Raw genomic sequence first — 137,332 nt, 5'->3', positions numbered from 1 at the left:
ATTTCTCCCCCAAACCATCTCTCTGCAGTTCCTACCTTCTTTGATGTGGCCTCTTCTCTCCCTGTAGTTGTGGTGTTTATTCTGTCAGTCTTTAGGTTGATTTCTGGGGTATTTAGAATAATTTGGTAGTTGCCTAGCTGTGTTCATGAGATGAGGTGAGCCTAGGGTCCTCCTACTCCACTGCCATTTTCTCAAATTCCTAAAGGCCTTTTTAACAGCTGTAGTGCAAGGTAACGATAGGTCTATAGTAGAGAGAGAGTGATCTAGCAAAAGTGATAAGTAGGAAGGGATTCATAAAGAAGGTAGGAATTCAAATTAAAGTTTTATGAAAATGCATAATATTTAAAGGGAACCAAGAAAGTCAGTTTCAGACAGGAAAGAACCCGGAGCAGAAAAAGTGAAGAATTTGTGTGGGAGCTGTTTGCACCTTTCTTTTGTTGTGCTTTGGCCTTGGCATGGGACAGAAAGAAAATGTAAGTTGAATCTGGATGGAGAGTTATAAAAACCAAAGGGTTTGTTTTATTTTATAAGTAGTGGAGAGGCACAGAATGTTTTTAGTGAAGATATGATGAGATAATTCGTTGATGAGAACATTCTGGAATGCATATGAAAGATGAGTAGGAGTGGGGAAAGACAAAGAAGATAAGGCATACCCAATCCATAGGTTCTGGAAGTAGTCAGGTATGAGGCAATTTGAGCCTGAACTTGGAAGGTAAAGAAAAGAGGAGATGTGAGAAGATATGGACTCATGCTTAGAATGTTGCCGTGGAGCATGGAACATGAATATCTCCCTAGTAATTGGGCTGCTTTCTGGCATTTAGTTCTGAGAGACTTCTGTTCAGACTTGAAGCAAAAATAGGTGTTATATTGATATCTGTTTGTTCCCTTCATAAGAGGTTGATGAAATGCTACTTATTACAAATGCAATGCACACTGTCACCCTCAGTTATTATTCAGAGTTCAGTTTACCAGCAGCCTAGCAAGGGATTTGACCCCTGCAGCAAGGACATAGGGAAAGTCAAGCTAATCTCCGTCACTGTTCATTTGGCTGTTCCATAAATAAAACCAAAAGGAGCAGAATAGACATGCCTTAAGGAAAACCTCTGTGCCAAGTGCTATATTAGGTGCAGCATATGTACAGATAAACACAACTTAACTTGGATGGAGTTTATGGGCCCAGAAAGCTAACAACTAGAAAATATAATTTCAGTGTGTGATAGCTACAACAAAGACATTCACAAAGTGCTTTGGGACACAAGTAGTCTTGTGATCATAACATGATGACCTCAGTCAAAACTGGATTTTCAAGTTGTCTGAACTGTTCAATATCTCTAAACTATCTCGCATTATAGTACTCTTACAGTTGAAGGGAAAATCTAATTGCTCTGATTATATATATATTTAAACAGAAGAATGTTTAGATCACCTATTAAAAATTTCATCCTTTGTAGATTCAGTAAATTAGAAATGCCTTATTTACTTATTTGCTTTAGTGTTTATGTGGTTATACTTTTATTTTAAAAACACTAGGACCCAGAAATTATACTACTAGGTATTCACCCGAAGGATACAAAAATACTGATTCAAAGGGGCACATGCACCCCGATGCTTATAGCAGCATTATTAACAATAGCCAAACTATGGAAAGAGCCCAAATGTGTATTGACTGATGAATGGATAAAAATGTGAGATAGATAGATGATAGATAGATAGATAGATAGATAGATAGATATAGATAGATAGAGCGATCTCCACAATGGAATATTACTCGGTATCAAAGAGAATGAAATCTTGCCATTTGCAATGCCATGGATGGAGCTATAGTGTATTATGCTAAGTCAATCAGAGAAAGACAAATACCATATGATTTCATTCATGTGTGGAATTTAAGAAACAAAACAGATGAACATGTGGAAAGGGGGAAAAAAGAGAGGGAAGCAAACCATAAGAGACTCTTAACTATAGAGAACAAACTGGGGGTTGATGTAGGGGGAGAGGGGCTAAATGGGTGATGGGCATTAAGAAGGGCACTTGCTGTGATGAGAACTGGGTTTTATGTGTAAATGATGAGTCACTAAATTCTACACCTGAAATCAACTTTACCACATATGTTAACTAACTAGAATTTAAATAAAAACTTGAAAAAAAGAAAACTAAATGTCAAACAAAACTAAACAAAAACAAAAAACTACTAGGTCTCCTCCATAGATCTCCTCCAAAGCACTTTCCTATCAATTGTCTCACATCTCTCTTGATTTTCACAAGGGGCTCCCTGCATGAATAGGTACTTGAGATACCTTTTGTGTTAAATTGATCTGAATTGACTTGAGTAACAACCCTGCTGAAAACAGCAGCTACCAGTGTTGCTATTCAGTTAAGAGACTGGGCTCTGAATTCAGGCCCCCTGGTTTGATTGCCAGCTTTGCTCACTAACCATGTGACTTTAAGACAAAACACTGAATCCTCTGTCCCTGTTTCCTTATGTGTAAATTAGAGATAATAAAGGCTCCTGCCTTGTAGAACAGTTGGTGAATCAAGTGAAAAAATCCATATAAAGAGTACATTAAGCAATCTCAAATATTAGTAGAGACTATCAACCTTATTTTATAGATGAGCATAGTGAACTGTAAGGAGATTAAGTGTCTTGCTTAAACTTACACAGGTGGCAGGCTGAAGTTTTAAGACACATCTTTTCCAAGAACCTTTAAAAAGTTAGAATCATGACTAGTATTCAGTTAGTACTGAATACCAGATATTTCTGGTCTCTCTTCCAGGTAGGTAAATGGCAGGTTTGCATTTCTCTTTTGCCAGCTTTACAGAAACATGTAAGCACATAAACAGATTTCTAAGGTTTCTCCCAGGATCTTACAAGGGACACAGAGCTTAAGCTTCCTTAGCATCACAGTAAATTCCTATCATCCATCGTCTTTGCTTTATGTGAACGTTTCCATATATATTCTTCTACCCAAAATTTATTTTTTCTTTGGCACTCAAGCTCTTATCCCTGGGAATTACAATCAGCCAAACACCATGTGAATGAATGCTCTCCATGTGAGTGTGGAAGGGTGAGGAGTGCCTGCCATGGTGGAGTGATAAATGCACTGGAACAGCACAGGTCCCTGCATCCCCACTCCAACAATTCCCGATTAGTGACTCACACTATTCTGGCCTTTATACAGAAAATCTGTAAGTATCATCTGTCTCCCCTTTTTCTTTAAACTAGTCTGTGGGCTTAATGGGCCATAAGATTTTTCCACCAGACTTTCAAGTTGTCAGAAATATATCTGATTCATTTCTTTATTCTTGTGTTTTACTTGCATATAGTAGGAGCTATATAGTAGGAGCCTGACGTTTACTGAGCAGATAAGGAATGGAAAAAAAGCCATCACCACCAATGTAATACTCATTGTAGCAGCTGGCAAATATTATGAAGTATTTGCTAGCAATCAAAAGTCAGCTAACTAGATACACAAGAACTTGGATGTAGCTCTAGGGAAGTTTTGTGAGTGGAAAGGCAAACTCAGAAGGTTGTGTACTGTGTGATCCCATTCATACAGCATTCTTGAAATAATGCCATTATAGAAGTGAAAAGAAAGATAGTAGTTGCCAAGGGTTCCATTAGGGGAAGAGAAAGAGGGTCTACAAAGTGTAGTATGCTGGGGGCGGGGGTGGGCTTGTAGTGAAGGAGCAGCTCTCTATGGTGATTGTGGTGGTGGCCATAAGTTGATTTGCAACCCTCTTGGAAGCTTCCAAGGTGTAATCTGAAACCAGCCTTTTGCAGAGGGCAGAGATCTATCAGAGAAAGAGGCAGGTCACTCTAGGTTGGTAGGTTGCAGTTTTAATAAACAAGAGGAACTTCTATATGAGGTTTGTCTTGGGCAGCAGCAAGACGGGTGGATCTCTGCACTGGCCTGTTAAATCTTAAGAGCCTCTGAGTGCCCAGGTCTAGCTGTAGAGTCAATCGGCAGTCAGGTCTTTTTGACCAGGTTCCCCAACACTGCACAAAGCCACAGATGTGATACAATTGCATACAACTGTACACACAGACACATACAAGTGAGTATGAACATAACTGGTGAAATCTGAATAAGCCTTGTGGACTGCACCGATGTCAATCTCTTGGTATTTATATTGTATGCTATGCAAGAAGCTACTGTTGGGAGGGCGGGGTAAGTGTGACTGGGACCTCCTTACACATTTTTTACAACTTCTTGTGAATCTATAACTACTTCAAAATAAAAAAAATAGGTCAACTAGCTGATGAGAGACCCTGCTTGCCAGACCTAGCCTGTTCTTTGCAGACTTAGCCCTCCTCATCCCTTGCTATTGGTGGCAGCCTCTACACCCTACAGTACAGTTCACTGAACTTGCTTAGGTGAGGGCGCAGGCAACAGAGGATTTGACCCAAAGAAAGTGGGAAGACTGGGTGAACAGGGCAGTGGTGGGCCAGGTGGTTTGGACTGGGTTTTAATTTTCAAGCCAGGGGGTCTGTGCCTGCAATTCAGGCTCCTGAGAGCAAGGTTCAGGAACCCCCTGCACTTTCATAGCATTCCTTGGTGGAGATCAAGACCCTTAAAGACCCACAGCTCTGAGAAGATTAGTGTTATCCTTCCCCATTCCCCTGCTAAGCAATATTAAATTATATAGGGTCCTGTATGCCAAGGAGTTGGATTTTATTCTGTGGTAATAGAGAGCACAGATGGATTTTAACAGGGAGAGGAACTTAAAAGATTTACTTTTCAGAAAGCTTATTTGATAGAAGTAGAAAACATGTATTAAAGTTGGACAACAAGTTTGATTGTTGTGACTGGCAGGAGAGCAATGAGGGAGGCCTGCACTGTGGCCACAGAAGCAGAGAAGATGTACAAGCACCCATTAAGGTAAACTGAAAAGACTTGGTCACAAACTGGATGTGGGGTGTTGTTGAAGAAGGAGTAGGGATGATTCCCAGGCTGGAAGAAATGGGAAAATTGAGGAAATGAGAAAACAGTAGAAAAAAAAGAAGGTTTGGGGATAAGAATAATAAACTAAATATTTTGCAGTCTGATATGGTGCTCACTATGAGACCTCCATGTGAGCTGTAGAATAGACTGGTGGGCAAATGGTTGTAGCCTTCATGAGAGAGATTTGGGCTGGAGATGCTGAAGCTTGCTTGCCCACACACTGAGTCAGACTGTCCAGTTCTTTTCAATAGTGCTGCACACTATGACTTCCACTAAAACTTCCAATCAGCTGTCATTTCTCCTGAGTGTATTTGCAGTCTTCTAGGGTTTAAAAAACTGTTGTCTTTACCCTCTTTCTACAGATTTTCCACTATTTCGAGTTCGTTGGTGCTTTGCCCACTTGCTTTACTCATGAAATAAAGAATTTTCTGCATATATAAGCCCTTAGATATTTTCTTGAACAGTGTATTTAATATGATGCTACAACCAGAATTTACAATCAGGAAAGTGCTAAAGACTTGCTATATTCAACACCAGCATTTGTTGCACGATTGGTGGGAGAACAGACTAAAGCAATGCCATGGACTGAACTAGTTTACTAAAAGGTTATTGTATGAATGACTGCCCTAGTCACCTTGATCAGCTCTAACAAATACCATAGGTTGAGTGGTTTAAAAACAAACATTTATTTCTCATAGTTCTGGAGCCTGGGAAATCCAAGATCAACTTGCTGCTGATTCAGTATCTGGTGAGGACCCAATTCCTGTTTTGCAGATGGCTACCTTCTTGCTTTGACTTCAAATGGTGGAGACAGAGATCATCTCTCTCATGTCTCTTTTTATAAGGGTGCTGCTCTCATTCATCATGTCTCCAGCCTCATGACCTAATAACCTCCCAAAGGCTCCACTTACAAAAGACTTGATCACAAACTGTATAGTAGACATACCATTACACTGGGGATCAGGGCTTTAACATATGAGTTTTAGGGTGAAGCAAACATTCAGTCCAGAGCAAATGACAAAACAGACTTTTTACTTTGGATATATTTCTATCGTTCTATACATCACAACGTAATGTAGTGTTTCAACCTGCCAGACTCAGGAGATCCATCTATGTTTTATCCATGTGTCCTTCCCATTGTCCTGAAAAGTTCATGCATATACGAGGCAACCAAAAATATATTAGAACAACAGAAATACATTTAATTACTAGGGGAAAAAAATCCCAAGGATGTTAAGAGACTTACCTAAAGTCATCCAATTAGGTGAGAAATTAGTATTAGAAATTAGGATTTCTCAGTAAAATACTAGCACATCAAATCCAAGAGTACGTTAAAAGAATAATTCACCAGAATCAAGTGGGATTTATTCCCGGGATGCAAGGTGGTTTAATATTGACAAATCAATCAACATGATACACCACACATTAATAAAAGAAAGAATAAGAACCATATGATCCTCTCAATAGATGCAGAAAAAGCATTTGACAAAGTACAACATCCATTCTGATAAAAACCTTCAAAAAAGTAGGGATAGAGGAAACATACCTCAACATAATAATGGCTATATATAAAAGACTCACAGCTAATATCATCCTCAATGATGACAAAAACTGAGAGCTTTTCCCCTACAGGCAAGAACAAGACAGGGATGTCCACTCTCACCACTGTTATTTAACACAGTACTAGAAGTCCTAGCCTCAGCAATTAAACAACAAAAAGAAATAGAAGGCATCCAGATGAATCCAACATGAGAAGTAGGGGGACCCAAAGTTCCCTCATCCCTCAAACACAGCAGTATTGAGGCCAGAAGTCTTGGAATTCTAAAAGTCTGAGCTGCAGAGTGACAGAGATGTCTTCAGGGGACCACGAGGAAAACCTGGTAGGTCATAGGTGCATGATTGTGAAGTGGGAGAGATAAAATGGGTGACATAGGCATGGAGGGGAAGGATCCCCTTCTGCAGAGAGACAAAAGAGAAAGAAGCTGTGAAAGTGTAGGACTGTATTTGGACAAGAGAATAATCACAGGCCGAGATCGGAAAAAAACAGGAAAACCCAATTTCTAACTGCAGGGTTTTCTCCAGACTGGAGACAGCTGCCCTGTTCGTGCACCTGGTGAGGTGGGGAGCCAGCCCTGGGCTCAGTAACTAGTTCAGAGGCTAGTCCTCAGTGGGAGAAAGCAATCCCCTTCCTTCAGTACTGTGGGAAAAAGGTATATAGCCGTTCAAGGGACAAAGGACCCTGCCTGTGCCAACCAGCCAGAGACCCTTTATGGGCAGGGTGGAGCGGCACTTCCCCAGAACTGGGGTGCACAGTAGTGGGATCCTCTAAGACTTTGAGGCTTCAATCCAAGTGAGCACCAGGGAGACTCCAGAGTTGGCGGAGCAGGACAAACTGCCTTGTTCATGCCTCTGGGGCACTGTGAAGAGGCCCTTCATCAGTGGGGCAGAGTAGCACTTCCCCAGAACTGGGGCATACAGAGCGGGATCCTTTAAGACATTGGGGTTTAAATTCCAGACAGGCCCCAGGGAGATGTGGGAGACTTTGGATAAAAAAAAAAACCAAACAAAAATGGCCCTTTCACACCCTCACAGCAATGTGAGAATGTACTGAACAGAGTGATTTGGGACACCCGGTCCAAGGAGGAGAGACTGGGGTGTCGCCATTTTTCTCCCCATCACGAACAAGGTGAGGCTTCAGGGAGTGGACAGCAGGCCCACAATGGAGGTTGGGATTGGCCTACACCAAACCAGGCCCCTCAGCACCTGGTAACTGTGAATCTACCAGAGAGAGATTGATGCTGACCAACCAGACAGCCCCTCCTCCAGACCAGCTCTGCCACCAGTTCCAAGGCACCCAGCAGTTTTTCACTTTCTGATTTAATTCTTGGACAAATATATACATTTCTTACTTCTTTTCGCGTTCTTTTTCTTCCCTTCTCTAGTCTGGTTATTCTGGTTGTTGGTTTGTTTAAGCAGACATATTTAATCTATTCTCTTTTCTATATCTCCTCCTTTATTTTCCTCTCTCTCTGGATTAAGCTAATAGTTTCCCTGCCTGATAAATTTTCTTTTCTTTTTCCCCACCCATGTCATTTCTCTCTTTTTATGGGATAAGGCTCTTCCACCACCACCACCACCACCCCTTAATTTTTTTTTCCCAGGGTTACTTCAATGAGCAAATCAAAGCACACCTGTTGGAGGGTCCAAAACATCACTAAGGGTAGGGAGATAAAGCAACCAGAGTCACAACAACAGAGAGCATATAACACACTCCAAAAAAACACCTGAAGAGCCAGGCCCTGGTCAGTGTATGACCTCTCTTTAATATACTAGTGCTCACAGGTAAAGGACACATAATAAGCTTTTAAAACACATAAGGGACCAAAAAAAAAAAAAAAAAAAAAAACAGCCAAAATGATGGAACAGAAGAATTTTCCTCAAAAGAAATTCTAGGAAGAAGTGACAGCTAAAGAATTGCTCAAAACAGATACAAACAATATATATAGTCAAGAATTTTGAATAATAGGCATAAGATTAATCACTGGGCTTGAAAAAGGCATAGAAGACAGCAGACAATCTCTTGTTGCAGAGATCAAGGAACTAAAAAATGGTAATGACAAATTAAGAAATGCTTTAAATGGGGTGCAAAATAAACTAGATGCAGTGACAATGAAGATTCAAGAGGCAGAGGGAGAATAAGTAAAATAGAAGATAAAATTATGGAAAGAGATGAAGGTGAGAAAAAGAGAAATAAAAAAAATCTAGACCACTGAGGGCAGAATTAGAGAACTAAGTGATTCAATGAAACATAGTAATATCCATCTCATAGGAGTTCCAGAAGAAGAGAGAGAAAGGGGCAGAAGTTTACTTAACAAATCATAGATCTGGGGAAGGAAATAGACATTGAAATCCAGGAGGCACCGAGAACTCCCTTCAGATGTAACAGGAATCGACCTTCTCCATGACATATCATAGTAAAACTGGAAAAATGCAAAGATACAGAGAGAATTCTGAAAGAAGCTAGGGACAAACAGGCCTTAACCTACAAGGGTAGACACATGAGGGTAGTAGCAGACCTATCCACTGAAACTTGGCAGGCCAGAAGGGAGTGGCAGGAAATACTCAATGTACTGAACAGGAAAAATATGCAGCCAATAATCTTTTATCCAGAAGGCCTGTCATTCAGAATACTAGGAGAGAGAAAGCTTTTCCCAAACAAAAACTGAAGGAATTCATCACCACTAAACCAGCCCTACAAGAAATCCTAAGGGGGGACTCTGTGAGTGGAATGTTGCAAAGACTACTAATGTTGCAGAGACATCACCACAAGCATGAAACCTACAAATAACACAATGACACTAAATCCATATCTTTCAGTAATAATGCTGAATGTAAATAGACTAAATGGTCCAATCAAAGACACAGTGTAACAGGATTCTTGCACACAGAGTTATGACACGAAAGCTTTTCTTTCTAGGGAGCCACTTCATTTTTGCTGGCACCGTTCAGTCCTTTGTACCCAAAGGACTGAGCCCCAAACAGCACGTAGCATAGTTTTTTTAAATATATACTTTGTACTTCCTGTCTCCCATATATGGTAACAGACAAACATGTAGTCTGATAAAGTGGTCTCATGTTACAAGGTCATGAGAGACGTTGTCACGTATGCATATAGTCAGGTTGCTTTGAGCATTTTTTTTTTCTTTCCTTAGGGAGGGGACCCTACCACAATAGGGTATCAGAATGGATAAAAAAAAAAAAAAAACAAGATCCATCTATATGCTGTATACAAGAGACCCATTTTGGACCTGAGGACACCTTCAGATTGAAAGTGAAGGGATAGAGAGCCATCTATAATGCAAATGGAAGTCGAAAGAAAGCTGGAATAGCCATACTTATATCAGACAAGCTATATTTTAAACTATAATTATGGGGTCTGTCCATCAAGAAGAGCTAACAATTATAAATGTTTATGCCCCCAATTTAAACACCCAAATATATAAAACAATCACAAACATAAGCAATCTTATTGGTAAGAATGTGGTAATTGCAGGGGACTTTAATACTCCACTTACAACAATAGACAGATCATCTAGACAGAAAATCCGTAAAGAAATACTGGTCCTGAATGATACACTGGACCAGATGGACTTGACAGATATATTTAGAATTCTGCATCCTAAAGCAGCAGAATATAATTTCTTCTCAAATGCACATGGAACATTCTCCAAGATAGATCACATACTGGGTCATAAAACAGCTGTCAATAACTATAAAAGAATTGAGATAATACCATCCACACTTTCAGATCAAAATGCTATGAAAGTTGAAATCAACCACAGGAAAAAGTCTGGAAAACCTCCAAATGCATGGAGGTTAAAGAACATCTGACTAAAGAACGAATGGATCAACCAGGCAATTAGAGAAGAAATTTAAAAATATATGGAAACAAATGAAAATGAAAACACAACAATCCAAAACCTTTGGGATGCAGCAAAGGCAGTCCTAAAAGGAAAATACATTGCAATCCAGGCCTATATCAAGAAATAAGAAAAATTCCAAATACAAAATCTAAAAGCATACCTAAAAGAACTGGAAGCATAACAGCAAAGATACCCCAAACCCAGCAGAAAAAGAGAAGTAATAAAGATCGGAGCAGAAATAAAAAATATAGAACCCCCCCCCAAAAAAAACCCAAAAGCCCTACAGTACAACAGATCGATGAAACTAGGAGTTGGTTTTTTTGAAAAAATAAACAAAATTGATAAACCTCTAGCTAGGCTTCTCAAAAAGAAAAGAGAGAGAACCCAAATAGATAAAATCACGAATGAAAATGGATTTATTACAACGAACCCCTCAGAAATACAAGAAATTATCAGGGAATAATATGAAAAATTATATGCCAACAAACTGGACAACGTGGAAGAAATGGACAAATTCCTAAACACCCACATACTACTGAAACTCAAATAAGAAGAAATAGAAAAGTTTAACAGAACACATAACTAGTGAAGAAATTGAATCAGTTATCAAAAATCTCCCAACAAATGAGAGTCCAGGACCAGATGGTGTCCCTGGGGAATACTTCCAGACATTTAAAACAGAGACAATACCTATCCTTCTCAAGCTGTTCCAAAAAAAATAGAAATGGAAGGAAAACTTTCAGATTCATTCTAGGAAGCCAGCATTACCTTGATTCCCAAATCAGACAGAGACCCATCAAAAAAAGAGAACTACAGGCCAATATTCCTGATGAATATGGATGCAAAAATTCTCAACTAGATACTAGCAAATCAAATTCAAAAGCATATAAAAAGAATTATTCACTATGATCAAATGGGATTCATTCCTTGACTGCAGGACTGGTTCAATATTTGCAAATCAGTCAATGGGATACTACACATTAATAAAAGAAAAAAATAAGAACCATATGATCATGTCAATAGATGCAGAAAAAGTGTTTGACAAAATAGAACACACTTTCTTAATAAAAACCCTCAAGAAAGTCAGGATGGAAGGAACATACCTAAACATCATAAAAGCCATATATGAAAAGCCCACAGCAAATATCATCCTCAATGTGGAAAAACCGAGAGCATTCCCCGAGATCAGGAACACGACAGAAATGTCCACTCTCACCTCTGTTGTTTAACTTAGTGTTGGAAGTTCTAGCATCAGCAATCAGACAACAAAATGAAATAAAAGGCATCAAAAGTGGCAAAGAAGAAGTCAAACTTTCACTTTTCACAGACAACATGATACTCTACGTGGAAAACCTGTAAGACTTTACCAAAAGTCTGCTGGATCTGATACATGAATTCAGCAAAGTCACAGGATAGAAAATCATGCACAGAAATCAGTTGAATTTCTACACACCAATAATGAATTAACATAAAGAGGAATCAAGAGATTGATCCCATTTAAAATTGCATCAAGAAAAATAAAATACTTAGGAATAAACCTAACCAAAGATGTAAAAGATCTGTATGTTGAAAACTATAGAAAGCTTATGAAGGAAATTGAAGAAGACATAAAGAAATGGAAAAACATTCCATGCTCATGGATTGGAAGAATAAATATTGTCAAAATGTCAATACTACCCAAAGCTATCTACACATTCAATGCAATCCCAATCAAAATTACACCAGCATTCTTCTCAAAGCTAGAACAAGCCATCCTAAAATTCGTATGGAACCACAAAAGGCCCCGAATAGCCAAAGTAATTTTGAAGAAGACCAAAGCAGGAGGCATCACAATGCCAGACTTCAGCCTCTACTACAAAGCTATAATCATCAAGACAGCATGGTATTGGCACAAAAACAGACACATAGACCAATGGAATAGAATTGAAACCCCAGAACTAGACCCACAAACGTATGGCCAACTAATCTTTGACAAAGCAGGAAAGAATATGCACTGGAAAAAAGACAGTCTCTCTAACAAATGGTGCTGGGAGAACTGGACAGCAACATGCAGAAGAATGAAACTAGACCACTTTCTTACACCATTCATAAAAGCAAACTCAAATGGATAAAGGACCTGAATGTGAGACAGGAAACCATCAAAACTGTAGAGGAGAAAGCAGGAAAACCTCTCTGACCTCAGCCACAGCAATTTCTTACTTGACACATCCCCAGAGGCAAGGGAATTAAAAGCAAAAATGAACTATTGGGACCTCATGAAGATAAAAACTTCTGCATTGCAAAGGAAACAATCAACAAAACTAAAAGGCAACCAACGGAATGGGAAAAGATATTTGCAAATGACATATCAGACAAAGGGCTAGTATCCAAAATCTATAAAGAACTCACCAAACTCCACAGCTGATAAACAAATAATCCAGTGAAGAAATAGGCAGAAACATGAATAGACACTTCTCTAAAGAAGACATCCAGATGGCCAACAGGCACATGAAAAGATGCTCAATGTCACTCCTCATCAGGGAAATACAAATCAAAACCACACTCAGATACCACCCCATGCTAGTCATAGTGGCTAAAATGAACAAATCAGGAGACTATAGATGTTGGCGAGAATGTGGAGAAACGGGAACCCTCTTGCACTGTTGGTGGGAATCCAAACTGGTGCAGCCGCTCTGGAAAACAGTGTGGAGGTTCCTTAAAAAATTAAAAACTAGATCTACCCTATGACCCAGCAATAACACTGCTAGGAATTTTCCCACGGGATATAGGAGTGCTGATGCATAGGGGCACTTGTACCCCAATGTTTATAGCAGCACTTTCAACAATAGCCAAATTGTGGAAAAGGCCTAAATGTCCACCAACTGATGAATGGGTAAAGAAGATGTGGTTTATATATACAATGGAATACTACTTGGCAATGAGGAAGAATGAAATCCTGCCATTTGCAGCGATGTGGATGGAATTGGAGGGTAGTATGCTAAGTGAAATAAGTGCGTCAGAGAAAGACAGATATCATATATTTTCAGTCATATATGGATCTTGATAAACTTAACAGAAGACCATGTGGTCTTCAATATCTCTGATGAAATATATGCAAAAATATATGCAAAAATCTTGAAGATATTAACAAATTTAATTCAATGATACATTAAAAGGGTCCTATTACCATTATCAAGTAGGGTTCAATCTAGAGATGCAAGAATGATTCAATATCTTCAAATCAATCAACATGATACACTACATCAACAAAATGAAGGATAAAAATCACATGATAATCTCAATAGATGCAGAAAAAGCATCTGGAAAATTGAACACTTGTTTATGATAAAAATTCTGAACAAAGTAGGTGTAGAGGGAACATACCTCAACACAATAAAGGCCATATACAGCAAACACACAGCTAACATCATACTCAACATTGAAAAACTAAAAGCTTTTCTTCAAAGATCAGGAATAAGAGAAAAATGCCCACTCTTCCCACTATTATTAAACATATTATTGGACATTCTAGCCACAGCAACAAGGCAAGAAAAATAAGTAAAAGTCATCTAAATTGGAAAGGAAGACATATTTTCAGACATGATACTATATATGTTGGAAACCCTAAAGACTCCACAAAAAAACTGTTAGAACTAATACATGAAATAAGTAAAGTTGCAGGGCACAAAATTAACATACAGAAATCTGTTGCATTTCTATACACTAATAACAAATTATCAAAAAGAGAGACTAAGAAAACAATTTCATCTAAAAGAATAAAGTACCCAGGAATATATTTAACTGAAGCATTGAAAAACCTGTACACTGAAAACTATAAGACATTGATAAAAGGAAGCTGAGGAAGACATAAATAAATAGAAAAATATGCCATCCTATGGTATGAATTGGAAGAATTAGTATTGGTAAAATGTCTATGCTACACAAAGCAATCTACAAATTCAATGCAATCTGTAGCATTTGTAGATCTGTGGCATTTCTCACAGAAGTAAGAACAATCTTAAAATTTGTGTGGAACCACAAAAGGCTCTGAATAGCCAATGCAATCTTGGGGAAAAGCTGGAGGTATCATGCACCATGATTTTAATCCATACTATGGTAATCAAAACAATGTGGTATTGGCACAAAAACAAACACACTTATCAGTGGAACAGAAAGAGAACTCAGAAATAAACCCATCCAGGGGCACTTGGCTGGCTCAGCTGGAAAAATATGCAACTTTTGATGTTGGGGTTGTGAGTTTGAGCCCTATGTTGGGTATAGAGATTACAATAAATAAATAAACTTAAAAAAAACATGCACAGGGGCGCATGGGTGGCTCAGTCGGTTAAGCGTCCAACTTCAGCTCAGGTCATGATCTCACGGTCCATGGGTTCGAGCCCCGCGTCAGGCTCTGTGCTGATGGCTCAGAGCCTGGAGCCTGCTTCTGATTCTGTGTCTCCCTCTCTCTCTGCCCCTCCCCGTTCATGCTCTGTCTCTCTCTGTCTCAAAAATAAATAAAAAACGTTAAAAAAATTAAAAAAAAATGCGTATATGATCAATTAATCTAACGAAAGGCAGCAAGAATATACAACGGGAAAAACATAGTCTCTTCAATAAATGGTGTTGGTTAAATTGGACAGGTACATGCAAAAGAGTGAAGCTGAACCACTCTCTTATACCATCTAAAAAAAAACTGACTCAAAATGGGTTAAAGACTAGAATGTATGATCTGAAATCATAAATTCCTAGATTAAAATATAAGTGGTAATCTCCTTGATATCAATGTTAGTATTTTTTTTGGAACTGACTACATTGGTAAGAGCAACAAAGCAAAAACAAACAAATGGGAGTAAAAAGGTTTTGCTCAGTGAAGGAAACTATCAACAAAATGAAAAGGCAGCCTACTGGTTGGAAGAAAATATTTACAAATCATACATCTGATAAGGGTTTAATATCCAAAATATATAAAGAACTCATACAACCTAATAGCAAAACCAAACCAAACCAAAAAAAAAAAAAAAAACCCAAAAAACAAAAACAAAACAAAACAAAAAAACAAAAAACACCCCAAAGGATTCAATTTAAAAATGGGAAAAAGTTCCACATAGATATTTTTCAAAAGAAGACATACAGATGTCCAAGAGGTACATGAAGAGTACATGAAAAGTTGCTCAACATCACTTATTGTCAGGGAAATGCAAATCAAAACCATAATAATATCACCTCCCTCCTGTCACAATGGCTAGTATAGAAAGAAAGAAATAAAAAGAAAGAAGGAAAGAAGAAAGAAAGAAAGAAAGAAAGAAAGAAAGAAAGAAAGAAAGAAAGAAAGAAAGAAAGAAAAGAAAGAAAAAGAAAGAAAGAAAGAAAGAAAGAAAGAAAGAAAGAAAGAAAGAAAGAAAGAAAGAAAGAAAAAGGGAAGGAGGGAGGGAGGGAGAAAAAAGGAACAAGTGTTGGCAAGGATGTGGAGAAAAGGGAGCCTTGTGCACTGTTTCTAGGAATGTAAATTGGTGCAGCCACTATGGAAAAGAGTATGGAGATTCCTCAAACAAAAATAGAACTACCATATAGTCCAGCAGTTCCATTCCTGGGTATCTTTCTGAAAAACAAAAACAAAATCACTAAATCAAAAAGCAAAAATAAACATTGCAGCAATAGTTGCAATAGCTATGGAATGGAAGAAACCCATGTGTCCATTGATAGATGAATGCATAAAGAAGATGTGATATATACATATAATGGAATATTACTCAGACATAAAAGAAAGAATGAAATCTTGCCATATGCAACAACATGGATGGACCTTGAGGACATTATGCTAAGCGAAATAAGTCAGAACGAGAAAGATAAATACCATATGATTTCACTTATATGTGGAATCTACAAAACAAAACAAACAAAACAAAACCAGACTAATAGGTACAGAGGATAGACTAATGGTTGCTAGAGGAAAGGAGGTTGGGGTAGGTGGAATGGGTTGAAAAAGATTATGAGGTATAAACTTCCAGTTATAAAATGATTAAGTTATAAAATGATTAATAATAATAATGTACAGCAAGGGCAAGTTATATATATATATAATAATAATAATGTACAGCAAGGGCACATAGACAACAACATTGTATTAAATTTGTATAGTGACAGATGATAACTAGACTTATTACAATGATAATTTGTAAATATTTACAAATTTGTAATTATTTGAAAGAAAGAAAGAAAGAAAGAAAGAAAGAAAGAAAGAAAGAGAAAATATGAAATATGTTTTCAGCCCCAGCCTCACCTCTTTATTTTTTTTTAATTGAGGCATGATTGACATACATTATATTAGTTTTAGATACACAACATAATGATTCGGTATTTGGATACATGTCTAATTAGCATCTATAACCATACATAATAACAAAATTTTTTCCTGTGATGAGAACTTTTAAGATCTACTCAGCAACTTTCAAACATGCAATATGGTATTATTAACTGTAGGTGCCATGCTATCCATTATGTCCTCTTGACTTATTTATTTAAAAAAAATTTTAACGTTTATTTATTTTTGAGAGAGACAGAGTGCAATCTGGGGAAGGGTAGAGAGAGACACACACAGAAGCTAAAGCAGGCTCCAGGCTCTAAGCTGTCAGCATAGAGCCCAATGCGGGGCTCGAACCCATGAAATGCGAGATTATGACCTGAGCTGAAGTGGATGCTTAACTTACTGAGACACTCAGGTGCCCTTGACTTATTTATTATATAACTGGAAGTGTGTACATTTTGACCCCATTCACCCATTTCTTCCAACCCCATTACTCTGCTTCTGTCAACCGCCAGTCTATTCTCTGTACCTATGATTTTTTAATTTATTTCACATGTAAGTGAGATCATACAGTATTTGTTATTCTTTCATTCATCACAATGTTCTCAGAGGCCATCCACGTTGTCACAAATGGCAACATTTCTTTCTTTTTAATGGCTGAGTAATATTCCTGTGTATACACACCACATCTTCTTTATCTATTTATCCATGGATGGACACTTGTGTTGCTTCCATATCTTGGCTATTATAAATAATGCTGCAATAAACATGGGGAGGCAGATATCTTGTTGACTTAGTGCTTGTATTTCCTTTGGATAAATACCCACAAGTGGCATTGATGGATCACACAGTAATTTTATTTTTAATTTTTTTGAGGAAACTTCATACTGTTTTCAATAGTGACTACATCAACTTACATTCACAACAACAGTATACAAGCATTACCTTTTCTCCACACCCTTGCCAACACTTATTTCTTGTCTTTTTTATAATAGCCATTCTAACAGAAGTGAGGTGATATCTTACTGTGGTTTTGATTTTTATTTTGCTGATGACTGGTCCTGCTGACCATGATTTCATGTACCTGTTGACTATATGTTTTCTTTGGCGGGGGGGGAGGAATGTCTATTGAGATCTTCTGCCCATTTTCAAATGTGTTTTGTTTTGTTTTTTGTTTTTTAGCTATTGAGTTATATGAGTTCTTTATATATTTTTGATATTAGCCCTTTATCCAGTATATGATTTGCAGATATTTTCTAGGTTGCCTTTTCATTTTGTTAAGGGTGTTATTTGCTATATAGAAACTTTTTTTTTCGATGAATGTAGTCCCATTTGTTTATTTTTGCTTTTGTTGCTTTTGCTTTTGGTGTAAAACCCCAAAAATCATCACCAAGAATTATGTCAAGGAGTTTATTTCTTATGTTTTCTTCTAGGGGGGTTACGGTTTCAGATTTTACATTCAAGTCTTTATTCCATTTGAATTAGTTACTATAAATGATGTATGAAAGTGGTCCAATTTCAATCTTTTGCATGTATCTGTCCAGTTTTTCCATCACCATTTACTGAAGAAAAAATCCTTTCACATTGCATATTCTTGGCTCCTTTGTTTTAAATTAATTGACCATATATGCATGCATTTATTTCTGGCCTCTTTATTTTGTGTTTCTCTAATCCCTGTGTCTGTTTTCATGCCACTGCCATACTGTTTTGATTACTATGTAGCTTTGACGTCATGGAGGCTTATGCCTCAGCTTTGTTCTTTTTCAAGATTGCTTTGGCTATTTGGGGTCTTTCATGGTTCCATACAAATTTTAGAACTGTTTGTTTTATTCTGTGAAAAATGCCATTGAAATTTTTATGGTAATTTTTATTTTTATTAAAGTATAATTAACATATAATGTTATATTAGTGTAAAGTGTATATCATATTGATTCAATAATTCTATACATTACTCAATGCTCACCATGATTAATGTAGTCACGTTTTGTCACCATACATTATTGAATCTGTACATTGCTTTGGTTAGTATGGACATTTTAACAATATTAATTCTTCCAATCCATGAACATGTGATATCTTTTCATTTATTTCTGTCTTCTTCAATTTCTTTCATCACTGCCATAGGTTTCAGTCTACAAATCTTTAACATCTTTGGTTAAATTTATTCTTAGTTATTTTATTATTTTGGTGCAATTGTAAAAGCTTTACATTTCTCACTGTTTTTTAAACTCATCATACAAATGTCATGTGATTTTGTCATTCAGCTCTAAACATTTTTCAAAATCTATTATGATTTTCTTGATGCATTATTTTTATGAGTATGTGTATGTGTCTGTGTGTGTGTTTTCTCCAAAATTCTACTACTATTGCACTATGATCAGAGAGTCAATGAATGCAACTTATATGATGCTGACTTTTGAAATTTGCTAAATCTTCTCTCAAAGCAGTTGATAAGCATGTTTAGACTACTGTTAATATATTGCCATGATGCTTTCTAAAAAGTGTCATACCTAGCAGCAGAGAATGATAATTCTGAACTAGAGAAAACTGCCCATTTGCCATATTGGAATCTAGAATATTTTGGAATGACAGTATTTTTTATTTTATTTTATTATTTTGTTTTAAAGTTTATTTATTTATTTTGACAGAGAGGGAGAGAGGGAGAGGGAGAGGGAGAAGGAGAGGAGAGAGAGAGAGAGAGAGAGAGAGAGAGAGAGAGAGAGAGAGAGAGAGAGAGAGAGAGAGAGAAATCAAGCAGGGGCAGAGAGAGAGGGAGAGAGAGAAAATCCCAAGCAGACTCTGAACTATCAGTGTGGACCCCAACACAGGGCTCAAACTCATGAACTGTGAGATCATGACCTGAGCCAAAATCAGGCTTAAACACTTAATTGACTGAGCCACTCAGGCCTCCCTGAACTGAATTTATTTTAAATTTTAGTGAGATTGAACAAAATTTTATAAATGTATTGAATATTTGTGTCTCATATTTTGTTTATTCCCTCAATGTGACTATAACTAATTTTCCATTGGATTTTATATTTTATTGACTGGTAAAGATTCTCTATAAGATTTTTAAAAAATAAAATTTGCCAGGGGCACCTAAGTGGCTCAGTCAGTGAAGTGTCAGACCCTTGATATTGGCTCAGGTCATGATCTTGGGGTTGTGAGATCAAGCCCCACATTAGGCTCTGCACTCAGCACGGAGCCTGCTTGGGATTCTCTCTCCCTCTCTCTCTGGCCCTCCTTCCCTTGTGCACATACACGTGCTCTCTCTCTCAAAATAACAATAAATAAATAAATAAACTTTTGCCAAACATGATAAATTTTTATAAATATTTCAAACATATTTTCGGTCTCTCTATCTTTTTTTGAGAGAGAGAGAGAGAGCATGCATGAGTGAGGGAGATGGGTAGAAGGAGAGAGAGAGAGAATCCTGAGCAAACTCCATGCTCATCTTGGAGCCTGACTCAGGGCTCAATCCCATGGCCCTGGGATCATGACCTGAGCTGAAATCAAGAGTCAGATGCCCAACAGACTGAGCTACCCAGGCGCCCCTTTCAGTATCTATTTGATAGGTTATGGGCTCTATATATGTCTACCAGGTCAAGCTTGTGTAATTGTGTTGTTTAAATCTATATTCTTACTTAATTTTACTGTACTGAATCTATAAGCTTAAGGTGGAAATGTATTAAAAAGCCTTATTATTATTGTGGATATATCAATTTCTAGTTAAAATTTTATTTTTGCTTTACTTATATTAGAATTTATATTACTTTCTTAATGGGTTATTTCTTTTATCATTTCATACTAACTCTTTCTATCCCTGTTAATATTTTTAATTAAACTTTATATTATGAAATAATTATAGATTCACATGCAATTTTAAGAAACAATAGAGTCATCCTTATACCCTTTGCCTAATTTTTCTAATGGTAACATCTTGCAAAACTATAGCACAACATCACAACCAGTATGTTGACATTGAGACAGTCAAGATACAAAGCATTTCCATCACCAAAAAGATCCCTCCTATTGTACTTTTATAGCCACACACACCCCTCCTACCTCTTCTCCATTTATGCAATCTTTTGGGGTTGGCCTTTTTTTACTCAGCATAGTATTCTGGAGATTCATCTAGGTTATTAGGTATATCAATAGTTTGTTCCTTTTTCTACTGAGCAGTATTTCATGGTGTGGGTATACCACAGTCTCCTTAATCACTCACTCATTAAAGACATCTAGGTATTTTTCAACTGTGGATGAATATTATGGAAAAAAATTTCATGTACAGGTATTTGTGTGAACATAAGTCTTTATTTCATAAGTCTGGGGTAAATTGCTGGGTCCTGTGGTAAGCCCATTTTTAGTTTTAAAGAAACTGCCAAACTATTTTCCATGGCAATCCCACAAGCAATGTACGGGTAATCCAACTTCTCCATATCCTCACAAGCATTTGCTGTTGTTTTTATTTTTTTTAATTTTAGTTATTTTTATAACTGCATAATATTTCATTGTAGTTTTAATTTTCACTTCCTAATAACTATGATGTTGAACATTTTTTCATGTGCAATTTTGCCATATATATCTTTGTTAAATGTCTCTTATCTAATTGCATTGCTTCTTATTTTGAGTTTGAGAATTCACTATATATTCCAGACACTAGAAGCTCATTGGAAATGTGGTTTACAAATTCTTTCTCCTAGTCTGTAGTTTATTCTTCCCTCAGCTTAACAGGATCTTTAAAAACAGACTCTTAATTATAGAGAAAAAAACTAACAGTTATTGGGGGTAAGGGGATTGATGAAATAGGTAATATGGATTGAGGAGTGCAGTTGTTGTGATGAACACTGAGTGATGTATCGAATTGTTGAATCACTGTATTGTACACCTGAAACAAATATAACAGTGTAGGTTAACTATATTAGAATTAAATATATTTCACAGAGCAAAGGCTTGTCATTTTGATGAAGACCAATTTATCTATTTTTCCTTTTATGGATTATGCTTTTGGTGTTAAGTCTAAGAACTTTTTGCCTAGCCCCACATCGTGAAAATTTTCTTGTATGCTTTTTGCTAAAAGTTTTATAGTTTTATGTTTAACATTTAAGTCAATGATCCATTTTGAGTCTAGGTGTCTTCCTCAAAGGCTATACCAAACTTTTATACTGTCCCTACTGTCCCAGAACAGAAAGTCAATTCAAACTAGATATTCTAGTGTTTTCAGTTTGCAACATCTCTCTCTTAGAATTCATTTTTATATTACTATTAATAATAATACTGATAACACTAATTATTATATTAGCATTTGCATTAGTATTACTAATTATGTTTTATATAATATTATTTTATATCAGCATTATGACTACATTTGTGGGATGAAAATATATTATTATAAAATCTGGCATATAGATAAATATTTATCAATTTTGACTTATTTGGTGTCTCAATTGTCAACTGGGAGAAGAGTCAATATTTTCAAAAAGAAAATATGCACACTAAATTAATAAAATACAAGTATTAAATATTTAACCAAATAATAATATTGATTTAACCAAAATCATGGTATAACTGTACTGGGAGGATAGGTAGAAAGAAAGATTAGAGTTAGAAGAAAAGAGTAGCAGGAGTGCAGGAGCCATAAATACTAATTTTTTATATCAAGAAATAATAAAATGATTCAAAATTAAAAATCAATACATAGGAATTTAAGCATGTTATTTAGAAATTGGGATAATAACTAGAGGGCATAGGTGAAATTTTTGAAAATGACTCTGTCGAATTGTGGAGAGAAATAGGAAAGAGGGTTACAGTTTTCGTTAAAAGCTTTGTGGAGGGGCACTTGAATGGCTCATCTGGTTAAGAAATAGACTTGATTTCAGCTCGGGTCATGATCTCACAGTTTGTGAGTTTAAGCCCCATGTCAGTCTCCACCCTGAGCATGGAGCCTGCTTAGGTTCTGCCTTTCCCTCTTTTTCTCCCCCCCCCCCCCAACTTAGGCATGTGCTCACGCACACTCTCTCTCCTACTCTCTCTCAATAAAAAAAAAAAAAAGCAAACAAGTTGCCAAAGGCAGTTCTACATCACGTCGTGCTATCTTCTGAGAATTCACCATCAATGTTAAGAACAGTGGCTACTCTAAGGGAAATGGACTGGAAAATAAAAGTAGTCACCAGACCAAAGAACACTGCATGCTCCCATGCTTCAGTGGACACACCTTCAGGTGTGCATGTGTGGAAGAAAAGAGCAGCTATCTTCTGGTGAGTTTGGAAGTCACTTTAGTTAGATCCCGCATGCCCAGGAATGTGTGGAAACTGATACCTGGAGCTCTCCACACAAATGGAGATGACATCAGGTGTATATGCAGTACTAAGTGACCCACTAAAGAATTGGTGGCCTGGAAAAGACCCGGCCATGGGTAGATCTGATTTGTCCCATAGATAAGCTACAGGACCTTAAAATAACTTGCATCCATTTTTATGGGGGAAAGGACTCAATTCTCTCTGAGGTTGACATGTTAACATTTGAGGAAACAGAATGCTTGTTTCAAGGCAAAGAAAGAGGTTCTGAGAGCCTGCAGGGGCTTGAGGTAGCTCTGGCTGGGTTGTTAGCTCCCATTCAGAAAGGTCAGGCACCAAGGATAGGTGGCAGAGGGCTGGTGAGGGCACAGGATGTCTCAAATTTAGGAAGCTTTTCCACTGGGCCCTGTGGACTTGTCTCCTGCAAACTTCCAGAATACGTCTACTACAAAAGTGGCTCTGTGCGAATCTTGGCCAGCCATGCTCACTGGGAGCAGCATGTGGCACCAAGGACCCAAGGGTTATGTTCCCAACCCAAGGAGCTAATCCTTAGGGATGGCAAGTGGAAAGTTCTTTCATGCCAAGAGCCACCTTTTAAGCATTAAACATTTTTTTAATGTTTATTTATTATTGAGAGAGAGACACAGAGTGTGAGCAGGGGAGGGGTAGAGACAGGGGAGACACAGAATATGAAGTAGGCTCAAGTCTCTGTCAGCACAGAGCCTGACGTGGGGCTCAAACTCATGATCTGTGAGATCATGACCTGAGACGAAGTCAGTCACGTAACCAACTGAGCCACCAGGCACCCCTCCTTTTAAGTATTTTTATGTCCCTAACTTCTCTCCCCACACCATGGCAAGTGCATGAATTTCCTTCATACAGCACTTATTCAACAGATAGACAAGTGTTACTTTCAGTTGAAAATGCAAGTGTTAGTCTCTTAGACACCAGTTTGTATGTCACAGAAAATACTCTATTGTATTTTGTATCAACGAGATTTTCTCATCTTGGGAAAGTAAGTTCATGTAATGAAGTAACTATTACTTCAGTTGGGAACATCCCGTACAAAAATCCTTGTCTTTTAATCAAAACCTCAAAAAGAATATTATTATTTTCCCAAGTTACTAAATTTGTCAAATTTCTAACAATAAGAAAGAGGCAGATTATAAGAATTCATATTTGTTATGGGGGACATTTTTTAAGTTGTTGTTTCTGAGAATTAGTCAAATCAATGGAAAATTGACACAAATATCAAAGATTAAGTTTTTAAAATGTTAAAATAAAAATCAACTTGTGGAGACCAAATCATTGGCCTAGATTAGTGTGCTGGGCCACTGTGTAAAAACACTTAACAATGAGGGAGAGAGAAAGAGAGAGAGAGAGAGAGAGAGAGAGAGAGAGAGAGAGAGAGATCCGATAAGTAATTCCAAAAGTATTCATCAAGAAGAGATTTAAAAACCAAGAGCCTCTCAGTACCATACTTCCTCACTTCATACTATTTTTTTTCAAAGATATTACTTTTTTAAAAAACAATTTCAGGTTCACAGCAAAATTGAGAGGAAAGTACAGAGATTTCCTATACACCCCTGCCCTCTTCCACTATCAACATCCGCCAGCAATGTGGTACATGTGTTGCAAATGATGAGCCTACACTGACACATCATCATCACCCAAAGTCTATAGCTTACATTAGGGTTCACACTTGGTGTTGTACATTCTGTGAGTTTGGACAAATGTATAATTACATGTGTCCATCATTATACTATCTTGCAGAGTATTTTCTTTTTTTCAATTTACTTATTTTTTAATTTGCATCCAAGTTAGTTAGTGCTATAATGATTTCAGGAGTAGATTCCAGTGATTCATTCCCTATGTACAACACCCAATGCTCATCCCAACAAGTGTCCTCCCTAATACTCCTTACCATTTAGTCCATCCACCCACCCACAATCCCTCTAGCAACCCTCATTTTGCTCTCTGTATTTAAGAGTCTCTTATGTTTTGTTCCACTCCTTGTTTGTATATTATTTTTGCTTCCCTTCCCTTATGTTCATCTGTTTTATATCTTAAATTCTTCATATGAGTGAAGTTATATATTTGTCATTCTCTGACTGGCTAATTTTGCTTAGCATAATACCCTCTAGTTCCATCCATGTAGTTGCAAATGGAAACATTTCATTCTTTCTGATTGCCAGGTAATATTCCATTGTATATATATGCCACTTCTTTATCCATTCATCCATCAGTGGAATTTAGGCTTTTTCCATACTTTGACTATTGGTGATAGCACTGCTATAAACATTGGGGTGCATATGCCCCTTTGAAACAGCACAACTATAGTAATGCAACTGCTGGGTCTTAGGGTAGTTCTATTTTTAATTTTTTCAGGAACTTCCATACTGTTTTCTAGACTAGCTGCACTAGTTTGCATTCCCACCAGCAGTGCAAAATAAATCCTCTTTCTCTGCATCTTTGGCAATATCTGTTGTTGCCTGAGTTGTTTATTTTAGTGATTCTGACTAGTGTGAGGTGGTATCTCATTGTGGTTTTAATTTGCATTTCCCTGATGATCAGTGACGTTGAGCATTTTTTCATGTGTATGTTAACCATATAGATGATGTCTTATTTGGAGAAGTGTCTTTTCAAGTATTTTGCCCATTTATTCACTGGATTATTTGTTTTTGGGGGGTTGAGTTTGACAAGTTCTTTATAGATTTTGGATACTAACCCTTTATCTGAAATGTCATTTGCAAATATCTTCTCCCATTCCATCGGTTGCCTTTTAGCTTTGCTGATTGTTCCCTTCACTGTGCAGATGCTTTATAATTTCATGAGGTCCCAATAGTTCATTTTTGCTTTTGTTTCCCTTGCCTCTGGAGATGTGTTGAGTAAGAAGTTGCTGCAGCCAAGGTCAAGAGGTTTTTGCCTGCTTTCTTCTCTAGGATTTTGATGGCTTCTTGTGTTACATTTAGGTCTTTCATCTATTTTGAGTTTGTTTTTGTGTATAGTGTAAGAGTGGTTCCAGGTTCGTTTTTCTGCATGTTGCTGTCCAGTTCTCCTATCACACTTGTTAAAGAGACTGTCTTTATTCCATTGGATATTCTTTCCTACTTTGTCAAAGATTAGTTGACCATATGTTTGTGGGCCCATTTGTGGGTTCTCTATTCTCTTCCATTGATCTGAGTGTCTTTTTTTGTGCCAGTACCATACTGTCTTGATGATTATAGCTTTGTAATACATCTTGAAGTACGGAATGGTGATGCCTCCAGCTTTGATTTTATTTTCAGGATTCCTTTGGCTATTTGCAGTCTTTCCTGATTCCATACAAATATTAGGATTGCTTTTTCTGGCTCTGTGAAGAATGATGGTGTAATTTTGATGGAAATTGCATTGATTATGTAGATTGCTTTGGGTAGTATTGACATTTTAAGAATATTTGTTCTTCCAATCCAGGAACATGGAATAAGTTTCCATTTTTTTGTGTGTGTCTTAATTTCTCTCATAAGCTTTCTATAATTTTCAGTGTATAGATTTTTCACCTCTGGCTAAGTTTATTCCTAGGTAGTTTATGTTTTTTGTGCAATTGTAAATGAGGTTGATTCTTTGATTTCTCATTCTGTTGCTTCATTATTGGTGTATAGGACTGCAACCGATTTCTGTGCATTGATTTTATATCCTGTGATTTTGCTGAATTCATGGATCAGTTCTAGGAGTTTTTTGGTGGAATCTTTAGGGTTTTCCATATAGAATATTATGTCATCTGCAAAAAGTGAAAGTTTGACTTCCTCCTTGCCTATTTGGATGACTTTTATTTCTTTGTGTTGTCTGATTGCTAAGGGTAGGACTTCCAGTACCATGTTGAACAACAGTGGTGAGAGTAGACATCCCTGTCATGTTCCTGACCTTAAGAGGAAAGCTCTCAGTTTTTTCCCCATTGAGTATGATATTAGCTGTGGTTTTCTTATATATAGTTTTTATGATCTTGAGGTATGATCCCTCTATCCCTACACTCTTGAGGGTTTTTATCAAGAAAGAATGTTATATTTTGTCAAATGCTTTCTCTGCATCCATTGAGAGGATCATGTGGTTCTTGTCCTTTCTTTTATTGATGTGATGAATCACATTGATTGTTTTGTGGATGTTGAACCAGCCCTGCATCCCAGGTATAAATCCCACTTGGTCGTGGTGAATAATTCTTTTAATGTATTATTGGATCTGGTTGGCTAGTATTTTGTTGAGGATTTTTGCATCCATGTTCTTCAGGGAAATGGGTCTGTAGTTCTCTTTAGTGGGGTCTTTGTCTGGTTTTGGAATCAAGGTAATGCTGGCTTCATAGAATGAGTTCGGAAGTTTTCCTTCCATTTCTATTTGTCATAGACTCTGGTTCTGGAGTTCTCTCTTGTCCAGCAAGAGAGTGGACACAGGATTAAAATTTGAGAGAGGCTAATGTCCGGGAGGAGACAAGAGCCCCCAAAAGTGTCCTTGCTCCATTTTTATTGGGATCAGAAGGCTTGCAAGCATGATGGGCATGCACAAAGAGACAATGAAACCATGAACATTAACTCATGTATGTGAGGGAAAGGGGATTTCAAAGATATGCACTGAGAGTTTGGGTCAATACAAAACAAAGTCCTGGCACGCAGCAGATGGTTCTTTATGGCAGGTATGAGGCGCCATGTCTGTTTATCTTAGCTAGCCTAGGGAATAAGACAGATACAGCATGCTACTTCAGGGTCAACAAGGCACCTTTCTTTTGCTAATTAGCTCCGCTCCTGGCAACTTTACTCTGCTGAGGTTTATAGCCCTATTTACCAGTTTACATACTGGTCCTTCCCTCCTCTGAAAGCAGCTTTCTGCTACTGTACTAAATTGGGGATCGCTTCCACCCTGAATATCTAATTTTGATTACTTAATCTTGGATGTGTTCATTCTGAGGCTTCTTATTCCTATATGCCTTGTTAACCCATGGGTGCAAGCCCAGGCAATTCTGCAGCTTATTCCCCACATCTATTTTTTTGGAACATCTTCAAAAGAATAGGTGTTAACTCTTCTTTAAATGTTTGGTAGAATTCCCCTGGAAAGCCAACCCCCCCACCCCGACTCTTGTTTTTTTGGGGGAAATTTTTGATTACCAGATCGATTTATTTACTGGTTATGGATCTGTTCAAATTTTCTATTTCTTCTTGTTTCAGTTTTGGTAGTGTACATGTTTCTAGGAATTTGCCCTATTCTTCCAGATTGCCCATCTTATTGGCATATAATTTCTCATAATACTCTTATTGTGCTTGCATTTCTGCTGTGTTGATTGTGACCTGATCTCTTTCATTATTGATTTTATTTATTTGGGTCCTTTCCTTTTCTTTTGGATCCAACTGGTTAGAGTTTTATCAATTTTGTTAATTTTTTCAAAGAACTAGCTCCTGGTTTCATTGATCTGTTTTTGGTTTTGGTTTTGGTTTTGGTTTTGATAGCACTGATTTCTGCTCTAATCTTTATTATTTCCTGTCTTCTGCTGGTTTGTGGTTTATTTGCTGTTCTTTTTCCAGCTCTTTAAGGTGTAAGATTAGGTTGTGTATCTGAGACCTTTCTTTGTTCTTTAGGAAGGCCTGGATTGCTATGTACTTCTCTCTTTTTTTTTATTTATTTATTTTTTAATTTTTTTTTCAACGTTTATTTATTTTTGGGACAGAGAGAGACAGAGCATGGGGGGGAGGGGCAGAGAGAGAGGGAGACACAGAATCGGAAACAGGCTCCAGGCTGTGAACCATCAGCCCAAAGCCTGACGCGGGGCTCAAACTCACGGACCGCGAGATCGTGACCTGGCTGAAGTCGGACGCTTAACCGACTGCGCCACCCAGGCGCCCCTGTACTTATCTCTTATGACCGCCTTTGCTGTATCCCAGAGCTTTTGGGCTGTGGTGTTATCATTTTCATTGGCTTGTATGTACTTTTTAATTTCCTCTTTAACTTTTGGATAGCCCATTCATCCTTTCATACGATATTCTTTAGTCTCCAAGTATTTGTTATCTTTCCAAAATTTTTCTTGTGGTTGATTTCAAGTTGCATAGAGCTGTGGTCTGAAAATATGCACGGTATAATCTCAATCTTTTTGTACTTGTTGAAGGCTGATTTGTGTCTCAGTATGTGATCTATTCTGAAGAATGTTCTATGTGCACTCGAGAAGAATGTGTATTCTGCTGCTTTAGGATGAAATGTGAATATATCTGTTAAGTCCATCTGGTCCAGTGTGTCATTCAAAGCCATTGTTTCCTTGTTGATTTTCTGTTTAGATGACCTGTCTATTGCTGTGAGTGGGGTATTGAAGTCTCCTACTCTTATGGTGTTATTATCAATGAGTTTCTTTATGCTTGTGATTAATTTATTTATATATTTGAGTGCCTCCACATTTGGGGCATAAATGTTTACAATTGTTAGATCTTCTTGGTGGATAGACCCTTTATTTATGATATAATGCCCTTCATATCTTGTTACAGTCTTTATTTTAAGATCTAGATTTCCTGATAGAAGTATGGTTACTCTGGCTTTCTTTTGGTTACTATTAGCATGATAGTTGGCTCTCCATCCCCTTACTTACAATTTGAAGGTGACTTTAGGTCTAAAACGGGTCTTTTATAAACAGCATATAGATGGATCTTATTCTCTTATCCATTCTGTTACCCTATGTCTTTTGATTGGAGCATTTAGTCAATTGACATTTAGAGTGAGTACTGAAAGAAACGAATTTATTACCATTATGTTCCCTGTAGAGTTGGAGTTTTTGGTGGTCTTCTCTGGTCCTTCTAGTCTTTGTTGCTTTTGGTTGGTTTTGTTTTTGTTTTTCACCTTTTCTCCCCTCAGAAAGTCTCCCTTAAAATTTCTTGCAGGGCTGGTTTAGTGGTCACAAACTCCTTTAGTTTTTGTTTATCTGAGAATGTTTTTCTCTCTCTTATTTTGTATGACAACTTGCTGGATAAAGAAATCTTGGCTGCATATTTTTCTGATTCAGCACATTGAATATATCCTTCCACTAGTTTTGGCCTGCCAAGTTTCTGTGGATAGGTCTGCTGCAAACCTGATCTGACTTCCCCTGTAGGTTAAGGAATTTTTTTCCCTTGCTGTTTTCATGATTCTTTCCTTGCCTGAGTATTTTGTGAATTTAACTATGATATGCCCTGTTGATCGTTGGTTTTTGTTGAATCTAAGATCTCTGTGCTTCCTAGATTTTGATTTCTGTGTCTTTCCCCAAGTTAGGAAAGTTTTCCGCTATGATTTGCTCACATACCCTTCTACCTCTTTTTCTCTCTCTTCATCTTCTGGGACCCATATGATTCGGATGTTATTCCTTTTTAGTGAGTTACTGAGTTCTCTAATTCTTCTACCATGCTGTTTTGCCTTACTTTCTCTCTTTTCTTCTGCTTCATATTCTCCATAAGTTTGTCCTTTATATCATTGACTTGCTGCCCTGCTTCATCCATCCTTGCCACCGTGGCATCCATTCAAGATTGCAGCTCAGTTATAGCATTTTTAATTTTGTACTGACTGGATTTTACTTCTTTTATCTCCACAGAAAGGAATCCTATGCCCTTTTTCAACCCCAGGTAGTATTCTTATTATCGTGATTCTAAATTCTGTTCAGACATCTTCCTTGTATCTGTGTTGGTTAAGTCCATGGCTGTCATTTCTTCCTGTTCTTTCTTCTGTGATGAATTCATTTGCTTCATCATTTTTAAGGGAGGAAAAGAATTAACAAAATAAAATATTAAAAAAATAAAAATTAAAAAATTAAAAACAACACAAAAAATAAAATAAAGGATGCTAGCTCCTAGGTGTGTTTTGGTCTGTTGTTGAAGGAAGCTTGATAGAATAGAGAAGAAGGAGAAAGAAAGGAAAAGGAAAACATTTGAAAAATTTTTAAAAATGAATACAATAAAATATAATAAAATTAAATAATGAAAGTAAAATAGGATTTAAAGAACGTACAAAAAGATTTTAAAAATAGTAGATAAAATTAAAGAAAAATCTTATTTATTTATTTATTTATTTATTTTTCAATATATGAAGTTTATTGTCAAATTGGTTTCCATACAACACCCAGTGCTCATCCCAAAAGGTGCCCTCCTCAATATCCATCACCCACCCTCCCCTCCTTCCCACCCCCCATCAACCCTCAGTTTGTTCTCCGTTTTTAAGAGTCTCTTATGCTTTGGCTCTCTTCCACTCTAACCTCTTTTTTTTTTTTCCTTCCCCTCCCCCATTGGTTTCTGTTACGTTTCTCAGGATCCACATAAGAGTGAAACCATATGGTATCTGTCTTTCTCTGTATGGCTTACTTCCCTTAGCATAACACTCTCCAGTTCCATCCATGTTGCTACAAAGGGCCATATTTCATTCTTTCTCATTGTCACGTAGTACTCCATTGTGTATATAAACCACAATTTCTTTATCCATTCATCAGTTGATGGACATTTAGGCTCTTTCCATAATTTGGCTATTGTTGAAAGTGCTGCTATAAACATTGGGGTACAAGTGCCCCTATGCATCAGTACTCCTGTATCCCTTGGGTAAATTCCTAGCAGTGCTATTGCCGGGTCATAGGGTAGGTCTATTTTTACTTTTTTGAGGAACCTCCATACTGTTTTCCAGAGTGGCTGCACCAATTTGCATTCCCACCAACAGTGCAAGAGAGTTCCCATTTCTCCACATCCTCGCCAGCATCTATAGTCTGATTTGTTCACTTTAGCCACTCTGACTGGTGTGAGGTTATATCTGAGTGTGGTTTTGATTTGTATTTCCCTGATGAGGAGTGATGTTGAGCATCTTTTCATGTGCCTGTTGGCCATCTGGATGTCTTCTTTAGACAAGTGTCTATTCATGTTTTCTGCCCATTTCTTCACTGGATTATTTGCTTTTCGGGTGTGGAGTTTGGTGAGCTCTTTATAGGTTTTGGATACTAGCCCTTTGTCCGATATGTCATTTGCAAATATCTTTTCCCATTCCGTTGGTTGCCTTTTAGTTTTGTTGGTTGTTTCCTTTGCAATGCATAAGCTTTTTATCTTCATAAGGTCCCAGTAGTTCATTTTTGCTTTTAATTCCCTTGCCTTTGGGGATGTGTCGAGTAAGAAATTGCTATGGCTGAAGTCAGAGAGGTCTTTTCCTGCTTTCTCCTCTAGGGTTTTGATGGTTTCCTGTCTCACATTCAGGTCCTTTATCCATTTGGAGTTTATTTTTGTGAATGGTGTGAGAAAGTGGTCTAGTTTCAACCTTCTGCATGTTGCTGTCCAGTTCTCCCAGCACCATTTGTTAAAGAGACTGTCTTTTTTCCATTGGATGTTCTTTCCTGCTTTGTCAAAGATGAGTTGGCCATACGTTTGTGGGTCTAGTTCTGGGGTTTCTATTCTATTCCATTGGTCTATGTGTCTGTTTTTGTGCCAATACCATGCTGTCTTGATGATGACAGCTTTGTACTAGAGGCTAAAGTCTGGCATTGTGATGCCTCCTTCTTTGGTCTTCTTCTTCAAAATTACTTTGGCTATTCGGGGCCTTTTGTGGTTCCATATGAATTTTAGGATGGCTTGTTCTAGTTTTGAAAAGAATGCTGGTGTAATTTTGATTGGGATTGCATTGAATGTGTAGATAGCTTTGGGTAGTATTGACATTTTGACAATATTTATTCTTCCAATCCATGAGCATGGAATGTTTTTCCATTTCTTTCTATCTTCTTCAATTTCCTTCATAAGCTTTCTATAGTTTTCAGCATACAGAGCTTTTACGTCATTGGTTAGATTTACCCCTACGTATTTTATGGTTCTTGGTGCAATTGTGAATGGGATCAGTTTCTTTATTTGTCTTTCTGTTGCTTCATTATTAGTGTATAAGAATGCAACTGATTTCTGTACATTGATTTTGTATCCTGCAACTTCTCTAAATTCATGTATCACTTCTAGCAGACTTCTGGTGGAGTCTATCAGATATCCCATGTATAATATCATGTCATCTGCAAAAAGCAAAAGCTTGACTTCATCTTTGCCAATTTTGATGCCTTTGATTTCCTTTTGTTGTCTGATTGCTGATGCTAGAACTTCCAGCACTATGTTAAACAACAGCGGTGAGAGTGACCATCCCTGTCGTGTTCCTGATCTCAGGGAAAAAGCTCTCAGTTTTTCCCCATTCAGGATGATGTTAGCTGTGGGCTTCTCATAAATGGCTATTATGATCTTTAAGTATGTTCCTTCTATCCCGACTTTCTCGAGGGCTTTTATTAAGAAAGGGTGCTGAATTTTGTCAAAGGCCCTTTCTGCATCGACTAACAGGATCATATGGTTATTATCTTTTCTTTTATTAATGTGATGTATCACATTGATTCATTTGCAAATGCTGAACCAGCCCTGCATCCCAGGAATGAATCCCACTGGATCATGGTGAATAATTCTTTTTATATGCTGTTGAATTTGATTTGCTAGTATCTTATTGAGAATTATTGCATCAAAATTCATCAGGGTTATTGGCCTAGAGTTCCCTTTTTTTACTGGGTCTCTGTCTGGTTTAGGAATCAAAGTAATACTGGCTTCAGAGAATGAGTCTGGAAATTTTCCTTCCCTTTTTATTTTTTGGAATAGCTTGAGAAGGATAGGTATTATCTCTGCTTTAAACGTCTGGTAGAACTCCCCTGGGAAGCCATCTGGTCCTGGACTCTTATTTTTTGGGAGATTTTTGATGACTGATTCAATTTGTTCGCTGGTTATGTGTCTGTTCAAGCTTTCTATTTCCTCCTGATTAAGTTTTGGAAGGGTGTGGGTGTTTAGGAATTTGTCCATTTCTTCCAGGTTGTCCAGTTTGTTGGCATATAATTTTTCATAGTATTCCCTGATAATTGCTTGTATGTCTGAGGGATTGGTTGTAATAATTCCATTTCATTCATGATTGTATCTATTTGGGTCCTCTCCCTTTTCTTTTTGAGAAGCCTAGCTACAGGTTTATCTATTTTGTCTATTTTTTCAAAAAACCAACTCTTGTTTTCATTGATCTGCTCTATGGTTTTTTAAGATTCTATATTATTTATTTCTGCTCTGATCTTTATTATTTCTCTTCTTCTGCTGGGTTTAGGCTGCCTTTGCTGTTCTGCTTCTAGTTCCTTTAGGTGTGCTGTTAGATTTTGTATTTGGGATTTTTTTGTTTCTTGATATAGGCCTGGATTGCAATGTTATTTTCCTCTCAGGACTGCCTTCACTGCATCCCAAAGCATTTGGATTGTTGTATTTTCATTTTCATTTGTTTCCATATATTTTTTAATTTCTTCTCTAATTGCCTGGTTGACCCATTCATTCTTTAGTAGGGTGATCTTTAACCTCCATGCTTTTGGAGGTTTTCCAGACTTTTTCCTGTGGTTGATTTCAAGCTTCATAGCATTGTGGTCTGAAAGTATGCATGGTATGATTTCAATTCTTGTATATTTATGAAGGGCTGTTTTGTGACCCAGCATGTGATCTATCTTGGAGAATGTTCAATGTGCACTCGAGAAGAAACTATATTCTGTTGCGCTGGGATGCAGAGTTCTAAATATATCTGTCAAGTCCATCTGATCCAATGTCTCATTCAGGGCCCTTGTTTCTTTATTGACCGTGTGTCTAGATGATCTATTCATTTCTGTAAGTGGAGTGTTAAAGTCCCCTGCAATTACCACATTCTTATCAATAAGGTTGCTTATGTTTGTGAGTAATTGTTTTATATATTTGGGTGTTCCAGTATTCAGTACATAGACATTTATAATTGTTAGCTCTTCCTGATGGATAGACCCTGTAATTATTATATAATGCCCTTCTTCATCTCTTGTTACAGACTGTAATTTAAAGTCTAGTTTGTCTGATATAAGTATGGCTACTCCAGCTTTCTTTTGACTTCCAGTAGCATGATAAATAGTTCTCCATCTCCTCACTCTCAATCTGAAGGTGTGCTCAGGTCTAAAATGCGTCTCTTGTAGACAGCAAATAGATGGGTCTTGTTTTTTTTATCCTTTCTGATACCCTATGTCTTTTGGTTGGTGCATTTAGTCCATTTACGTTCAGTGCTATGATAGAAAGATATGGGTTTAGAGTCATTGTGATGTCCGTAGGTTTCATGCTTGTAGCGATGTCTCTGGTACTTTGTCTCACAGGATCCCCCTTAGGATCTCTTGTAGGGCTGGTTTAGTGGTGACGAATTCCTTCAGTTTTTGTTTGTTTGGGAAGACCTTTATCTCTCCTTCTATTCTAAATGACAGACTTGCTGGATAAAGGATTCTCGGCTGCATATTTTTTCTTTTCATCACATGGAAGATTTCCTGCCATTCCTTTCTGGCCTGCCAAGTTTCAGTAGAGAGATCGGTCACGCATCTTATCAGTCTCCCTTTATATGTTAGAGCATGTTTATCCCTAGCTACTTTCAGAATTCTCTCTTTATCCTTGTATTTTGCCAGTTTCACTATGATATGTCATGCAGAAGATCGATTCAAGTTACGTCTGAAGGGAGTTCTCTGTGCCTCTTGGATTTCAATGCCTTTTTCTTTCCCTAGATCAGGGAAGTTCTCAGCTATTATTTCTCCATTACACCTTCAGCACCTTTCCCTCTCTTACTCTTCTGGAATACCCATTATGTATAGATTATTTCTCTTTAGTGCCTCACTTAGTTCTCTAATTTTCCCCTCATACTCCTGGATTTTTAAAATTTTTTTTAATGTTTTATTTATTTCTGAGACAGAGAGAGACAGAACATGAGCAGGAGAGGGGCAGAGAGAGAGGGAGACACAGAATCTGAAGCAGGCTCCCGGCTCCGAGCTGTCAGCAAAGAGCCCGATGCGGGGCTCGAACTCACAGACCGCGAGATCATGATCTGAGCCGAACTCAGACGCTCAACCAACTGAGCCACCCAGGCGTCCCGACTCCTGGATTTTTTTATCTCTCTTTTTCTCAGCTTCCTCTTTTTCCATAGTTTTATCTTCTAGTTCACCTATTGCCTCCTCTGCCTCTTCAATCCGAGCCGTGGTTGTTTCCATTTTATTTTGCATTTCATTTATAGCATTTTTTAGCTCCTCCTGACTGTTCCTTAGTCTCTTGATCTCTGTAGCAATAGATTCTCTGCTGTCTTCTATACTGTTTTCAAGCCCAGCGATTAATTTTATGAGTATTATTCTAAATTCACTTTCTGTTTTATGGTTTAAATCTTTTATGGTAAGTTCGTTAGCTGTTGCTATTTCCTGGAGATTCTTTTGAGAGGAATTCTTCCGTTTTGTCATTTTGGGTAGTCCCTTGAGTGGTGTGGAACTGCAGGGCACTTCCCCTGTGCTGTCTTGATTAACTTGCATTGGTGGGCAGGGCTGCAATCAGACCTGATGTCTGCCCCCAGCCCACTGCTGGGGCCATAGTCAGACTGGTGTGTACCTTCTCTTCCCCTCTCTTAGGGGCGGGATTTACTGTGGGGTGGCGTGGCCCGTCTGGGCTACTTGCACATTGCCAGGCTTGTGGTTCTGGGGATCTGGCATATTAGCTGGGATCCGTGCACAGGGGCGGGAGGAGCAGGCTCAGCTCACTTATCCTTTGGTGATCTGTTTTGGGAGGGGCCCTGAGGCAGCGGGAGGAGTCAGAACCACCGCCAGAGGGATGGATCTGCAGAAGCAGAGCTTTGGGCATTTGCGTGGTGCAAGGAAGCTCCTTGGCAGGAACTGGTTCCCTTTGGTATTTTGGCTGGGGAATGGGCGAGGGAGATGGCGCTGGTGAGCACTTTTGTTCCCCACCAAGCTGAGCTCTGTCATCCGGGGCTCAACAACTCTCCTTCCCATGGTCCTCCAGCCTTCCCGCTCTCTGAGCAAAGCTGTTAACTTATAACCTTCCAGATGTTAAGTCCCTCTTGCTTTCAGAACACACTCCGTCCAGCCCCTCCACTTTTGCAAGCCAGACTCAGGGTCTCTGTTTGGCCGATGGACTGCCCCTCTGCCCCAGCTCCCTCCTGCCAGTTCGTGTAGCGTGCACCGCCTCTCCGCCCTTCCTACCCTCCTCTGTGGGCCTGTGGGCCTCTTGTCTGCACTTGGCTCTGGAGAATCCATTCTACTAGTCTTCTGGCGGTTTTCTGGGTTATTTAGGCAGGTGTAGGTGGAATCTACGTGATCAGCAGGACGTGGTGAGCCCAGCATCCTCCTACGCGGCCATCTTCCCCACCATCTCCCCTATATACTTTTTAATTTCCTCTTTAACTTCTTGGTTAGCCCATTCATTCTTTAGTAGGATGTTCTTCAGTCTTCAAGTATTTGTTACCTTTCCAAATTTTTTCTTGTGGTTGATTTCGAGTTTCATAGCATTGTGGTCTGAAAATATGCACAGTATGATCTTGATCTTTTTGTACTTACTTAGGGCTCATTTGTGTCCCAGTATATGGTCTATTCTGTTGAACGTTCCATGTGCACTGGAGAAGAATGTATATTCTGCTGCTTTAGGATGAAATGTTCTGAATCTAACTGTTAAGTCCATCTGGTCCAGTGTGTCATTCAAAGCCATTGTTTCCTTGTTGATTTTTTGCTTAGATGATCTGTCAATTGCTGTGAGTGTGGTATTGAAGTCTCCAACTATTATGGTATTACTATCAATGAGTTTCTTTATGTTTGTGAATAATTGATTTATATATTTGGGTGCCGCCACATTTGGTGCATAAATGTTTACAATTGTTAGGTCTTGGTGGAGAGACCCTGTGATTATGATATAATGCCCTCCTGCATCTCTTGATACAGTGTTTATTTTAAAGTCTAAATTATCTATGTGTGGCTACTCTGGCTTTCTTTTGTTGACCATTAGCATGATAGATGGTTCTTCATCCCCTTACTTTCAATGTGAAGGTGTCTTTAGGTCTACAGTGGGTCTCTTGTAAACAGCATATAGATGGATCTTGTTTTCTTATCCATTCTGTTACCCTATGTCTTTTGATTGGAGCATTGAGTCCACTGACATTCAGAGTGAGTACTGAAAGGTATGAATTTATTGCCATTATGATGCTTGTAGAGTTGGAGTCTCTGGTGATGTTCTCTGGTTGTTTCTAATCTTTTGTTGCTTTTTGGCATTTATTTATTTTTTTGTATATATTTTCATCTTTTCTCCCCTCAGAAAGTCCCCTTTAAAATTTCTTGCAGGGCTGGTTTAGTGGTCACAAACTCCTTTAATTTTTGTTTGTCTGGGAAACTTTTTATCTCTCCTTCTATTTTGAATGACAGCCTTGCTGGATAAAGAATTCTTGGTTGCATATTTTTCTGATTCAGCACACCGAATATATCCTGCCACTGCCTTCTGGCCTGGCAAGTTTCTGTGGATAGGTCTCCTGCAAACCTGATCTGTCTTCCTTTGTTTGTTAGCGACTTTTTTTCCTTTGCTGCTTTCATGATTCTCTCCTTGCCTGAGTATTTTGTGAATTTGACTATGATACACCTTATTGATGGTTGATTTTTGTTGAATCTAATGGGTGTCCTCTGTGCTTCCTGGATTTTGATGTCTGTGTCTTTCCCCAGGTTAGGAAAGGTTTCTGCTATGATTTGCTCACAGAACCCTTCTACCCCTATTTCTCTCTCTTCCTCTTCCGGGACCCCTATGATTCTGATGTTCCTTTTTAATGAATCACTGATTTCTCTAATTCTTAAATCGTGCTCTTTTGCCTTAATCTCCCTCTTTTTTTCTGCTTCATTATTCTCTATAGGTTTGTCCTCTATATTGCTGATTCTCTGTTCTGCCTCGTCCATCCTTGCTGCCACTGCATCCATCTGTGATTGCAGCTCAGTTATAGCACTTTTAATTTCATTCTGGCTATTTTTTACTTCTTTTATCACTGCAGAAATGGATTCTAATCTATTTTCAACTCCAGCTAGTATTCTTATTATTGTGATTCTAAATTCTGGTTCAGACATCTTGCTGGTATCTGTGTTGGTTAAGTCTCTGGCTGTCGTTTTTTCATGCTCTTTCTTTTGGGGTGAATTACTTCGTTTTGTCATTTTGAACGGAGAAAAGGAATTAATGGGGTAGAAAAATTGAAATAAAAAAACTAAAATTAAAAAAATATTAAAATTAAAAATTAAACACACACACACACAAATCGAATAGATGATGCTAGATCCTAGGTGTGTTTTGGTCTGGGTGTTGAAAGTGGTTTGACAGATTAGAGAAAAAAGGAGGAGGGGTGAAAAATAAAAGGAAATTGTTTGAGAATTTGAGAAATGAATACACTGAAGTAGACTAAAATGAGATGTGGGGGTAAAACAGAATTTGAAAAAATATACATAAAAGTAAAGAATATAGCAGAAAAAATTAAGGAAAATATTTTTAATAAATATTAAAAATAAATATTATTGTTTTTTTCATTTTATGTAGTTAAGAAGAAAGAAAAGAAACAAAAAACATTTTAAAAAAGATTAAAAAAGAAAAGAATAAAAGAAAAAAATCGTTTGAAAATTTGAAAAAGTGACTACACTGTAGTAGACTAAAATGAAATGATGGAAGTAGAATAGAATTTGAAAAAAATTACATAACAGCAAAAAATATAGTAAGAAAAATCAAACAAAAATATTTTAATAGAAATTGAAAGTAAAAATTAAGTTTTTCTCTTTCTGCATTCATGAAAAAGAAGCAAAAAAGAAAAAAGAAAAAGAAAGAAAGAAAGGAAATTGTTTGAAAATTTGAAAATTTGAGTACACTGAAGGAGACTAAAATAAAATGATGGAAGTAAAGTAGAATTTGAAAACATTTACACAAAAGTAAAAGATATAGTAATATAAATTACAGAAAGATATTTTTAATAAAAATTGAAAATAAAAATGAATTTTTTTATTTCTGTTTCAAGAAAAAGAAAAGAATTGTTAAAGAGAAAAATGAAAAAGAAAAAAAAGAAAAAAATTGAATATATGAACCTGCTAACAAATTGAAGTGGGACTGAAATTGCTGTTTTCTCCTAGAAGTCAGTCTATGTAGCTCTTTATAGTCCATAAATTAGCAGGCGGTGAGACTTGCGTTCTTGAAGAGGGAAGTTGGCCCAGTTGGGTGGGACTCAGTGTAAGAGCTCCGCTCTCCACTAGATGGCGCTGCTAGCCTACTGGGGTGGATTGTTGCAGGGCCCATAGGTGCATATGCGCATGTGCAGGAGCGGTGAAAATGGCGCCACCCAGCTACCCAGTCTGTTCTCCTGGATCAGCAATCACACATCCATCTTCCTGCTTCAGCTCTCATCCACTCCCCACTTCTTCACTCTCCATGACCAGGTCCCAGGCAGTACCTCTCTCCCAAACTTTGTCTCTGATGTGGCCATTTTCCCCAGCCCCTTACTTCTGATGGACTGTGGCTTTGACCTGTTCCACCCCTCTGCAGGAGGGTATCAGTGAGCAATGGCTGCATGAGAAATGGCCGAATATCAGCTGCACCCAGGTACGCCTGCTGGACTCTGTTGTTGCTGGTGCCCCGAGACTGTGGGCCAGGTGCCAGCCCATCCCAGAAAATGTTTGTGGGACAGTGTAGCAGCAGTGTCTCAGGGATCATGGAAAATCACAACACACATCTGGTACCAGGCTTCAGCCTTAATGACCTTGCCCCAGCACCAGTGAATGTGGCTGCCTTCTGGGGTCTGCTGGGACCAGGTGGCTTCACCAGTGTCCACAAAATGTCCTTCCAGCAGTGGAACTGCTTTTGCCCATGTGGCCCGAGAACCTCCCGGACCCCAGTCTGTTCCTGGGGATTTGCCCTTCCCACCAGAGCACCACTGGTATCGAGCTGTGGTTGTAGCCTTTGTGCTCCCCTTGTTTACAGTCTTAATGGAATTTAAACCCTCTCTTTTCTCCTTTCTCCCTTTTTAGTTTAGTCCCTGCATCTGTTTCCAATTTTCCAATTTCTCTCCAGCTGCTTTTGGGGAGCAGTTCTTTTCCTGTATTCTCCCCCACTCCCCAGTCTCTGTCCTCTCTTCCTCTGCAAAAGCAGTTCCCTACCTTTCACGGCTTCTTGCTCCTCAAGTTCAGCTCTCCACACTGTGTACCTGCTGAATTCTGTAGTTCAGGTTGTGCAGATTGTTGTGTTAATCCTCCAATCAGTTTTCTAGGTGTGTAGGATGGTTTAGTGTTGTCTGGCTGTATTTCATGGACGGAAGACACACAAAAAGCTTCCATGTTGTTCCACCATCTTGGCTCATCCCCCAATTCTCTGCTCTCTTTTATGATTTTTTCAAGCCCAGCAATTAATCTTATGACTATTATTCTAAATTCTTATTCAGTTATATTTCTTACATCTGTTTTGATCAATTCTTTAGCTTTCACTTCTTTCTGGAATTTCTTTTGGTGAGAATTCTATCATTTCATAATTTTGGCTAGTTTTCTTTCCCTTATGAATTTTAAAAGCTTGTTATGTGCTCTGCATCTGGGAGTACTGCTATATTAAAGAGGGGTCATACACTGTCCAGGGCCTGGCCTTTCAGGAGGTGTTTTTTGGAGAGTGTTACTTGCTCTCTGTTGTGATTTGGTTATTTTATTTCCCTACTTGTAGTGATGTTTTGGACCCTCCACTACGTGTGTTTTAGTTTGTTCCTTGAAGTAGCCCTGGAAAGGAAAACAAACAGACAAAAAGGAAACAAAAACAGGCAAACACACAAACAAATGAAACAAACAAACAAACAAACAAACAACAACAAAAATAATCCAAAAACAAAAGCCCAGACACACCAGCTACATGTGAAGAACAAGGTAGAGGCAGTGTTGATGGAAGATCACATACAAAGAAAGAAATGACAGGGGTGGAGAAAAAGAAAAAATAAAAATAAACATGACCAGACAGAGAGACTGAAAGGCTTAGTCCAGAGAGAGAGAAAGGAAAATAAAGGAGACAGGGAGAAAGAAATAAAGATAAAGTTACCCAAACAGAGAAACCATACAACTTGATTACTCCAGAGAGAGAGAAAGTAAAGTAAAGAAGGAGGTGTAGAACATGTATCAAGAGAATGGATTAAATATGCCTGCTTAAACAAACCAACAACCAGAGTAACCAGCCTACAGGATGGAAGAGATAAGAAGGAGAAATGGAAAGAAGGGTATATCTAAATAACAAAATTGTGCTAGACTTTATCCAGGCAATGCAGCAGCTCTGGTCTGCAGGAGGGGGCCTTCTGGTCCCTCAGCGTCTATCCTGCTCTAGTACGTACACAGTTACCCAGTGCAGAGGGGTGTGGTTTCGTGTAGGCGGGTCTCACCTCCACTGTGGGCCCCACTGTCTGATTGCTGGAGTCCCCTCTTGGTGGTGGAGGGGAGAAAAATGATGACCCCCCAGGGTCTTCTCCACAGACCCGGTGTCCCAAATCACTCCATTCAAGCCGTCCTCACTGTGCCATGGATGCAGATGAGGCAGTTTTCTAGCTCTGCTGACTTTCATGCCTTGGAGTTTGGCTAGGCCCAGGCACTGGGGAAGTACCTGCCTATGCCCCCTGATATGTTGCCCTGCTTGTTTTGCCCTGTCCTCCAGCACTTCAGGGAGGGGACCAGTTTCTCAGGGACTGCACCCCTGACCTACCACCAAACCCGGGGGTGGCTCCCTTCCTTTCCAGGTACACAAAAAGGACAGCCAGTCCCAGTCAGAAGAAAGTCCTACAGTTAGAAATGGGATCCCTCTCTGTCCCAGTCCAAGGTTTTTTTCTTGTCCAGATACAGTCCTATGTTTCCTCAGCCACTCTTTCTCTTCCCTTTGTCTCTCTGCAGAAGGGGATCCTTCTCCTCCATGCCTACAAGGCCCGTTTTATCTCCCCCAGTTTGCAATCACCCACCTATGGGTTGGTGGCCCATCAGGTTGTCTCAGTGTCTCCCTGGTCAACTCAGTCTCTTTTCCTCCCAGACTCTTGGGGTTCAAAGTCCTTTGACTTCAACCTTTCATTGTTTGAGAGATGCAGGAAGTACAGATCCCCCTACTTCTCCACCATGTTGGCCCCTCCTTCCTCAAGGCCAATGTTTCTTTATTGATATTCTGTATGAATGATCTATGGATTGATGAAAGTGGGGCATTAAAGTCTCCTACCATTATTTTATTGCTATCTATTTCTCCTTTTTGGTCTTTTAATACTTGCTTTACATATTAAGGTGCTGCTATGAGGGCATGAATACTTACAAATGTTACATCCTCCTGTTAGATGATCCCTTTATCATTATATGATGACCTTCTTTGTTTCTTATTACAGTATTTGTCTTAAAGTCTATTTTGTCTGATAGTATAACTATCCCAGTTTTCTTTTAATTTACATTTGCATGGAATATCTTTTTCCATCCCTTTATTTTCAGTCCATGTGTGTCCTTATATTTGAAGTGAGTCTCTTATAAGCAATATATAAATTGGTCTTATTTTTCTGAAACCATAAAAATCCTAGAAGAGACCATAGGTGGTAATGTCTCTGACATCAGCCATACATAGCAACATTTTTCTAGATATGTCTCCTGAGTCAAGGAAAATAAAAGCAAAAATAAACTATTGGGACTACATCAAAACAAAAAATCTGCACAGCAAAGGAAACAATCAGCAGAACTAAAAAGCAACTTATTGATTGGAAGAAGATATTTGCAAATGACATATTCAATAAAGAGTTAGTATCCAAAATATGTAAAGAACTGGTACAATTCAACACCCCAAAAGCAAATAATCCAATTAAATATGTGCAGAAGACATGAAGAAAAGACATTTCTCCAAAGAAGACATGCAGATAGCCAACAGCCACATGAAAAGATGCTCAATATCATTCATCATCAAGGAAATACCAATAAAACTACAATGAGATATCACCTCACACCTGTCAGAATGGCTAAAATAAAAAAATACAAGACTCAGCAAATGTTGGTGATGATGTGGACAAAAAGGGACCCTTTTCCACTGTTGGTTGGAATGCAAACTGGTGCAGCTACTGTGGAAACAGTATGAGGTTTCTCAAAACGTTAAAAATAGAACTACCCTATAATGTAGTAATTGCACTACTGGGTATTTACCCCCAAAAATACAAAAACACTAATCCTAAGGGATACATATACCATTTTTATTTATTATTTATTGCAGCATTATATATAAAATCTAAATTATGAAAGCAGCCCAAGTGTCCATTGATAGATGAATGTATAAAGAAAAAGTATATACAATGTATATATAATGGAATATTTTTTGTCCATAAAAAAGAATGAAGTCTTGCTATTTCCAATGACGTAGATGGGGTTAGAGAGTATAATGTTAAGTAAAATAAGTCAGTTGGAGAAAGACAAATGCCATATTACTTCACTCCTTGTGGAATTTAAGAAACAAGAAAATGAGCAAAGGAAAGAAGAGAGAGAGAGAAGCCCAGAGAAACTATAGAAGGGAGTTACCAGAAAGAAGGGAGTGGATGGGTGAAATTGGTGATGGGGATTAAGGAGTATACTTGTGATGAGCACTAGAAGATTATGGAAATGTTGAATCACTACCTTGTACACCTGAAATCAATATAACACTGTATGTTAACCATACTGGGATTAAAATAAAATAAAATAAAATAAAAGGATCTTGATTTTTTTAAAATCCATTCAGCCACTGTTTGTTTGGAGAATTTAGTTCATTTACATTAAAAGGAATTATCAGTAAGTATGGACTTGTTACTTTGTTAATAGTTTTCTGGATGTTTTATGATTCTTTTGTTTCTTTCTGATTTGATAATTTTCTGTATTGTTATGCCCAGATTCCTTTTTATTTATCTTTTGTGTTTCTACCATAAGATTTTGCTTTGTAGTTACCATAAAGATTACATAAAACAGCGTATGCAATAAAAGTTTATTTTAGGTTGATAACAATTTAAGTTTGAATGCATTCTAAAGCTCTACATTTTTACTTTGCCTCCCCACATATTACGTTTTTGATGTCATAATTTACATCGTTTTATCTGTATATCCCTTCACAAGTTATTGTAATTATAGTTATTTTTACTACTTTTTATTTTAACCTTCATACTGGTTTATAAGTAATTAACCCACCACCTTTACAAATGAGATTATTCTGAATTTTGCTACATATTTAACTTTACCAGTAAAATATATACTTTTATATGTTTTCTTCTTTATTCATTAGTACCTTTTGTTTCAGCTTCAAGAAGCCCTTTCTTTAATCCTTATCTTGTAGGGTCCATCTAGGGGTGATGAACTCCTTTAGCTTTTACTTATCTGGAAAACTCTTCATCTCTCTTTCAATTGTGAAGGACAACTTTGCTGAAATATTCTTATTTTTTGTATTTGTGTTTATCTTTCTTTCAGCATTGTGAATATATCACGCTACTCCTTTCCGGCCTGCAAAGATTTTGCAGAAAATCTCCTGATAGTCTTATGGAGGTTCTCTTTTATACAAGTTGTTTTCCTCTTGCTGCTTTTTTATTCTCTTTTTTCTTTTTAACTTCTGAAACTTTAATTATAATGTGTCTTGGTGGAGATCTATTTTGGTTTTATCTTCTTTGGGACTCTCTGGGATTCCTGGATCTAGATGTCTGTTTCTTTCCCCAAGATAGGAAGGGTTTCTTCCGTAAAAATTTGGCCCCTTTCTCTCTATTTTCTCTTTCTGAGACACCTACAATGCAAGTGTTGGTCAGATTGATATTGTCATAAGACCCTTTAGATATCTTTGCTCTTTTTCACAAGGTAGGAAGATTTTCAGCCATTATCTCTTCAAATAAACTTTCTGCCCCCTTCTCTCTTTCTTCTCTTTCTGGGACCCCTATAATGCCAATGTTGGTCTACTTGATATTGTCATGTAAGTTCCTTAAAGTATCTTCACTCTTTTGCATTCTTTTTTTCTTTTTGTTGCTCCTATTAGGTGTGTTCTACTACACTGTCTTCAAGTTCACTGATGGTTTCTTTTGCTTTATCTATTCTGTTATTGAACTCAACTGCATTTTTTTTTTCAGTTTAGTTATTGTGTTTTTCAGCTCTATGACTTCTATTTGGTATTTCCTTTTAGTTTCCTTTAAAAAAATGTTTATTTACTTTGAGAGAGAGAGAGAGAGAGAAAAGCAAAAAGAGAAGGAGACAGAGGATCCCAAGCAGGCCCTGTGCTGTCAGTACAGAGCCTGACATGGGGCTCAATCTCACAAACCATGAGATCATGACCTGAGCCAAAATCAAGAGTCAGACGCTTAACCAACTGAGACACTCAGGCACCCCCTTCCTTTTATTTATATCTCTGTTGAAATTTTTACTTTGTTCACTCATTCTTCTCCTGAGCTTGGTGAGCATCTTTATAAATTTTATTTGAACTCTCTGTCAGGTAAATTATTTTATCTCTATTTCATTAAGATATGTTTCTGGAGTTTTATTTTTTTATTTTCTGGGAACATATTTCTCTGTTTCTTAATTTTCCTGGACTATGTTGTTTTCTGTCTATTATATGAAACAGCCCCTTCTCCTGGTATTGAAGGAGTGGTCTTGTGTAGGAGACTGATGTGACCATTAAACCTTGCCCTAGCTTTGGTTATCACTCCAATTCTTGTTATTGTCCAAGAAGCCTACTTTATTTTTAGTAGCTCTCAGTAGTGAAGGTGTATCAAGACCTGTCATTGCCCCAAATGGGTAGATCTCAGCACCAGATGCAGGCTGACTAGGAGCAAGACACTCAGGCATCAGCTTTTAAAGTATGCAAATATACCTCTTTCAGGGGAAGACTGGTGATTGGAGTTTCTGTATGCTCACTCTGCACTGAGTCTTCTGGTGATAGCCTATTAGAAACTGTTTCTTTCTTTGCTACCATGCTATTAAACCTGTGAACACAAGCCCTGGCAGTCACCAGAGTCAGGCTTTCAAAGGATGTATCCTCTAGGTGGCCACCACAAAGGCCAGGGTGCCAGATGTGTACACAGGCTCCTTTTTTGGAGACACAAATAATCTCACATGAGACAGATGGAGAGTGTGAAGTTGGCACCTCCAGCCTCCTCACTCTCTGGAGATGATTATAGTCATCCCCTAGATATTGTTTAATTACAAGCTTGTACTTCAGGCCACAGCTATGAAAAGAAGCTAATAGGCCTCTTTGACAGATTTTAGTGACCTAGAATAAGGCAGAGGAAGAACTCAAAGATAGTACACACACCAGCTATGTCCCCAAAGAGCACCTTAGTAGGCTCCTAGTTGTGTACCAAACCAGAAGCCTGCCCCTCAGCCTAAAGCTCCAGGGTAAGCAAATAGGCCACTTTCACAAAAACACTGGGGGCACGTTTAAGTCTGCCTTCTGCACTGTGCCCTGAGAGTGGTAGGATACTCAGAAATCGCTCTGCATTTGTTATAGTCTTAAAAGTCTCATGAATGCAAGCCCGACTAGCCACCAGAGGTAGGTGATCAAAGGACATTGCCTGGGCAGCAACCATGAAAGCTGAAGTAGCACAAGTATAAACTTGGGCACAAGAGGTTTGTACATCTCCCTCCTGGGAGATATCAGATCTCTGGAGCATGGCAGAAAGAGTGACGATAGCAACCACCCTCTGAGAACTCTGGGGAAGATTAAAGTAAGCCCTTTGATGCGTGTTTAGTTAGAGGCTTACCCCTCAGGCCACAACTAAGGAGATAAGCTAATGCGGCTCTTTTAAATAATGGATGGGTGTCTTAGTCTGCTACCTCTCTGTTCTGCCCTTAGGGATATTAAGACTCTTTCTCCATTTCTTACAGCCCTGTGGGACCCAGAGTATAGCTCTACTAGTTGCCAGAACCAGATAATCTAGAGGTGTCCCCTGGCTAGCAGCCACAAAAATTGTAGTTGCAGACAACAGTACAAGCTGCTTCCCAGGAGCTTTCAGTGAGCTGGAATGAGGCAGAGTGAGAGCACTAAAATGGCACCTGTCAGTCTCCATCTTTGGAGAATATTTCAGTAGGCCACTAGATAATGTGTTACATTAGATGCCTGTCTGCTCCTCAGGCCAATGCTCTAAGATAAGCAAGTAAACATTTTCCACAGAAGGTCTGGGAACTTTTCAGTCATCTAGCAGCCTCTGTGCTAACTCTAACCCTGGGGTGAACGAGCCCATATGTTCGAGCCCGTGAGGAACTGTTTCACAGTTTGCTATAGACTTGAGGGTCTCATGGACATAAGCCCCTTTGGTTTCAAAGAGATGGTATGGGGGCTCATCTCTCCAGTGCAGGTCTTAAATGTTGAAGCGCCAGACGTGGGGTTTAAACACTTTGCTCCTCATGGCGAAGTTTAGGGTTTTGATTTCACTTCTGATTGTGGGTTATCACAGTGGGTATAGGGTTTATGGGGAGATTCTGTCTTAGCTTCTCTGGCTGACTTTGATGTTTTTTTTTTTTTTTTCTCATTTGCTCAATTTGTAAGAGTTGCTTAGCTACTTTTGTTCTGTTTTTGTTGTTGTTGTTGTTGTTTATGATTTTTTTTCTCAGAGGAAATTGTTCCAAATGTATATGTAGATTTTGTAAGGCCATGGGAGGATATGAGGCCAAGATCTTTCTATGTTGTGACCTTGAACCAACCTCCATTCCTCACTTTTTAAAAAGGTTCACTCACATATTACTTTCGTTTTTAAATTTTATTTTATTATTTTTTTAATATGAAATTTATTGTCAAATTGGTTTCCATACAACACCCAGTGCTCATCCCAACAGAAGCCCTCCTCAATGCCCATCACCCATTTTCCCCTCCCACCAACCCCCCATCAACCCTCAGGTTTGTTCTAAGTTTTTAAGAGTCTCTTATGGTTTGATTCCTTCCCTCTCTGTACTTTTTTTTCCCCCTTCTACTCCCCCATGGTCTTCTGTTAGGTTTCTCAGGATCCACATAAGAGTGAAAACATATGGTATCTGTCTTTCTCTGTATGACTTATTTCACTTAGCATAACACTCTCCACTGCCATCCACGTTGCTACGAAAGGCCATATTTCATTTTTTCTCATTGCCACGTAGTATTCCATTGGGTATATAAACCACAACTTCTTTATCCATTCACCAGTTGATGGACATTTAGGCTCTTTCCATAATTTGGCTATTGTTGAAAGTGCTGCTATAAACATTAGGGTACAAGTGCCCCTATGCGTCAGCACTGCTGTATCCCTTGGGTAAATTCCTAGCAGTGCTATTGCTGGGTCATAGGGTAGATCTAGTTTTAATTTTTTGAGAAACCTCCACATTGTTTTCCAGAGTGGCTGCACCAGTTTGCATTCCCACCAACAGTGCAAGAGGGTTCCCGTTTCTCCACATGCTCGCCAGCATCTATAGTCTCCTGATTTGTTCATTTCAGCCACTCTGACTGGCGTGAGGTGGTATCTCAGTGTGGTTTTGATTTGTATTTCCCTGATGAGGAGTGACGTTGAGCATCTTTTCATGTGCCTGTTGGCCATCTGGATGTCTTCTTTAGACAAGTGTCTATTCATGTTTCCCACCCATTTCTTCACTGGATTATTTGTTTTTCAGGTGTGGAGTTTGGTGAGTTATTTATAGATTTTGGATACTAGCCCTTTGTCTGATATGTCGTTTGCAAATATCTCTTCCCATTCCTTTGGTTGCCTTTTAGTTTTGTTGATTGTTTCCTTTGCAGTGAGGAGCTTTTTGTCTTCATGAGGTCCCCATAGTTCATTTTTGCTTTTAATTCCCTTGCCTTTGGGGATGTGTCAAGTAAGAAATTGCTGGGGCTGAGGTTAGAGAGGTTTTTTTCCTGCTTTTTCCTCTAGGATTTTGATGGTTTCCTGTCTCACATTCAGGTCCTTTATCCATTTGAGTTTATTTTTGTGAATGGTGTGAGAAAGTGGTCTAGTTTCATTCTTCTGCATGTTGCTGTCCAGCTCTCCCAGCACCATTTGTTAAAAAGATTGTCTTTTTTTCCTTTGGATATTCTTTCCTGCTTTGTCAAAGATTAGTTGGCCATACTTTCATGGGTCAAATTCTGGGGTTTCTATTCTATTCCATTGGTCTCTGTGTCTGTTTTTGTGCCAATACCATGCTGTCTTGATGATTACAGCTTTGTACTAGAGGCTAAAGTCTGGGATTTTGATGCCTCCCACTTTGGTCTTCTTCAATATTACTTTGGCTATTCGGGGTCTTTTGCGGTTCCACACAAAGTTTAGGATTGCTTGTTTTAGCTTCAAAGAGAATGCTGGTGCAATTTTGATTGGGATTGCATTGAATGTGTAGATAGCTTTGGGTAGTATTGACATTTTAACAATATTTATTCTTCCAATCCATGAGCATGGAATGTTTTTCCATTTCTTTATGTCTTCTTCAATTTCCTTCATAAGCTTTCTATAGTTTTCAACATACAGATCTTTTACATCTTTGGTTAGGTTTATTCCTAGGTATTTTCTGATTCTTGGTGCAATTGTGAATGGGATCAGTTTCTTTAGTTGTCTTTCTGTTGCTTCATTGTTAGTGTATAAGAATGCAACTGATTTCTGTACATTGATTTTGTGTCCTGCGACTTTGCTGAATTCATGTATCAGTTCTAGCAGACTTTTGGTGGAGTCTTTCAGGTTTTCCATGTATAATATCATGTCATCTACAAAAAATGAAAATCTGACTTCATCTTTGCCAATTTTGATGCCTTTGATTTCCTTTTGTTGTCTAATTGCTGATGCTAGCACTTCCAACAGCGGTGAGAGTGGACATCCCTGTCATGTTCCTGATCTCAGGGGGGAAAGCTCTCAGTTTTTCCCCCTTGAGGATGATATTAGCTGTGGGCTTTTCATAAATGGCTTTTATGATGTTTAAGTATGTTCCTTCTATTCTGAGTTTCTCGAGGGTCTTTATTAAGAAAGGATGCTGAATTTTGTCAAATGCTTTTTCTGCTTCGATTGACAGGATCATATGGTTCTTTTCTTTTATTAATGTGATGTATCACGTTGATAGATTTGCGAATATTGAACCAGACCTGCAGCCCAGGAATGAATCCCACTTGATCCTGGTGCATAATTCTTTTTATATGCTGTTGAATTCGATTTGCTAGTATCTTTTTTTTAATTTTTTTAACGTTTATTTATTTTTGAGACAGAGAGAGACAGAGCATGAATGGGGGAAGGTCAGAGAGAGGGAGACACAGAATCCGAAGCAGGCTCCAGGCTCTGAGCCATCAGCCCAGAGCCCGATGCGGGACTCGAACTCACGGACCGCGAGATCATGACCTGAATTGAAGTCGGACGCTTAACCGACTGAGTCACCCAGGTGCCCCTCGATTTGCTAGTATCTTATTGAGAATTTTTGCATCCATATTCATCAGGGATATTGGCCTGTAGTTCTCTTTTTTTGATGGGTCTCTGTCTGCTTTAGGAATCAAAGTAATGCTGGCTTCAGAGAATCAGTCTGGAAGTTTTCCTTCCCTTTCTATTTTTTGGAACAGCTTGAGAAGGATAGGTATTATCTCTGCTTTAAATGTCTGGTAGAATTCTCCAGGGAAACCATCTGGTCCTGGACTCTTATTTGTTGGGATTTTTTTGATGACTGATTCAATTTCTTCATGGTTATGGGTCTGTTCAAGTTTTCTGTTTCTTCCTGTTTGAGTTTTGGAAGTTGTGGGTGCTTGGGAATTTGTCCATTTCTTCCAGGAAGTCCAGTTTGTTGGCATATATTTTTTCATAGTATTCCCTGATAATTGCTTGTATGTCTGAGGGATTGGTTGTAATAATTCCATTTTCATTCATGATTTTATCTATTTGGGTCCTCTCCCTTTTCTTTTTGAGAAGCCTAGCTACAGGTTTATCAATTTTGTCTATTTTTTCAAAAAACCAACTCTTGTTTTCATTGATTTGCTCTATGGTTTTTAAGATTCTATATTATTTATTTCTGCTCTGATCTTTATTATTTCTCTTCTTCTGCTGGGTTTGGGGTGTGTTTGCTGTTCTGCTTCTACTTCCTTTAGGTGTGCTGTTAGGTTTTGTATTTGGGATTTTTTTTGTTTCTTGATATAGGCCTGGATTGCAATGTTATTTTCCTCTCAGGACTGCCTTCACTGCATCCCAAAGTGTTTGGATTGTTGTATTTTCATTTTGATTTGTTTCTATATATTTTTTAGTTTCTCCTCTAATTGCCTGGTTGACCCATTCTTTCTTTAGTAGGGTGTTTTTTAACCTCCATGCTTTTGGAGGTTTTCCAGACTTTTTCCTGTGGTTGATTTCAAGCTTCATAGCATTGTGGTCTGAAAGTATGCATGGTATGATTTAAATTCTTGTATATTTATGAAGGGCTGTTTTGTGACCCATTATGTGATCTATCTTGAAGAATGTTCCATGTGCACTCGAGAAGAAACTATATTCTGTTGCGATGGGATGCAGAGTTCTAAATATATCTGTCAAGTCCATCTGATCCAATGTCTCATTCTGGGCCCTTGTTTTGTTATTGACCCTGTGTCTAGATGATCTACCCATTCTTGTAAGTGGAGTATTATAGCCTGCAATTACCACATTATTATCAATAAGGTTGCTTGTTTGTGATTAATTGTTTTATATATTTTGGGGCTTCTGTATTTGGTGCATAGACATTTATAATTGTTAGCTCTTCCTGATGGATAGACCCTGTAATTATTATATAATGCCCTTCTTCATCTTGTTACAGACTGTAATTTAAAGTCTAGTTTGTCTGATATAAGTATGGGTACCCCAGCTTTCTTTTGACTTCCAGTAGCATGATAGATAGTTCTCCATCCTCTCACTTTTAATCTGATGGTGTCCTCAGGTCTAAAATGAGTATCTTATAGACAGCAAATAGATGGGTCTTTTTTTTTTTTTTTTTTTAATCCATTCTGGTACCCTATGTCTTTTGGTTCGAGCATTTAGTCCATTTATATTCAGTATTATTATGGAAAGATATGGGTTTAGACTCATTGTGATATCTGTAGGTTCATGCTTATAGTGATGTCTCTGGTACTTTGTGGTCCTTGCAACATTTCACTCACAGAATCCCCCTTAGGATCTCTTGTAGGGCTGGTTTAGTGGTAATGAATTCCTTAAGTTTTTGTTTGCTTGGGAAGACCTTTATCTATCCTTCTATTCTAAATGACAGACTTGCTGGATAAAGGATTCTCGGCTGCATATTGTTTTCTGTTCATCACATTGATGATTTCCTGCCATACCTTTCTGGCTTGCCAAGTTTCAATAGGTAGGTCTGCCACTAGACTTATGGGTCTCCCTTTATATGTTGGAGCATGTTTATCCCTAGCTGCTTTCAGAATTCTCTCTTTATCCTTGTATTTTGCCAGTTTCACTATGATATGTCCTGCAGAAGATTGATTCAAGTTACATCTGAAGGGAGTTCTCTGTGCCTCTTGGACTTCAATGCTTTTTTTCTTTCTCCAGATCAGGGAAGTTCTCAAGTATGATTTGTTCAAGTGTACCTTCAGCCCCTTTCTCTCTCTCTTTCTCTTCTGGAATTCCTATGATACAGATGTTGTTCTGTTTAATTGCATCACTTAGTTCTCTAATTCTCCCCTCATACTCCTGGATTTTTTTTATCTCTCTTTTTCTCAGCTTCCTCTTTTTCCATAATTTTATCTTCTAATTCACCTATTCTGTCCTCTGCCTCTTCAATCCAGGCTGTGGTCGCCTCCATTTTATTTTGCACCTCATTTATAGCATTTTTAGCTCCTCATGACTATTTCTTAGTCCCTTGATCTCTGTAGATTCTCTGCTGTCTTCTATGCTTTTTTCAGGCCAAGTGATTAATTTTATGACTATTATTCTAAATTCTCATTCCATATATTGCTTAAATTGGTTTTGATCAATTTGTTGGCTGTTGCTACTTCCTGGAGTTTCTTTTGAGGAGAGTTCTTCCGTTTCGTCATTTTGGGTAGTCTCTGGGGTGGCACTTAACTGTAGGGCACTTCTCCTGTGCTGTCTGGAGTAACTTGTGTTGGTGGGTAGGGCAGCAGTCAGACCCGATGTCTGTCCCCAGCCCACAGCTGGGGCCACAGTCAGACTGGTGTGTACCTTATCTTCCTGTCCCCCAAGGGCAGGACTCAATGTGGTATGGTGTGGCCTCTGTCTGGGCTACTTGCACACTGCCAGGCTTGTGGTGCTGCTTTGATGGGATCTGGCATATTAGCTGGGTGGATCCGTAAGATGCACAGGGGTGGGAGGGGCAGGCTTAGCTCACTTTCCCCTGATAGTCCCCTCTGGAAGGGGCCCTGTAGCACCAGGAGGGAGGCAGGCCTGTCAGAGGGTTGGAGCCACAGAAGCACAGCGTTGGGCATTTACAAGTTGGTGCAAGCAAGTTCTGTGATTGGAACTGGTTCCCTTTGGAATTTCAGCTGGGGGATTGTAGAGGGAAATGGTGCTTGCCAGTGCCTTTGTTCCCCCGCTGATCTCTGTCTTTCTGGGACTCAACAACCCTCCCTCCTGGCGTCCACTTGCCCTCCCTGCTTTCTGAGAGCAGAGCTGTTGACTTTTAAAATTCCAGATGTTAAGTCCCACTGGCTGTTCAGAACTCATGGAGTCAGGCCCCTCCACTTTTGCAAGCCAGACTTTGGGGGCTCTGCCTTGCCTGGCAGGCTTCCCCTCCTCTGCCCCGGCTCCCTCCTGACAGTCTGTGTAGCACACACCGCCTCTCTATCCTTCCTACCCTCTTCCGTGGGCCTCTTGTCTATGCTTGGCTCTGGAGAGTCTGTTCTGCTAGTCTTCTGGCAGCTTTTTGGGTTATTTAGACTATGTGGGTCAAATCTAAGGGATCAGCAGGATAGCATTGGACATAACTGGACAGCAACATGCAGAAGCATGAAACTAGACCACTTTCTTACACCATTCACAAAATTAAACTCAAAATGGATAAAGGACCTGAAAGTGAGACAGGAAACCATCAAAACCATAGAGGAGATAGCAGGAAAAATCCTCTCTGACCTCAGCCCCAGCAATTTCTTACTTGACACATCCCCAAAGGCAAGGGAATTAAAAGCAAAAATGAACTATGGGGACCTCATGAAGACAAAAAGCTCCTCACTGCAAAGGAAACAATCAACAAAACTAAAAGGCAACCAACGGGATGGGAAGAGATATTTGCAAACGACATATCAGACAAAGGGCTAGTATCCAAAATCTATAAATAACTCACCAAACTCCACACCTGAAAAACAAATAATCCAGTGAAGAAATGGGTGGGAAACATGAATAGACACTTGTCTAAAGAAGACATCCAGATGGCCAACAGGCACATGAAAAGATGCTCAACGTCACTCCTCATCAGGGAAATACAAATCAAAACCACACTGAGATACCACCTCACGCCAGTCAGAGTGGCTGAAATGAACAAATCAGGAGACTATTGATGCTGGCGAGCATGTGGAGAAACGGGAACCCTCTTGCACTGTTGGTGGGAATGCAAACTGGTGCAGCCACTCTGGAAAACAATGTGGAGGTTTCTCAAAAAATTAAAACTAGATCTACCCTATGACCCAGCAATAGCACTGCTAGGAATTTACCCAAGGGATACAGCAGTGCTGACGCATAGGGGCACTTGTACCCCAATGTTTATAGCAGCACTTTCAACAATAGCCAAATTATGGAAAGAGCCTAAATGTCCATCAACTGATGAATGGATAAAGAAATTGTGGTTTATATACCCAATGGAATACTACGTGGCAATGAGAAAAAATGAAATATGGCTTTTCGTAGCAATGTGGATGGCAGTGGAGAGTGTTATGCTAAGTGAAATAAGTCATACAGAGAAAGACAGATACCATATGTTTTCGCTCTTATGTGGATCCTGAGAAAACTTAACAGAAGACCATGGGGGAGTAGAAGGGGGAAAAAAAAGTACAGAGAGGGAAGGAATCAAACCATAAGAGACTCTTAAAAACTTAGAACAAACCTGAGGGTTGATGGGGGGTTGGTGGGAGGGGAAAATGGGTGATGGGCATTGAGGAGGGCTTCTGTTGGGATGAGCACTGGGTGTTGTATGGAAATCAATTTGACAATAAATTTCATATTTAAAAAAAGGCAATAAATGGATGCTCAGCATTACCTGAATAATTTCATTATGTAAGCGTCTTGTGCAGTTATTACACTTGGGTGGAAGGATTGAACAAGTTAACTTGTCTTCTGCTTTTACCTAAGCACTTCCACCGTGCACATTCATTATCTGTTTACAATCTTGGAAACTGCCCACTTGAACCCTTTCAGGATATTCAGATACAATCATCTTTTATTTGAAGACAAATAGCAAAGATGTGGAGAAGTTTTCTATGGAGATTGAAAGGTGTTAGCTGAGAGTGTGGATGTTTAGAGTTTAGGGTTTATGGGTTATATTTACCAGCAATGAACACATATGTGTATATGTATATACACGTATATGTGTATGTGTGTATATGTGTATGTGTGTGTGTGTGTATAGTGTCAGGTTTACATATATTTTATGTATATGTGTATGTATGTGTGTGTGTATATGTGTGTGTGTGTGTATAGTGTCAGGTTTACATGTATTTTATGTATATGTGTATGTATGTATCCTATCTAGGATTTTAATATATATATATATATATATATATATATATATATATACCCATGAAATGGATCCCTAATGCCTGGTGCTAAGTAAGTTTGGTTTTATGATCTTACCCATTTCACCTCATCAGTTCAGGGCAAAGGAAAGAGAAAGATTGGTTTGTTACCAAAATGTGAGGCTTGGCAAAGTAGGAATGTGTGAGGTTAAGGAAATAACAACTTCTGACAAGGAAGAAAGCATCTATTTGAGATAGCAGAACACAGTGTGAGGCCAGAAGGAGTGTGATAAACTGAAGAAAAAGAGAGACTAGGATATCAGCAGGGAAACTTACTTCCTGTCTTTAGTTCTTTTTTTAAAAAAGAACTTTTTTTTAATGTTTATTTTTGAGAGAGGGAGACAGAGTGAAGTGGGGGAGTGGCAGAGAGAGAAGGAGGAGGAATATGAAGCAGACTCTAGGCTCAGAACTCTGAGCCATCAGCACAGAGCCCCAGTAGTGCTAGAACTCACAAACCGGGAAATCATGACCCAAAGTGGTGGTCCCTTAGACTGAGCCACTCACGTGTGTCCTCAGTTCTTGAATTTGGCTCAGAAAGAATTCACAGCCCAACTCTTCAGTAAGCAAGCATTTATTAGCAGCCATAGTGAAAGTGCACTGGAAAGGAAAGGAAAGTGGAGCAGTCTCTGAGAGGGGGAGGGGAAGGGGAGAGGGACAAAAAGAGGAAGAGGGACAAGGGAAAAGGGAGAGAGAAACCCATTGTGTAGGGTACTTCCACCTTTTTAGCTACAGTTTCCTCCTGGTTCTTTGGTCCCACCCTTCCCTCCCCTCCCTCCCCCCCCTCCCCCCCACAGGTTTCAGCATTTAGTCTCTGAACATTTAGGATGCTTCCCATCAAACCTCCTGAAAATCCACTGGGTGGGGGCATGAAACCCCAATGTAATCTTTTGATAATGAAATTAAGGGTCCTTTGAGGACTCAAAGTCCGCAATCCTCCTGAGGGTATAGGGAGTGTGCATGTGCTTGTCTTTCAGGAATTTCCCCAGTTATTTGTGCTCTGGAGATGGGTGGTGGACTCCAGCTTTTTTCAACATTTGGAAAAACCCCTTCCCTGCTCATGTCTGTCTGCCTACTCTATCAAGAAGACTGGAAATTCTTCCCTGAGGAGGGATCTAGGTGATGCAAAAACAAACACAAACAAACAAACAAACAAAAACACACACACAAAAAAAAAACCCCACAAAAAACCTAGAATTTTAAAGACTGAGGAAGAGCAAGCAAGTTTGGGAGATATGGTGAAAAAAATTACTGTGGCCAGAAAGCAGAATTTTAGAATCTTACACCTTAGAAATGAAATATATTTTATTGCAAATGAGGATATACAATTTGATAGATGAAACAGTAGGGGTATGATGCCTGGCATTAAAAGGGTCAGGTCTTGGATGGAGATGTCATCAAGGGTAAAGTCTGGGAAGGAAAAGAGAAGGCTGAATCTCCTGCTGAAATAAATTAAGTAGGCAAAAAGGAAGTCAGTAGTGAAAGAGAAAGAATAGTCTCTGCAAATTATGGATAATAACAAGTAGGAAAGACGTTGTTGGGAAACAGCTGGAAGCAACAGGCTAGTTGTAAATTAAGAAAACTATGTAAAAGTTCAGATGAACATTAGTGGAGTGGATTTTATCTTTTTTATTTTTTTATTTTTTATTTATATATGAAATTTATTGTCAAATTGGTTTCCATACAACACCCAGTGCTCATCCCAAAAGGTGCCCTCCTCAATACCCATCACCCACCCTCTCCTCCCTCCCACCCCCCCATCAACCCTCAGTTTGTTCTCAGTTCTCAACAGTCTCTTATGCTTTGCCTCTCTCCCACTCTAACCTCTTTTTTTTTTTTCCTTCCCCTCCCCCATGGGTTCCTGTTAAGTTTCTCAGGATCCACATAAGAGTGAAACCATATGGTATCTGTCTTTCTCTGTATGGCTTATTTCACTTAGCATCACACTCTCCAGTTCCATCCACGTTGCTACAAAAGGCCATATTTCATTTTTTCTCATTGCCACGTAGTATTCCATTGTGTATATAAACCACAATTTCTTTATCCATTCATCAGTTGATGGACATTTAGGCTCTTTCCATAATTTGGCTATTGTTGAGAGTGCTGCTATGAACATTGGGGTGCAAGTGCCCCTATGCATCAGTACTCCTGTGTCCCTTGGATAAATTCCTAGCAGTGCTACTGCTGGGTCATAGGGTAGGTCTATTTTTAATTTTCTGAGGAACCTCCACACTGCTTTCCAGAGCGGCTGCACCAATTTGCATTCCCACCAACAGTGCAAGAGGGTTCCCGTTTCTCCACATCCTCTCCAGCATCTATAGTCTCCTGATTTGTTCATTTTGGCCACTCTGACTGGCGTGAGGTGATACCTGAGTGTGGTTTTGATTTGTATTTCCCTGATAAGGAGCGACGCTGAACATCTTTTCATGTGCCTGTTGGCCATCCGGATGTCTTCTTTAGAGAAGTGTCTATTCATGTTTTCTGCCCATTTCTTCACTGGGTTATTTGCTTTTCGGGTGTGGGGTTTGGTGAGCTCTTTATAGATTTTGGATACTAGCCCTTTGTCCGATATGTCATTTGCAAATATCTTTTCCCATTCCGTTGGTTGCCTTTTAGTTTTGTTGGTTGTTTCCTTTGCTGTGCAGAAGCTTTTTATCTTCATAAGGTCCCAGTAATTCACTTTTGCTTTTAATTCCCTTGCCTTTGGGGATGTGTCGAGTAAGAGATTGCTACGGCTGAGGTCAGAGAGGTCTTTTCCTGCTTTCTCCTCTAGGGTTTTGATGGTTTCCTGTCTCACATTCAGGTCCTTTATCCATTTTGAGTTTATTTTTGTGAATGGTGTGAGAAAGTGGTCTAGTTTCAACCTTCTGCATGTTGCTGTCCAGTTCTCCCAGCACCATTTGTTAAAGAGACTGTCTTTTTTCCATTGGATGTTCTTTCCTGCTTTGTCAAAGATGAGTTGGCCATACGTTTGTGGGTCTAGTTCTGGGGTTTCTATTCTATTCCATTGGTCTATGTGTCTGTTTTTGTGCCAATACCATGCTGTCTTGATGATGACAGCTTTGTAGTAGAGGCTAATGTCTGGGATTGTGATGCCTCCTGCTTTGGTCTTCTTCTTCAAAATTACTTTGGCTATTCGGGGCCTTTGGAGTGGATTTTAAAAGGAATTTTTTTTCTTCTGATGTATTTGGGTGGCAGTACTGAGAGTAGAAAGGGGTTTTAAAAGCAAGGAGTAAAGACAGGGGAAAAACAAGTGCAATTATGCAATTAAGAAAGCAATATGAAAGGGAAAGAATCAGTTGCAAAGCTCCTGGACATCAATCGAAGTTCCGGTTGGTTACTGGTAGAGGCAGAGCAATGAAAGATCCACCAATATGGTCAAGAATAGATTGCAGTAAAATACAGCCTTATTCAAAATGTAGACACCGCAGGCACTGCTGCCTCTGGAGAAGTTAACCCACTGGGGAATGCAGCTTGCAGGACATCTGTGGTGTTCTCTTTTCAGTTCCAGATAGATTTGCTATAAAAGGGAGAGTTTAACGACTCTTGTAGCCTGGATCTGGATTGTAGATAGAGCCAGCTGTGAGAACTAAAAAAAATGTCTTAATGTTTATTTATATTTGAGAGAGAGAGAGCGTGCGCAGGGGAGGGGCAGAGAGAGGGAGACACAGAATCCGAAGCAGGCTCCAGGCTCTGAGCTGTCAGCATAGAGCCTGACACGGGGCTGGAGCCCATGAACCACCAGATCATGACCTGAGCTGAAGCCCCAGGCTTAACCTACTGAGCCACCCAGGAGGTCCTGAGCCGTGAGAATTTTAAATACAGCTATGTCTCCCATCCAAGAGGGAGCCTGGTTGTCCACCCCAAAAGCTGAAAGAAGGGCCATGGCAACCACACAGGTGTGTCTGCGTTGGTGAAATTAATTTAGACGCTCCACTACCTCTACTTCTAACCCCCTACCCACTCTGCCTCCTCGGGGTCTTCTCCAGGCTCTGCTGCGGAGAAAAGGGCAGGGGCGGAGAGGGGAGCTCCACGTTAGCGTGCTTTGGAATTGGCGGCTCAAACACGGAATGCGGAGCCTCAGAGTTTCAGATTCTGTAGGGCTGAAATGGTACAGAACATCTGCATGTTGACCAGTTTCACCTAGGCCACGTGGGCCAGTGCTGCGGGCCGAGTTAAGTTACCAGCTTGAGGGTGGGTACGGTAAAGGAAAACGGTCCACCTCCCCCAAGATGTAGATTGGCCTTGCTAGGCTTTCCTTACTGAGGTAAGAGGATATTCCTTATCCGTGTCCTCAGCACCCAGCAACAGGGCAACTGCGGTTTGTGAACACGTGCTGAAGCAGCATAGAGAGAGGAGTGGTGGTCGGCGTGCAGAGGAGGGCAGCTCCTCCTCCAGCCCGGACACTCGGGGACGGTAGGAGGCGGGTGGTGGTGGGGAATAAATCCCCGCTGCTGCCGAGAGTTCGCCAATAGCTGGGTTGCGCGGGCTCCCAGACCCGGGAGGTAGCTCAGCGTCGGGCTGCGGAAAGGGAGAGTCTGTGCGCCTGTGCGGATCTCACACTCAGTAGGGGCGGAGAGGCTCGGGAGAGATCCCTGGAAGTTAGCCCCGCAAGTCTGCGCAGGTGGGATGGATGGAAAGCTCCCTGCACTCCGCAGAGGGGGTGCCCAGAAACTGTTAGCTGTCGCAACTGATGGAGTCCCAGGGACGTCTGGGTGCCTCAGCTGGTTAAGCTGAGACTCTTCGTTTAGGCTCAGGTCATGATCTCATGGTTTTGTGAGTTCGTGCCACGCATGGAGCTCCCAGCTGACACTGCGCAGCCTGCTTGGGATTCTCTCTCCCCCTCTTTCTCGGCCTCTCTCCTGCTCACGCTGTCTCTGTCTCTCTCAAAAATAAATAAACTTAAAACAAACAAACAAAACTGTTGGGAGTCCCTGAAAGCCAGAGCCAGCCTTCGGGACTCCGAGGACCAGAGGGGCGGAGAGGGCCAGCTGAACTCACAGCTTCAGAGTTCCTCCCCGCCGTTCCTGGGCTTCGGGCCCACAGGCGCAAGGCCCGTGGACCTGGAGGGGTCTGCTAGCCAGCGGGTCGGCCCAGGGGTCTGGGGTGGGGGCGGATCAGCGGAAGGGAGAGAGGATAAGCTACCCGGGAGGGAAAGGGGCTACAAGGGGAGTGGCGCGCTTGGAGGCTTGGGGGCAGTTCTGCCGCTGGGAGGGGGTTGTGTGGAAAGGTCTGTCAGGGGCTGGGTTGAGAACAGGTAGGCGGTGGGGAGACCTGCAGGGGCGGGGTGGTCCCCAGGGTTGGGGGGGAGGGCTCGTGTGCGGTGGGGGCGGGGCACCGGAAGGTGGGAGGTAGTCCAAGGTCCTGGCTGACCGGGGGGCGGAGCGCGGTGCCGGCTAGTTTCCGCTGTGTCCCCCGCCTGGCGGCTGCTGCCCACCCACCTCTGCGAAGTTGGCGTTGGAACCCCTCGGCGCCGGGTAAATTGGGTTCCGGCCCGGATGACCCCCGAGGCACTCACGCCCGCGACAGCCCCGGGACCTCTCCGCACCTCCCGCGCTGTGGCCTCTTTACCAGCACTGGGTCCGCCCGGCAGCCCTGTCCCCTCGGGTATTCTCATTTTCTTGAATTTTTCTCTAGGACCTTTATTCAGGTTCCTTCGAGGTTCTCCGTCCTTTCTGTCTTCCCCCTGGAAATCTCTGAGCGTCCCCTGATCTCATTCGGTCTCCCAGGACTCTTCACGCCCACAGTGAGGAGACGAGTGGTGTCCAGAGGGTCGTGCGCGCATTTCTTCCCCGGTCTGTCTTCTCTAATCCCTGAGCCCCATTCTACTTTCCATCCGATTTCCCTACAGAGAACAGTTGCGTTCTACCTTCTCGACTCTGCCTAACGGAATACTCATGAAGCCCCATGGTAAAGCTTATGAAGTTTATGGAGGCAACGAAGATGTTTTACTGATTCTGGCAACTGCTGCATTTGTTCAGAAAACATTTGTTGAGCACTTGTAATTCAGGCGCTGCTCTGGGGAGTGAGGACACAGCCATGCCCCATGCAGAGTGCTTCCAGGCTTAGAAGCTGTGCGCCCCCCACCTCCACCCTGGCTTTGCTAGGCCGCCCTGGTTCTGCCTACCTCGGACTCATAGAACTTTTAATATCTGAAGGAAAGAGCAATTGTCCCAGGGTGAGCAGTATAAAGAAGACCAAGGGCCACACAAAGATGAGTGTGTTCTGGGAGCTAATACGATGGTGTCCTGCAGTAGCAGAGAAGTAGAAAATTGGGTTGGGGATAGAAATTGGGACCCCGCTACAGAGGAAGTCGTACATTCCAGCCTAGTTCTCTGCTAAGCAGCACATTATTAGGGTTTATCCCTTAACAATAGAAGGTCTCTGGAAAATTTCCCAGAGATTATCCTCTATTTTGTGAAACTTACTCGACTGAGGCTTGCTCTTCTCTAAAATGTAACTGGTGTCAGAAAACCCAGTTATTATCAAGATGCTCTTGGTGCTGCTGCCCTCCCTCCAGTCAGTAGACATGGCCTTAAGGTGCTGTCTGTTGTGAGTCCAAGTGGTGCAGAAGCCAAGATAAAGCTATGCAGAATTCTGCCTTCCAGTCAGGCCACTTCTATCTTCCTCACCATCCTCCTTGGCCAAGACCTCACTCAGCTCTGCCTCCTTCTCTGCCTCCAGGGTGTCTGACTTCTGTTCTGTCTTCTCTGTTTAGCATGCTGACCTTCTTGTTGAGACCTGTGGGCATTCTGTGCCTGTCTTCAGGGTTATTGGTAATGGCTCAATTTGGAGGAGACCTCTCACCCAGGTATGTTTGAGAGGGAAGGGGTGGGAAGTTTCTCTTTGCACTGGAAGTGTGCTTTGGCCCCTGAAGGAAAGACCTTCTGATTTGCCCAAAATGTGTGCCACATGGGGAACATCTTTAGGACTTCATGCACCTCCTTTGTCCTTGCAGGATGAATCAAGCTTACCTGACTCCCTTCCACATAAAGAATCGCAATGTGGGTCTGAAAGTTGAAGGTTCAAGCTTCACACTAGATGGCTCTCCTTTCCTGATCATAGCAGGCACTATTCACTATTTCCGGGTGCCCAGGGAGTACTGGAGGGACCGCTTGCTGAAGCTGAAGGCCTGTGGCTTCAACACTCTTACCACGTGAGTGCTAGCTCCTAAGTAATTATTTCATGAATTTATAGTTTGAATTTCTAGCTCTGAGACTTTATTAGACCAGTCTAAGGGTTGACCCTTTTAGTACCTTCTTCATTGTTCTTAGGATGTCTGAGTCTCCACTTGATAATCTCTAGAATATCCTATTGATAGAGCCTGCTCTGATTGCTGTGAAAGAGTTCCTTCTAAACAGGGTCCTTGTGGCCTGCACACAAGAGTCTAAGTTTCAGAGGCAGTGGTCAGTACAGGTGGCTGTGGGTCAGTGGTCCCTAACTACTGAATAAGTTCAGTACAGCAGGCCTCTCTCCTCCTTGGATATCCTCACTTGCCATACAAGTCATAGCCCCAGTGATGATTCCTAGGATAGAATACTGTTCCAGAAAATGTGTTTCAAGTTGGGTTTCATTGAAGACCAGGCTTGGCAAGTAATGTAATTATCCTCATCCTAAAAGCTGAAATTAACAAAAATTAGTAATTTCTTTCTAGGCTTCTAAGCTTGGAAAGTGCTTATCCATTACTGTTTGGATATCAGTTTTAGTTTTGTTCTCTTTTTCAATGGTTTGGTGTTTAAAATATAGGTTTAGAAGAAAAAATATTTAATTGGAATTTGACTTGGTGAGTGACATGAGTAATGCTTTAAAGTATTTACCCTCTAAACTGTCATAATGCCTTTTACACACCACATTATTTTCCCTCTTTCTTCCTCATTAGTTTGTTCCTTTGTATAGCAGTGAACTTACAAAAATAAGTAAGTAAGCAGTTGCTTACAAAAGTAAAAAGTGCCACTGTTATTTCATAAGCTATAAGATATTCTAAGTCTCTCGAAGAGGAAGAGAACATTATCTCAAAATCAAAGCAGGCTTATACATTGGATACATTAGAATATAAAGACTGAATTGTCTTAAGTTTTTTTTTTTTTTTTTTTTTTTTTTTTTTTTTTTTTTTTTTTAGAAAGAGAGAGAGATTGAAATTAAGCAGGCTCCATGCCCATCCCAGAACTGTGAGATCATGACCTCAGTTGAAATCAAGAGTCGGACATTTAACTGACTGAGTCACCTAGGCTCAATCTTTTTTTTTTTTTTTTAATTTTTTTTTTCAACGTTTTTTATTTATTTTTGGGACAGAGAGAGACAGAGCATGAACGGGGGAGGGGCAGAGAGAGAGGGAGACACAGAATCGGAAACAGGCTCCAGGCTCCGTAGGCTCAATCTTTTTAAAAAAGTTATTAAAAACGAATCAGCCAGTCTTGCAGGAACAAACCTAGAGTCTGACAAAATCAGATTTGCTGACGTTCAAGGAGGGAGTGTGTTCCAGAAGAATGGTGGAATGCCAGTCTCAACAAAGGGGAAGAGAGAAGAGACTTTGCAAGGTTAGGCTACAGGTGAAGGACTCTGAAGGGAGTCTGAGAAAAGCAGGGACAACTTCTGGATTTGTTATTGTGTCTGATGCAAGATTAGAGGAAGTGGGTTAGTCAAGGTTGGGTGCTGGCATGAGGTGAGGGTAGTTTAATATTTTTTTCATGTTTATTTATTTTTGAAAGAGAGAGAAAGAGAGACAGAGCATGAGCAGGGGAGGGGCAGAGAAAGAGGGAAGCACAGAATCTGAAGCAAGCTCCAGGCTCTGAGCTGTCAGCACAGAGCCTGACGTGGGGCTCAATCCCATGAACCATGAAATCATGACCTCAGCTGAAATCAGGTGCTTAATTGACCGAGCCGCCTAGGCACTGTGGTGAGGGGAGTTTAGCAATTAGGCCTCCCTAGAAGTAGATGGGTAGAGCAGAGAAGCTCTGGGGGTGTGTTTGGTGAGAAAGCAACAATCATTCAAAGAGGTGGCATTTTACAACTGCTACACTGTTTTGGGAGCAACACTGTTTCTTATGAACTTTTCAGGGGGCTTTAATTTGTGTCTGCCTTCCAGTCTGAAAATTGCAGGGCTGGTTTTTCTTTTTCAATTAAGCTGATTTCCATTCTTAAAATCTTAAACACGTTTTCAGTCTTTAAACATTTTTACTATGGATTCACAAAAACTTCGGTATCAGATCTTGACCAATGTTTGAGAATGCAATGATGGGTTTTAGTTCCTGGCTACCACTGGTCACATTGTATTATCTATTCATTCTTGCACTATCACAACACTTAATAATTTTATCTTTCTGTTTTAGTTGTGTTTGTTCCCCCTTTTTCCAAATATGATAGTGGGTTTCTATCTGTTTTAGTATCTGATAAAACAGTATATTCTGTTCTAGTATTTGCTAGGCTAGGTTGCTTTCTCAGCCTTTTATTGCCTGCCTTAAGGAATTATTTACTTTGCTATTTCTAAAAAATATTGTCTTCTTTTGGGATGCTGGAGTATCTATTTCCTTTCTTCTGTTAGCTTGAGAGGTATTTACTCTTTTACTGGATGCTCAAGAATTTATAACATTCATCTTTGATTTATCAACTAATACTCTCTTATACTTTTACCCACTCTATAATACAAAGACATTAGAATGCTTTATCTCTAGTTATTTCTCTCTTAATGTGTATGCTATTGTTATGTATTTTAATTCTAAATAACTGAAGACTATTATTGCTGTTCTGGAATCTTCCTGCATGAAGAACACATTTTTGAATTTTCTGTAGTGTAAATTTGCTGGTGACAAAGTTCTCAGTTTTTTGTTTATCTGAAAATTTCTTCATTTTCTTTTTGTTTGTGAGGAGTATTTTCACTAGTATAAAATTCTAGGTTGGCAGATGTTTTAGCATTTTGAAGGTAATGTTGCTGCCTCTGGCTTTCATTATCCCTGTTGTAAAGTCAGTTGTCCATTTAACTGAAACTCTTTAGAGGGCCATGTATCCTTTTCTGTAGTTACTTCGAGGACTTGAAAAATTTCCTTTTTCTTCCCAAATTTTGTCTATTGTCTTTGGTGTATTTTCCAAATAGACATTATTTTTTAGAGGAGTTTTAGGTTTACAGCAAAATTGAGCAGAGAGTATAGAGAGTTTTACCTCAGGGGAGGGGAGAGGTAATTACCAATGTGAAGGTTGAGTTAATTACCAATGGCCATAATTTAATCAATTATACCTATATAATGAGGCCTCCATAAAATGCTAACTGAAGGGATTTGGCAAGCTTCCAAGTTGATGAACACATTCAAGTGCTGGGAGAGTGATGTGCTCAGGGAAGCCATGGAAGCTCCCTGTATTTTCCCTATACTTGTCCTATGCATTTTTTTCTATCTAGCTGTTCCTGAGTTGTATCCTTTATAATAAACTGGTAAAGCTAAGTGTTTCCCAGAGTTTTGTGAGCAGTTTTAACAAATTATCAAACATGAAGAGGGGGTCATGGGAACCCCTGAATTGTAGCTGGTTGATCAGAAATAAAGATGACAACATGGAACTGGTATCTGAAATGGAGGAGTGAGGGAGCCATCATGTAGGAATGAGCCCTTAACCTGTGGGGCCTGTGCTAACTCTGGGCAATTAGTGGCAGAATTGAGTTAAATTGTAGGACACTCAGTTGGTATCTGCTGGAAATTGGAGAATTGCCTGGAGTGGAAAAACCTACATATCTGGTTTGTATGACTAAAGGGAGATAAGTTTTTCTTGAAGCTGGCAATTCTTTTCTTTCAGCACTTGAAAAATATTGTGCTACTTCCTGCTGGTCTCTATAGAGTAGGGTTGTACTCCATGTCTCATAATTGACTGTAATTCCCAGTGGGGTTCCTCTATAAATAATACATCATTTCTCTCTGGCTGCTGTCAAGATTTTTCCTTTTTTTTTTTTTTTTTTTTTTAGTGTTTCAATGAAAAAAGACTTTAATTTTTAGAGTACGTAGTTTTAGGTTTATAACAAAATTGAGAGGAAGGCATGGAGCCCCCACCCCTGCCAGAACCTCCCTCACTATCAACATCCTCCATCAGAGTGGTATATATGGATCTACACTAACACACCATTAATCACCCCAAGTCCATAGTTTATGTTACAGTTCACTCTTGGTGTTATATATTGCATGCATTTGGACAAATGTATAATGACACATATCCACCATTAATAGTATCACAGAAAATAGTTTCAATGTCCTAAAAATCCTCTGTGTTCCTTCCTTCTCCACTAACTCCTGGCCACCAATGATTCTTTTACTATCTCCATGGTTTTGCCTTTTCCAGAATGTCACATAATTGGCATCATGCGCTATGTGGCCTTTTCAGATTGGCTTCTTTCATTTAGTAATATACATTTAACTTTCCTCTATGTATTTTCATGGTTTAATAGTTTACTTTTCAAAAAAAAAATGTTTATTTTTGAGAGAGTGAGACAGAGCATGAGCAGGGAAGGGGCAGAGAGAGGGAGACACAGAATCTGAAGCAGGCTCCAGGCTCTGAGCTGTCAGTACAGAGCCCGACACGAGGCTCGAGCTGATGAATCATGAGATCATGACCTGACACTCAATGGACTGAGCCACCCAGGTGCCCCGATAGTTTACTTTTTTTCTGTGCTAAATGATTTTCTGTTGTATGGATGCACCATGCTCACTTACCCATTTACCTACTGAAGGACATCTTGGTTACTTCTAAGTTTGGGCAATTATAGCTAATATACACATCTGTGTGCAGGTTTTAGTGTGACCATGTGTTCAACTCATTTGGGTAAATACTGAAGATCACATGGTAAGGATATGTTTAGTTTTGTAGGAAATTGCCAAACTCTTCCAAAGTGGCTGTATCATTTTGCATTCCTACTAGCAATGAATGACATTCCTGTTGCCTCATAGCCTTGTTAGCATTTGCTATTGTCAGTATTCTAGGATTTGGGCATTCTTTTTTTTTTTTTTTTTTTTTAAATTTTTTTTTCAACGTTTATTTATTTTTGGGACAGAGAGAGACAGAGCATGAACGGGGGAGGGGCAGAGAGAGGGAGACACAGAATCGGAAACAGGCTCCAGGCTCTGAGCCATCAGCCCAGAGCCTGACGCGGGGCTCGAACTCACGGACCGCGAGATCGTGACCTGGCTGAAGTCGGACGCCCAACCGACTGCGCCACCCAGGCGCCCCGGATTTGGGCATTCTAATAGGTGTGTGGTGGTATCTCATTCTTGTTTTAATTTGCAATACCCTAATGACATATCATTCGAGCATCTTTTCATATGGTTATTTGCCATTTGTATAGGCTTTTGAAATGTCTGTTCAGATCTTTTGCCCATTTTAAATTACACTGTTTTTCTCTTAGTGTTGAGTTTTAAAAATTTTTGTATATTTTGGATCATGGTCCTTTATGAGATATACCTTTTGTAAGGATTTCTCCCAGTTTGTGGCTTGTCTTTTCATTCTCTTGATAGTGTCTTTTGCAGGGCATATCTTTTTAATTTTAATGAAGTTCAACTTAATTATGACATGCAATGTGCCTTTAGTGTTGTATCTAAAAAGTCATTGCCAAACCCTAGCTTATCTAGATTTTCTATGTTATCTTCTAGGAAGTTTGTAGTTTTATACTTTACCTTTATAAATCTATGATCCATTTGCGTTCATTTTTGTGAAGGGTATAAAATGTCTGCATCATCTTTTTTGTGCATGTTGCTCCAGCACCATTTTTTAAAAAGACTATTTTTTTTCTTTACCGTAGAGCTTTTGCTCCTTTGTCAAAAATAAGTGGACTGTATTTGTGTGGGTCTATTTCTACTCTCACTATTCTGTTTCCTTGATCTATTTGCTTTTTCTTTCACCAGTGCCACAGTGTCTTGATTACTGTAGCTTCATGATGAGTTTTGAAGTTGGATAGTGTTATTCGTCAATTGTTCATTGCTGTTAAATAAGAAAAAGATTGACTTTTGTATATTAACCTTGCTTTCTGCAACCCTGCTATTGATTGCTTGGTAGTTCCAGGAGGTTTTTTGTTTGTTTGTTTGTTTGTTTGTTTTTGTTTTTCTGTCAATTCTTTTGAATTTTCTAATAGACAAATTATATCATCAGTGAGCAAAGAAAATTTTATGTCTTTGTTCCCAATCTCTATACCTTTTATTTCATTTCTTGTCATATTGCATCAACTAGGCTTTTTAGTACAATGTTGAAAAGAGTGGCAAGAAGGGACAACTTGCTTTGTCCCTAATCTTAGCAGGGAAGCTTCTGGCATTAGCTGCAAGTTTTTTATAGATGTTCTTTATTAAGTTGAGGCAGTTCTCTCTTCCTAGTTTACTGAGAGTTTTTGTCATGATTGGGTGCTAGATTTTCTCAAATGCTTTTTATGCGTCTATTGATAAAATTATGAACTTATTTTTCCTCTTTAGCCTGTTGATGTGATGTATTATATTAATAATTATTCAGGTCTGACTGAATAGACAAAATTGGATGAGTCCTATCCCATTAGGGAGGGCAATTTGTGTTACTCAGTCTGTCAGTTCAAATGTTAATCTCATCCAGAAACACTCTCAACTACTGTTTGACCAAGTGCCAGAGCACCTGATTGCCCAGTCAAGTCGATGTATAGAATTAACCATTACATCAGTTGTCTCTCACTCTACCTTTTGGGGCAACAGTTTTTCCTGTGACTTCACTTCTTTGATGGATAAGAAGAGTTGTTGCTTTTTAACAACTTTCAGCTTTTCAGCTTTATTCTTGTTGTGAAGATAGGAGTGACAACTTCCATGCTTTTTACTTCTTGGATCAGAGAGTGGAAGTCCTAATGATGCCTTCTGTTAATGAAAAACTTGCTCACTTTTTCTTGTTTTCCTCATTAAGAGGTTTGGCCCAAATTGCCTACTACTCTGCTGGTAGTAAATATTCTCAATTATTTTTTCCCCCTTTTGATTTTAGTCTTATTTTAAAGTAATATTTTATTAAAATTTAACATATATATAGTATATAAGGGTTTAGCTCAATGAATTTTGATAAAGTGAACATACTCCTATAACCAACCCCCAAAACTCTGTAGTACACCAACATCTCAGAAGCTCTCCTGTCCCTTGTACAGTCATTACTTCCCTCCAAAAGATAACTACTACTCATGATTTTAACACGTAGATTACCTTGGCCTGTTTTTGAATTTTGCATAAATGGAAGCATACAATATGTACTCTGTTGTGTCTGATATTTTTTGTTCAAGATTTTCTTTATGATATTCATCCTTATTACCAGATATTTTAGCTTGTTCATTCTCATAACTATATGGAATTCTATTGGTAATCATACCAAAATATATTTGTCTTGTGGGTAGACATTTAGGATATTTTTGGCTTTAGCCATTAGAAATAGTGGGGCTATGAACAATCTTGTACTTGCCTTTTGTTGAGAATATGTAAACATTTCTGTTGAGTATACATCTAGGAATGAAGATGGACAATGAGGTAGGTGTATGTTTAGTTTTAGTGAATAATGTCAGCTTGCTTTCACAGATTCCAAAGACTACAAAGTCAGTGGCATTCTATAAATACACATTGTTTTGCTACCATCTGCACTATCAATACTCAAAACTTTTTCATCATTCCATACTATTCTGTTAAAAAACAACTCCCCATTCTTTTCTCCTTTCATTCTCTGATAACCACTGTTCTTTCTTTCTCTGTGAATTTGACGTTTTTAGGTACCTCATATACATAGAATCATATATTTGTTATTTTATATCTAGCTTATTTCACTTAGCATAATGTGCAGAATTCATTTATGTTGCAGCATGTATCAGATTTCATTTCTTTCTAAGGTTGAATAGTATTCCATTTTATGTATATGCTATATTTTGTTTATCCATTCATCCATTAGGCACTTGGATTGTTTCTGCCTTTGGGCTATTGTGAACAATGCTGCTATGAACATTGGTGTATAAATATCTATTTGTGTTCTTCACTTCAGTTCTTTTGTATATGTACCCAGAAGTGAAATTGCTGGTTCAAATTGTAATGCTTTTGTTTTTTACAGGAGCCGCACTGTTTTACATTCCTACCAGCAAAGCATAAGCATTCCAACCTAATGATGGTATCTCATTGTGATTTGGATTTGCATTTCCCTAATGGTTAGCAGTGCTAAGCATCTCTTCATGTATTTACTGACCATTTATATATCTTTTTTGAAGAAATATCTATTCAACTACTTATCCTTTGCACATTTTTCAATTGGGTAGTTTCTTTTTTTATTGTTGATTTGTAGGAATTCTTCATGTATTCTGAATATTAATACATCATTGGATATGTGATTGCAAATATTTTCTTTTATTCTGTGAATTATGCTTTGTTGAAAGTGTCCTTTGATGAACAAAAGTTTTAAAATTTCATGAAATTCACTTTGTCTATTTTTCCTTTTCTTGCTGTACTTTTGTTGTCCTATCCAAGAAATTATTGCTATATCCAATGTCATGAAGCTTTCCCCCAACATTTTTTTCTAAGAGTTTTATAGTTTTAGTTCCTAGAATGTGAGCTTTGTGAGAGCAGGAATTTTCTTGTCTGTTTTGATGACCTTTGGTGCTTATAATAGTACCTGGAACATAGTAAGTGCTCAAAAATTTATGAATGACTTCTATTTTTTTCAGTTTTTTTGTATTAAGTTCATAAAATGAATTTACTTTGATTTGACATGGATTACACAGCATGGTATCTTGGAATTTGACTTTTATAATTGAGAAAATAATTTACTAAAAACGTCATTTTTGATGACGGTGTTGGTACAAGGGTTTGTATCTTTAGAGTTATTGCAGTTTTCTTCCATATTTTCTAATTTATTCAAATTTTCTACTTTTATTCAAATAGGTAATTTCTATTTCTCAACAAAGTTTTCCACCAACTAGAGAGTTCCACATTTATTTGTATACAATTTTGGCATTATATTCTATAAGCTTTTTAACATCCTTTACCATATTAGTTCTATTTCTTTTTAATTTACAATTTCCCATGCAGTATTTTCCTGCTTTTTAAAGTTCTATTTATTTAATTATTTGTGTGTGTGTGTGTGTGTGTGTGTGTGTGTGTGTGTGTGAGAGAGAGAGAGAGAGAGAGAGGGAGAGAGCAAGTGAATGAGCAGGGAAGGAGGAGAGAGAAAGGGAGAGAGAGAATTCCAAGCATGTTCCCCACTGTCAGCCCCAATGTGGGACTCAAACCCATGAATAGTGATATCATGACCTGAGGTGAAATCAAGAGTTGGATGTTCACCAACTGAAACACCCAGGTGCCCCTCCTGTTTTTTAAATCTTTTTTTTTTTTTTTTTTTTTGGCTTGCTGAGGTATAATTGACTAATTAAATTATAATTGATTTATTAAAAAAAATTTTTTTTGCATAGCATAGTGAACTTTAATGTCCTCCATTTGATGTGGGGACGTTACATTCCCCACTTTTGGAGATGGCCCTTAGGTTGTCTGGCCCTTTGGTACAGAAAGGATTAGGCCCAATATCTTGTTGGCTTAAGACACTGATAGGCACATAAGATTGGTGGCTCAGACTCCTGTGGCCTGGGGTGGAGCAGGAGGTGGACAAGGGAGTGATTTATAACAAATGAGTAGAACTTGGATGTGGGCTCAAGTTCTTGTTTACAGAGGTAGTTGGTCCTGGGAAGATGCTGGGGCAGCTGAAGTCACCTTTAGTGCTCAGGATGGTTGAATGCTGCTGTGGTGGCTCTCATCTGCCCAATTCACCAACTCATTGCTTTGGAACCTGAGCTGGATCTTTCTCGGGGTCCCTTCTACAGAGTTTCTGGTGTGGATGACACTCTTGCTGATGTGGACAATAAAGTCTCCACAGTGGTGCCAGGGGTGACCTCAGCTGAGTTGGTGTGGACCATGTTGGGGTCTTCCCAGACCATGGCCTTGCAGGCCATGACCACTGTAGGGCCAGAGCTCCTGTAGCTGTTGAACAGTAGGTAGGAAGTTTTTCTCTGCAGGTTGTAGGCCATGGTAATGCTCAGCAAAGATGCTGTCTGGCACCTGCAGCATCTTCATCCCCAGCCTGAAACCCTTCCTCTCAAAGTACTAGATCCTTTCCCTGATAAGTTATCTCTGCACCTCATCTGGCTTCACTGTGACCAGTGTCCACTCTCAGATCCAAGAGGACCCTCCTGAACTGGGGTGCACAAGTAGGCTCAGGTGGGCAGGTAGGCCACACAGTTGCCCCACAGCAGGATGCCCCTGAAGAGTCCACCTGAGCCTCTTGGCCATTAACTGAGCACTGATAGCAGCACTCCTTCCCCTCCCCCAGAGGGAGTCACTGTAATATATTTAAAATATACCATGTGATGATTTGATATATGTATACATTGTGAAAGGATTCCAACCTATAATCCAGTTAATTAACACATCCATCACCTCACATATTTATCTTTGTTTGTTTGTTTTGGTGAGAACAATTAAGTCCTACTCCCTTAACAAATTTTAGTTCTACAATACAGTATTATCAACTATGGTTACATTACACATAAGATCCACAGATTTTATTCATCTTATAATTGAAAATTTGTACCCTTTTACCAATCTCTTCCCCTTTCCCCCACCCCTCAGTCCCTGGAAGCCTCTATTGTGTTCTGTTTCTATGAGATCATTTTTTTAAAATTTATTTTAAGATTCCACATATAAGTGATACCATATGGTATTTCTCTTTTGCTGTCTGGTTTACTTCACCTAGCATAATGCCCTGCAAGTTCATTTATGTTGTCATAAATAACAGGATTTCCTTCTTTTTTAAAAAACTAAAAATTATTACTCTGTGTGTGTGTGTGTGTGTGTGTGTGTGTGTGTGTGTGTGTGTATCACATTTTCTCAATCCATTTATTTGTCATTGGACACTTAGGTTGTTCCCATACTTTGGTTATTGTGAATAATGCTGCTATAAGCATGAGAGTACAAGTATTTCTTTGAGATAATTATTTCATTTCCTTTGGATATATACCCAGAAATAGGATTGCTGCATCATATGATAATTCTATTTTTAATTTCTTGAGGAAAGTCCATATTGTATTCCATAGTGGCTGAACCAATTTATATTTCCACTAACAGTACAACAAGTATACCTTTTTATCCATATCCTTACCAACCTTTGTGATATATTGTCTTTTTGATATTAGACACCCTAACAGCTGTGCGGTGATACCTCATTGTGGTTTTGATTTGCATTTTTCTGATGATTAGGAATGTTGAGTACCCTTTCATGTACCTGTTTATACAGGTTCTTTGCCTGTTTTTAAATTGGGTTGTCTTTTGCTATTTAGTTGTATGATTTCCTTGTATACTTTGGATGTTAATCCCTAATCAAATTTTCAAATTTTATTAGATTTTCAGGTTTGCAAATATTTTCTGCCATTCAATCAAGGTTGCCTTCTCATTTTGCTGCTGGTTTCCCTGGCTATGAAGAAGTCTTTTAGTCTGAAGTAGTCCCACTTGTTTATTTTTGCTTTTGTAGCCTTTGTTTTTGGTGTCAAATTCAAAAAATCATTGCCAAGGCTGATGTCAAGGACTTTACCCTTGTTTTTTTCCTAGGACTTCTGTTTTTCACATCTTAACATTTATGTCTTTAATCCATTTTGAGTGATTTTTGTGTGGTGTAAGAGAGCTAGTTCTTTCATTTGTATATGGCTGTCTTGCTTTCCCAACACCATTTATTGCAGAGACTACCCTGTCTCCATTGTATATTCTTAACTGTTTTGTCTTAAGTTAATTGACCATATGGGCATGGGCTTATTTCTGGTCTTTCTATACTGTTCCATTGACCTATATGTCTATTTTTGTGCTAATTCTACACTATTGTGATACTGTGTAATATAGTTTGACATCAGGAATTGTGATACCTCCAGCTTTGTTCTTTTTCAAGATTAATTTGGGTATTCAGTCTTTTGTAGTTTCATACAAATTTTAGGATTTTTTTATTTTTGTGAAAAATGCCATTTTAACGTTTGTAGAGATTGAATTGAATCTGTAGATTGCTTTGGGTGGTATGGCATTTTAACGATATTAATTCTTCCAATCCTAGAGTATGGAATATCTTTCCATTTATTTATGTTGTTTAATTTCTACATGTTTGTGAATTTTACAGTTTTTTCTTATAATTGATTTCTAGTTTCATACCATTGTGGTCAGAAAAGATGATTGATAGGATTTCATTCTTAAAATTTTTTTAAATTTGTTTCATGGCTTTGCATATGATCTATTTTGGAGAATGTTCCATGTGCACTTGACAAGAATGTGTGTTCTGTTGCTGTTGGATGGAATGTTCTCCATATGTCTAATAGGCTCATCTGGTTTAATATATAGTTAAATTACAGTGTTTCCATATTGGGTTTTTTTTTTTTTCAACGTTTATTTATTTTGGGGACAGAGAGAGACAGAGCATGAATGGGGGAGGGGCAGAGAGAGAGGGAGACACAGAATCGGAAACAGGCTCCAGGCTCTGAGCCATCAGCCCAGAGCCTGACGCGGGGCTCGAACTCCCGGACCGCGGGATCGTGACCTGGCTGAAGTCGGACGCTTAACCGACTGCGCCACCCAGGCGCCCCTCCATATTGGTTTTATATATGGATGATCCATCCATTGTTGAAAGTGTGGTATGGAATTAAGTTAGTTTTTAAAGATCCTGGATTTTTTCCCAAAGTTTTTATGTAAAGTTCTGTATTTAAATTCTTAAATTAAATTCATGATTTGCTTCCTTTCTTTTCTGCAAATATAAAGCTATTAGTATAGACTTACAGTGGTATGCTTCCATTTCACTTTCCTCAACTTTTGTGCTGTATTGTGTCATGTACTTTGTGTTTTGTAAGATATAAAATTCATAATACATCGCTATTTTCTGCTTTGAACATCTACTTATATTTGAAAGAAATTTATAGTGATAAAATACCTTTTTCATTTATGCACATATTTGCCATTTTTGGTGCTCTTCATTCCTTTGTATAGATTACAATTTCCACATTGTATTGTTTCCTTCTGCAGAAGAACTTCCTTTGGAATTTCTTATAGTACAAGTCTGTTGGTAGTGAATTCTCTTAGCTTTTGTTTTTTTGAAAAGTTGATTTTTTCCATCTTCTATTTTGAGGGATAAATTCACTGAGTATAGAATTCTAGGTTGACAAGATTTATTTTTGTTTTTGTTTTTAATTTAAGTACTTCAAAAAAAATACTTCTTCATTGTCTCCTGACTTGCACATTATCTGATGACAAATCTGTTGTATTTCTCATCTTTTTCCCCCTCCTTTGGCTGATTTTAAGATTTCCTCTCTTCCACTGGTTTTCAGCAATTTGATTCTGATGTGCTATGGTGTAGATCTACTTAAAAATTCTGCTTGTGGTTCACTGAAATTCTTAGAACTGTAGGTTTATAGTTTTCATCAAATTTTGTAAAATTGTGGCTCTATTCCTGCTAATATTTTTGCCTGCCCCCCCTTTTCTCCCCAGGACTCTAATTCCATATATGTTAGACTTCTTGGTAAGAAACCACATATCCCTGATGCTGTGTTCATTTTTATTTTTAGTCTTCTTTTTTTCTATTTTCCATTTTGGATAGTTTCTTTGATCTGACCATTTATTCTATTGTATCTACTCTGCTGTTTGTCTCAGCCAGTACTTTTCATTTCCTGCTGTTGATAGTATCCAGAATATTTTTTTTATTCCAGATACTGTATTTTTAAATTTTTAGAAGTTCCATTTGGGTCTTTTTTATATCTTCCATTTTTTTCCTCATCATGGTTATGCATTCCTTTTACCTATTAATGATATGGTAAATATTTGTTATACCTTATAAGTATTTTTTTCTGCTAGTTTTGTCCTATATGCCATTTCTGTGTTTGTTTCTATTTCTAGATATTTTTTTTCTGGTTTCCATCACATTCTCCTGTTTTGTTTTGTTTGTTTGTTTGTTTTTGCATGCCTAATAATTTTCTTAATGGATCCTGGGTATTATGAATCTTGTATTGTTGCTTGCTGGCTTTTATTTTATTCATCTAAAGAAAACTATACTCCAGTTCTATAAACTTTTCAGCTCTTTCTGGTTTCTGTTTTATGGCTAGTGATTTTCTTTTTTTGCCATTATAGATATGGATTTAAATTTGTATATGTTTTCATTAGTATTTTTTAAAATTTGTGGTTGCACCCCAGATGACATTACATACAAATCTGTCTTACCTGAAGTTCAGAATCAAGGAGCAATATTGGCTGCTTAGATCTGCAGTGACATTTAAAGGAGGAAATTTTTAAGTTAATACAAAGCGCATTCACACAGAGGATTGGCTGTTGAAATCTTCAATTTCCTTCACAGTAGAGATAGCTCAGCTGCTATATTAAAACTGGAGGAATCAGTATGGAATAAGGGCAAATAAGGTAAAAGATTTTTATATATATATTTTTTTTTTCCATTGCAGGCATATTCCCTGGGACCTTCATGAGCCAAGAAAGGGCTGGTTTTATTTTACTGCAAACCTGGATTTCATGTATGTCTTAATGTGGAGGCCCTATCTATGGCCTAAAGATAGGGGTTTGACTCTACGGGATCAGATGAACAAAACCACCTTATTTTCTGTTTGGAGAATCATCAGGAAGCTCTGATAATTTTGTTCCCTGGTTTGAAACCCTCTAGAGCAGTGAATCTATTAACTTGCAGTAGAGCTTAGACCTTAATATCTGTGGTGCATTTTACTTACAGTGTGATTTAGAAGGTCCACATCTTGAGTGCTGTAGTTTTAATCTATCATGAAGAACCTGCTTTCTCAGCAGTTATTAGAGGATATTTCTGGGCTATAGTTTACAGTGTTTCTAAGATATGACACAGCAGAGTACAGTCTCCAGCTTAAAATGGTGTTTTCACTTTATGATGGTGTGAAAGTGACATGCATTTAGTAGAAACTGTACTTCAGATTTTGAATTTTGATCTTTTCCCAGGCTAGCATTATGTTGTACTATACACTCTTATGATGCTGGATAGCAGTATCCAGCTCACCCTCCCAGTCAGCCTTGCAGTCATGAGGGCAAACAGCTGATATGCAACCATTCTGTACCCATACGACCATTCTGTTTTTCATTTTCAATATAGCATTCAATAAATTACATGAGATATTCAATATTTTATTATAAAATAGACTCTATGTTAGGTGATTTTGCCCATCTGTAGGCTAATGTAAGTGTTCTGAGCACATTTTAGAGTATGTTAAGCTAAACTGCCATGTTCAGTACATTATATGTATTAAATGCATTTTTGACATAATATTTTTAACTTATGATGGATTTATTGGGATGTAACTCTATCTTAAGTTGAGAAGGTCTATAATTGTTTGTTAAAACATACGTGTTTACTATCTGCTATAGTTAAGACATTGTCTTTGGTGCAGGAGATATACAGATAATACACTTTGTGCTGTCAAGACTAAGGATTGTCTATAAGGAAAGAGACAAATAATATACTAAGAACACACAACCCAAACTAGGGGAACAGATCAGGGAAGACAACAGTGAAGTTATAGCTGAAATAAATTAAAATGTTGAGCAGAAGTTTGCTAGAGGGGGCTGAATGGTATTTCAGGTAGAGGGTCCCATGAAGGCAAAGTTAGAGATGTGAGAACATTTTATTTTATTTTATTTTATTTTATTTTATTTTATTTTAATTTTTTTTTCAACGTTTATTTATTTTTGGGACAGAGAGAGACAGAGCATGAACGGGGGAGGGGCAGAGAGAGAGGGAGACACAGAATCGGAAACAGGCTCCAGGCTCTGAGCCATCAGCCCAGAGCCCGACGCGGGGCTCGAACTCACGGACCGCGAGATGTGACCTGGCTGAAGTCGGACGCTTAACCGACTGCGCCACCCAGGCGCCCCAAGATGTGAGAACATTTTACATTAATTAAGGTGATGTTAGCTTCTGTAGCAAGTCTCAACATCTTTATCAATAAAGGTTTATTTTCATTTAAGTAAAATCTAAAATCACTATTCCTGGTAAGCATTATGTCTCTTTCAAGAAATAATTGAGAGATTCAGGGTCTTTCTGTCTTGTGACTTCACCATCTTCATCACATAGCTTCCAGACTGCTACTCTTGTCTGCATCAAGCCAGCAAGTGGAAGAAAGAGCATGGAGAATCTTTTTAGGAAATTAGAATGCATCCCTCCTGTTCATCCTGTTGGCTTGAAGTTAGTCACATACGAATACTTCAGTGCATGGGAGGCTAGGAGATGTAGTTGATCTGTGAGCCCAGGAAGAAAAGGGAATGGCTTTGGTGATTAACTGATTATATTTTCTGGAAACTGCAAATAATATGTCTGGTTATCCTACTAATTTAAGTAGAAAAAGTGCCAAAAAACAAAGCTGGAGATATAGTAGACCACATCTTGCCTTTATATTTACCATGTTGCAGAATTTGGAATCTTTTCTGAAGGCATTGGGAGTCATTTGAAGAATTTTAATTTGGGAAATTTGTGTGTTTAGAACGATTGTGCCAGGAGCATTTTAAAGAGGCAGAATAATATTGTAGTTGATATTTCATTTCTGGAAGCTCTCTGCCTGATTGTACTTTTAGCTCAAAATGTCACATGTAGGAAGCTTTGACTCATTTGAGCTTTTATTTTCCTATCTGTAAAATGGAGACGATATTGATACCTAGTTCACAGAATCGTCAAATAAAATAATAGTCCTAAAGAATTGAGCTGTATGCGGGATGGTGATATGAGGTAAAAATTTACTCCTACTTTTGTTGTTGATGATTATGGACATAACTGAAGAAGCCTGGAAGAAGGTAAGAAGAAGGAAGGAAAGCAGTCAGAAAACCATTGTAATAACGCACGTGTGAAATGATGAGTTATTTAACAAATGTGGTAGCACTAGAAATTAAGAGGAGTTTCATGTTTGAAAACATTAAGTAGGAGGAATAAACAGGATTTGTTGACTAAAAGTAGGATACGAGGAGGAAGGCAGAGCAAGATTTGTAGGAGTCTGCCTTAGATGGCTTTCTTTTGTGGTGGTGGGAGATACATGGGGAGGAGTGGGTTCAGGAGGGAAGGTGGGTGTCTGGTTTAGGGTTTTTGGACTTTCACTTCCTGTCCTGCTTTCTAGCACCTTGAATGAGCCCCTTTCCTGTCAAGTGTAGGGCTCCATGTCCCTTTGGTTCATGTCACCTACAAAGACTTTTGTAGACCAGGCTGGGAGTTCCTCCCATTCTGACCTCAAGCAGAGACCTCAGAGAGCGAAATAGCAGTGATTCCAGGCCTCAGCCTAAATAATAAATTATCTTTATTGCTTCACTTCCCAGGGCTTTTATATCCATTGCTTCAGAGGTGGGGCTGTGGGTCATTCTGTGTCCAGGCCCCTATATTGGTAGCGACTTAGACCTTGGAGGCTTGCCTAGGTAAGTAGTAGTCTGAGGCCCCTGGCCATGACTCCATGTGGGGCCCTACCACATTCAGATGGAAGTTAGAGCAAAGGGTTTGGCTGGTTTTCAGTGTACATTTTTAAACTACACTATTCTTTTCCATTTAGTAACATAGAAAATGAACTTCAATATACTGGGATTTACATAGTATGTATTTGTTTTATATAAATCTACATCTCATTTCTGCAGTGTAAATAAGATAAAGCATGTTTTTTTATTTTAATAAAAAGTAATGGCTACCACTTAAGTAATACCTTTTTAAGTTCTAGTTTTTGTGATGGCTGTACAAATGGTAATAAATTGAGTTGATTATCTCTTTTTAAAGAGAGGTTTTCCCTTTTGCTAGCTTCCATTGTTTTCTAACTGTGGTAAAATACACATAGCATAAAATTTACCATTTGAAAGTACACAGTTTTGTGGCAATTAAGTACATGAAAAATGTTGAACAATCATCACCACTTTCTAGTTCTAGACTTTTTTGTCACCCAAAGGGTGTATATTTCATATAAGTGGAATTATACAATATGTGACCTTTTGTAACTGACTTCTTTGCTTAGCATAATGTTTTCAAAGTTCATCCATGTTGTAGCATGTACAGGTCTTCATTCCTTTTTTATGGCCAAATAATGTTCCACCAAAGAGCATTTTTTAAAAACTTTGAAACTGCTTTATAAAAATCTCACTCCTGACTAGGAGTTGGCAAACCTTTTCTGTAAAAGGCAAGATAATAAATAGTTTCAGCTTTAAGGGCCACATACACTGTCTGTTGTGACTCTTCAGTCCTGGTGTTGTAGCAGGAGCACAGCTGTGACAATAAATAAACAAATGGGTGTGGTGTGTTCCAATAAAACTTTATTTACAGAAGCAGACAATGGGTCTAATTTATCCTGTGGGCTGCAGCTTGATGACTCTGGTCTGGATCATTTCATCATTACACAGCTCTTATGTGTATTTTTGAGAAAAGAGGTGGCTAAAGTGCTGAGCTATTTATAACTGGAACATAGATTGCTTTTTCTTTTTTTTTTTTTAATTTTTTTTTCAACATTTATTTATTTTTGGGACAGAGAGAGACAGAGCATGAACGGGGGAGGCGCAGAGAGATGAGGGAGACACAGAATCAGAAACAGGCTCCAGGCTCTGAGCCATCAGCCCAGAGCCTGACGCGGGGCCCGAACTCACGGACCGCGAGATCGTGACCTGGCTGAAGTCGGACGCTTAACCGACTGCGCCACCCAGGCGCCCAAGATTGCTTTTTCTTAAAGATGGATTAAGATCTCAAAATATACTGTTCCAGTGTGACTGTCCATGTTTTCCAGCCAAATGCTTGAACACTTCTTACTGCTATTTGCTACCTCAAGAATTATTCCCATGTTTTTAATTCTAGCTGGTTACTCCAGGATCCAAAAATGAAGCTGAGAACAACTTACAAGGGCTTCACTAAAGCAATGAACCACTATTTTGATGAGCTTATTCCCAAGATAGTACCACTCCAGGTAAAACCCAATTCTCCATTCCTATGACCAAGGGAAGTAATTACCTGAATTGATTTCCTAGATAGGGCTAGCCTATTTTCTATCACGCAGAAACAGGAGTGTATATAGCAGCTCCTTCTAATTCCTTATTCAAGAAATATTAGATTTTTATTATCCTGATTTTATGCATATTTCCTATCTACTGCCTGGCTGGAAGCCTTGTCCCTGGCAGTGCACTTGATATTGCACTCTGTATACTTTTGTTTTCTCTTCTCCTTTATATCTTTGCCCTTAGTCACCATAAATAGGAAATTAATGATAATCCTCAAAATGTCTTAATTTAGCTGCTAAAGTAGCTACTTATCAGTACTTCACACATAATAATAGATTAGATGGGTGATCTTAGGTCAGTGATTTTGTAGAAGTTGTAATTTATTTGTTTTTTAATACCGCTCCACCAAAATAAAACGATGGTTCCAAACATACTCATTGGCTAGTGCTACTATTTTTCTAAAATGGTTGGAAAATATAAAAAGGACTGTATACTAGGTAGAAGATGAATAGGGGGAAGGAACAAAAGTATAACATTTACTAGGTATCAAGCTTTCTGTGAGGTACTCAACATTTACCTAGCATGTTTCATTCTCATGGTAATCATTTGAAGGAGATAGTATTGTAGATTGAATGGAGGCAATGGCAAACATGTTCATGTCTAGGAGAGGGCTTCACAGAGTGTGAATTTGAATTTACTATGGACAGAATTGGTTCCTAACATTGTCAGTATCTCAGAGCTAATCATACTCAGAGAAGCCAACCACTACATGACTGAAGAGTGTGAATCAGTGTGTCATTTGGGGAGAGTAGAGATAATTTTGTACAATGATTAGAGTCATGCTGTACAGTATGGTAGCCATAGCCACATGTAGCTATTTAAACTTAATTAAAATAAAATAAAATAAACATTTATTTCCTCATTTACACACATTTTTAGTGCTCAGGAGCCATGTCTGGATGGTTGATACCATATTAGACAGTGCAAATACAGAGCATTTTCATGGGCATGCTGGGCAGCATTGAATTAGAGTACTCAGCCCACCCCAAATCAGACTTTTCAGTCTTGAACCTCTTGGAAAACTAAATTAGTAATCAGAACCTTGCTTAATGAGCACAAAATGAGGGCCTGAGGAGGTTGGGAGGTCTTTGAAAACATTTTATCATGGCCTTATCACTTGTACCTGAATAGCCTTCTTTTAGAACTGTCAATCCAGTTCAGGGTCTGTTATGGATCCCAGGTACTGTCAACTTCTGGATCTTCCCTCTTCCTTATCTATTCTCTAATCTGTGAGATTCATAATTGGATGGATGGGAAAGGGGAAGACAGAATCAGATTTTGAAAATGTTTTTCAACGTTTGTCAGCAGAGGATAAGATTTAAAGGTTTGGGAAACATTCTTTTGGGCCTTGTGTCCTCTTTTTTCCCAATATCAGTATACAATGCAGTTATTTTTTGATTGCTAAAAAATCTTCCATTTCAACTTTACACCCAGCTGCTCCTGGGCCATGATGATCACAGGTTTTAATGAGCAAACACTTCAGTGGCACTTATACATAGTCCTGGGTGTTGCCCAGATTCCTATTTGCATGGTTTGTATGACTTCTTAGAAGTCAACACTATTTGTTTCTGCATGCTGGGAGGAGTACTTCATGGTTGCCCATGTATTTATAAGAGTAGGTTGAGGAGATGCAGATGTCAGAACGATGAAGCTTGACTAGGGTGTGGCAAGTGGAAGATATGGAGAGGAAATACATTGGCTCGACTGGAGAGGGCTATAAAGATAAAGGATGACTGAGCATGTTACCATCAACAAACAGGAGTCAGTAGGGATGGGAAATGTGAAGACATTTGTAAGAGAGCATAATTAGGGGAGAAGAAGGGGATGTGATCCAGCACAAGAGTTGGGATTAATAGAGAACCATGAGAAACAACATTTAAAAGGTGAGTAGGGCAAGAGGATCTCACAAAACAGACTGAAGAGTAGTGACCAGAAGGCAGGCCAACAACTAGGAGAGAGCAACAAAAGACCACAGAAGAGAGGGTTTCAAGAAGGAGAAGGTAGCCAAGATGTCAAATATTGCTGAGAATGATAGTAAATTAGGATTAAAATTTATTGTTTGAATTTAGCAAAGAGAAGATAATGTTAATGGAAAGGTGAAATATAAAGAGTGGAAGTGAGTAAAAGAGTAAATGAAAGGATAAAAAGTCAAGAGTGAGTGCAGAAATATTTCAGGCTTTGTCCATGAAGGGGAAGAGGACAAGATAGTGGGAACTGAAGGGGGAAGTGGTCCAGGAAAGTTATTTTAAATGGAGGACTTTGAGTCAAGTTAATGATGATGTGCAGGGCTTAGTAAAGAAGGAGGTGAAGATACAGAAGATAGAAAAGTACTCCAGAAAAAGCGAAGTTCCTGAGAAGTGGGAAGGAGGTGAGACAACCTTTATATGGGATGAGAGACCCTTGACTCATTAATTGTTGCTAAGGTAGAAAGGATGGAAGTAGAGGTGTGAAGTATCACACTTAATGCATTGAATTAGGAGAGAAAGGGGGTAGGAGTCTGTTAACAGGGCATACTAGAAAAGGTAGGATTTTAAGAGCAGTTGACCTCCTAGAGGGGACTACTGACTTTGGAGTGAGAGAAATTGCCTTAACTATAGTGTAACTTTGAGTTGAGTTTAGGAATAGGTTATTTTTATGACACTCTAAATATGTGTGTGCACCAGCAAATTGAGAAAATCCAGCCTTTCCCCACCAATAGCTTCACTTGCAAACTCTTGTCTCCTTGACCCTCAGTACGGAAAGGGAGGCCCCATCATTGCTGTGCAGGTTGAGAATGAATATGGTTCATATCATCGGGATAAAAGATACATGTCCTATATTAAAAAGGTAGGTGCTCCTTTAATTTTCCTCCATGTTTACATACTTCTTTTCTCACTTTGTTAGTTTGTGGAGCAAACATATCCTGAGTAGCTATAGTTTGCATGATATGAAGATGAATAAGGTCCACTTTGATTTTTCCATGCATTTATATCCTAGAGAGGGGACAAGAAACTACCTACACAACTCTTATGTAAAGTAAAGAGTGATGTTAAAATATTTTTCTTTTCTGTGAACATCACAGCTGTCTTTTGGTTAGTGTTTGTATAATACATACTTTTCTATCCTTTTACTTTCAGTTATTCTGGATATGTTTAAGATACAGCACGATATAATTAGAATTTATTTTTGTTAGCCCATGATGAAAATTATTTCTCTTAAATGAGGTATTTGGCCTGTTTACATTTAATATAATTAATGACAGTTGCATTTAAATCTATCATCCTGTTACTTTCTATTTGTCCTACCTGTTCTATGGTCTTTTTTCTCTTCTTTTTTTTTCTTCTTTTGTATTGACTAAGTATTTTTTATTTTTCCATTTTCTTCTGTATTAACTGGTTAAAAATTTCTCACTTTTCTTTTCATATTGGCCATAGTGACTATAGTATTCATACTGAATTATTATTTTTTTATTTTTTTAACGTTTATTTATTTTTGAGACAGAGAGAGACAGAGCACGAACGGGGGAGGGTCAGAGAGAGGGAGACACAGAATCTGAAATAGGCTCCAGGCTCTGAGCTGTCAGCATAGAGCCCGACGCGGGGCTCAAACTCACCGACCGCGAAATCATGACCTGAGCCGAAGTCAGCCGCTTAACTGACTGAGCCACCCAGGCGCCCCTCATACTGAATTATTAATGTCTAATATAAATTAGTATGTTTGCCAATTCCAAGGCAAAGAAAGCACCTGAGAACAGTTTAATTGCATTTCTTTCCTCAGTACTATTATTATTTCTCTTAATTCTCTATATATTTTATACCCTCAAGATATTATTATTTTTATTATTGTGTGGAGTCAATTAGATTTACTCACATAATTTACTTTTTGTGTCCTTTCTCTCCTCTCTGCATCTCTGAGCTTTGTCTCTGTTACATTTCCTCTGCCTAAGGAATATCTATTTGTATTTTCTTTACTGCAGGTATGCTGTTAACAAATTCTCTCACTTTTTGCTTCTTTGAAAATGTGCTTAGCTCACCCTCATTTTGAAGGATATTTTTACTGTATGTAGAATTCTAGATTGACAATTTATTTTCTTTGGTGATTCCCTGGTGTACATTGTTTCTATTAAAAAGTCAATTATTGATAAAGTTATTGTTCCTTTGAAGGTAAAATGTCTTTTTCTTCTGGCTTCTTTGAAGATTTACTTTTTGGTTTTCATCAACTTTACTGAGATTTGGCTAAGTGTGGTTTTCTTTCTACTTTTATTCTGCTTATATGTGTTTGCAATCTTCAATATGTGGCTTGAAGTCTTTAATCAGTTTCGGAAAATCTTCAGCAACTGTCAACTCCATTTTCTCTCTCCTCTCCTCTAGGACTTCTGTTGTACAAAATTATATATTTTCACCATATTCCACATAGCTGTTTTGTTCTTTTTTGAATAGTTTTTTTCTAAGATGTCTTGTAATTTATAAATTTTCTCTTCAGCTTTGTCTACTTTGATGTTAAACCTAGTTTTTAATTTCAAAAATAGTGATTTTTTTTAGTTCTAGAATTTTCATTTGATTCTTTTCTATAGTTGGCTTCACTTGGTCCAAATTATCCATTTTTTAAAAATTCCTTGAACATATTAATTATAGTTATTTAAAAGTATATGTTTAAGGGACCTAATATCTAGTTCCCTATGTATTTATTCTGTTGTCTTTTTGGCTCATGGTTTTAAATAAAATAATATCCTGTGGTACACCTAATTATTTTTCAATCAAATTTATTTATGAAAACATGACTGAAATCATTTGAAGCTATTGGTAATCTTTCAGATGGAATTACTTTTGCTTCCAGAAGGTAACTGAAATGATTTGGAGCTGAGCTTCAATTCTTATGAGAGCAAGTCTAATTCTTGTTGAGCTTCTCTTCTAGGGTATAGCCCTTTGGGTCCCAGCTGAAAACCTAGAAGTGTCATGGACCCTCTTCCACCTTGGCAGTCTATGAACTACAATTTATTTCCCCACATCTCATAAATTGCTGGGAAATCTGCTCAATTTTTTAACCTCTCAATTGATGTTTTGGAAATTAGACAATGTCTCAAGGAAAAATACATAAGACATGCTAGCTTCACCTCTCTAAGCTCCCTGACTTTCTGGAAACTTGACTCCCCAAGTCTTGCTTTGGTATATATCTAGTATCTTCAAATAAGTTAAAAAAATTTTGTTCCAGTTTATCTAGTTGTTATTAGCAGGATGGTTAGTCTGAAACAAAGTTGCTCACCATCCCTAGAAGTGGAATCTGTTGCTGTCTCTATGAGCAGTGGTCCATGAGTCTTGGTTAACACTTTTTTCATTATCAAGAGTTCTAGTTTAAATGAGAAGCTATGTGGTTACCTACCAATAAGCTATATTGCTCACTGGAGCTAGAGCTTTGAAATGTTGCATCTAATAAGACCTATGGTAGTAGAAGTTTTACTGTAATTCGTATATGACATGGTGTTTCTTCTCACTCATTCTATTCACCTCTCAGCCTTTCCAGTTTTTCAGAAGAGTTTGGTAGAAACAAACCATCTTCTCATAGCCAACAAGTAGCCTTAGAATAATTGCAGGAATAGTTCCACCTTCAGGATATTGTGATCCACAGGCCCAAGAAGGCATACTTTTGGCTTTTCTTGGAACTTATGGCCATAGTCTCAGTATTTTACCTTTCAGGTAGATAAGTTTATTAGCCTCTTCTCTCTCTCTTTGATTTAGAATCTCCTAGATTTATTTCTAGTTGAAGTAGAGATATTAAAGTCTCACAAGGCAAAAAGTGTGACCACAGATTGACTAAACCAGAATTTACCTGAGTTTTCCATTGTCCAAAGGAAAACCAGCATTTGTGTGTGTGTTCCCTAATCTGTACTGTGAGTTGGGTGCACAGTGTGTGGTTAATTTGAGCACATGTGTGGAGGAGGTGCTCTCTGATGCACTAGACAAAATGCAGGATTCAGGTCCTTAAGGGAAGACACTGTATTAAGGTGAATGCAAACAGTCCCACTGCCTCTTCCTTTAGGTCTGACATTTTTTTTTTTTTTAGGTCTGACATTTTAATTGTCAGTTTGGCCTTCCTGAGTGTGGCTGAGGCAGGAATGATGTTTTTGTTCTAATCTACTAACTTACAAGTAGTTGGATGAGGGAATTAGACTTTTCCTCCATTCCTCACCTTCATTCCAGTATTTTTATTGCCATCATTTTTTTTCTAGAGAGAAGTGATCCCATGGGACCAGGGACAGTTCATTTACCTTACCAAATTTCTCCATAGGCCCTGGTCACAAGAAGGATCAAGGTGCTGCTTATGACTGCTGATGATGGAAAAGAACTGAAAAGAGGCCACTTAAAACATGGTACTTTTTCTCTTTACCCTTTTTGTAGTAGTGAAATCTGAAACAGAACAAGAGTCCTTCTGGTGCTTTATTTCTCCCATTTCCCATGGATGAGACCCCATAGATTTTAGGGAAAAGTGGTGGGGCTGAGTTAAGGAACCAGTCCTCACCTTGTTACTGTACCAGCCATTACCCCCAGAACACAACAATGCAGGACACTTCCTCCATCCTCTTCAGTCCCTGGTGACAAGATGGGGCTTGGCTGGGACCAGAGTAAAGACTATCTTCATTGTTGTGAAATGGCTATGACTGAACAACATGAAGGAGAGGCAGTGTCAGAGAAATGGTATTGTCATGGACTGAACCCCAGGAGCACAGGGGGTAGAAAAGTTTGGAGAATAGACACAGTAGGGAAACATGGAATAGAATTATAAGGAGGAAGTATGGATTAATACTTAAGAAAATGGAAAAAGGCTATGTGCAGACAAGTAGAGCCAGAGAACAGTGCTATTTGGAGTTCTTTCACCCAGCAGCCTCTCAGGCCTTTTCTCCTCTGCCAGCCTCCCCACTGTCTTTTGGCATCCTGCATCTTGTAGGAGAGGCAGGATAGTGTTCTGAATTAGAAGTCAGGAGATCTATAGTCAAGTTTAGGTCTTAGGCTATTCACCTCTCTGGGCTCAGTTTCATTTATTCACCAGCATAATGTAGTTTATTTTATTTATTTTTTTTCCCTTTTTTATTATTTATTTTCTTTTTTTTTTTTTAATATATGAAATTTATTGTCAAATTGGTTTCCATACAACACCCAGTGCTCATCCCAAAACGTGCCCTCCTCAGTACCCATCACCCACCCTCTCCTCCCTCCCACCCCCCATCAACCCTTAGTTTGTTCTCAGTTCTCAACAGTCTCTTATTCTTTGGCTCTCTCCCACTCTAACCTCTTTTTTTTTTTTTTTGTTCCCCTCCCCCATGGGTTTTTCTTAAGTTTCTCAGGATCCACATAAGAGTGAAACCATATGGTATCTGTCTTTCTCTGTATGGCTTATTTCACTTAGCATCACACTCTCCAGTTCCATCCACGTTGCTACAAAAGGCCATATTTCATTTTTTCTCATTGCCACGTAGTACTCCATTGTGTATATAAACCACAATTTCTTTATCCATTCATCAGTTGATGGACATTTAGGCTCTTTCCATAATTTGGCTATTGTTGAGAGTGCTGCTATGAACATTGGGGTACAAGTGCCCCTATGCATAAGTACTCCTGTGTCCCTTGGATAAATTCCTAGCAGTGCTATTGCTGGGTCATAGGGTAGGTCTATTTTTAATTTTCTGAGGAACCTCCACACTGCTTTCCAGAGCGGCTGCACCAATTTGCATTCCCACCAACAGTGCAAGAGGGTTCCTGTTTCTCCACATCCTCTCCAGCATCTATAGTCTCCTGATTTGTTCATTTTGGCCACTCTGACTGGCGTGAGGTGATATCTGAGTGTGGTTTTGATTTGTATTTCCCTGATAAGGAGCGACGCTGAACATCTTTTCATGTGCCTGTTGGCCATCTGGATGTCTTCTTTAGAGAAGTGTCTATTCATGTTTTCTGCCCATTTCTTCACTGGGTTATTTGCTTTTCGGGTGTGGGGTTTGGTGAGCTCTTTATAGATTTTGGATACTAGCCCTTTGTCCGATATGTCATTTGCAAATATCTTTTCCCATTCTGTTGGTTGCCTTTTAGTTTTGTTGGTTGTTTCCTTTGCTGTGCAGAAGCTTTTTATCTTCATAAGGTCCCAGTAATTCACTTTTGCTTTTAATTCCCTTGCCTTTGGGGATGTGTCGAGTAAGAGATTGCTACGGCTGAGGTCAGAGAGGTCTTTTCCTGCTTTCTCCTCTAAGGTTTTGATGGTTTCCTGTCTCACATTCAGGTCCTTTATCCATTTTGAGTTTATTTTTGTGAATGGTGTGAGAAAGTGGTCTAGTTTCAACCTTCTGCATGTTGCTGTCCAGTTCTCCCAGCACCATTTGTTAAAGAGGCTGTCTTTTTTCCATTGGATGTTCTTTCCTGCTTTGTCAAAGATGAGTTGGCCATACGTTTGTGGGTCTAGTTCTGGGGTTTCTATTCTATTCCATTGGTCTATGTGTCTGTTTTTGTGCCAATACCATGCTGTCTTGATGATGACAGCTTTGTAGTAGAGGCTAAAGTCTGGGATTGTGATGCCTCCTGCTTTGGTCTTCTTCTTCAAAATTACTTTGGCTATTCGGGGCCTTTTGTGGTTCCATATGAATTTTAGATTGCTTGTTCTAGTTTCGAGAAGAATGCTGGTGCAATTTTGATTGGGATTGCATTGAATGTGTAGATAGCTTTGGGTAGTATTGACATTTTGATAATATTTATTCTTCCAATCCATGAGCAGGGAATGTCTTTCCATTTCTTTAAATCTTCTTCAATTACCTTCATAAGCTTTCTATAGTTTTCAGCATACAGATCCTTTACATCTTTGGTTAGATTTATTCCTAGGTATTTTATGCTTCTTGGTGCAATTGTGAATGGGATCAGTTTCTTTATTTGTCTTTCTGTTGCTTCATTGTTAGTGTATAAGAATGCAACTGATTTCTGTACATTGATTTTGTATCCTGCAACTTTGCTGAATTCATGTATCAGTTCTAGCAGACTTTTGGTGGAGTCTATCGGATTTTCCATGTATAATATCATGTCGTCTGCAAAGAGCGAAAGCTTGACTTCATCTTTGCCAATTTTGACACCTTTGATTTCCTTTTGTTGTCTGATTGCTGATGCTAGAACTTCCAGCACTATGTTAAACAACAGCGGTGACAGTGGGCATCCCTGTCGTGTTCCTGATCTCAGGGAAAAAGCTCTCAGTTTTTCCCCATTGAGGATGATGTTAGCTGTGGGCTTTTCATAAATGGCTTTTATGATCTTTAAGTATGTTCCTTCTATCCCGACTTTCTCAAGAGTTTTTATTAAGAAAGGGTGCTGGATTTTATCAAAGGCCTTTTCTGCATCGATTGACAGGATCATATGGTTTTTCTCTTTTTTTTTGTTAATGTGATGTATCACGTTGATTGATTTGCGAATGTTGAACCAGCCCTGCATCCCAGGAATGAATCCCACTTGATCATGGTGAATAATTCTTTTTATATGCCGTTGAATTCGATTTGCTAGTATCTTATTGAGAATTTTTGCATCCATATTCATCAGGGATATTGGCCTGTAGTTCTCTTTTTTTACTGGGTCTCTGTCTGGTTTAGGAATCAAAGTAATACTGGCTTCATAAAATGAGTCTGGAAGTTTTCCTTCCCTTTCTATTTCTTGGAATAGCTTGAGAAGGATAGGTATTATCTCTGCTTTAAACGTCTGGTAGAACTCCCCTGGGAAGCCATCTGGTCCTGGACTCTTATTTGTTGGGAGATTTTTGATAACCGATTCAATTTCTTCGCTGGTGATGGGTCTGTTCAAGCTTTCTATTTCCTCCTGATTGAGTTTTGGAAGAGTGTGGGTGTTCAGGAATTTGTCCATTTCTTCCAGGTTGTCCAATTTGTTGCCATATAATTTTTCATAGTATTCCCTGATAATTGTTTGTATCTCTGAGGGATTGGTTGTAATAATTCCATTTTCATTCATGATTTTATCTATTTGGGTCATCTCCCTTTTCTTTTTGAGAAGCCTGGCTAGAGGTTTGTCAATTTTGTTTATTTTTTCAAAAAAACCAACTCTTGGTTTCATTGATCTGCTCTACAGTTTTTTTAGATTCTATATTGTTTATTTCTGCTCTGATCTTTATTATTTCTCTTCTTCTGCTGGGTTTAGGCTGCCTTTGCTGTTCTGCTTCTAGTTCCTTTAGGTGTGCTGTTAGATTTTGTATTTGGGATTTTTCTTGTTTCTTGAGATAGGCCTGGATTGCAATGTATTTTCCTCTCAGGACTGCCTTCGCTGCGTCCCAAAGCGTTTGGATTGTTGTATTTTCATTTTCGTTTGTTTCCATATATTTTTTAATTTCTTCTCTAATTGCCTGGTTGACCCACTCATTCGTTAGTAGGGTGTTCTTTAACCTCCACGCTTTTGGAGGTTTTCCAGACTTTTTTCTGTGGTTGATTTCAAGCTTCATAGCATTGTGGTCTGAAAGTATGCATGGTATGATTTCAATTCTTGTAAACTTATGAAGGGCTGTTTTGTGACCCAGTATATGCTCTATCTTGGAGAATGTTCCATGTGCACTCGAGAAGAAAGTATATTCTGCTGCTTTGGGATGCAGAGTTCTAAATATATCTGTCAAGTGCATCTGATCCAATGTCTCATTCAGGGCCCTTGTTTCTTTATTGACCGTGTGTCTAGATGATCTATCCATTTCTGTAAGTGGGGTGTTAAAGTCCCCTGCAATGACCACATTCTTTTTTTCTTTTTTTTTTTTTTTAACTTTTTTTTCCAACGTTTTTTTAATTTATTTTTGGGACAGAGAGAGACAGAGCATGAACGGGGGAGGGGCAGAGAGAGAGGGAGACACAGAATCGGAAACAGGCTCCAGGCTCCGAGCCATCAGCCCAGAGCCTGACGCGGGGCTCGAACTCACGGACTGCGAGATCGTGACCTGGCTGAAGTCGGACGCTTAACCGACTGCGCCACCCAGGCGCCCCGACCACATTCTTATCAATAAGGTTGCTTATGTTTATGAGTAATTGGTTTATATATTTGGGCGCTCCGGTATTCGGCGCATAGACATTTATAATTGTTAGCTCTTCCTGATGCATAGACCCTGTCACTATTATATAATGTCCTTCTTCATCTCTTGTTACAGCCTTTAATTTAAAGTCTAGTTTGTCTGATATAAGGATGGCTACTCCAGCTTTCTTTTGGCTTCCAGTAGCATGATAAATAGTTCTCCATCCCCTCACTCTCAATCTAAAGGTGTCCTCAGGTCTAAAATGAGTCTCTTGTAGACAGCAAATAGATGGGTCTTGTTTTTTTTATCCATTCTGATACCCTATGTCTTTTGGTTGGCGCATTTAATCCATTTACATTCAGTGTTATTATAGAAAGATATGGGTTTAGAATCATTGTGATGTCTGTATGTTTTATGCTTGTAGTGATGTCTCTGGTACTTTGTCTCACAGGGTCCCCCTTAGGATCTCTTGTAGGCTGGTTTAGTGGTGACAAATTCCTTCAGTTTTTGTTTGTTTGGGAAGACCTTTATCTCTCCTTCTATTCTAAATGACAGACTTGCTGGATAAAGGATTCTCGGCTGCATATTTTTTCTGTCTAGCACACTGAAAATCTCGTGGCAATTCTTTCTGGCCTGCCAAGTTTCAAAAGAGAGATCAGTCACGAGTCTTATAGGTCTCCCTTTATATGTGAGGGCACGTTTACCCCTTGCTGCTTTCAGAATTTTCTCTTTATCCTTGTATTTTGCCAGTTTCACTATGATATGTCGTGCAGAAGATCGATTCAAGTTCCGTCTGAAGGGAGTTCTCTGTGCCTCTTGGATTTCAATGCCTTTTTCCTTCCCCACTTCAGGGAAGTTCTCAGCTATAATTTCTTCAAGTACCCCTTCAGCACCTTTCCCTCTCTCTTCCTCCTCTGGGATACCAATTATGCGTATATTATTTCTTTTTAGTGTATCACTTAGTTCTCTAATTTTCCCCTCATATTCCTGGATTTTTTTATCTCTCTTTTTCTCAGCTTCCTCTTTTTCCATAACTTTATCTTCTAGTTCACCTATTCTCTCCTCTGCCTCTTCAATCCGAGCCGTGGTGGTTTCCATTTTGTTATGCATTTCGTTTAAAGCGTTTTTCAGCTCCTCGTGACTGTTCCTTAGGCCCTTGATCTCTGTAGCAAGAGATTCTCTGCTGTCAGCTATACTGTTTTCAAGCCCAGTGATTAATTTTATGACTATTATTCTAAATTCACTTTCTGTTATATTATTTAAATCCTTTCTGATCAGCTCATTAGCTGTTGTTATTTCCTGGAGATTCTTCTGAGGGGAATTCTTCCGCTTGGTCATTTTGGATAGTCCCTGGCGTGGTGAGGACCTGCAGGGCACTTCCCCTGTGCTGTGGTGTATAACTGGAGTTGGTGGGCGGAGCCGCAGTCAGACCTGATGTCTGCCCCCAGCCCACCGCTGGGGCCACAGTCTGACTGGTGCGTGCCTTCTCTTCTCCTCTCCTAGGGGCGGGATTCACTGTGGGGTGGGGTGGCCTGTCTGGGCTACTTGCACACTGCCAGGCTTGTGATGCTGGGGATCTGGCGTCTTAGCTGGGGTGGGTAGGCAAGGTGCACAGGGGCAGGAGGGGCAGGCTTAGCTTGCTTCTCCTTAGGTGATCCACTTCAGGAGGGGCCCTGTGGCAGCAGGGGGGAGTCAGATCTGCTGCCGGAGGTTGGGTCCGCAGAAGCGCAGAGTTGGGTGTTTGCGCAGAGCGAGCAAGTTCCCTGGCAGGAACTGGTTCTCTTTGGGATTTTGGCTGGGGGATGGGCGGGGGAGATGGCGCTGGCGAGCGCCTTTGTTCCCCACCAAACTGAGCTCTGTCGTCCGGGGGCTCAGCAGCTCTCCTTCCCTTTGTCCTCCAGCCTTCCCGCTTTCTGAGCAGAGCTGTTAACTTATGACCTCCCAGACGCTAAGTCGCGCTTGCTGTCGGAACACAGTCCGTCAGGCCCCTCCGCTTTTTGCAAGCCAGACTCGGGGGCTCTGCTTGGCCGGCGAGCCGCCCCTCCGCCCCGGCTCCCTCCTGCCAGTCCGTGGAGCGCGCACCGCCCGCCGCCCTTCCTACCCTCTTCCGTGGGCCTCTGGTCTGCGCTTGGCTCCGGCGACTCCGTTCTGCTAATCCTCTGGTGGTTTTCTGGGTTGTTTAGGCAGGTGTAGGTGGAATCTAAGTGATCAGCAGGACGCGCGGTGAGCCCAGCGTCCTCCTACGCCGCCATCTTCCCCTATTATCTAATGTAGTTTATTTTAACTGCCCTTATTGTCTGGGTAATTTATTGTAAATGCTAAATGAAGGGATGTATGTGAAAGCACTTTGTATGGAGCAGGTATAGACCCACATGCAGGATCATATCTTTGTTATTAACCACAATCCATAAAGTGTTCATGAGAACTAGTTGTGAGGTGTATGTGCAAGAGTGTCGAGTCTCAGCTCTTCATTGAGTATCTGAGAGCCCATTCTCCCCTCTGTCCTACAGTGCTTGTAGCAGGACTTATGCATAGTGTCTCCTTTTCCTCCACAGAACTTTCCACTCTCCACATGAAAAATATAAAGAAAGAAACTTATGATACATTCTTTTCAATTCAGGTAAGGATATTTCAGAGATGGAGATGTTTTGATCTTGTTCATGCTAGGACCTGATAGATCACTTCTCAATAGTAATTAGTTCAGTTAAAACTTGGATCCTTTATGCCCTTGAAATGCCTTCTCCAGGTAGTTTGGGGTATAACTAAATTAAATTCAAATGCTTACAATGCCTGGCCTGTAGCCCCTTAGAAGGATACAGGATGAGAAACATAACATACTAGCAGGGCAGCATCAGTGGGAATCTCCACAGAAGTCCAAGGGCTGTACCCCTGCCCCAAGCGACAGCTCTGGTTTCAAGGAATGGGAGCCATTCTGGCAAAGAATCCTCAGTCTCAGGAGAAGAACCAACCACTATCCGTTTTCATAGCTCTATAGGCATAAATTTTGGGTTGCAAGCACACAAGAATCTATGGCTTCATTAGGAATTTATACATCATTCATAGTTTTCCAATTCAGATACTATTTGCTAATCAGAGGGCATTTTAACCATACCAATCTACCTGATAACATGGATAACATCCTGCCTTTATGAGGTTTCCAGGTAGGCCTAAAGTCACCTTGCATGAGCAAAGAGAAAAATTTTATTAACCCTTTACTCATGCCCCATTAATCTTTACTTATGATCCAGTGAGAAAGATAAGATATGTAAATTACACAAGATAGGAAGTGCTAGTTGCAATAAAACTATTATTGAGTAACTGGAGATCAGAGGGTGGCATAGATATCTGCCACCGGCTAGATCCATGGTTACATGTTTCCTTTTGCATTGGATTGAGATATGTGGTATTAGGAGCACAAGAAGCATCTATTAATTACCATCACTATAAAACAATGCCTGAAATTCCTGTTTCTGCTCTCATACACTCCTAGAGTCTGAGATAGCACTAAGATTTAGGGAAGAGTACAAAGGAATGTGTATCCAGCATAATGACTGGGCCAACATCAGGAAATGGTGCAAGTAGCTCAGAGATGTTGGGGTGAGTGCATTCCAAAAGAATATGAAAACGGAGTATAATTCCCAGGGCAAAGTAAACACTCAAATAGATGCTAACATCATGATGATGATGAGGAAGAATTGGCAGGGGGAAATCAATAAAACCAATGAAATCAGGAGTCAAAGTGATATGCTATCTATTATTAGCAAAGTCCTGAAAATGAATGACCTCATTTTGTTTATTCATGGAGTCAGTCAGTGAATGTTTTTAGCACCTACTGTGTGCCAGTTAAGTACTTTTCAAGGCATTGTATATAAAGCAGTGAATGAAGTCTATAAAAGCAGAATTTTTGGAGTTTATATTTTAGTGGTAAGATAGGTAGACAACAAACAAAGGCAGATATAGAGTATGAAGTACTAACAAGAGCTAGAAAGACATTAGATGATATTTATATACACAGCTTTTAGTTTGTATAATCTTCCCTTTTTTTCATGTTTATTTCTTAAATCACCATGTACAAAACTATTAGTCTTATTCCCACTTTGGAGATGAGGAAACCATGACTTATAAAGGGGAAATTACTAATTTGAGATAACACGTGGACGATCAGATCATGCAATTGAATAATCCAGGCTTAATTAAACTCAAACCTTCTGCCTCCAAGTACCATGCTCTTTTTACTGTCTTATATCATCCACCATCTAAACTCCTTCTCTGGTGAGAAAATCCTTTGATATAGTAGTGGAGCAATCACAGGAATTAAATAGTGAAAATGAGTACCAGTAGCTTTAGAAAGCTCATTGTAATTTGTCTCCAGTGCATTTCTTATGTGAGAAAGTGAACATGCGAGAAACACAATTCTTAGGGACAGATGTTGTAACTGAATATGGGGAGAAAGCAGAGATTTTGAGCCTCTATTTTGTTTTTGTGTTCTCTATCAAACATATTTCTTTCCAAACTAGACAAGATAGAGCCTACATAGATTGGGGGAGGGGGGGAGCTAACACTTGAACTGGAAGAGAAGTTAAATGTTTCAAATTTAGATCAGAACGAGCACATTATTTTGAGTGGGTACCTTGTGCCAGGTCCAGTGCTAGGCTGTAGGTGTATACTAGTGATCTATATATAGTATAGGCTCTAGGTATATATAGTGATCTAACAGATATCGTCTTTGCCTTTGTGGAGGCTATATCCAGGTTTGTTCACTGAATATGGGGGTTCCGTTGTTGGTTTTGTTCTGTCTGATCCTCTCCTGAGGGAAAATACAGAAGCTGTGCTTGTCAAGATTCCAAATAAGATAGCTAGAAAGGAGTGCTCACCCACCAAATGAGGGAATCTGCTGTGTCACAGTAGGCTGAAGTCAATACACAGTAATTACAAAGTCTCTGCATTAAAATTAAAAACAAAACAGGAACAAAACTGAAATACCAAAATGCAGATAGGAAGAAATCCATCCTGATAGCAGTCTATATGAAAGAGATTTAGGATGCTATTGATGGCAGCCTTCACTTAAGTCATATCAGTAACATATACCGCCAATAGTTTTGAAAACTTGTGTTTTATTACTCTGACAGACATTACCACACTTCTCCTTACTGGTAGGAGCACATTTGAAGTATTTGCTTTTGTTTTTCTGCTCAGGCCATTGTGTCTTCCACTTAACAAAGTGGAATGCTTCCAGGAAATATAATTTAGAATTTTTCTAAAAATAAATGAGGGGCACCTGGGAGGCTCAGTCAGTTGATTTTAGTTCAGGTCATGGTTCCAAGGTTGCGGGATCGGGCCTTGCTTCAGTCCATGCTGAATGTGGAGCCTGTTTAAGATTCTCTCTCTCTCCCTATTTGCCCCTCTCCCAGGCTCATGTGCTCTCTCTCTCTCTCTCAAATAAAAAATAAAATAAAGACAAAAACAAATGAAAGGAACTGGGAATTTAGTTTGGAGTTGACCAAGATGGTGATACAGGAGACTCCTGAGCTTCCTTGCTCCCACAGATGCCCCAAATATACAGACACATGTGAACACTTCCCTCTGAAAGAGGTCCAGAAACTAGCTGAGTGGCTCCAGAGATTGTGAGAATGAGCAAATAACCACATCAAAATGGGTAGGAAAGTCTGAGACACATTGTCACCATAAACCCCACCCCCCGGTACAATGTCACAATCAAGATAGAACCTTCAACTCCTAGCTACTCCCTGAAGAGTGAAGAGTTTGGACTCCACATCTAGTGCTCAAACTTTTAAGACTTTCACTGGAGGTATGGGCCTCCAAACACCTAGCTCTGAAAGCTATGTCCATGAGACCCACAAGACTATGAAAAAAAGAAACAACTGCAGTGGCACAGAAGGACAGACAAAATCCCAGTCTGTCCCTGAAAAGATTTATCTACAGACTTTAAAAGTTGCTGCCTGTGGGCCAGGCTTCTAATTTATCAGGCAACTAGAGGCTGCTGCAGTCTTCCCAGTTCTGGGAAACTGACAGTCACTTCTCATACCTTCTTTCAGTTCACTCCAATAATAAAACCAAGTCCCCAGTATCTCCCTAGAAGGAACTTGTGCATACATTTAGTGCCTAGCTTTTGCAGTAGCCAGCCAAGGAACAGGCTACTGGATCATCTGGTTCTAATAGCCAAAGGGGCCTGCATTTACAAGTACCACAGCACCATAGCAAACAAAGAGTCCTTAACAAGCACAGAAGCACCTCCTTTCCCAACTATAAATCTGGGCCCAGTACAGGGGAAGCAAGCTAAAATTCCCATCTCCCAGTTTCTCCCTGGATGGGGCTTAACAACATATTTTCCTTGCTGGTGGCTGAGAGTCCAACCTCTAATCAGCTTGCATTTGATTGCTGACTGTGACTCTTTCCTCTGGGACACTGTCAGTTCTTGGCACACACTCAACTACTGTGAGCCACTAAAAACAAAGAAGATAGCTTAGACAATCACAAAAGTTTGAGAGACAGGTACATGGGCCAGGCTGATCAACAAGGTTCATCTCTTATATGAGATCATTCTATCAAGATGGGGAGAAATGGCTGTTTTATCTAATGCACAGAAATTAGCAGAGAATCAAAGAAAATGAAACAAACAAACAAACAAAAAAAAAAAACAAAACAGGAATAAGTTCCAAACAAAAGAAGAAGAAATTCCAGAAGCAAATCTTAATGAAATGTAAATAAGTGATTTGCCTTATAGAGAATTCAAAAATAATCATCATAGAGATAGTTATTGAGGTCAGGAGTGTAATACATATGCAAAATGAGAATTTCAACAAAGAGATAGAAAATATTAAAAAAAGCCAAACAAATCATAGAGCTGAAGGATAAAATAATTGAACTGAAAAATCCAATAGAGGGGCTCAACGACAGACTTGATGTAGTGGAAAAAATGGATCTGCAGATTCAAAGACAGGGCAGTGGAATTCATCCAGTCTTAAGAGAAAAAGAGAAAAGAATGAAAAAAGTGTGAGGATAGCTTAAGGGATTTATGGGACAACATATGGGACACATTAAGCAGAACAATATACACATTATAGAGATCCTGGAAGGAGAAGAGAGAGAGAAGGGATTAGAAGGTTTAATCAAAGAAATAATGGCTAAAAACTTACCAAGGGAATGAAACAGACATTCAGGTCCAGGAAGCCCAGAGAGTGCCATATAAAATGAATCCAAAGAGTCTCATACTGGGACACGTATAACTAATTTGTTAAAAGTTAAAGACAAGGAGAAAATCTTAGAAGAGCAAGAGAAAAGCAACTTGTTACATAGAAGGAAAGCCTCATAAGGCTATCACAGATTTTCAGCAGAAATCTTGCATGCCAGAGGGAGTGGGATGATATAGTCAAAGTGCTGAAAGAAAAGAACTGCCAACCTAGGATAACCTACCCTGTGAAGGTGTCCTTCAGAATTGAAGGAGAGGTGGAGTTTGCCAGACAGACAAAGCTACATGAATTCATCACAACAAACTAGCATCACAAAAAATGTTAAAAGAAATTCTTAAGCTGAAAAGAAATAGAAACTAATTAGTAACAGGAAAAGCTAGTTTGTAACAGGAAGACATATGAAAATATAAAGCTCCCTGGTAAAGGTAAATGTATGGTTAAATTTAGAATAATATTGTGACGGGTAAATCACTTTTAACTCTAGTATGAAGGTTAAAAGACAAAAGGATTAAAAATAATTCTAACTACAATAATTTTTTAATGACACACAAGGTAAAAAGATGTAAATTGTACTATCAAAAATATGTACGGAGAGAATTAAAAATGTAGAGCTTTAATACATGCTTGAAGTTAACCTATATTAGTAGAATAGACTGCTATCAATATGAGATGTTTTATATAAATCTCATAATAGCCACAAAACAAAATCCTGTAGTAGATATACAAAAGATAAAGAGACAGGAATTAAAGCATACCAGTACAGAAAAATCATCAAACCACAAAAGAAGAGATCAAAAGAGGAAGAAGGGAACAAAGGAATTACAAAACCATAAAAGAATTAACATAATACCTATCAATAATTATTATAATGTAAATGGACTAAATCCTCTAATAAAAAGAGATAGAGTGGCTGAATGGATTAAAAAAATAAGACTCAAGTATCTGTTGGCTACAAGAGACACACAGCTTTGAGGACACAGACTGAAACTGAAGGGATGGAAAAAAGATATTCCATGCAAATAGAAGCCAAAACAAAGTAGAGAGTAGCTGTATTTATATCAGACAAAACAGACTAAGACAAACTCTGTATCAACAGTCAAAGAAAGTCTTTAAATGATGATAAAGGGGTCAATTCAAAAAGAATTGAGCAATGTATATCAAATGTGTATATAATAATTGTAAATATTATGCACCCAATGTAGAAGCACCTAAACACATAAAGGAAATGTTAATAGACCTGAATGGAGAAATAGTGATACAATAAATGCAGGGGACTTAATACCTCAATACCATCTAGACAGATAATATCATCCAGGCAGATAATAAAGAAGGAAACATAGGACTTAAATTATACATTAGTCCAGATGGACCTAAAGAATATTTACAAAAATTCTAACCAGCAGCAACAGAATGTACATTCTTCTCAAGTACACATGGAATATTCTCTAGAATAGACCATATGTTAGGCCACACAACATGTCTTAAAAAATTTAAGAAGATTGAAATCGTATTTTCTGACCACAGTGGTATGAAACTAGAAATCAATTACAAGGAAAAAACTGGAAAATTCATAAAATTTTGGAGATTAAACAGCATGATCCTGAACAATCAATTGGTCAAATAAATAAAAAAAGAAATTAAAAAAATTATGAGGCAAATGAAAATGGAAACGCATCTCAAACTTATGAGACGCAGCAAAAGCAGGTGTAAGAGGGAAGTTTATAGTTATAAATGCATACATTGATAAAGAAAAGATCTCAAACCAACAACCTAACTTTACACCTCAAGGAACTAGAAAAAGAACTAGAAAAAGAACAAATTAAGCTCCAAGTATTAGAAATAAGGAAATAACAAAGATCAGAACAGAAATAAATGAAATCAAAACTAGAAAGATAATAGAAAAGATCAATGAAACCAAGTTTTTTAAGAAGATGAAACTGATAAATATTTAACTATACTAAGAAAAAAAGAGAGATAAGACTCAGTAAATAAAATTTTAAGTGGAAGAGTAGAATTACAACTGATACCACAGAAATATAAAGGATCATAGTTTCTACTAGTATGAACAATTATATACCAACAAATTAGACCACCTGGAAGAAATAGATAAATTCCTGGAAGCATACAGACTACGGATAATGAATCATGAAGAAGTAGAAAATTTGAACAGACCAACCAAATATGAGTAAGAAGATTGAATCAGTAATCAAAGACCTCCCAACAAAGGAAAGTCCAAGACCAGATAGCTTCACTGGTTATTTCTATCAAACATTTAAAGTAAAACTAGCACCAATCCTTCTCAAATTCTTCTAAAACAAAGAAGGGAGGAAACACTTCCAAACTAATTTTATGAGGCCAGCATTACTCTGATACCAAAGCTAGACAAGGACATTATAAGAAAAGAAAATTATAGCCCCAGTATAGATTCATGAACCCTTAGTAAAATATTAGCAAACCAAATTCAGCAATACATTAAAAGGATGATACACCATGATCAAGTGAAATTTACTCTGGGGATACTAGGTGTTGGGAAAACTGGATATACACATGCAAAAGAATGAAACCAAATTCTATCTTATGTCATAGACAAATATCAACCCCAAATGGATTAAAGACTTGGACATAAGATTTGAAACCTTAAAACTCCTAGAAGAAAGTATACATGTAAACTCCTTGATATTGATCTTGGTGATAGGGTTTTGCATTTGACATTAAAAGCAGAAATAAACACCTGGGACTATATCAGAATAAAGGTTTCTGCACAGCAAAGGAAGCCATTAATAAAAGTAAAAGGCAACCTATGGAATGGGGGAAAATATTTATAAACCACATATCTGATAATTGCTTAATATCCAAAATGTACAAAATCTTGTACAATGCAATAGTAAAACAAACAACAACAACAAAAACCCCAAATAACCCAATTGAAAAATGGCCAAAGGACTTGCATAGGTATTTTTCCAAAGAAGACGTACAGATGTCCAACAGGTACATTAAAAGCTGGTCAATATACCTAATCATCAGGGAAAGGCAAATCAAAATACAATAAGATATCACCTCACTCCTGTATAGCTGTCAATTATCAAAAAGACAGAAGATAACAAATACTGGAGAAGAGGTGGAGAAAAAGGAATCCTTGTATACTGTTGGTAGAGATGTAAACTGGTCCAACCACTATGGAAAATAGTATAGAGGTTCATAAAAAAATTAAAAATAGAACTGCCATATGATCTAGAAGTCTTATTTCTGGGTATATACTCAAAGGAAATGAAATAGTTATCCTGAAGAGTTATCTGTATTCCTATGTTCATAGCAGCATTATTTACATAGCCAAGGTATGGAAACAGCCTGTGTGTGATAATAGATGAATAAAGAAAGTGTGATTGTTTTATATGTATATAAATACTGTATATGTACTTAAATAATGTATATGTATATAAATGTGATTTTTAAAATATGTATATGTAATATTCCATGGTGCGGGTGTGGAATATTACATGGCCATAAAAAATAATGAAATCTTGCCATTTGCAACAACATGGATAGATCTAGAGTGTATAATGCTAAGTGAAATAAGTCAGAGAAAGACAAATACCATATGATGTCACCCATGTGGAATTTAATAAATAAAACAAATGAGCAAAGAAAAAAAGAGAGACAAACACAAAACAGACTCTTAAATACAGAGAACAAACTGGTAGTTCCTAGAAGGGAGGTTGGTGGGGGAATGGGTGAAATAGGTGAAAGGAATCAGGCTTACATGATGAGCACTGAGTAATGTATAGGATTGATGATCCTGAAATGTACACCTGAAACTAATATAACACTGTATGTTAATTATACCTGAATAAAAAGAAAACACAATTCTGGGATTTGGAAATTCTTACTTAATTGGATTCAACATTTTTAGCAGTCATTTGTTGAACATTTTTAGTGCTTCCCCTGGGTCAGGTGCTTCTTTACTAGACCTCTAATCTGGTCACTTAAGGGAATGAAGAGATTCCATTGTTCCAGAAAAGGAAATGTGGCAATGGCAGTTGATTTTACCAAAGCTCGAAGAAGTCCATTGAAACCCCAAGCGGAGTAACAAGACCAGGGAAATTATCTGAGAGTGGAGAGTAGAGCTCAGTTTGTGGGCAGTTAGAGGATGCTCTGGATTGTAAAGGGGGTTGTGAGAACTGAATATTACAGTTCCCTCCTAAGCAATACACGGATTTTAAATTGCAACAAAATTTACTAAATTGACACTTCATTTTTCTCAGGGTCGTACCCCCATACTGATGATGGTGTATACAGCAAGCTCTTTGGATGGATGGGGTGCTGTCCACAATACTTTGGACTCACATAGTGAGTATTCCTTAGGTCCTTTCTCAGGAGAATAGATGATACAGATGACACTGGCCTGTTTTTTTTTTTTTTTTTGTTTGTTTGTTTTCCTTCTGGTTAGAGTACTTGAGATTTAGGGGACAAGGCTGCTAGGTCTTATAATTTTATAAGTATCAATGTGATTAAGTAATCACCTTAACAGATATCTCTGCAGGTCATTGTAACTGAAATTCAAATTAGCAGGATCAGATTTTATTTTATCGAAGCTATTAAAGTAATCATAGTTCTGAGTTGTTCTGAGAGGGCAATTCAATTAGAGTGTATTGGGTGAATGTAGAATTTTCTCTGGTCCCACAGTATCTGCCATGTGCTTTCAAGAGAGTTGGCAAAGATCATTAAAATGTAGTTTATGGATAACAGGTTATGGAGAACAGGTAAATTTTCCCGTTACCATGATTTTAGATTATGCACTGTGAGAAGTCACTAAGTGCTTCAGCAACACTGAGCTGGACATATATTTACCTAAGACTATGATGAATAAACAAATGTTTAAAACATGCAGTTTGAACATCCCTCAAAGGGCTATTAATTCTTTCAAACTTTAATTTTCTCCCCCATTTCTCCTTTTCTTCCTACCTATGTGGCAGTGTTAATGAAAGAGATACGTGATATGTTCAACTACAGTTTCTCCCTCACATTCTGTATGTTCCATGGTGGCACCAACTTCGGCTTCATGGGTGGATCTGCGGTTTTGGACAATTACCTCCCTATGATCACAAGCTATGGCAAGTACTTGTCCCCCACAACTGTCTCCAACCTAGCCATCCCACCATTTGAGACTGGAGTTCCTAAGGTGGGTCTCTGGAAACAGTCACTGGGACTGTTCATCTGTTTTGCCTTTAACAAATGCTGGAGATTGAGGGTTTAATATTTATTCTTCTTGATGGTATTAGAATTTACCAACCCCTAGAATGTAGGCTGTCTGGGACTTTGCAGGCAGAGGCATTGGTTGTTTAATCTTGTCTATCCACTGTGCAGATCCTAATTTTTAGAAGTTCACTGCAAAACCAGTTACTTTGGATCTCTTGATAATACCAGGGAATTGATTAGTAGGTCTTCCCCGGTCTATAACTCTACTGAGAGACCAAGTGAAAAGTCAAGAGTGAAAGAAAGGAAGAAGTTTAATTAGAAATTGAATAGAAGAAGCCAGTGGATTGGAGTAGTCTGGGCTCTTATCCAGGACTTACTAGATATCCAGGGAATGGCGTTATTTGCCTTCAGTTGAAAGCCTTAGAGAGTATGGCAAATGTCTCCTGGTTTGGACTAATTGGGACATGGTATTTTCTTGTCTAATGCCAAAAGTTTTTTTCTTCCTTTTTTTTTTAAAGTTTGTTTATTTATTTTGAGAGAGAGAGAGAGAGAGAAAGAGAGAGAGAGAGAGCTCACTGCCCCTCTGGGGAGGAACAGAAAAAGAGGGAGAAAGGGAGAGAGAGAGTATGTGTGTGAGTAGGGGAGGGGCTGAGAGAAAGGGAGAGGGAGAGAGAGAGAAAGAAGAAAGAGAGAGAGAGAACGAGAAGGGGAGGGAGAGAGAATCCTAAGCTGGCTCTGCACTGTCAGCACACAGCCTGACTCAGGGCTCGATCTCATAAACTGTGAGATCATGACCTGAGCCAAAACCAAAACTGGACACTTACTTGACTGAGCCACCCAAGCACCCCAAAAGTTTTTCCTGCCAAAGCTTCTATATTAAGGATCCTTTTGCTCAGTGCTAATTTCTTATATCTTCCTTTGCTGAAGCTGGAGCTTTCCTGGGGAAAGTGACAAATTTCTTTATATTTTTCAGGGTATGGGGCACTGCTAACAGAGAATGGAGAATATACATCTGAGTACCTCGTATTTCAAGAGTTTTTTACCTCTTCTTTTGGTATCTAGCAACAACCTCAATCTGAAGGATAACTCAGCCTCTCAATTCATCTCTGTCTTGTGAAGAGGAGATTGAGGGAATGGATAAAGATGTGTTTTTTGGGAGATGTCCAGTTTATTTTATCATTAGGCACTGGGGATTCAAATATACACAAAATACAGGGCCCACCCTCTAGGTGCTCAACATCTAGGCCTATGTTTCTTAGTCTTGATTATACATTGGAGTCTTCTGTGGAACTTGTAAAAGCCAGAGGTGCCAGGCCCTTCCCAGAGCTGTTAGATAAGTATGTCTTTGTTGAAAAGGGGGGGGGGGAGGGGCAGAATCTGAGCATATTTATTTTCCCATTGGACTTTAGCAGATTCTGATGAGCATCCAAGGGTTTAGAGCTACTGGTCCAGCAGTGGGCTTGATGTACCACCTCCTTTTCCAGGACAGCAGGGCATCCTGCCTTAGAGCTGAAATAGATATGAAAGGAATCTCACTCAATTACTGCCTACCTCATGGTTCTTTCTGGAATTGGGAAGAACTGGACCCTTCATTCTTGGTGGTTTGGGGATAGCAGGGTAAATGGTGCCCTTGAATGGGTTGGAGGAGGATCTCAGAATGGCCCAATCTCCTATTTTTCATTGCAGGGGTTCCCATGCCTCAGCGACCAGATTTAATACCTAAGGCAATATATAAGTCACTGCTAACACCATACTACATTTCACTGTGGGATGTCATACCCTACCTAAAGGAGGTAAGCTTTTTCTGGGTGTAAAAGCATGGGATAGCCTTTGGACAGAAGAGAGAGGAGGGAAAGGCTTAGCTCAAAGAATAGGAAGTAAATTACTAGGGAACCCAAAACAATCCTTAGCCATTTTAATTCCTTCTCCTAATTTTACAGTTCAGAATAATAAACCTAGAATAAGAATTCGGGAACATACAGAAAATTTAAATTTGAAGAAACAGTATAAACATTACAGGCTATTAGGAAATGTCCTTTCAATAGTGTAGCCAAGAAGAGATCCCTGCCTTCTGAAGATGGTTACAATAAAGACACACTGATTGAATCTAAGGCAATGATTTTTAAACTTTTGGTTTAGTAGGGGGACTCCTTCAAACTCACTGCAATATTCAGTACATAAGGCATGTACTGGTTAAATCAGGGGTGGTAATTCTGAGGCTCTGTACTTACATCCTATGAGTCAGCCATCCTTTCCCTAGGATGGCACATATAGGATGGCCCATGTGCCACTTCTGACTTACCTGTAGGGTTTGAAGGAGCACAGTTTGAAAACTGTTGGTCTAGAGGAAAACCTGCAGAGTTATTCGCATAATACTTAGTAAACATTGGTGTTTGGAGAATTGTATTGTCAAGGTGTTGTTTTGGGGAACTTCCAGTCTAATAGGGAGGAAAGGTGAGTACAGTAGCAATTAGGGAGTCATGGGTCCTATAGTAGAGGAATGAAGGCAGCACAGCATTGTCAAGGGAACACAGTGTTGTGTTAAAGAGTCTAAGCTCTGGAGTCAGACTAGGTTTGAATCTTTGCTCCAATATTTACCTTGGGGTGCTCATTTAACCTCATTCTAAGTTTCCTTATCTGGAAAATGAGACTAATAATTGCACTGACCTCACAGGAGTGTGGTGTGGATTAAGCCACTAATATCTGAACCTGGCACACAGTAAGTGCTGTGTGTGCGCTAGCTGCTGTATTATTATTTAGAGATATGGTCAGCATGCTGGACAATCACAGGACCCAAGATTATATCCCAGTTGAGGTGATTTTGAGATCCAAAGGATGATTAGGGGCTTAATGTGAGGAACAATGGAGTAGAATAGAGGAAGGAAAGGAATTTGAGGCATAGTGGACACCATTTGCAAAGACATGGAACTGCATGCTTGGGGAACTGCAAATAGGACTGGAATGAAAAGTATTTGTGGGACAGCACCAAGTAAGGAACCAGGTAGCATATGTTGGAGGGCCTTTGTGTTTTGTTTTAACCATTTTCTTATGGAATTTTGAAGACATGAACAAATGGCAGAAAAAAAAAAGTAATGAACTTCTATGTGCTCAACACCCAGCCTCAACTTTATTAATATATGTTTCATGTAATATTGTTAAATGAAATTAATATTGTTTCATTTATACACTTGTCCCCTTCTTCTACTCTTTTTAACATTTTTGAGAGAGAGAGAGAGAGTGTGTGTGTGTGAAAGGGGAGAGGGGCAGAGAGAGAGAGAGAGAGAGAATGAATCCCAAGCAGGCTCCACATTGAGCTCAGAGCCTGATGCAGGACTTGATCCCACGAAACTGGGATCACGGACCAGAGCTGAAATCAAGAGGCAGAGCCACCAGGCACCCCAAGATTATATAATTTCAGCTACAAATAATTCAATATGTATCTGAAAAGATAACTCTTTCAGTGATTTACTAGGAAATATTTTTAATAGTTTTTTTTTTTAAATTTTGTTTATTTATTTTGAGAGAGAGAGAGGAGGGGCAGAGAGAGAGGGGGAGAGAGAGAATGCCAAGCAGGCTCTGTGGTGTCAGCACAGAGCCCTACTCCGGGCTTGATATCACCAACTGTGAGATCATGACCTGAGCTGAAATCAAGAGTTGGAAGCTTAACCTACTGAGCCACCCCTGTGCGTCTCCTGGGAAATATCTAGTAATAGGCTCTCTAGAAGAAAAAACTCTGATTAATAGTGTTTGCCAATTCCTGTGGTCTAAGTACTCCCACTATAGCTAATTTTAAGCCTCTAGCATGACAACACTGAATACAGAGGTAAAATACAGGGTTGGGAAGAGATGTGCACAATTGGCCCTCATGAGCTGGTCCAGACTGGCTTATAGCAGAGCACTGCTGAAAATCATAAAATATCCAGGGTTCAGATTTTCTCAATTATCTCAAAAATTTTTTAGCATTTAGTTGTTAATATCAGGTCCAATTGAGGTCAGTTACACATTGCAATTAGTTGATAGTCTCTTAAATCTCTTTTAATCTAAAGTTGTTTTTTCCATCTGTTTATTGCATTTATTTGTTGAAGAATTCCCCACTTTCTGGATTTTGTTGATTAGGTCCCCATGTATCTGAGAACATATCTTTATATTCTCTACATTTTCTGTAAACTGATTTAGATGCTTGATGAGATTTAAGATAGGTGCTTTTTAAAAAATATTTATTTTTGAGAGGGGGTGGAGGGGCAGAGAGAGAGGGAGACACAGAATCCAAAGCAGGTTCCAGGCTCTGAGCTGTCAACACAGAGCCCGACATGGAGCTCAAACCCACAAACTGAGAGATCATGACCTGAACTGAAGTCGGATGCTTAACTGACTGAACCACCCAGGCGCCCCTAGCTTAGGTGCTTTTTAAAATATTGTTTGCAAGTATACTTCATAGATGGTGCTGTTATATTTTTTATGCATCATATTCCAGGCACATAATGGCTGGTCATTTCTGTGTTCATAATTGATCAGTGGGGTTCAGGAGTAGTTAGCCCAGTCTATCCATTGTCAATGTTCCCATCAGCCTTTTTACCTAATGGTTTTAGCAGTCATTAACAATTATTACCTACATCCAATATTTCATTAAGGCTTTTAAAATAGTATAATTCTAATTCTATCATTCCTTCTGCATGTATACACGTGAAGTCTTCTACTAGAAGAACTTCCCTTCACTAATTTTCCTGTCACCTTGATGTACAGTTTGTAAAGAAAAGTTAGGACAGAAATTCAAATATTTTCTTTTATCAGAAACTGAATTTATTCCTGGATATCCTCCAAAGGTGACCAATGACGTGTTTTGCTGTTATTGTCTTTGATTATAACTCACAATTAAAAATATTATTTTTAATTGAAGTATAGTTGACATGTAATATTATGTTAGTTTCAGGTGTACAAGATAGTGATTTGAAAATTATGTACATTACAAAATGCTCGGCACAATGAATACAGTTACTGTCACCATACAAAGTTATTATAGTATTACTGACTATATTCCCTATGCTGTACTTTTTAATCCCCGTGATTTATTTATTTTATACTTGGAATTTTTACCTCTTAATGTCCTTCACCTATTTTCTTCAGTCTTGCCACACCCTCCCATCTGGCAATCATCAGTTTGTTCTCTGTATTTATGAGTCTCTCTGTTTGTTTGCCTTGTTTTTCAGATTCCAGATATAAATGAAATCACATGGTATTTGTCTTTGTCTGACTTATTTCAGTTAGTATAATACTCTCTAGGTCCATCCATGTTGCTGTGAATGGCAAGACTTTATTTTTAATGGCTTTATTTAAAAGTAAATATTTATTACTTCTTTGGCCATTCATCTATCAGTGAACATTTAGGTTGCTTCCATATCTTAACTATTGTAAATAATGTTGCAATAAACATAAGGGTACATATATCTTTTCAAAATAGTGTTTTTTATGGCTTTATTTAAAAGTAAATATTTATTACTTCTTTGGCCATTCATCTATCAGTGAACATTTAGGTTGCTTCCGTATCTTAACTATTGTAAATAATGTTGCAATAAACATAAGGGTACATATATCTTTTCAAATAGTGTTTTTGTTTCCTTCAGGTAAATGTCCAGTGGTGGAATTAGTGAGTCATATGGTGTTTCCATTTTCAAATTTTGAGGAATCTCCATAACTGTTTTCCACAGTGGCTACACCAAATTCCCACCAACAGTGCATAAAAGTTACTTTTTCTCCACATCTTTGCCAACACTTGCTATTTTTTATCTTTTTGATATTAGCCATTCTGACTGGTGTGAGGTGACATCTCATTGTGGTTTTGATTTGCATTTCCCTGGTGATTAGTGACATTTAAAACTTTTTAATGTGTGTATTGACCATTGGTATTTCTTTTTTGGAAAAATGTCTATTTAGGTCCTCCGCCTATTTTTTTTTTTTTGATTATTTGTTTTTTATGGTATGAGTTCTTTATGTGTTTTGGATACTAACCCTTTATTGGATATATAATTTGCAAATACTTTCTCCAAATCAGTAGGTTGCCTTCTCATTTTGTTGATGGTTTCCTTTGCTGTGCAGAAGCTTTTAGTTTGATGTAGTCCCAATTGTTTATTTTTGCTTTTGTTTCCCTTGCCTGGGGAGACAGATCCAAAGAAAGATTGCTAAGGGTGATGTCCAAGGGTTTATGGCCTGTGTTTTCTTTTAGGAGTGTTATAGTTTGAGGTCTCACATTGAGGTCTTTAATCAATCAATTTTAAGTTTATTTTTGTGTTAAACATGGTCCAGTTTCATTCTTTTTGTGTGTAGCTATCCTCCCCAACACCATTTATTTTTTTAATGTAATTAATTAATTAATTAATTAACATTCAAGTTAGCATATACTGCAATAATGATTTCAGGAGTATATTCCAGTGATTCATCCCGTATGTGTAACACCCAGTGCTCATCCAAACAAGTGTCTTCCTTAATGCCCCTTACCCATTTAGTCCACCCCCCCCCCACAATACCTCCAGCAACCCTCAGTTTGCTCTCTGTATTTAAAAGTCTCTTATGTTTTGTCCCCTTCCTTGTTTTTATATTATTTTTGCTTCCCTTCCCTTATGTTCTTCTGTTTTGTATCTTAAATTCCACATATGAGTCAATTTATATGATATTTGTCTTTCTCTGACTGACTAATTTCACTTAGCATAATACCCTCTAGTTCCAGCCACAATGAGAAATACTCCATTGTGTATATATACACCACATTTTCTTTATCTTTCCATACTTTGGCTATTGTTGATGGCACTGCTACAAACATTGAGGTGCATGTGCCCCTTTGAAACAGCACACCTGTATCCCTTGGATAAATACCTAGTAACCTCATCACCATTTATTGAAGAGACTCTTCCCCATTGTATTATTGCCTCCTTTGTAATAGATTAATTGTCTTATTGTGGGCAAGGTTAGCTCTCTCCTCCTCAGGCCAGAAGTTGCTTTGGAGGGACACTGGTGTAGGCCAGAGCTGCCCAGAAAGTATGTAGTGGGGCAGTTGTCACTCTGAGGGGACTCTGGTCCCAACTGAGGCTGTGCTTTGGGACCTGCTTTGGAAGGGTGCCTGCCAAAGCTGGTCTGTAGGAGAAATCCAGGGTGGATCAAAAGGTGCTAGTAAGGTAGATGGATAATGTCAGAACTGGCTCGCTTAGAAGGGCCAGGAAAATGGCTCCTATCAGTGCTTCTGTTCTGGGAGAAATCACCTACAGATCTCTGACCCTCCTGAGGCACATGCCCTAAAATCAAACAATAAATCTCCTTTTGCATAACCCAGCTGCTTTTCAAACTGCTGCCTCTGTGCTGAGTCTTGGACCAAGTGATACATCATTCTAGTTCTTTAATGGCAGACACTTTGTTTCCTATAGCCCTGTGATTCTCCTGCAGTTAGGCCCTGCGTGACTTTCAAAGCAGATGTCTTCCTGGTATAGGTCTCCAGGACTAAAGGTGCCTGATGTAGGGCTTGATCCCCTCATCCCTCAGGGATGAGGAGTAATACTGTAATACTCCTGTAATTGCCTGTAATACTCCCCCTGCTTATGAGATGGTGTGCCAGGGGTTTGGTTCCATTGCATCTTGGCCTCCTCTTTATGTTTCTAGCTATGGAACATCAGTTTTGCCAGTCTTTTGTTTTCAGAATGAGCTGTACAATGTTCACCTGTAGCCTTGATGTATTTGTGGGAGGAGATGAGGTCAGAATCTTTCTCTGCCATCATGTTTCCAAGATCCTCCTGAAAACTCACCCTTCTCTCTTTTTTTTTTAACGCATTTAACATATTTCTACTTCATTGCAGTCATTCCTTTTTTCCCCCAATGGAAAGATCATTTAATGTTTTGACCCCAATCCATGGATAGATATAAGCAAGTTACAATATTCCCTAAGGCTTAAGATAACAATGTTATCCTTGAATTACATAATTTTTATAGCTAGTTTTTGACCATGGATAATTTATGGATTCTGAATATTATAACCAGAGCCTAGCCTAAAAATCATAGGGTATTGCAAAAAAGATGCATATTGGGTTGATCCGCAATCATTAGAAAGTTAAGGGGTGTTTTCTTTCATTAGCATTGTTGCGAGTAGTTTCTTCTTCCACTGGTATTGCTAAAAATTGCTGTTTAAAATTTTCTATGCACCACTAATTTACGACAACTATGCTAGATTAAGTTGCTTCATACTAGTTCATTTAGGGCTTCCATTTGCACTCCTCAAAGGTTTTATGTATTTCTCAAATGCTTCATGACTCATTAATTTATCCAGTTCTGAAGGATTATCGAGTGTTACCTTGATCACTGCATAACCATCTTTGAAACAAGATTTGTTGACAAATCCTGGATTTTCTGCAAGACTTCATTAATTTCGGTTACTTCTGTTAGAGGAGAATAGAGTTCACTAGCAGTTTTCACACTTTCCAAAGCACCAAACTTCTCTTGTTTGTTCAATTTTGTCCCAACTCAGACACACTACAGTAAACAACATCTCCTAAAGCTTCCTGTACAAAATTGCTGACTCCCACTGTTCCAATACCATTTTCTGTTGTTATCCATTCACATTTCTGTGAATTAACTCTTGGAGAGCAGAGCGGGTGCCTGCACTCAGCCCCTGGCCCATGGCAGGCAGGGCATGGCAGGTACAGAGAGGGTGTCCAGGCTGCAGACCGCATGCTCTGCACCGCTCCTAGTGCCCTGTGCCTGCAGTCATTCCTTTTGATACTCAAATTGTCCCATCTCCTTTAGGCTGGCTCCTTTGCCCTCTTGACAGGAGTCCAATAGCTTTTGATATCTTCTTTGCATTTTGGTCCCCCAGGATGTTTCAGGCTGTGTGGCTCCACAGACTTGAGTATTTCTCCAAGGCAGTCTGAAGGGCCATGTTTTTATACTGAGAAACTTGAACATTTCCCTGAAAGTTGTAGGAAGCTATTCTATTTTATTAAAAAACTTCTAATGTTAATTTATTTTTGAGAGAAAGAGAGAGAGAGAGAGAGAGAGAGAGCGAGCGAGCATGAGCTGGGGAGGGGCAGAGAGAGAGAGGGAGAAACAGAATCTAAAACAGGCTTCAGGCTCTGAGCTGTCAGCACAGAGCCCAAAGCGGGGCTCAAACTTGGGAAGGGAGAGATCATAACCTGAACCAAAGTCAGGCACTCAACAAACTGAGCCACCCAGGTACCCCTGTAGGAAGCTAATTTAAAACTTGGTAATTTGATGACCAGCTTTGCATTTCAGAATGATATCTTTGGTAGCTCTATGGGGGAGGGAGTGGACTGAGGCCCTGTCAGAACACTGAAATTGAGTAGAAATCTACAAAAGTGGAGTTTAGATAATGGGAGTGAAGGATTAGATATTTTGAGTCAGACTCTAAAAGAGGTGATGACTCATTGATGGGAGATATTGGAGAGGAGGAAGAGGGGGAGACATTGTTCATGCTTTTTACCTTCTTGACTGGGTGGTTGGTGTTGCTCTTTTGGGAAAGGAAAAAGAGTAGGATGGGTCAGTGTGGTGAATACAGTTTGGGAGATACTGTGTTAGAATCATCTAAGCATTTTCAGATGAGGAAGTCCAGGGGTGCCTGGATGGCTCAGTTGGTAAAGCATGTGACTCAATCTTGGGGATATGGGTTCAGGCACCATTTTGGATATATAGATTACATTAAAAAATCATTCACTTAAAAAAAAATTTCCAGATAGAGAAATCCAACAGGGGTTAATAGACATTAAGTGCTTTAGGTCAGTGTTAGATAAGCAGATTCATGAGTAGAATAGTCATAGTCAGACATGGGTTAGGATAATTTCTCTTAAGTAGGCTTCATGCCCAGCGTTGGAGCCCAATGTGGGGTTTGAATACACCTGAGATCAAGACCTGAGCTGAGGTCAAGAGCCAGAGGCTTAACCAAGGGAGCCACACAGGAGCCCCAGGATGATTTATCTTAGTGTATGAAGGTACAAGAGGAGAAGGCCAAGGGTAGACAGAATCTGGACCTGGAATGGAGTTCCTGAAATCTGGAGTCTAGTCCAGACTCTATTATGAATTGTTGAGCAAGTTCAACAGATCAGTCTCTTTCCTTGATTTCAGCTTTTCCATCTGAAAAATAAGAATACATTACTGTCTAGCACATGCAGAAATATATGATGCTGGTTTGGAAAACAAAAGGGCATTTATATGTGACACTTAAGCATGATTATCATTACATATTCCTTTGTTATACTCCTGTCCTTGAGACTCTTGGGGCGATTCCTTTGGAGGAGTGGGCTTTGGGTTCAGGTTTCTGAAATTTTTCTCTCCAACCTGATCATGCAGCCTGGTTTTTGTTCCTGTTTCTGCCACAGGCCATCAGCTCTGTCAAGCCCATTTGCATGGAGAAGCTGTCTGTGAACCAGGGGAATGGTCAGTCCTCTGGGTACATACTTTATGAGGTTATGATCTCCACTGGTGGCCTCCTTACCACAAAGAATCATGTTCAAGACCGAGGTCAGGTAGGGGCCAGTGGATGGGTCCCCCAGTGACATTTCTCTGCTGGTAAAATCCAGTGGTGTGGCTAAGGTGAATTTCTAAATGATAGTCAAATCTTTTTGACCTTCAAAAAATCACTATTTCTTAACCTCTGTCGCTTCAGTGAAATGTTTGATATGTAAGCTGCCGCTGTCATAGGTCTAAGATATGTAAACAATCCCAGGGTGGGAGTACTCATTGAACACTTATAGGAGTTGATGGGATTCTTTAAGGAGACTTGGGAGGAGCTTCAGAAGTCCCAGTTCTTATTGTACAGCAATCCCTACATTTAAATAACACATTAAAATTGGCTCTTCTCATTTAATTCACAAAACACTCATCTAAGATATTTACTACAAATGACACCTCAGAGAAGTTTAATGGTTGTTGACTAGAAAACAGCAGAGCTTAGTGGAAAGGCTTCAACATTGCACTCCAAGTTAAGAGCTGGCGGAGTTTCCTCAGGTCTTGGTGAAATTCTCCTTCTCTTACCACCTCTGTGCCATTTGTGTCATCTTTTTCCAAAGGTGCTGGTCCTCCTGAAGGTGACACCCTTCCCTCCTTCACCTGAGCTGCAGACCCAGATTCCTTGTTTGCTGAACATTTTTCTTCACTTAGATATTATGTGTCATTGACTTTTCAAACTCCTCACGTCCAGCACCAGATTCATTACCCTCCTCATCCTGTGCTCCTTACATCAGTCCACAGACTTGTAGCCTCCCAAACTGAAAATGTTGCTTCCTTCATTCTCTCTTTATACCTTGTTCTCACCTGGCTCCTGCATGGTGCAGTATTACTCAGTGGGTCTTTCTTTCTTTCTTTCTTTCTTTCTTTCTTTCTTTCTTTCTTTCTTTCTTCTTTCCTTCTTTCTTCCTTCCTTCTTTCCTTCCTTCCAAGTTTATTTATTTATTTTGGGTGGGGGAAGGACAGAGAGTGAGGGAGACAGGATCCCAAGCAGGCTCTGCAGAGCCCTACTTGGGGCTTGAACTCAAGCACTGCAAGATCATGACCTGAGCCAAAATCAGGAGTTGGATGCTTAACCGCCTGAGCCACCCAGGCAGCCCTCAGTGGGTCTTCTTTCAAACTCCATGCTGACATTGCCTTAGAAGCGCCCTTGTATCTTTCCTATACTACCGTTAGAGCCTCATAACTCTATTTCAGATAGCTCACTTTTCCCCTCTTCCTTGCTAAATCCCTCCCTCACAGTGCCACCCATTTCCTTCCCAAGGTAAAATCCTCAGCATTCCACCTGTCCCGCCTACAGTCTTCCATTGATTTTCCCAGTCACTTGCCCATATGTTTGTAAATAGCCTGTACTCTGCTGGGGGTCAGGACTTGCTACTGCCTCCTCTGTGCATCTGTGGCATTCTGTTCTCAGCTTCATGTTAGCTAATGTGAAGTGTTCTAATCATTTCTTTGTGTCACTCTCCAAGTTTCTCAGTGGCTGGGGTTCTGTTTTAAGCTTGGTGACTCCTTGCCCAAGTTATTCAATAAATACTTACAGAGTATATACACCTTGTAATTAGACTCTAAATAGCTTAAAGAGTGAATTCTGTGTTCTGTATAGTATTAACATTTGTGTTTTTAATATTTGTGGATTCTAATTTTTATAGTTTCCTAGTCCAATTTCATTTGAAAATTATAACCTAACTCAAATAATCTCAGAGGAAAATTATGTATCCTTCTGTGGTCCTGCATGGCTAGAGCAGATTCTTGAGGGTGACTTCATCTGAATCTGAAGCAGTATAACAGGTAATAGAAAAGAAATGGATGTACATCCAGATCATTCTTAAAATGAGAAATAGTGGTGGCAGAAGCCTTTCCAGATTAGGATCTGGGGAAACCTGGAAGATTGGATTTATTATGAGAATGAACCATGCAGGCCAGACAGGTGGATGCCTGCTGTACTTGTAGCCCCTGCCTCCCCTTAGGCCACCATTTCTTTTACTTTTTTTTAAGAGAGAGAAAGAGTGCTAGCCATAGAGAGGGAGAGAGACACAGAAAGAGAGAATCCCAAGGAGACTGTGTGGAGCCATCCAGGTGACCTGACCACCATTTCTTTCACAATATCCATTAATTCTATACCTTCCTTTTCTCCTCATTCCTTGAAGGTCTTTTGAGTTTCATTATTTCCCTCCTTACCCTGTAGTATAGCCAGGGTCCATATTTGGCACCAGGATATTTTTCTTTGGACTTTTCCTTATATATCTCATGGCTCTATTGCTTTGAATATGTTTTAGGTTTGTGAACTTGTAGTCACCTTGTAATATTATGGGAGACAAAATTAATCATTCCCCTAGAACTTGCCTTCTTTGCTTTTCCAAGGATCATTTTGTCCCTTTTCTTATGAGGACCTAATAGTGCTCTTCTCTTTATTTGGCAGGTGTTTTTGAATGAGAATTATCTAGGGGTCCTGGACCATTTCACTAACCAGCTGACTATTCCCACCAAAATGGTATATAATCCAATGTTAATATAATCCATGGACTAATAGTTCAATGCCTGCCCAGGCCGCAGGCTCATTGTAAGCATGACCTGGCCCAGTGATAGCCTGTTTTCTCTTCCACTTTGGAATGTTCCTTGCATAAGAACTCACCAAGGATGAGGGAGAGTTGTATGTGTTTCTAAATTATAGGTATACATGCTTTGGGTGAACAGAACTTCACCACATTGGATATTTGCTGCTCAAAAAAACTCTAGGTTTGTTGCCAGCCTCAAGAGTCTCTTGTAAAATATCCAAGTGACTATTTTCTGAAAGGTTTGATATGGGGTTGGGGGTGAGAGTGGGGGAATATGAAGAGCAGGAGCCCAAAGGTTTGCCTCTAGAGCTGAAGGTCTGCATGTTTCTGAGGTCTGCTGTCTGTCTGTCACCCTGCATATGACCTCATCTGAGTTTCAGAGGATTCTTAAGAGATCTACAGAAGAGTGCTTGAGTGGTACCCATTCTAACTGGTCTGTCTTGGACAGGACTACAAGGATATCCCAACACTGAGGATCCTGGTGGAGAATCAAGGCCGCCTTGCCTATTGGCAGGACATCAATAAGGAAAGAAAAGGTGGGCCCCCTTCCTTCCAAGGGTGGAGAAGGTTGAGACCTTAAGGCACTGAATTCCTGTCATTCTGAGGACAGTCATGGCCAAGTGCATGGTTTGGAAGACAGCAGGATTTCTCAGCCAATGAGACAGTCATGTGTAGAAACAATGATGAAGTCTTGCTTTGCTAGGAGAGGATGATGGTGCTTTCCCTTAAGTGTGTTTTCTCATTACCAAGCCAGAGGAAGTCTTTCCTCTTCCAGAAGGGTTTTAAGGAAAGCTGTAAAAAATATGGTTAGAATCACTCACTGGGACCTTTGATTTTTTTCCTTCCCTAGAGCTCAGTGTCTGCATGCTGGCCTCCCCCTGGGCTCCTGGATGCAGAGTCACACACACCTTCCTTCCCTGCTCCAAGTACTTTAAAGTACTTGGGAGTTAAAGGCAGCCTGAACTGCTGTGCTGGCCAGACCTGGCAGGAAGTGCAGTGACTTTGCACTGTTAATATGGGAGATACAGGTACACTTTAAGAGGTATACGTGTGTAACTGAAGGAAGAATTTATGTAGGATTTTGCAGAAATCTTCCATATGATGAGGCCAGGAAAGCATTCTCCTTCAGGCAGAGCCCTAGTCACAGCCTATTCACATCTCTGTGTTCACATCCCTGCTAGTCTTCTTTGTGTTCCCTTTATTCCCCTCCTACAGGATTAATTGGGGATATATATCTGAACAATTCTCCATTAAGAAGATTTAAAATCTACAGCCTGGATATGAAAACTAAATTTCTAAAAAGGTGGGTGCCAGACCATTGACTCAAGGTGATTAATCAAAGTTGTTTCCCATTAAGCAGTGTGGAGGTTCCTCAGAAAATTAAAAATAGACCTACCCTATGACCCAGCAATAGCACTGCTAGGAATTTATCCAAGGGACACAGGAGTACTGATGCATAGGGGCACTTGTACCCCAATGTTCATAGCAGCACTCTCAACAATAGCCAAATTATGGAAAGAGCCTAAATGTCCATCAACTGATGAATGGATAAAGAAATTGTGGTTTATATACACAATGGAATACTACGTGGCAATGAGAAAAAATGAAATATGGCCTTTTGTAGCAACGTGGATGGAACTGGAGAGTGTGATGCTAAGTGAAATAAGTCATACAGAGAAAGACAGATACCATATGGTTTCACTCTTATGTGGATCCTGAGAAACTTAACAGGAACCCATGGGGGAGGGGAAGGAAAAAAAAAAGAGGTTAGAGTGGGAGAGAGGCAAAGCATAAGAGACTGTTGAGAACTGAGAACAAACTAAGGGTTGATGGGGGGTGGGAGGGAGGAGAGGGTGGGTGATGGGTATTGAGGAGGGCACCTTTTGGGATGAGCACTGGGTGTTGTATGGAAACCAATTTGACAATAAATTTCATATATAAATTAAAAAAAAGTTGTTTCCCATTTAGAGATGGAAAGAAGCTCTCTGAGCTTCTAGACTAACCTTCTTGGTTTTCAGATAAGAGAAGGCAAGATCCAGAGTGTTGAAAGAAATGACCCCAAGTTTCACAGTTGTCTGGGGCAGGGTGGTGACCATCCCCTCATTCACCTAATTCCTGGTCGGGTGGGTTTTTTCCTCCATCATGCCCCCTGAGAGGCATATGATTGTGCTATAAAGGGGATTCCAGGCTCAGGTAGAAAGGAGGCTTACCTCAAAAGTCACAACTGACATAAAGAAGGGCATGACCTTTCCACTGGTGTTTGACTCTCTCTTAGGGACCTTCCTAACATTTGGAAACCAGTCTCATTCAAACCTCGGGGCCCTGCCTTCTTCCTTGGTATCCTGAGAATGGGTAATTACCCCAAAGACACCTTCATAAAAATGGAGGTTAGTGATATTTCTCCCCTGCCTATGTTCCCCTACCCCCATCCCAAAGGAACATTTGAGAAAAAAGCTCCTTGGTGCGTGGGCCCTGCTCTGTGAAAGGAAATGTAAGCTCTCTGGGACCTCAGCTACTCCATAGCCAGCTGGAGGCTGCCCCTCCCTGGTGTTGATGAGGGTGAGAGGTGGATACTTAACACATGTGATGGAGACATAAGTAGTTTGTTCTAGTGGGAACAGTTGTAGAATCCACTGCATGAAGAATTTGGTGAGCATGATCCACCTGTCCCCAGACATAATCCAAGATGTTGAGTCCCTCAGCCCCTTCAGAACACACATCCAGTCTGTGGTGGGGATATTGAGATTCTAATGCACATTTACTGCCATCCTAAAATTCTACAACTCAAACTATGCTTTGGGCCCAGCATGTTTTGATGAATATCTGATGGTAAATGGAAATACCCTTCCCTGCCTTTGGGCAGATATAGGGAGATGAGTTAGAAATAAATGCCTTCCTTCTTGAGGCTAGGTGTTGAGCCAACCCAGTCCAAGAGAAATATCATAGAACTGTCCAGGTAATCTTCTATATAAGGCCATGTGTGGTAATCCACTCTGAGTGTGTCTGTGACTAGGATCAGGTGTGTTTATGGTGTGTGTGTGTGTGTGTGTGTGTGTGTGTGTGTGTGCCTTCACCCTTGTGTCTTTACATTTAGAACTCAGATCTTGAATCCTCCATTCCAATCTTTTTCAGGGTTGGACGAAAAGTGTAATATTCATCAATGGACGAAATCTGGGGCGCTACTGGAATATAGGTCCCCAGGAGGCCCTTTACCTTCCAGGACCCTGGCTTCATCCTGGATCAAATGAGGTAAGCTCCCCCACTATACTCCCTCATCCCAGTCCACGTCATTTGCCTTTGACTGAAAAGAGTCATAACTTGACTCTTACAGCCACCAAACCTCCTTCCTCTTGACAGATCATTGTGTTTGAAGAATTTAGACCTGGCCAGGAGATCCGGTTCACAAAGATATCTCATCTAGGTATGGTATTCTGGAGGGTAAATTTGCAGCATCTGAGATCATCCTTCTGGATCTTTCTAGCTGAGCTAGAGATAAAGAAGGCAGAATTTACTATCTTCCAGGAACCTGAACTCTTCCTCATTGCCTTTGCATGATAGACAGCTTTTCTCTTATACCTGGCATAGTCTGCTCATCACTTCCTGTTTCCAAATTCCTGACTAGCTGACTCCTCTAACAGTCTTAACCCAACTCCCTGGGCCTCCTTTCTTCTACACATTTCCACAGAGCTTTCTGGATGCCTGCCTCATAGTAAACCAAGGTCCCAATGTTTTCTATTTCTTGCCTTTTCTGAAATATGTTTCCTATTACTCTCTCTTATGCTACCATGTTTGGTCATTCCAAGGCACTTTTCCTAGTACTGCTTCTCAGGTTGCCACAGGGAGGGAACACACAACCCAGTCACCACGACTAAGAAGGCTGCAGACCCTCTGTGCTTGCCCATAGTGGATGATTGGTGCCTGTGTGCCCAGCCTCCCTGATCCTTTTGTTGACAGCAGGGTCCTGATGTTCTTTTGGAGAATCATCCATGCTCCCTTCATTAGAGTCTTTGTGGGACTGATAATCAACCTGCCCTTCTTCCCCACCTGCAACTGTCCTTCCCTGCCAAGGGTGGGCATATGATATACAGGAGACCAATTAGATTTTCTTTTCCAGGATATTGAATCTTGAGTGGTGTGACATAAAGTAGGAAATTGTGATGAGTCCCATCCCCAGGGATGTGAGTAACCTACCCATCCTGACACCTTGGTTGCTGGAACTAACCTGTCTTCTCAACTTATCCCAATTTCTGCTTTGGGCCCACCATCCACTTCCTAACTTGCCAGTACATTTCTTTTTTGGCATAGGTTAGGTAACCTTTTTCTGACGCTTATAACAAAATAAACCTACTCAGTGCACACTCTGTCATATTGCTTCAATAAAGGTTGTTCAACCACCAAATAAAATGCTAAAAAAATGAGAATATGGTCAGAATACTTGACCTCACAACTGTAAATCTGAAGCAAAAGTGATCTTTCAAGGAGATTAAATAAATGTAAATGTTAATACAGGAAATGATAGGCAGTTCATATACACTCTGCATTTGCAATGTTTATATAAAAAAGGTACTTTCCTTTTACCCTATGGTGCTTGTTCCATATCACACCACTGGCTTTTTCATACTCAGGGGAAAGGCCTCCTTCTTTGACACGTATGACAACCAACTACCTGGTCCAGTGCTTCCTTATCACCTTATTATTCTTTACCCACCTCCTCGCTACCACCTTCGGTACCTGATTTGCAGTTCTTGATTCTGTGATCACCCAGTCCTCTGTGTGCTGTAACCCTTCTGAGGCACAGCAAGGGCACAAGGAACCATTTAGGTGTCAGTGGTAAATCAACTTTGTGGCACAGCCTGGGCAGGCAGAAGGGAGTTCTGTTGAGCTTCACTTTCTAAAGCCATGCAAATTCCAGCATGGTATAAACCAGCCCTGGGGTTAGTTGACAGGCTTTTTGGGAGCTTGGGAGAGTGGGTCACCACAGAGGTGAGCTGGCACTGCATCAAGGCTGCTGAGAAGACTTCCAACCCAAGACCAAAAGGAATCATAACCGGACTTCAGACCAGTTGTACAAGGAGCTGCATTCCTCCAAGAGTAAAGATCCTGAGTCCCTTATGCATGTGCAAATGCCAGGAGAGCAGTAGCACCTAGGTGGATCAGGACTTCCACAGCCCAAAGAGGTTGAAGAGCATGAATTCCCTGCTTGGCCCTTCCTTCGCTGTTCCGCCACACTGCCCTGTCTCTCAGTCCAAGCTGCCAAGGAGGAAACAGCAAGCTGGAATCAGGGATCCTTTCCTCTATCTCTTGCTTCCCCTCCCACCATCACCCAGAGTTGGAAAGCATCAGTGGTCCCATATCGAAGCCTCTGACTTCCATAGAGCATAAGCCTTAGTGTGGGCATCAACTGGAGGACTTGTTAAAACACAGATTGCTGGGCTCCATCCCCAGAATTTTTGGTTCAGTAAGTCTGGGGTGGGGCCTAAGGATTTGCATTTCTGCCAAGTTCCCAGGTGATATCAATATTACTGGTCTGAGGACCACATTTTGAGCTTTTTATCATAGAGCAGGATGGATCTCAACCTGTCTTAACACTATAATTCTGTTGGGCCAGATATTTCTGGGTGGTGGGGGCTGCCTGTGCATTGTAGGATGCTAAACAGTATCCCTGGTCTTTATGCACTAGATGCCTGTAACACAACCCCCCCAGTTATGACAACCAAAACATGTCCAGATACTGCCCAGTCTCCTCTGGAAGCAAAATCCCTCCAGGTGAGAAACACTGCCATAGATCAAACCTGGTTCTCCTAGTCAGAAGTTATGTTTTCCCTACCTTACAGGAAAGCACTAGGAATTGGGGCCTTGGGGATCAACTCTTTATAAATAAAAGGCAAAGGTGACAGAATTTGGGAAATCCTCTCTTAAGACAGTAGTCCTATCAATGACTCTGTTTTTCTTCTGTATAATCCTAGTTCTGAATGACAGAAACAGCTTATTCTTTCTTTTTTGCACTGTTTTTGAAAGAAATTCCAATATTCTCACAGATAAATGGATTCCTAGAGTAAATTTCAGTTAAAGTCCTATATAGACTAGGGTGAAAAGAAAATCATGTTATACTTTTACAGATATTACTCTATAAACATATAAACACAATATGGTGTGATGCTGTAAAAGGTGCAGCTCATTACAGTTTCCTGGCCTTCATGATTCCTTAGTGTTCCAGGTAATGTAGAGAACACTCAGGCCAGTCAAATACTCTCACCTAATCCATGATATCCTAGTTGAAGTAGCTTTAAGGCAATTTAATGTCTTGTTTTTCCCCTGATAATCATATGTTAGTGCCTCGGGTGAAATACTAAATTAACTATAGCCTAAATATAATTTCTCCACTCAAGTGAGTTGCAGTGTGAATATTTGTCCTTCTTTAACTGTTGTGTCTTTAGGGTCAATCTGTGTTAAGTATAGAGATACTCAAGCAAAATTTAATCAGATTGAATATTTTCACCTAGATTCTGCCAAAAAGGTCAACAGGGGCCCTGTTTTACAGGGGCAGGCTGAAGAGGTTGGGGCTTACAGAGAAGTCTGTTCTCTCCTGTATTATACAGAGTCATTTGCACAACAGCAGTATTTCTGTCCATAAGTTTTCTACCCTTCTAACCATAGGAACACAAATCTGGGAAGGAAGTGGAGAACGTGAAACCATTCTGTAATCTACTAAAAGCTTAGCTGGTTTTCTCCCTTTAATTTTTTTTTTTTTAATGCAACCTAAGTTTGTACAGAATATGCAAGATTTGCTTACTTTTGACAAATGCATGGAAGGAAAGTTAAACAGCATGGGGGCCTGGAAGGTCTTTATGTTTGTTATCCTCTGTAACTTGATATTCCTCAGGGGATACTTGCTCTCCATTGCCATGTAACACTATCGACGTCCAGCCGATAACTGATTCACCATCCCTGGCTTACTAACATTTAGATGAGCAAATGTCTCACTAGTTTTGAATGACCAGAAAAAGTCCTAATTGGCAGTCCTCCATTTCTGAAGAGACTAGAAAACCAACCCAACAGAGAACCTTATATTCTGGAGAAAGGAGTGGTAGAGTCCTTTGTTACCTAACCATCAGAGCATCATCCTCTGAAATCACTTTAGTAGCTCTTGCCCCTGGACTAGGTGACACACCCTCCATGACTGTGCAGTACAGACCAGAAGAGAGGCTCCTCTGGGAGATGGGACAGACAACAGTACTGCCAGGAGCTGGGGTGCACTCTCTGCTTGATTCCATCACTTGCAGTAAGAATCCTTCCAGCAAAAGCAGGGCATTTTCTCTTGTTATTTTGCTTACTGAAACCCATGAAAAGGAAAAGTGAACCCACATCATCTGGAAAGAAGAGATATTGTCAGATAACAGATCCAGTAGCCAAACAGTTAAGAATGGGGCCTGCTTGGCACATGAAAAGATGTTCAGCGTCGCTCCTTATCAGGGAAATACAAATCAAAACCACACTCAGATATCACCTCACGCCAGTCAGAGTGGCCAAAATGAACAAATCAGGAGACTATAGATGCTGGAGAGGATGTGGAGAAACGGGAACCCTCCTGCACTGTTGGTGGGAATGCAAATTGGTGCAGCCGCTCTGGAAAGCAGTGTGGAGGTTCCTCAGAAAATTAAAAATAGACCTACCCTATGAGCCAGCAATAGCACTGCTAGGAATTTATCCAAGGGACACAGGAGTACTGATGCATAGGGGCACTTGTACCCCAATGTTCATAGCAGCACTCTCAACAATAGCCAAATTATGGAAAGAGCCTAAATGGCCATCAACTGATGAATGGATAAAGAAATTGTGGTTTATATACACAATGGAGTACTACGTGGCAATGAGAAAAAATGAAATATGGCCTTTTGTAGCAACGTGGATGGAACTGGAGAGTGTGATGCTAAGTGAAATAAGCCATACAGAGAAAGACAGATACCATATGGTTTCACTCTTATGTGGATCCTGAGAAACTTAAGAGAAACCCATGGGGGAGGAGAACAAAAAAAAAAAAAAAAAAAAAAGAGGTTAGAGTGGGAGAGAGCCAAAGCATAAAAGACTGTTGAGAACTGAGAACAAAGTGAGGGTTGATGGGGGGTGGGAGGGAGGAGAGGGTGGGTGATAGGTACTGAGGAGGGCACCTTTTGGGATGAGCACTGGGTGTTGTATGGAAACCAATTTGACAATAAATTTCATATATAAATAAAAAAAAAAAATAAAACTTAAAAAAAAAAAAAAAGAATGGGGCCTGCTTGTATAAGGTAGTGGTTCTTCATTCTTGGTGTGTATCAGGTCACCTGGAGAGCTAATAAAAAATATAATGATCCAGGCTTACTGAAGTAGCATGGGGCCTACATGTCCTAGTCTTACCAAGTTCCCCAGGTGATGCTGATAAACACCAAAACTAGAGAACATTGCTCAAGGGCACTAAATTTGGCTGCACATTGGAATCATCTGGGGGAAATTTGTAAAAATAATATATTTATGTTCCATCTCCATAGGGTTTGATTTGATAGGTATGGAGTACAGTGTAGATATCAAGATTTTTTAAAACAATAGTTATTAATTAATTTAAAAACAATATAAATAAACTCACTGTCTTATGAAAACAAATTTTAAAAGTATACTTTAAAAAATTCAGTGAGAAGTATTTCATTGTTTTACATTTTGTCAAGTGTCTTTAGGCAAAATAGATGATAGCTGAATTCTCATATCTGTTTCTACATTCCTTCTGTTGTGATATGTTGTTTTGGCTGAAGCATATGAAGAAACTCCAGCCTAGCATAGATGTGTAACTGGAAAAAGGAGTATTTTAATAGCCTGAACAGATAATTATTATGGATATTATTCTATGGTATTACACCAAAATTTTACAAGAAGTACTTTCTTAAAGATTAGTAGAAATGTGGAATCTAAAATCATATAAACTTCTTTAACTCAGTTATGTTAAGATCCATTGGTCTAGCTTAACATGGATCTTTTATTCAAGCATGTTCTTGTAACATCATGCATTGGTTCACTGACTATGATAATATTCAAAATATTGACACATTTCATCATCCAATATGAAAAAATTCAGTCATTAATATCACCACCAGTATCATAGGAAAAATCTTTCAAGATTTGAGGGGCTATCAAGCTACTGGTGATGGATACAAATCTTCCAAAATACTAATTTTTATTTTTATTTATTTATTATTATTTTAAATGTTTATTCATTCTTGAGAGACACACTGAGCATGAGTGGGAGAGGGGCAGAGAGAGAGAAGGAGACACAGAATCAGAAGCAGGCTCCAGAGTCTGAGCTGTCAGCACAGAGCCCCCGCGAGGCTTGAACCCATGAACCATGAGATTATGACCTGAGCTAAAGTCAGACGCTCAACTGACTGAACCACCCAGGTGCCCCCGAAAGTACTAATTTTTAATTGAAAGTTTGAGGTTTTTTCATTAGCAACAAGTATTGTCAGTTATCATCCTTCAAGTGATAGGCTCACTTTGTTCTCTTTTTCTTTTTTTAAAAGACAATTTTATTGAGATATAATTCACATTACATAAAATTAATACTTTTAAAGTGTAAAATATAGTGGGTTTTAGTACATTCAGAGTTGTGCAATGATCACCACCATCTAACTCTAGAACGTTTTTATAGCCCTCACACCTGTTAGCACTAACTCCTCATTTCCTTCTCCTCTCAGCCCTTGGCAACCTCTAGTTGACTTTCTGTCCCCATGGATTTGCCTATTCTGGGCATTTCATAAATAGAATGCTACAATGTATGGTCTTTTGTGACTGGCTTTTTTTCATTTACTATGTTTTCAAGGTTCATCCATGTTGTAGCACGTATCAGACTTTTTTTTTTTTTTTTCATTTCTTTGGCTGAAGAATATTCCATTGTGTGGATAGACCACATTTTGTTTATCTTTTCATCATTGGTGGACGTCTGAATTGTTTCCACTCTTAGTATATTATGAATAGTGCTGCTCTGAATATTCATGTGCAACCTTTTGTTTGGACATGTGTTTTAATTTCTCCTGGGAATTCTCCTAAGAGTGGCACTGTTGGATCATATGGTAACTGTATGTTTAACATCTTGAGGAACTGCCAAACTCATTTCAAAGTAGCTGTATCATTTTACAATCCCACCAGTTATATGAGGGTCCCCAAATCTCAACATCCTCACTGACATTGTTAACTATCATTTTGGTTTTAGTTATCCTTTGTTTTTGTGAAGTGGGTACTTCACCATGGTTTTGATTTGCACTTCCCTAATGATAATATGATATTATGATAATGAATGATAATGTGGAGCATCTTCCATGAATTTTTTGGCCATTTGTTTACCTGCTTTGGAGGAATGTTTATTAAAATCTTTTGACACATGCTTTATCATTTTTAAAATTTAGGTCATTTTTTAATTGTTGAGTTTGCATATTTTACATACAAGGTTCTTAGCAGATAATATGATTTGTGAATATCTCCTCTCATTCTGGGGTTTCTTTTCATTTTATGTATAGTGTCGTCTGAAGCACCACAGTTTTTAATTTTAATGAAGCCCAACACATCTATTTATTTCTTTTGTTGCTCATGCTTGATGTCATTTATATCTTAGAAACCATTGCTTAACTCAAGGTTATAAAGAAATTAATTATATGTGTTCTAGGAGCCTTATAGTTTTAACTCTTACATTTAGGTCTATGATGTATTTTGAGTTAATTTTGAGGGTCCAACTTTATTCTTTTGCAAAAGGATATCCATGTGTCTCCTCACCATTTGTTGAAATGACTATTTTTTCCCCATTGAATTGTCTTGGAACATTTGCCAAAAATTAATTGGCCATAAATATGTGGGTTTATTTTTGGACTATCAGTTCTGTTCCATTCACTTTTATGTCTATCTTTAGGCTATTACCACACTGTCCTGATCACTGTAGCTTCATGTTAAGTTTTAAAATCAGGAAATGTGAGTCTCCTGATTTTGTTCTTTTCCAAAGTTGTTTTGGATATTCTGGTGGACACAGAGGTTTTTAAAAGCTTTTCAGATGATTCCATTTTGCAGCTAGGTTTGAAAATCACTGCTTCTAATGGACACAAATTGTTTGGGTATCCTCGCCACCTTCCTAACCTCTCATCACTTGTAAGTTTGACAATTGTCTCTTAAATGTTTTATCTGCAAATTCTGATGGTTTCTATTTACTTTTCAACATCTTAATCTTATTTTCCTTTTCTTTGTATTATTGAATTAGCTATAATGACAGCAAAATTGTCTATTCAATAGTCTTTCCCCTTTCTTCCTTGCTAATAACTGTGATTTTGTTGGAAGGCATTGTGCCCCATGTCATCAGATTTAACTCTCATCAGGTCAACAATCAATATTATCTACACATATCCAACCAAATGTCTTATTCAATGATATAAGTGGAGAAATATCCACATTAAATTCTGGGGAAACACAGGAGCTCCCAGGAGCTCCCCTATCACCATTTGTCAACATTTTAGTGGCAGTCCTAGCCAACAAGACAAAAACAAAAATGATACATGGAAAAAAGAGTTGAAATACAAAATACAGAATTTTAATTGTGAACAACATGATCATCTTCATACAAATCTCAAGAGAATTCATTGACAACCTGTTGGAAATTAGAAAGTTACTAGATTCAAGGTTGAAATATAAGAATTAATCAAGAGACTACACGCCAGCAAGCACCAATTATAGCATGTCATAGGAAAAATATATGGTTCATGATAACAATAGATACTATAAACTTTCTGAGAGTAAGCCTAACAAAAGGTACAAGACCATTATGGAGAAAAATGTAAACTTTAATTAAAATACATAAAAGAAGACTTTAATATATGGGAAGATATACCCTGTTTATGGATAGAAAGACTTAATATTATTGAAATTTAATTAAGGTATACTTAAATGTAATTCCAACCAAAATCCCAATAATTCATGGCATTTATCAAAGTAATTCTAAAATTCATGCAGTCCAATAAGAAAGCAAGATTCACTGTGGCACTTATTAAAATGTCTGACAATAATTACAAAAATTTAAACAGTGTTCCTTATGTGCTAGGCACTGTTCTGAGAGTTTTATATTTACTACATTGACTAATACGATCAGTCCTCATAAATGGGCCTATGTTGTAAGCATGTTAATTGTTAACAAAAGTCATGTCCACCAGCTTTGAGTGAGGACTAGAGCAAGAAAGGCTGTCATACAAATACAGGGCACCTAGTGGGTCAATCTCCATCTCAAAAGCAGCTCTTGGCTCAGTGCAACCCTGGGACATCAAGGGACCACCACATTAAACTGCTGTTGTAAAATGCTACATTTGAAACTTTTCTCCTAAATTAATACCTGAGGAACAGGGTCCCATAATTTTATTAACTCCAGAGTTTCAAAAAGGTGGCAATAAACTGACTGGAGCAGTAAGGGAAAGAAAACAAATCCAGTGCAAGTGCCCCCACTCTGCCCCACTCCATTCTTAAATCCTGATGCCTGCCTCTCTGTCACTGGGCTCCTGTTTTCTTCTACACCAGGTCAGCTAACTTGGCAATTATAGAGCTTGTGCACACCTAGTTATAGCCTCTGTACATGTTTGGGGTTGGGCTGGGAGACTTGCTAGTATAGATCCTGTCAGGAAACAAGTCAGGAACTGCTATATTTTTCTCTATTTTAGTATTTTTTTTTAAATAAGAAGATGCACAAAAAGTAGAATTTCTTATTTCAAAGCTTAATGCATATGAAAAAGACATTGCAGTAATGATTCTGTATACAAGTAAGAAAAACAAAATATTAGGAGAGAGGAGAGTGTGGGGTTATTGCAATTCCAAAATAAATAATTAACTGTACTTAGCTCTTAGTAGACACGTAATAAGTTTTTCCTATTGCTATCCAAGACATAACATCAGAGACTCCCAGGAAAGGGGAGGAAGAGAACACCTCACAGACATGCTGATGTCTGTGAAAATTTATACTAGAGTTGTAATTTTTTGTTATGCTAAGGAGAAATTTTACTTACAAAGACTCCTAGAGAGACAGCACATACCAAAAAGCCCCAAATCCCACAAAACACAGGAGAGTTGTCACTCAGCTTATACTCCTATTTAGATTGAAATTTCTGGTGTTCCATTACTTCAAAAAGCTGCCCTACAAAGGGCATCAAGGAACTCCCAGCATAATTTAAAATGTAGAAAGTGAAAGGAAAGAGAACCTTTTTTCACTAGTTCAGATTTTGAGTGAACTTTATTTATTTTGGTCTTAAAATGGAAATGCATCCATTTTGCTTTAAGAACTCTGAACACAGAGGCATTGAATCCTATAATGAGAGCTTATAAACCTGGAACAAATTCTACCCAAGAATTAAAGAATCAGAATCAGGATCATGCAAAACTGGTCTGAGCAGACTCACAAGGACTTGCTTCCCAGCATGCCCTGTACCCTCCTCCAATGCACTCTGGGCCTTAAACCTGCTTTATCCTGACCTAATGATGGACATCCATTGGTTGACATTTCTCAGAATAATAAGAGAAAAGAAAAGGAAGCTGCATTATAGATAAGTACAAATCAGTAAGATAAATGAATGGAGTCTCTTTCAGAATTCCCTGTTCAGAGCAGTGGCCATTGATGGAGTGGGGAGATAAAGATAAGCTTTCTATTTCTGGTCTTTAAGAAAGCATACTTAATTACAGCATTCCACAAACATTGCATGACACCCAAGCACAGCTGATTAAGAAAGGATCGGCATTGAATTAGGACAAAATCCAAGACCCAATTTCCTAAAGGGCTCATCTTAAGAAAAATCTGTGGGCTTCAGCCTGGAGAGACATTCTACAGCCAATCCAAGATAAAAAGCCAGTCATTTAGCCACTAACTACAGAGAAAAAAGCCCAGCACTTGGTTGGACTCTGAAAATTGTAGACAGTACATCTCACACAAAGGATTTTTGCTGACGCAATTATCCTTAGTCACTAGACAGATGGTCAAATTTCCTGGGACCTCCTACAGCCTTGGAAGTAGTCTAGGAGAGAGTAAATCCATCATTTCCACAGAATGTCCTACTTCTCTGACCCTACAGGATTACTAGTATTTGTGGCCACCTCAGAGCCAATTGAAACCTTTGGCAATAAGGCTCTACTGACATTATCAGTCTCTGTGCTTTTGGGCTTGAGGATTTCTTTTTTCTGAGAAGCTGTGGAAGAGAGGTTGCCTCATAAAACAGTCATAACTATCTGATCCATCATTTTCATCTTGAAAATGGTCCTCTCCATCACAATCCCAGACTTTAGCCTCTACTACAAAGCTGTAAGCATCAAGACAGTATGGTATCGGCACAAAAACAGACACATAGACCAATGGAATAGAATAGAGAACCCAGAATTGGACCCACAAATGTATGGCCAACTAATCTTTGACAAAGCAGGAAAGAATATGCAATGGAAAAAAGACAGTCTCTTTAACAAATGGTGCTGGGAGAACTGGACAGCAACATGCAGAAGAATGAAACTAGGCCACTTTCTTACACCATACCCAAAAATAAACTCAAAATGGATGAAAGACCTAAATATGAGACAGGAAACCATTAAAACCTTAGGGAAGAAACCAGGCAACAATCCCTTTGACCTCAGCCACAGTAATTTCTTGCTCACCACATCTCCAAAGGCAAGGGCATTAAAAGGAAAAATGAACTATTGGTATATCATCAAGATGAAAATCTTCCGCACTGCAAAGGAAACAATCAACAAAATTAAAAGGCAACCAAAGGAATGGGAAAAGATATTTGCAAATGACATACGGATAAAGGGTTAGTATCCAAAATCTATGAAGAACTTACTAAACTCAGCACCCCAAAAACAAATAATCCAGTGAAGAAATGGGCAGAAGACATCAATAGACTTTTTTCCAAAGAAGACATCCAGGTGGCCAACAGACACATGAAAAGATGCTCAACATCTCTCATCACCAGGAAAATACAAATCAAAACTACAATGAGATATCAACTCACACCAGAGTGGCTAAAATGAACAACTCAGGAAACAACAGATGCTGGTGAGGATGTGGAGAAATGGGAACCCTCTTGCACTGCTGGTGGGAATGCAAACTGGTGCAGCCACTCTGGAAAACAATGTGGAGTTTCCTCAAAAAACGAAAAATAGAACTACCCTATGACCCAGCAATAGCACTACTAGGAATTTATCCAAAGGATACAGGAGTGCTGAGTCATAGGAGCACATGTCCCCAATGTTTATAGCAGCACTTTCAACAATAGGCAAATTATGGAGAGAGCCTAAATGTCCATCAACTGATGAATTGATAAAAAAAGATGTGGTTTAAGTATACAATGGAATACTACTTAGCAGTGAGAAAAAATGAAATCCTTCCATTTGCATAACGTGGATGGAGCTGGAGGGTATTTTGCTAAGTGAAATAAGTCAGTCAGAGAAGGACAGATATCATATGTTTTCACTCATATGTGAATTTGAGAAACTTAACAGGAGACCATGGGGGAAGAGAAGGGGAAAAATAGTTACAAACAGAGAGGGAGGGAGGCAAACCATAAGAGACTCTTAAAAACAGAGAACAAACTGAGGGTTGATTGGGGGGGGGGGGGGGACTAGGGAGAGGGGAAAATGGGTGATGGACATTAAGGAGGGCACTTGTTGGGATGAGCACTGGGTAAGCAATGAATCACATGAATCTACCCCCAAGACCAAGAGAACATTATGTACGCTGTATGGTAGCCAACTCGATAATAAATTATATTTAAAAAAATCTTCCAGGGGCGCCTGGGTGGCTCAGTCGGTTGAGCGTTCGACTTCAGCTCAGGTCACAATCTCGTGGTCTGCGAGTTCGAGCCCTGTGTCGGGCTCTGGAATGATGGCTCAGAGCCTGGAGCCTGCTTCCGATTCTGTGTCTCCCTCTCTCTTTGCCCCTCCCCCATTCATGTTGTGTCTCTCTCTGTCTCAAAAATAAATAAACGTTAAAAAAAAAATTAAAAAAAAATCTTCCAATGGAAGATCCCACAGTCTACACAAAGAGAATCAAATTCCTCATTGATCATGACCCCCCACCCCCACAGACACACACAATGACCCCATCTACATTTCCAGTTATTTCCCACTACTTCTCTGCACATACTAAAATTGGATTTTTCACTGCTCCCTAAATCATAGCTCCATTCATGGTGTTCTTTCCAGTAAAAATCCACCTTAACCAAAAAAAAAAAAAAAAGGAAAAGAAGAAATCTGTCCTCTCATAACTAAATTTCCATCTTGTAAAACAAACAAAAAACAACAAAAACAAAAAAAACAAACTCCAAGAAGCTCCACTATGGTATGAAATTGATACGTCCTATTATTAGCTACACTTGCCTCCAAAGACAAGCATCACCTTCATATGCAGGGAGTCTTTTCCTTACCCCAACTTAACTTTGCCTATTATATTATTGGATTGGGGTCTTATCTATAAGATTTAATACATGAAAAGACAAATTCACTCACAGGTGAAGTAGTTTGCCCTAAAATGGAAATATCCAATAGAATTTGAAGCCGTCTAACATAGAGGTGATAAATTGCCAATAGCCTCACATAATTGAATTATTTCACAGTAGGTTTAACTTCAAAGGTGTTCCATGGCTAAAGAGCAATGTCTGGAATACCTTTACATAGACCAATGGACCAACAATAATGTCCTAACTGTAATCTAGGACCGGATTATGACAGACCTCTATATGGAAACAGATACAATTTATTAGATACTCAGTCTTTATGTTACATGTGCATATAACAATGCAAATATGCATGAAGCAACACCATCTAAAGAAAGTTATCTGGACTGCAATCCCCCCAAAACAGTTCTTTTAACATGTATGGGAACTACCATTCTCTCCATGGAAGCAGTTCACCTGGCTCTTGTCAGTCATTTATGTGTTGTGCACAACCATACCACTCTATCTTTGGCTCAGCTCCCAGGTATCCAAAACTCAGGGGCTAGGGAACTAGGAGAATTTGAAGAGTAACAGAATATTTCTCTCCTTTTTTAATGATTAAGTACCCACCTCTTCTATGTTTTCTCCTTTGTGCCTGTTCAATCTCAGCAGACAAGTGGACATAGATCATATTGTGCTTTCTTTTTTTTTTTTTTTCTTATGCAAGAGTCACATCTGTATTCACAAAGTCACAGGCAGTGGCCAAGGGGGACATGGATGCCTGGGTTTTATGTGGGTTTAATTAATTAATTCAATAATTAATTTAAATATGAAATTTATTGTCAAATTGGTTTCTTTTTTGTTTGTTTTTTGTTTCTTGTTTTTTTCTGTTTTAATATGAAATTTATTGTCAAATTGGTTTCCATACAACACTCAGTGCTCATCCCAACAGGTGCCCTCCTCAATACCCATCACCCACCCACCCCTCCCTCCCACCCCCCATCAACCCTCAGTTTGTTCTCAGTTTTTAAGAGTCTCTTAAGCTTTGGCTCTCTCCCTCTCTAACCTCTTTTTTTTTTCTTCCCCTCCCCCATGGACTTCTGTTAAGTTTCTCAGGATCCACATAAGAGTGAAAACATATGGTATCCGTCTTTCCCTGTATGCCTTATTTCACTTAGCATAACACTCTCCAGTCCCATCCACATTGCTACAAAAGGCCATATTTCATTCTTTCTCATTGCCACGTAGTATTCCATTGTGAATATAAAGCACAATTTCTTTATCCATTCATCAGTTGATGGACATTTAGGCTCTTTCCATAATTTGGCTATTGTTGAAAGTGCTGCTATAAACATTGGGGTACAAGTGCCCCTATGCATCAGCACTCCTGAATCCCTTGGGTAAATTCCTAGCAGTGCTATTGCTGGGTCCTGGGGTAGGTCTATTTTTAATTTTTTTAGTAACTTCCACACTGTTTTCCAGGGCAGCTGCACCCGTTTGCATTCCCACCAACAGTGCAAGAGGGTTCCCGTTTCTCCACATCCTTGCCAACATCTATAGTCTCCTGATCTGTTCATTTTAGCCACTCTGACTGGCATGAGGTGGTATCTGAGTGTGGTTTTGATTTGTATTTCCCTGATAAGGAGTGACGTTGAGCATCTTTTCATGTGCCTGTTGGCCATCTGGATGTCTTCTTTAGAGAAGTGTTTATTCATGTTTTCTGCCCATTTCTTCGCTGGATTGTTTTTCGGATGTGGAGTTTGGTGAGTTCTTTATAGATTTTGGATACTATCCCTTTGTCCGATATGTCATTTGCAAATATCTTTTCCCATTCCGTTGGTTGCCTTTTAGTTTTGTTGGTTGTTTCCTTTGCTGTGCAGAAGCTTTTTATCTTCATAAGGTCCCAAAAGTTCATTGTTGCTTTTAATTCCCTTGTCTTTGGGGATGTTCCAAGTAAGAAA

At 39.1% G+C, this 137,332-nt stretch overlaps 1 protein-coding gene and 1 pseudogene across 1 annotated transcript; one reads left to right on the top strand and one right to left on the bottom strand.

Moving 5' to 3' along the window:
* The first annotated feature begins 63,143 nt into the window (after positions 1–63,143).
* Positions 63,144–123,263, top strand: LOC112865787 (beta-galactosidase-1-like protein 2). The gene is made up of 20 exons (XM_086679451.1): positions 63,144–63,235; positions 63,383–63,580; positions 77,885–77,953; positions 80,757–80,852; positions 82,261–82,369; positions 85,194–85,286; positions 88,725–88,806; positions 96,014–96,078; positions 104,932–105,016; positions 105,643–105,780; positions 106,839–106,919; positions 107,552–107,658; positions 116,233–116,379; positions 118,779–118,850; positions 119,363–119,450; positions 120,130–120,217; positions 121,190–121,301; positions 122,047–122,163; positions 122,272–122,335; positions 123,029–123,263. The coding sequence occupies exons 1-20, from the start codon at positions 63,144–63,146 to the stop codon at positions 123,034–123,036; spliced, it is 1,911 nt and encodes a 636-aa protein (XP_086535577.1). The 3' UTR covers positions 123,037–123,263.
* LOC112865055 (nucleoside diphosphate kinase D, mitochondrial pseudogene) lies at positions 73,134–73,484 on the bottom strand (annotated as a pseudogene).
* Positions 123,264–137,332: the final 14,069 nt, after the last annotated feature.

This window comes from Puma concolor, chromosome D1, assembly GCF_028749965.1.
Source record: "Puma concolor isolate L17-30 chromosome D1, mPumCon1.1.hap2, whole genome shotgun sequence".
Lineage (NCBI taxonomy): Eukaryota > Metazoa > Chordata > Mammalia > Carnivora > Felidae > Puma > Puma concolor.
The sequence above is the reverse complement of the archived record's forward strand: the minus strand, read 5'-3'. Positions and strand labels throughout refer to the sequence as shown.

What these genes read in the sequence shown, in the direction of transcription:
- LOC112865787 (XM_086679451.1), top strand. Translation starts at nt 63,144, where the DNA reads ATGCTGACCTTCTTGTTGAGACCTGTGGGCATTCTGTGCCTGTCTTCA. An exon ending in AAGAGGCCACTTAAAACATG is followed by an intron (nt 88,807 to 96,013) that starts GTACTTTTTCTC and finishes TTTCCTCCACAG; the next exon opens with AACTTTCCACTCTCCACATG. An exon ending in ACACCTTCATAAAAATGGAG is followed by an intron (nt 121,302 to 122,046) that starts GTTAGTGATATT and finishes AATCTTTTTCAG; the next exon opens with GGTTGGACGAAAAGTGTAAT.